Source organism: Ahaetulla prasina, chromosome 12 (genome assembly GCF_028640845.1).
Source record: "Ahaetulla prasina isolate Xishuangbanna chromosome 12, ASM2864084v1, whole genome shotgun sequence".
Classification (NCBI taxonomy): domain Eukaryota; kingdom Metazoa; phylum Chordata; class Lepidosauria; order Squamata; family Colubridae; genus Ahaetulla; species Ahaetulla prasina.
In genome coordinates, this window is record NC_080550.1 from 18809542 (window position 1) to 18953720 (window position 144179).

The window sequence follows — 144179 nt, forward strand, 5'->3', positions numbered from 1 at the left end:
ATTGTGGTAGGTAGTTTTATGTACTGTGCTTAGGTCAGACCGAAGTCAGCGTAGTTCTAAGTTGTCTAAGCCCAAAATTTGGAGTCTGGCGGCATAAGGTATTTTATTGCAGGTAGAGGAGTGGAGGACTCTTCTGGTAAGATATCTCTGGACTCTCTCGATTGTATTTATGTCCAATATGCAGTGCGGGTTCCAGACAGATGAGCTGTATTTAAGAATTGGTCTAGCAAATGTTTTGTATGCTCTAGTTAGTAGTACAATATTACCAGAGAAGAAGCTATGCAAGATTAGGTTAACAACTCTCAGTGCCTTTTGGGCAATGTTGTTACAGTGGGCTCTGGCACGTAGATCTTTAGTAATGAGTACTCCAAGGTCCTTGATAGATTGAGGGTCATCTATGAGGACATGTCCAATTAAATTGGATTTTATTGGTAGAACAGAACAGGAAAGTTCCAGGTTCAGTTTCTGCCTCAGCCTCAACTTGAAAGTTCATAGGTGGGTTTTGACAATCATTCTCTCAGCTCAGTATATCGCTCAGAGTGACTGTTTTAAGGAAAATTAGAGGAAAGAATGATAACTCTGTTCCTCTTCAGGCCATGGAGGAATAAATCTAACAAAAAGAGAAAAATTGGCTTTCACCAATATTGCTGATAGATATCTTGCCAATTTACGATTCCCTTTTTGCAGCAATTTCAGTGATGGGCTGACTTTTTAAGTGGAAGCTAAATTTTCCTTCAGATCCTTAGAATTTGCAGTGAAGACTCGTTTCACTCAGTTTCTCAGACTTTCCCCAAAGGTATTTGTAACTTTGGCCTCCCAGGAATTTCAAGCACAAGCTGTCCAAGATGGTTTGGGTGATGGATCGGAATCCTGTAAGAAGGCAAATCAGAAAATAAAACAACAACAATGTTGTATCCACTGAAATCATCAGGAACTCGGCTCAGTTCAAAGAAAACTATTTTTTTTAATTGACAAATACTTCCTTCTTGGACTCACTTTTCGTTTTGCTAAGGGATGGATGGAAGATGGGTGCAACGCATCTCTTAAACATCATGTGGGAGGCTGTACTGATGAAGATACTATCAAAACACATTCGAAACCATCTTGCAATTACGGGAATCTGTTGTCTGAGCTTTTAAACTTCCCCCTCAACAGTTCTGGCAAAACCCCACAAAAATTAAACTCAGGAATCAAAATCCGGGATCTATTGCACCCTATCCAGACTAGGCACTAAAGCTGAACACAGCTGGGCACAGTTTGTAGACAGAGAAATTATATTATACTGAGGCGAGGAGAGATTCTCCCAGTTTTTCTAAGATAAAACTCTCCCTTAAAGGTAGCAGAAGCACCATTCCTGGGGAAAATTCTCACCTGAAAATGGGAGAGAATGAAGATGTGAGAAGACCAGGAGGTTGCAGGCAGATGGAGAATCATGTACGTTGAAAGACCTGATAACTCACAAAGCATAAGAACGGTATCTATTCTTTTTTCCTCCCTAAGGTAAAGGTTCCCCTTGTACATATGTGCTAGTCATTCCTGACTCTAGGGGGTGGTGCCCATCTCCGTTTCAAAACCGAAGAGCCAGCGCTGTCTGAAGACGTTCTCCGTGGTCATGTGGCCAGCATGACTCAACACCAAAGGTGCCAGGAATGCTGTGACCTCCCCACCAAAGGTAGTCTCTATTTTTCTACTTGCATTTTTTACATGCTTTCGAACTGCTAGGTTGGCAGAAGCTGGGACAAGTCACGGGAGTTTACCCCGTTACATGGCACTAGGGATTCAAACCACTGAATGCCGACCTTTTAATCGACAAGCACAGCGTCTTAGCCACTGAGCCCCCGTATCCCTTCCCCCCCACCCAAACCCTCTTTAAAAGAATTTCTAAAGCAAATTCTCCTTCATCAAATGGAGTCAGAACCAGAGAATGGAAGTGAATGCATTGTATATCTCTTCCACTGAAAGCAGAGCCCGTTTTCACTCCCATGTACATTGTGGTTTTGTGTGTGTGTGTGTGTGTGTGTGTGTGTGTGTGTGTGTGACGGAAAAGAAAATACAGCTTTCTGGTAGAGTCTCTAAACAGCAAATTGCTTTATTACAGCCATGATTCATACTGACTTCTGGAGAGAAGGGGGAAAAGAGCTTTGAGTGAAGTTGGCAGGGATGGAGGAAGGAAAACAATTATCTTCAATTGTGAATAAGCTTTTTGAATGGCAAGATTGCTTGATATAGAAAATGGGCATAGAGAGGTTTTCATGCCTCTTCTCTACTGACTCGCTTTCCGTAATGAAGACAAGCCATTGGGAAGCAGATCTCTTAAATGAACGAAAAAGGGATTTTAATTTCAATAGTAGAAATAAAAAAAATTCTTAAGTATGAGAAATTCAACACTGGGACCAGGGCTGCTACGGTTTGTCCGGGTTCAGGAGAACCCAGAGCTAAGGTTATGGCTGGTTTGGAGAACCTCCAAATCCCCTCCCAGGAGTCTCCTTGCAGCCTGTTTTGGATGCGAGGTAAGTGCAGGGGCCATATGGAGGCTTGGGGAGGGGGAAAAACAGGCCTCCTAGAAGTTCCAGAATGAGCCCATTTATTTTATTTTATTTTATTTTGTCACAACAGTATACACAAGCATCAACATAAATCAGCAAAATATCATATAAGCATATACAAGCATATAAGCCTCTGGTGGCTCAGCAGACTAAGTCTGTCTGTTATTAACACAGCTGCTTGCAATTACTGCAAGTTCAAGTCCCACCAGGCCCAAGGTTGACTCAGCCTTCCATCCTTTATAAGGTAGGTAAAATGAGGACCCAGATTGTTGGGGGCAATAAAAGTTGACCTTGTATATAATATACAAATGGATGAAGACTATTGCTTAACATAATGTAAGCCACCCTGAGTCTTCGGAGAAGGGCGGGATATAAATTCAAATAAAAAAAAAGTTTGTAATAATTGTATTAATTTGATATAATGAAAGAAAACAATAGGACAGGAACAATAGGCACTTTTGTGCACTTATGCACGCCCCTTTTAGTCCTCTTAGGAATGGGGTGAGGTCAATGTTTTTGGTTAAAGCTTTTGGGAGTTTGAGAAGAGACCATAGAGTCAGGCAGTGTGTTCCATGTGTTAACAACTCTGTTACAAAAATCATATTTTCTGCAATCAAGATTGAAGCGGTTAACATTAAGTTTGAATCTGTTGTTTGCTCTTGTATTATTGCGACTGAAGCTGAAGTAGTCTTTAACAGGAAGGACATTGCAATAGATGATTCTGTGTGTTAAACACAGGTCTTGTCGGAGTCGGTGGAGTTCTAAATTTTCTAATCCCAGGATTTCAAGTCTGGAGATATAAGGTATTTTATTGTTTACAAAGGAGCGGAGAACACTTCTTGTAAAACATTTCTGGACACGTTCCAGCCTCCGGAGCCCAGGGGAGGCAGTTTTCACCCTCCCAGAGGCTCGAGGAAAGCCTCCAGAGCCTGGGGAAGACAAAAACACCACCACCCCCTGCCTCCTGCCATGGTGCAGGAGGCCGACTATGCCACACCCACCATGGCCACGCCCACCCAACAACCAGGCAGAGAACCTGCTGCTGAAATTTTTGAAGCCCACCCCTCACTGGGACCACCACTTACCTCAAAAGGTGACAGGTTATCCTTGATTAGATGGGCTTAAGGGGATGCTAGGTCGACATTTTCCCAGGATTCTTTCATTTGGATTCCAGCAGTGACAACAAGAGGATGGCTTAAATAACCCTTTCCAGCAGGACAATTCCGCAATTCTATAAACAGACAAATTCTACAACAGACAAAAATAGTGGTGCCTCACAATCAAGCTTTGAGAGCACCAAGGACTCCACAGACAAAAAATACTTCAGATGTACCCCATTCCACACATTATTAGCTTATTTTGCCTGGTATAATGAATATTTTTATGGTATCAAAAGGAATTGTTGGATCGTGTAATCGACAAAATGTACAGAAAAAAATCCAGGCTCTTGTTTGTTGGGTCCTTGGCAACCTCTGAGCTTGGTTGTTTTCCTGCATACGTTTCATTACCCAACTAGGTAACATCATCAGTGCTGGAAGGCAATAAGGTTTTGCTCTCTGTTTACAAAACAAAGGTTTGTCCTGTCAATGTGGGTAGGAAACTGGTTCCTTGATTCCTTGTCCATGAACAGAGAGCAGATCCCATTCCTTTCTAGCACTGATGATGTTACCTGGTTGAGTAAGGAAGCATCTGCCAGTTCAGATACAACCAAGGAGTCGGTAGAGATTCTCAGTCATCAGAACAAATAAAGGAAACTATGATAGCTTGGGCTATAATTTTGGATATTTAATAGACCTAGACAAATGGCAATGTTATGGGAGAGGAATTATAAATTTACAATGTCCACTGCATATAAAGAAAATCAATATAAAATGTTTTATAGATGGCATATGCCACCTGAGAAACTGGCAAAAATGTTTAAAGATAAATCAGCTAAATGTTGGAAATGTCATCAATTACCAGGATTTTATTATCATATGTGGTGGACATGCCCAGAAGCCAAAAACTATTGGGAGAAAATAAAGGGTTGGTTAGAAGAAAGGACCCAACAACATATTGATTCAAAACCGGAAGTTGTTTTTATTGGGGATCCTACCAGAGAAAATTAGTAAAGAAAATATTTATTTGATTATACATGTAATTACAGCAGCAAGAATTATTTTTGTGCAAAATTGGAAAGCAGAGAAAATACCCCTGGAAGGAGAAATTATTATAAAAATTTTAGATTATGCAGAAATGAACAGATTGATGATTAAAGAAAGAGAGGATTCAGAATACTTTAAGATATGGGCTAAATTTTATCATTGGTTAGAAGAAAGTTATAGATGAGCAATGGACAATTATGTAAGAAAAGGATAATAATGTATGTGTGGAAAACTGGTAATAGTTTAAATTGGAGTGAAGAAAGAAGAAACAACAAAAGATGGAGCCAGGAAGAAAACACCGAGACGTCACACAGAAGGAATTACTGATGTTTTAACAACAAAAATTTTAAAAAAACTTCTTTTAAAAAAAGAGATTCTCAGCCATCCAGGTTCTTGAAACATCTTCAAAGAAAAAAAAAAAACCCAAGAAAGTCCAGTTGCCTCCTGAAAAAGCACCTTTGGGACATACCACCAAGGACTTCACAGTTCAATCCTGAGCTATTAATATTCTCTTCTGTTAGATTCTTGTTTATTTCTACGCTTATTTTATTTAAGCGTATTCAGTTCAAGACTGCATCTGAGCCAAGTGAATTTGTATTGCTGTGTTTTTCCTATTTTTACAAAAATGTTGCATTGTTGATGTGTCCGCCCTTTTCTGCATGTTCAATTTGCCCTTCCTCACCTGCCTTTGTGATGTCACAATGCAGCCGAACTAATTAGCTTCCTAGTGGTGTTGTGTCATCCCATCCACTGTTTGCGATTCAAAATTGGCTGCTATTACCCCTGAGATTAAAGCAAAACCGCCATTGAAGCAACAGTTGGAGAAGAAAACATCAGTAAAATAGCACCATCCCAGGGAACCAATTTTGCCTTTTTTTTAACTTTTATTTTTAAGGTGGATTTCAGAAATTCTGTATAGTCAGATTTTCAGTGCAGTCTTGTCTAAGGCAATTTTCTATAATATAATTTAGATTTAGAAAAACAGATGGGAAATAAGATTTATTATTTAGGTGGGCAATGTTTAGGGAATGTCAGCTCCATTTGGCCCTTTTCTGTACTTACATTGTGAGACTAAATTGTTTATTTTTGTTGTAAAGTAGGGCTGAGCCTACTTTAGGGCTTACTCTGTGGCAATTGTGTCTTCTCTTTTTGAAATAAACAAAGCAGGGGTGGAGGGAAGTAAACTCGACATTTTGGTTGGAGGGACAAAAAAAGAGATGGAAAATCACATTTTATGTTAGAAGCTTTGATTCCTACTACTGGTTTAGACAACAAATAGTTCTAAGCTTTATGTACTGCTTTAAATTCTAAATGTCCATTCAAATGACATGTCTCACTGAAAATCAATTATCTCTGAACTAGCTTGATAGCCACCAACAGAAGTAAATCAGAACTTAGTTCCACACTGGGATTCATGGAAAAAGTGACTTCTTTTTCTTCTTTCATTGTGGACAATACGCTAAAATGTAATGTGCCTTATTGATTGGGATTACTGTATGGTATCAACCTAGAAAGATATCCAGATAAATAGATGCTACGTAGGTAGGTAGGTAGATAGGTAGGTAGGTAGGTAGGCAGGCAGGCAGGCAGGTAGGAAGAGAGAATGGAATGGAATGGAATGGAATGGAATAGAATAGAATAGAATAGAAATCTGGAAGGGATCTTGAAGGTCTTCTAGTCCAGTCCCGTGCTCAAGCAAGAGAACCTATACCATTTCAGACAAGTGACTGTCTAGTCTTTTCTTAAAAACCTCCAGTGATGGAGCGCCCACGATTTCTGAAGGCAAGCTATTCCACTGGTTAATTGTCCTCATTGTTAGGAAGGTTCTCCTTAATTCCAGATTGCTTCTCTCTTTGATTAGACAGACAGACAGACAGACAGACAGACAGATCTGTTGAATCCAACTTGACTCTTGGGTGACTTTGTGAACACGTCCATGTTGTTTCCTTGACTACAAGTAAACAGTTTGTTTAGAATTTCTCAGTGTCTTTCATCTAAGTACCGCAAGGGCCAACCTTGTTTAGTTTTTGGAGATCAAATTAAGTCAAATGCTGCCTTTTTAAAAAAAAAATGGAGGGGATCCATTTTTGGAAGTAGGCATTGGGTTTGTTTGTTCACATGGGTGTTCTCTAGGATTAAGTTTCTCTCTCAGTTGTTTTCAGGTTGTTGTTTTTCCCAGAAATTTGAGAGAGTCTGCTGGCATATGATTTTCCTCTCCAGTACTTCCTATTTTCCACACTAAGTACTGCTTAATTAGGAGACATTGCTTCTGAAAAGATTTGATGGGCTGTTATTCTTTTGTCAGCAACATCATTTCTCTTTGCTAGCAAAGGAACCTATTAGACAGAAGATGGATGAAGGGCTACTGGGGAAGACCTCATCAAATTAGATTCATACCAAAATGCTCAGACATTTCTGATGCAACTGAATTTGTCAACCAGTCGGAAGCAAATTTCCTGAGACGCATGTCAAAAAAAAAGCCACTCCAATGGTGGATTTGAAGCTGTGGGTCACAGCACACACAAAACAGGTAGAGAGCTTTGATTGTACTGTTGTGACACCCATACTGAGTTTTAACCATACAGAAAAGAGCAGGCAGAATAAATGCTATTTTTAGGAGCATTCTTCTCTCAATTCTCCCCCCCCCCCCACACACAATTTATTTCTGAAACATAACCTCTGAAAAGAACCCCAGGTATAGCATTTCTGATTTTTTTTAGCCAGGCAACTAGAGTTGATAAAAAAGACAATCTAATAGTGGTGATGATACCTTTCGGTATCACTTCCTCTAGCAAGCTTAAATGTAGTTCATTTGAGAACCTCTTTTTTTTAAATAAAAAATCACGGCAAAGTAGAACAGGGTGATGAATCATAACTCAGCGCCTCTTCTGAGTCTCCGGCAGATGTTGGGATTGTATCCATGGCTATAGTCATACCTGCATCTGAAAATGTTCATGGGAAGAAAAAGAGAGCATCAATGAGAAAACAACAACAACAACTGCAGGTACATTTCATATGGAACAACGGAATTTAATTGGGGGCAGTGGGTTCAGAGGTCTGAAGATCACAAATCTTCTCCATATTATTAAGGATGATCTCATCTAGGTTTTTTTTTTCTTAGTTCCCTGTTTATGCCGTCGAGGTGGTTGGAAGCACAGCCTACAGCCCGCTGCAATGTCTGAACCTCACCAAATGCTATTTATTCCACAGATTCTGGGGTTAAGCCCACTCATGGCTTCACACAGAGTTCCAAAATTCAGTAATAGGACATTTCCATAGAATTCCATAAATACCTGCATCCTTTGCTCAGCATTCAGAGTTAGAGTCAAACAACCGCAGATAACTTTCTTCCAAAGTGCTTTGGAAGAGGCAGGAGGATTTATTTATTTTTTAATTCTAGTGAAAAGCAGCCTTAGACTGTCATTCAAACCTAACTAAGTGTGGCTTACTCCATAAACCATGATTTGCTCAACAGAATGGATCGACTTTGCATGAATGAGCTCTGGCTCCAGCAAACTGAGGGTTGTAAGCCCTGGTTTATGCTTTGTGCAAACCTAATCATTGTAGCTTGCACAACAAACCATGGCTTCTGGGCGGGTCTGCTAACCTAAGCCAGCTAAAATAATCTCAGGCCACCTGTACATGTGGGAAGCATCAATGAAAGCTCATCTGCCTGGGGAGAGACACAGCATAACCCCCTCCTCCCAGGTATTGGGGAGGTGGGGGTATCTTCCAGCCAAACATCCTTTCTTCTCAAACAGCGGCATCCCTTCCAAACCTGTTTTCTTCTTCTTTTCCTTCCTCCCTTTAAACTGCTCTTTTCAATCCCAAATGAGGATTAAAACAAGAGATTCAAAGGGGCAACAAAACCAAAACAAAACACCGGATAGCATCGGCAGGCCAACTCAATGAAAGCAAATTACTACTACTACTACTACTAGTAGTAGTAGTATTGTTGTTATCTTTATTCATTAAACATGAAACTCAGTCCAGTGAACATTCAAAAAGGCATCACAAATACTATTGACTGGTGCTAATGGTTGCAACGGGTTGCTGCCAGCATCCTAGGTATCAACCAAGTACCTTCTTACTATTATTATTGTTGTTGTTGTTGTTAGTAGTAGTATCTCTTATTCATTAAACATGAAACTCAGTCAACTGAACATTCAAAAAGGCATCACAAATACTATTGACTGGTGCTAATGGTTGATGGGTTGCGGCAAACATCCTAGGTATCAACCGAGTACCTTCTTACTATTATTATTATTACTATTAGTAGTAGTAGTAGTAGTAGTACTAGTAGTATCTCTTATTCATTAAACATGAAACTCAGTCAACTGAACATTTGGAAATACAATTGACTGGTGCTAATGGTTGATAGGGTTGCTGCCAGCATCCTAGGTATCAACCAAGTACCTTCTTAAAATATATTATTATTAAATAAATATTAAAATATTTTAATATTTTTATTATTATTATTATTATTATTATTATTATTATTATTATTATTATTATTATTGTTGTTGTTGTTGTTGTTGTTGTTGTTGTTGTTGTTTTTGTTTTTGTTGTTGTTGTTATTTAAACGACCCTGAAATCTCTTCACTCGGGAACGATCCGCCTTCCAAAAGCCGATGGCTTGACCGAAGCCCTCAAAGAGGCGGCAAGCTGCCGTCCGAAAGGCCGGGGTGTGTGGGGTGGTGGGGAGTCGCCTCCGTCGTCCCCTCAGGCAAAACCTTGCGGCAACAAGGTGCCCCCCTCCCCCACCCCCCACCAAATCCGCTCCCGAGGAGTTTAACAAACCCGAGACGGGGTTTAAATTTTAAAAATAATAAAATAAAAAATAAAATAAAAAATCTCTGCGCGCCTACGCCATGGGATACGGTAACCAGCCTGCGGGCACACGCCCCGAGCCCCCCGGCAGCCCCGCACCTCAGCCGCGCCGCCGCCGTATTGGGTGGGGAGGACGACGGACCGTGTTGGTTTGCGGGCGAAGACGGCCGGGCCGAGAGCCAAGGCGCGCTCCCGCCCTCCGGCTCTCCCCCTCCCCTTCCCTCCCCTCCCCAGCGCGCGCGCCCCCGCCCGCCTCTTAAACGCGGCTCTCCAGCCCCTCCGTCCTTCCTTCTGCCGCCGGAGCAGCAGCAGCACCAGCACCAGCAGCAGCTTCGCCATGGCCAAGGAAGGAGCCGAGAAAGCCGAGGAGACGGAGCAGATGATCGAGAAGGAGGCGGCCGAAGGCGTCGGCGGCGGAGGGGACGGCGGCAACGCCGGCGGCGGCAACAACAGCGGGGTCGGCGGCGTCCAGAAAGCCGGGGATGCCAAAGAGATGCGAGCCGTGGTGCTCTCCGCTTTCGGGGGCCTCAATAAGCTCCGGGTGTCTAAAAAAGTGATGCCGGAGCCTCAGGAAGGAGAGCTGAAGATCCGCGTGAAAGCCTGGTCCAGTATTCTGGGTTTTTGTTTTTTAAAAAAAATATTAATAATAGTTTTTATTAGTAATAATAATATTACTATTTTTTTGGGAAAAAAATTCTTCTGGTTAGCCGGCGGTCCTCTGGAAAACATCCCCTTTCCTTCCTTCCATCCTTCCTTCCTTCCATCCTTTTTTCCTTCCTTCCTTCCATGCTTCTTTCCTTCCTTCCTTCCTTCCATCCATCCATCCTTCTTTCCTTCCTTCCCTCCCTCCCTCCCTCCCTCCCTCCCTCCATCTTTTCCGCCTTTTGGTCTAATGGGCATAACGGGCGTCTTTGTGGTGGGGCGGGTGCGGGTGGGGGGGAAGGAAAGGCTTCTCCCATCCCAGGCAGCGACATTGGAGACTCAATAGAAGTAAACGAGTAAAGAGAAGAAGAGGGTGCCCCCCCCCCCAAAAAAGAACCCTGCTGCTCCCCCCTCTTTCTCCAGCTACTTTTGCAAAGTTCCAGCTGAATCTCCAGGGCGGGGAGGGGTGGGTGTTAAATTAGATAGGGAGCCCACCCTCCCCCCTTTGTCCTTGCAATCGGTGTCTTCCTTAACCATCATGGAGAAAGAGGCTTTTTTTTAAAAAAAAGAAACAACTCTAAACAAATAAACTGGGATTTATTCCCAAGTTGTGGAGCATTTTGGTTGAAGCCTTGTGAGAGCAACAAATGACTTTGACTCAGCAACAAATGCAGCTCTGCCCTTAAATCATCATTCCTTAGGAAAATGTGCACAAGATTGCAAGTGAAAATGACCATCTTTTTTCTTTCTCTCTTTTTCTTTTCATTTCTCTTCCTCTTTTCATCTGTCTCTCTCCCACTCTCTCTCTCTCTCTCTCTCTTTCCCACCCCTTCCCTCCCATCTCCATAGGCGCTCAATAACGGGGTAACTGTGAATAATTTTTGTCATGGTTTTTTTTCCAAAAGACCAGTGTATTAGAAGCCCTTTCCAAGGTTTTTTTAAAAAAAACATTTTTTTAAAAAAAGGGATCTGTGTATCCAAAAGCTTTTCCCAAATCCGAGCAGCATTTTTGGCCTGTTTTGTTTTGTTTTTTTTGGCACTTTCTCATTTCTCTTACATCTGTGTCTGTGTGGATGTTGACACTGCTAGATAAGGGACCGATTGCCTTTCCTTCTGATCGCCTCAGGTTCTTTTCTTCGGTCAAGCTCATGAATAAATCCTATTTGCCCCCTGCTCTATGCTTAATCCCCTTTTTTTCTCCTTCCAGCTAATTTTTTCCTCCCTGGAAATTCTGCGTTAGGAGGATGCTGGTGACAGACAAATAGCTACTACAGGCTGAAATTATTCAAGGCCAAACAAAACTTGTTGAGATATTGAGAGCTTGGACAAACTGAGTAAAAGGTTAGGTTGGGATTTCTAAAAGTGAGCTGTAGAAATCAGAACGAAGGATGAAGCAGCTTATAAAAGCCAATGCTAGTGTGCTCCTTCTTGAGCTTCTTTGCTTACCTGAAGGAAATGCACATATTTAAGCAAATGATAACTTACTCATTGTGAGGCTGAAGGAAAGGTCCTTGAGTTGTGCTTGACTCCTGATGCCTCCCTGCATGCAGGACCATGCAGTTTTTATGATGGCAATATGGGACTGGTTAGTGCCAGTATCTTCTTCCTGATTATTTTAATCTGCTCGGTGGCCCTGAAATTCCTTAGGATATCTAACTAACTAATTCTCCTGTCTAGGTAATAGTTATGCTCAGTGCTGCTTAGCTTCCTAGCCCAAATGAAGTTAAGTTGTTGCCATCTACTGAAAATGCAATATTTTCCATAATTTGTTCATGTCCAACTTGGCTCAACCCAACTCATGGGGATGACCTAGACATGCAGTTTTGGCAGGAGGCAACAGTCATTTGCTACTGCTTTCCTTCTAGGATGTTCTTAACAGTTTTCTGTGAAAGACTCCCATCCAAGGACTAACCAGGCCCAATCCTGCTTAGCTTCTGAGCTGACAGAAAGTAGGTCAAGGGTGGATTGTGTTGCTTAGTTTCTTCTGAAAGTATGTGACTGTATGAACTTAAACGTACTTTAGCCAAAAGTCATGGGACTTACTTACCCTGTTGGAACATTTTTGTTTCTTTTCCAGTTAAAAAAAATTAAAAGAGATTAGAGCGGTACAGTATATGTTTGTGCACACAATCTTTCTCCGGCTTTAAATTGTTGGTCTGGGTTTTAAATTGTTGGTCTTAATTGTTTTAACATCTTGGGGAGGTTTGATGTTGTGTTTGTTGTTAAATAAGCAGGATATACAGTATTTACTGCTGCTCCACAAGCCATTCCAAACAATGAGGATAATTGGAAGGAAAAAGAACTAGGAAGTGGCACATAAAAAGTGGTTTAGAGTAAACCCGCCAACCTATCTCTTCCATCTTCCTGTTCCCTATTAAAACTGCCTTCTAATGATGCCATGGAAGGATGGGAGTTTGTTCTATCAGTGAAATCTTTATTATAGCCCTAGATTAGCATAAGGAAAGTGGAATACAACAATTCTTTACAAAATATTAAAATAAAAAATTACACAGAATTAAAAAAAACATAATATAATTTAAAAAATGTGTGTGTGTATGTGTATACACACATACACAAGTATACACACATACACACAAAAATCTAAAAACTATACGGAGGAGTAAAGCATTAGACAAAAACATAAACAATTAATATGTCACTAAATGTATAACAATTCAAAATACTCTTAAGTAATGATTTAAATACTCATTAAGGCTAGTTTGAAACCCAAGTCACTATTTGAGGGATTTTAAGCGCTGTTGGCAACATTATATTGTAGCAGCTTTAGGGTCTGCAAGCTGCAGAGAAATATAAAATTTTCCTATGCATCCTTGATATTTATGCAACAATGGTGAAATAAGGCTGTATGTGTTCATATAGCATGTGATTAAATGATCAGAACTGCATGTTTCCCAAACGGATGGAAATAGGTGTTGACCATCACAATAAAACGTACTGCAGAGAGTTTCAGTTTGAGAATCCAACTGAGTTTGCCTATTACAGGCATGCTCCGCCTTTTCTTTCAACCTCCAGATTTTGAACAATTAATTAGCATGCTGTGAATGTGGAGTGTATTCCATTTTTATGAGTATTCTTTTGGGGTTTCCGCATTACTTTGGAACCTTAACCAACAATAGAGTTTCACAGTGTCTTTTTGTGTTTCTCTTGGATGTGCACGTTTGCCACCTCCTATATGTTCTTCCCATGACGTATGTGCTACTATCCTATAAATCCAAAACGGAGATGTAGGAATTATTTGGCCAATGAGCTATTAATAGGCCAGGGGTCAGCAACCTACACCTCTGGAGCTGCATGTGGCTCTTTCACCCCTCTCCTGCGGCTCCCTGTCACTCAAAATATGTGTCACAACTGCCAGTGTGTGACACCCGCCGGCACGTGATTTATTGAGCTTTTCAACACCCGGTAAGCCAACTATGGATAAATCCAAGGAAAGAAAAGTTAAACAGAATGATTAATTCAACTACATATGCTACTTTTGTGGGCACTCAAGAAATAGTCAGGCACGGGAAGGGTTTTGTGGCTCCCATTGTTTCCTTTTCTGTGGGAAATGGGTCCAAATGACTCTTCGAGTGTTTAAGATTGCAGACCCCTGTAATAGGCTGTAATACCTCTTTGATCTGTATCAAACATATAATATGTACACTATAGTTACCGTTAGGTGCATGTTTCAAAGGACACTCAAAAAGTTAATTCATTCTACCAAGTTTTGGGGAAATTGCCTCCTGAGGTAAGGCTGAGTCCTAGAAACCCTAACCAATTTTGGGCCCTGGTTAAAAACATTTTGGGAAATCACAGGTTTATGGAGAGGCTATGTTTTAAAGGATATGTTAGTAGAGTGAGCAGGAGTTGGAGAAATTAATTTCAGCTCTTTACGAAGCTACAGATTTTTCAAAACAATAGGCAGGGAATTGATCCAAAATGTCCTCCTCTCAAAGCTGAGCTTCAAAAGCTTTAAAGAACTAGGGAACTAGTTCTTTAAAGGGAATGCACTGGAGTCTTGAACATCTCTGATACTAAGTCCAAATACTCTCTTCAATCCAAGGGTAAGACAGTGGTGGGTATGGCTGAGAAAGACTAATCTATTATTTAAAACACTTCACACATTTGAAAATGGAATTTCCTATGTAGACCATCCATGCAGGAAACGTCCACATGCATCCGATGCCCACAGACAGAATTTGGAGCCGCAGCTCCTGACATCATCAGTGTCTCCAGATAGCAAATATAACTTTGTACTGTCACCTTGCATTGGCATCCATGCTAAAATGAAATTCCAGTCGAGAAGCACTCATGGGTGAGCGAATAGCAATGCTCTGGCAGTATAAAAGTAGGAAATGTTTCAGTGCAGATTGGGCACGAGGAAGGTATCACTTGTGAAGCATTTTTCCAGTGGAGTTCAAGAAATGGAAATATCTCCTGTGTGGCACCAGGTCAGAAAAAAAAAATCACATTTCTGCCATCTCAGTCTGGCTCCTGTTACACAAAGTCCTTGGCATTTTTATCGGAAGACCAAAAAAAAAATCAAAGTGAAATGCTGCAGTGCTTATTTTAAAAAAACCTTAACCTTGAAAGAGGCATTAAAGCATCTGGTTGATGGAATAGAATAGAATAGAATTTTTTATTGGCCAAGTGTGATTGGACACACAAGGATTTTGTCTTGGTGCATATGCTCTCAGTGTACATAAAAGAAAAGATACGTTCATCAAAGTACAACATTTACAACACAATTGATGATCAATATATCAATATAAATCATAAGGATTGCCAGCAACAAGTTATAGTCATACAATCATAAGTGGAAAGAGATTGGTGATGGGAACTATGAGACGATTAATAGTAGTGCAGATTCAGATGCAGATGGGATGCAGATGGGAACAATTAGTTGTACTGGAAAGGACCATGCCATACATTGGAATCTTGTCGCTTATTTGAAACCTGCCTAGTTTTACTGGATCCCTAGAATTCTCACTCAAAGGGTAAATCATCAGCTCAAATCATGTTTTAACGCATTTTGCAAAGAGCCAGCTCTCTTGAGAAGTCTATAATGTTGGGAAAAGTGGAAAGAATAATAGGAAGAGGGCAGCCAAACGGCAAGGTCAATATACTTGATTCTAGTAATTTGGCAATAAGTGTGTCATTGAAAGAGTTGAAGGACCAGGCTGGGGCCAGATCATTTTGGAGAAAGTCAACCAGGGGTGAAATCCAGCAGGTTCTGACAGGTTCTGGAGAACCGGTAGTGGAAATTTTGAGCAGTTCGGAGAGCCGGTAGTGGAAATTTTGAGTAGTTCAGAGAACTGGCAAGTACCACCTCTGGCTGGTCCCACAGTGGGGTGGGAATGGAGATTTTGCAATATCCTTCTCCCAGGAGTGGGGAGGGAATGGGGATTTTGCAGTATCCTTTCCCTGCCATGCCCACCAAGCCACACCCACAGAACTGGTAGTAAAAAAAATGGATTTCACCACTGAAGTCAACCAATGTACAGTTACAAGAACTAGTGTTAACCTGGTGGCATGATCAGGGATTATGGGCATTGTAATCTGAAATACTTGGAATGTATACTTTGCCTACCCTTGGGGCATTGAAGTGAATGCAGTCTGATCTTGGATGATATTAAATTTCATTCTGTATTAGAAATGGTAGCTGTCTGTCTTCGTCTAGCTAGCATCTATATTCTGGCTCCATTCCATTGCTTTGCTACACAGTGGACTTGATTTGCCTTATGCAGTCCTTCATATTCCAATTCTGTTCCTTATAAAATATATTCCACAATACTAAGCATCTTATTAATGTTTATCAGAGGCTTATGTTTGGGGGAAAAAGCAATGAGCATGGGTTAGAGAAGAGTATCATTCTTCTCCTTTTTATTGTAATGCACGTCTGATTCAATAATAGGCCAAGACTTCTCTATTTCACCATTTCAGAGTTTTATATATTGGAGTTAGTTATTAAGAGTTATTTCCTTTCTTTCTGCTAAAAATGTTAACTTAGAAGGAGTAGGAGGCAATAGGAGCATAGAGAGACAGAGAGAAAAGGAGTCTAACTGGACTGTAGGAAATCTTTAAAAAGCACATCAATAAAAAAGAATGAGATCGCCTTCACCGGTTTGAAGCCATTTTCAGCAAATTAGGCTTAAGTATCCAAAGAATAACATTTTTGTTTTTCAATAAAACAAAACATGAGCAGCTTAGCTTCAAAAAAAACAAAACACCTCTGCAGTACTGGAGATAACCATTGTCTTATTTCCACTAATATATTTAGTGGGAATTGAAAACCTCAAGGACAGAACCGGGTTATTCAAATTTTGTTGTTGTTGTTAGTTGCGACCTATCGCCATCCCATGGACAACATTCCTCCAGGCCTTCCTCTCCTCTACCACCCTCTGGAGTCCATTTAAGCTCACGCCGACTGCTTCAGCAACTCCATCCAGCCATCTCGTTCTCTGCCATCCCCTTCTTCTTTTGCCATCAATTGTTCCCAGCATTAAGCTCTTCTCCAGTGAGTCTTTCCTTCTCATTAGGTGGCCAAAGGATTTGAGTTTCATCTTTAGGATCTGGCCTTCTAAAGAGCAGTCAGGATTGATCTCTTCTAGGACTGACTGGTTTGATCGCCTTGCAGTCCAAGGGACTCGCAGGAGTCTTCTCCAGCACCATAGTTCAAAGGCCTCAATTCTTTGGCACTCAGCCTTTCTTATGGTCCAACTTTCACAGCCACACATTGCAACTGGGAAAACCAGAGCCTTGACTATACACACTTTCGTTGGCAGGGTGATGTCTCTGCTTTTTAGTACACTATCTATGTTTGCCATAGCTTTCCTCCCCAGGAGCAAGCGTCTTTTAATTTTTTGGCTTATTCAAAAATAAATGTCCAAAATCCCACACAAGTTTTGAAGGTTGCCATCATTCTTTTAGACTGTATAGGTATACTACAGAAATCCAGGGAAACTGTTGTAACAAGGAAGTTCGGTAGTCCTAGATTTATGACCACAAAACTCAATTGCTAAGAAAGATGGTTCAGTGAGTTGCAGCCCATTTTATCATTTTTGCCAGAGTTGATAAGGCAAATTGTTGCAGTTGTTAAGTGAATCATACAGTCATTAAGTGAATCTGGATTCCCCCGTTGACTTCGCTTGTTGGAAGCCATCTGGAAAGTTGACAAGTAGTGATCATATGATCCCGGAATGCTGAACCTTCATAAGTACATGCCAGTTGCCAAGTGCCTGAAATTTGATCATGTGACTGTAGGGAATGCTGCAATGGTGATTGACAACTTGTCATAAGTCACTTTGTTCAGCATCATTGTTAACTTTGAATGGTCACTAAACGAGCGCTTGTACGTTGAGGACTACCCTTAATAAGCTTAGGATAACCAATTTGATTAATAGTCTGGAGCTCATGGATCACCTGACACCTGAAAGATATTGGAGCATGGGAAACAAATAAAAATTACCAGTATTTGTGGGAAGTGAATGCTAAGTTTCATTTTTTTAAAATTGCGTGCTACATCAATATAGAATAGTATAATAGTTTCTTTAAAAATTAAACCATTTGCAATCTCCTCACCCTATAGCTGTGATGGCGAACCTATGTGTAAAAAGGTGCCTATTTTTAACCAAAAATTATTTTGCGTTACTCAGAAAAGACAAAGAGAAGGAAACAACATAACTTGAGTTTTTCCAAAGAGTATCCCAAAAGAGGAATAGTAAATTCAGTTTCGGGGAGGGCGAAATGAAAAGAAATCTCATATAAAGAACAATTTGGGTTTTTGGTGACTAAAATATGGTTGTGAATGGCATGATAGCTTGTGTTTATCATCCTGGAATGTAGGCCTTCATATCTTCCCTTCTCACTTTTTTCCCCCCTACAGTGGCTTAAATTTTATTGATCTGATGGTTCGCCAGGGGAACATTGATAATCCACCTAAAACACCACTTATACCTGGATTTGAATGCTCTGGAATTGTAGAAGCTCTGGGTGAAAACGTGAAAGGCTACGAGGTAATACGATGGTGCTTGAGAACAAAACAATATACCCATAAACTATGATAAACCAGTGATTCTAAACCTGTGGTCCATGGACCCCTGAGGGGGCCACAATGTCATCAGAAGGGGGGTCCATAAAGGCTTGAAGAAATGTAATGATTTACCATATTTTTCAGAGTGCTCAGGAATATATATCTTTTTTGGGGAGGAAAACAAGAAAAAGAATCTGCCTTTGCCTCCCAGCAATTTGTTTCCTTGCAGCAAACAGCAAACAGCAAACAACCTGTTTCATTTTTATTTTCAGCACAGCCTGATTAGCACAAGAAAAAAAAAATCTGCCTCTCAGCAATTTGCCTCCTTGCAGTTTCATTTTCAGCACAGCCTGATTAGCACAAGAAAAAAAAATCTCCCTCTGCCTCCCAGCAATTTGCCCCCCGGAGGCCGAAAATGGGGCACGTGGACATGTAGGCAATGGCAATCCCTGCAGCCTGAAACAGCTGATGGTCGGGAGGCCGATCCAACCTACAATCAGCTGCTTGTGTTAATCAGGCTGTGCTGAAGCTGAAACTTGAAATGGGCTATTTGCTGCAAGGAGACCAATTGCTAGGAGGCAGAAGCCAAAGGGCATTATACATTTGGTGTATAAGATGCACCCAAATTTTTACCCTCTTTTAGGTGGGGAGGAAGTGTGTCTTATATTCCGAAAAATATGATAAATCTTGAGTTAGATCTTGGGGATCCTTGGCCATGGTTCATGGACATAAAAGGTATTTAAAGGAAAGTTTGTTGTGAAGAAAAGTTTAAGAACCACTGTGATAAATGATAACATGGTCTGTTTTGGTTTTATTATAATGTGATGTGTCATTGGTTTGTGTTATGTGCGGATCAGGTTATTCAACAGACTGTCATTTAAATATCCTGGCATGCTACAGTGTCATTCCCAATGTTGAATTCTAAAGTATTGTGAATCAGTACCTCTTGATAAGGATATAATGGAATCCCCAAAATGGAACAAATCAATTAACCAGTTACTAGTGAATTTCAAATGGTGGTAGAGCCCTTGATGATTAAATGGTCTTGTTCATTGCTCAGGTTGAACCATGAAATGGTTTGTTTGCTTTTGGGATTAGAATTACATATCCCCATTCCAGTTTGTGTTCTATATCTACCAGGAGACTGGTTTTAAGATGGCTGGTTTAGGTCTAAATATAGCAGCTATATAAATATATATAAATACAAATACAGCAAATGCACAGCAGCAGTGATATAAAAGCAGTTTTAAAAGGCTGGCATCATAACATCATTGTTCTGTCCTCCTCCGCCTCCGTCCGAATGATGGCTTAATTAGCCGGCACTATCAGCTCTGGCAGTAAAAGAGCCAGCGTCTGCCAAGAGCCCTCGTTATCTTCCACAATGCTGGTGAATCACAAACTTCAGCTCTAGTCAATCCGTGGATTTGCCTGTTACAACGAGACACACCAGCTCTTGCTGCCTTTTATATTCAGTGGGGTGTGGCTCCATGACTAAGCACTTCCTACACCTGCCCCACCCTTGCTTCTGTTGTTCCCTCCTCTCCTGCCTACGAAACCTAAGATTCAACCAAGCCTGATTGCTGTCAGCTGGATCTGCAGGCATGGCCTGGGTGGGGGGGAAAGAGTCAGGGGATGGAGGCCTTCTACCTGGCCTGCTTCTGGCTCCTGGAGCTGAGCCAGGGGAGCCGGTGCTCCTGAGGTAAGTCCTGACGGCCCTTCCCCCTCACTTTCCAAGTCACTTTCTGACTCAGGGGGCGCAGACACAACAATCATTCTCTCTTGAAAAAACAAAATTCACATTAGGAACGCTACTGGTGATGTAGCCAGAACAACACTATCTACATAGCAGAAGATGTGCAGCACTGCAGAAACAAACATCTCACTATCATCAGCATCATCGTCAGCATCATCCCTTGAAGACAATAGTCATGCTTGGTCCTAATAGAATATAGACTTCTTGAGGGAAAACTGAATAGGATGAAAAGGAGAATCAAATAGGGTGAAGTTTTCAGTATGAAAAATAAAAGGCTAAGATACTAAGGTCTCAAATTTATAACCCACCAAGTCATTTTCTATAAAATGAAATAAAATAAAATAAAATAAAATAAAAGATACTTGAAAGAGTGCAACGTACAGGTCTCAGCTGATAAGGGCTTACCACTCCCATCTTATTTCAGATGTGGGATGGTAACAAGGGAGGCAAGAACCAACTAGACTGACAAAGGTGGGGAGTAAAAAAAAAAATTGTGGGAGTTGGCTTGTCTGTGACCCAGAAGAGTAAAAATCCATCTCCATTTTTGTAAACCCAAAGGAAATCGGCTGTCTTAACCTGGACAGGGTTGCAGCTTACCGGTATTGGCCAGAGCCTCCTTGGGACTGAAGCGAGATGACTGGAAAAGATTCCTAGGACGGTGGCATTCACTGGTTCATCCAAGATATTCTGGCCAAGTTAGCCTTGCTCCCTCTTCTTCCAATAACACCTCAAGCAAGGGTGCTATTCAGCAGGTTCTGACAGGTTCTGGAGAATCGGTAACAGAAATTTTGAATAGTTTGGAAAACAGGCAGATGCTACCTCTGGCTGGTCCCAGAGTGGGGTGGGAATGGAGATTTTGCAGTATCCTTTCCCTACCACGCCCACCAAGCCACGCCCACAGAACCAGTAGTAAAAAAAAATTGAATTCTACCACTGACCTCAAGTAGATTCCTGCTTAGGGAGGTGATGACAGGACCCATGGACCCCATGCAGGCTGATGCCCAACCTCTGGTAGGAATTAGAAGGAAATGCCTCATCTGGAATTTGAGGGATTCACATTAAGCAGGGTTCCTTGCTTGCTTCCACATAGCCATCATCTTCCAATGGTCCCAGCTGGTCTCCACCCACAGAAGAACCAGCCACAGCCATCCCTGCTTCCAAGTGGCTTATATAAAATAACCCAAAATGTAGTTATGTTTCATAGTAAAAGTTCATCTATTTAATATATGTATGCTTCAGTAGCGGGTTTCACTTATCTTCGCTACCAGTTCGGAACTGTGTGTGCACTTGTTTTGCTTGCAAGTGACACTTCTGCCCATGCGCGGAGCATCCATGTTGACATCCGGGTGGGTGGGCGGAGCTTCCCGCTGCCGCTACCGGTTCACCCGAACCAGGGCGAACTGGTAGAAACCCACCACTGGTATGCTTACTGCCCTTATTTCCTTCATTCTTGACTTACCAGAGATTTCATTGTTAAGGCCTTTGGGTTTTTGAACTAGTCTCAAGTAACATTCATGGCAGTTTGAGATTCCAGCTGAAAAGGAAAAGCAATAATTTCTTTTGGGCCCTAAATCTGTTTATTCTTCGAAAACTACAATGAGAAATAACCCAGGGCTATTCAGACAATCAGAAGATAACTGCACGTACCTCTGTGCAGACTGCAGTCAAGACAGTAACTTATGAATTGTTAAACTGTCTACTATATCACCCTTAGTATTTGGCACGAATAAATTTTACTTGTCCTACTGAGCAAGAGACTGCAGATTTCCTCCTGAAAAAATTAAATACAAGCAACCCTTTAAAATATTACCAACTTCTCAGCAATAGCTATGGATTGTAGAATTTGAATGGTGCCCTCTTTTTATGATGTATTGTTTCAAGGTTGGCTTGCCATATATACTCTTGACATTTTACAGTGTATTTATGTTTTATTGGTCTGGGACTATAATCAGTAAACATAACCAGCCAATCTGTGAATGGAATAGCCTTCCACCCCAGCGGTCATTCAATGCCTCCGTCCATCCCATACTCTCAAAATTTCCCATGTGCCCCTAAGCACCAAAGATTGCGGTTCTAGAAAGCATTCAGTGCAATTTGCTTGTTTGTGGCTTAGCTGTTTTGTTCCAAAGGTGCTTTTCCAAGATGTTTTTTCTTGTTGGTTTTTTTCTTTTCTTTAAAAACATTTTGCTTTTCATCCAAGAAGTTTCTTCAGTTTAATCCAGAACTGAAGAAGAGTTCTCCGCTCCTTTGTAAACAACAAAATACCTTATTCCAGCAGACTTGAAATCCTGGGATTAGAAAATTTAGAACTCCGCCGACTCCGACAAGACCTGTGTTTAACACACAGAATCATCTGTTTACAATGTCCTTCCTGTTAAAGACTTCTTCAGCTTCAATAGCAATAATACAAGAGCAAGCAATAGATTCAAACTTAATGTCAACCGCTTCAATCTTGATTGCAGAAAATATGACTTCAGTAACAGAGTTGTTAATGCTTGGAATACACTACCTGACTCTGTGGTCTCCTCTCCAACTCCTAAATGCTTTAACCAAAAACTGTCTACCATTGACCTCACCCCATTCCTAAAAGGACTATAAGGGGCATGCATAAGTGCACAAAAGTGCCTACCATTCCTGTCCTATTGTTTCCTTTCAATATATGTTCCTGTATATAATGTTATGACAAAATAAAAAAAAAGATTCTTGGATGAGAAATGAAACATTTTCAAGGAAGATAAACCAAGAAAGTCCAGTTGCCTTTTGAAAAAAAGCACCTTTGGGACAACCATGACCTGGATCGTTGAGAATCTCCATAGACACTTAGCATGTTTTGTAAACTCAGTCGACTGTAGTTAAACCCAGTCAACTGAAGTTCATTCTTCTCAAGCCAAATAGACTTTAACATATTGGGTAAACAAACTGGTACAGTGTATATCTACTCAGCTGAAGGCACAAATGAATTCCCACCAGTTATGGTTGCAAGAAACTTCACTCCAAATCTGCAATTCATCAACCAGTTGAATGAGTTTGTTTCCACTTCTTTGGAACGGGACTGTAGTTGAGATATTCGACTTAATTCTAAGCTTTCACCCATTGTATGCAAATACTGTTATCATTTTTTATTTGTTAATAATGAAAGAAAGCAGGAAAACCATTTCATTTCACATTAAAAAAAAATTCTACTTTTTGCTGATGGGGAAGAAGAGGTAGAGAAATAGATGTGTCATCCAATTTCAGTAGCATTTTAAAGCTACCAGCAATTTTTACAAGTTTGTAATCTTTTTTGTTTGTTTGTTTACATTTATACCCCTCCCTTCTCCGAAGACTCAGGGCGGCTTACAGTGTATAAGGCAATAGTCTCATTCTATTTGTATATTTTTTTTACAAAGTCAACTTATTGCCCCCCCAACAATCTGGGTCCTCATTTTACCTACCTTATAAAGGATGGAAGGCTGAGTCAACCTTGGGCCGGGCTTGAACCTGCAATAATTGCAGGCTTCTGTGTTCTTAATAACAGGCTATTACCAGCCTGAGCTATCCGGCCCTTGCCTGTATTCTTTTCTGTATCCCAAGGCAGATGAAATGTGGCACCACTCAAGATGCTATAAATGTTTCCGTGCTATATACCTCTCAGTCCAGCCCTTCAGCCTTTGAGTGAAGACGAGTTAGGCTCTAAAAGAGTGCAGTAGAATTTGATCAAATCGAAAAGCATTTATTTCAAAATAAATGAATATGTGGGAGATAAAAGGAGAGGTGCTTGCCGTTTCATTTTCTCATTTTGAAAGGTTGTCACCCAAAAGACATGCAGAGCTAATAGAATTTGAGATGATCTACGATGGAAGATATAATCATTGATTGAGCATTTAGCAACCTTTAACCTTTTACATTTAATAGGTATCTTCGTTAAAAACAGAAGATAGGATTCGCATCTGGTGGGGCCCATTTCAGTTCCCAGGATTGCTAGTTTATGAAAATAATATTGGATATTTTTTAAAAAATGTACAGATAGATTCAGCCTAGCTTGTGGCCTGCCTTTTTTAAAAAAAAATCACATTATGATAGTTTATTTATTTGTTTATATTTCTATATAGTTGGTTGTCTTAATTCGTTCTATAGACTCAGCTATTTTATTTGCCCATTTTAATCATGCCACGATGCTTCATTATTTAGTCAACATTTATAATAGCAGTGAAGATCCCCAGCTTATCCAGATGTTGTTGGATTACAACTCTTTCCCTTTAAATAAAAATAGGGATGAGGGATGCTGGAAGTTAAAGTTGTTCCAGGTCTGAACTTTTATCAAGTCTATTTTTCTTGAACGTGAACAAATTCCTTGAACTTTATCAAGTTCAAGTTAATTGGCAGTGTCAATGGTCACTTGCTGTTTTGTATTTTGTACCTGACCATCTCCAGATAGCTCTCTCCCACCTGGTAGACCCAAGCTTGATTGAGGCCAAGTCTCTCTTCTTCCTAAGCAAATCCCAAATTTATTTATTTATTTATTTTGTCGAATACATATTAAATAATAGATATAGGTATAAACATGAATTGAATACATAAAATGAATACAATCAAAGGGAACATTAGGACAGGGACGGTAGGCATGCTGGTGCTCTTATGCAGCCCGTTACAGATCTCTTAGGAATGGGGCGAGGTCAACAGTAGACTGTCTAAGGTTAAAGTTTTGGGGGTTTGGGGATGAGACCACAGAGTCTGGTAGTGCATTCCAGGCATTGACCACTCTGTTGCTGAAGTCATATTTTCTGCAATCAAGATTGGAGTGGTTCACTTTAAGTTTGAATCTATTGTGTGCTCGTGTATTGTTGTGGTTGAAGCTGAAGTAGTCATTGACAGGTAGGACATTGTAGCAGATGATTTTATGAGCTATGCTCAGGTCATACCGAAGGTGGCGTAGTTCCTAAATTTTCTAAACTCAGAATTTCAAGTCTGGTGGCATAAGGTATTTTGTTGCGCGCAGAGGAGTGGAGGACTCTTCTTGTGAAATATTTCTGGACGCGCTCAATTGTATTAATGTCTGATATGCAGTGTGGGTTCCAGACAGATGAGCTGTATTCGAGAATTGGTCTAGCAAATGTTTTGTATGCTCTGGTTAGTAGTGTAATCTTACCGGAGAAGAAGCTACGCAAGATTACAAAACATTGCAACATGATTCAATAAGACTGAAATCTTGAGTAACCTGTAAAGAAATAAGCTCTCTTAAATATTTGTTTTTATTTATTAAAGTTGTATGCTGCCCATCTTCTCTATCAAGCAATTCTGGGCAGTTTATAAACATCATAAATAACAAAATAAAACAATTTACACATTGCCATGAAAGCAAAAATATTAAAATTAATATTACAATGGATAAAAGAACCAATGCATAGATAGGGTGGAAGTGAGATCTTGTACTGGTCTACTAGCCACCTCCAAAATGGAATGGTCCAAGCCAATTATACATATAACTATTAATATAAATATATATTAATATAAATATGTAAGCTTGCTTCTAAAGCATGGGTAAAACTCTACAGCTAGGCAATCTTTGAAGCATGGAATTGTAACTCACTTTAATGACACCCAACTGTGCCATAACACTGTATTCCTGCTGGCTCACTAGCAATTATTTCATTTGTCATAATAAGATATTTCTCCGAAGGAAAAAGTACAATGGACCAAGCTAATTAAGTAACCAAAATAATTTTATTTCAGATGTGAGCTCATGTGAAGAATCAGATGAGTGTAACAAATGCCTTGAATTGTTATCAATAGGCGAGTCAGCTTTGCAGTTTAATTTCATTTTTTTCCTCTAAAGCTGTAATTCTGTATTGACATCTGAATAAAACTGCACTGAGTACTTGGACATGTAGAGAACGATAACATCCAGTTTTAAAAATTGATTTTTGCTACTTTATATGTGAAAGCAGTCTTCCTTTCCCTTTCCCCGTATTTTATTGTATGAATAATTACTGTAAATATGACCAAGGTAAGGAATGGATTCCTTCTTTAAAAACTGTCAAAAGCAACTGATAAAGTTGAATGTATTGTAGGCAGAAGAATGCAGAGGTACATATGTTGCAGTCTGAATCAAACAGTGTTCTCTGAAACACAATTCAGCATAGTGAAGCAGTTTATGCATGAATTTAAATCCACAGATACTAAAAATTGGGCCTCTAGTGGTTCATCAGACTAAGTCTGTCTGTTATTAACACAGCTGCTTGCAATTACTGCAAGTTCAAGTCCCACCAGGCCCAAGGTTGACTCGGCCTTCCATCCTTTATAAGGTAGGTAAAATGAGGACCCAGATTGTTGGGGGCAATAAGTTGACTTTGTATATAATATACAAATGGATGAAGACTATTGCTTAACAATGTGTAATCTGCCCTGAGTCTTCAAATTAAAAAAAAAAAAATGCCAGGAGGGGGTGGATTTGCAATGACTGTTAAAACACTTTTTAACATATTTAAAATGTGGAGCATATAGCACTGATTTTGTTTGGGTTGGAATAAGCCACCTCTATAAATTGGTTTAGCGATAGCAATAGCATTTAGACTTATATACCGCTTCACAGTGCTTTCCAGCCCTCTCTGAGCGGTTTACAGAGTCCGCCTTTTGCACCCGACAATCTGGGTCCTCATTTTACCCACCTTGGAAGAATGGAAGGCTGAGTCCAACCTTGAGCCTGGTGAGATTCCAACTGCCAAATTGCAGGCAGCCGGCAGTCAGCAGAAGTAGCCTGCAGTACTGTACTCTAACCACTGCGCCACCGTGGTTCTTAAACAATAAGACACTGATTACTTTGAACTTACCTTCCCAAAATATTATGGAAAGCATTGGGTAGGTTTTTTGATATACCAGGAATCTCCAAACTTGGTGACATGGCTGGCTGAGGAATTCTGGGAATTGAAATGCACAAATCTTAAATTGCTGAATTTGGAGACCTTTGTGACAGACTATTTTCTGTATAACTCTTCTAGTTTCAAATGGTCTCAGTCTCATTTGAGAAACTGAGTAGATCTATCACTCTTATTTCAGGGGGAAAAAAATAGTCCTTCCCAGAGGAAAAATGGGGTAGAAATATGGTATAACAATAGCGGACACATTTTGCATCATTCTTATGTCCACAGTGACTCTCACCTGCCATCACCACATGTTGTTGTAGCCCTAATTATTGGCTGTTACAGTCACCAAGGGATAACTGCCAATGGTCCCAAACCAGCTTGTATTTTGAGCGTGCCTCGGTGAGGATTATCCAGAAGGTTGTAAAATCGGACTGTGTTTCTTTCAAATGGTTTCAGATTGGAGACAGAGTCATGGCCTTTACTAACTACAACGCCTGGGCGGAGGTGGTATGCACACCTGTTGAATTTGTGTACCAAATTCCCGATGACATGAGCTTCTCCGAAGCAGCTGCTTTCCCTATGAACTTTGTAACGGCGTATATGATGCTCTTTGAAGTTGCCAACTTGCGGGAAGGCATGTCAGTGCTGGTTCATTCTGCTGGGGGCGGAGTGGTAAGTTGATTCCATTTCACTTCTGTCCTGTAAAGAATTACAATTTTGATCGTCAGTACGGTATTAATAATTGCTATTGTTGTGGATTGTGCAGTTTTGTTTTATAGATTGAGAGGGCTAGACGTCAAAACAAAAACAAAAACAAAAATCAACCACGTAAAAGTCTCTCCTGCCTAAAACAAAGTGTCTTCGAAGGGTTACGTCATATAAATAGAGGAAAAAGATACAAGAATTTAAATTTAAATTTCACTATAAATAGGATTGGATTTAATACAAAGCACTTGCTGGAATTCGGTCTGCTTAGCAGATTTTGTGTACTTCAATGGCATATGTGCTGTTTCAAGCCCAGCTTGTTGAAAGAAAGCTGGCACCTTGACCAATAAAGTCTGTAATGACTTCCTTTCAGAATAAAATACCAGAATAATTATGGGCTGGTGAATTCTGGCTTTGAATCTGTGGCTATTGCTGAAAATGGGATGAACGTTGAGAGCTGGGCAAGTTAAAACTGAGAAAGAACAACAGGAGCCTCCAAAAGTGAACTTATATGGATTTTGCATGTAGAAGTAGAGATACTCAGTTGAGTAGGTTTTTGAATAATCGTAACACAATTTTATGAAAAAATAAATAAATTTTTAAGTGGAGATATTCAAAGATATATCACAAAGTGCTTTGTGCTCCACCACAGGCGCCCCTGACACGAGTGATGCCGAGCTGGCCACACCCACCTTAGCCACACCCACCTTAGCCACACCCACCCCGGCTCCCCAAGGTCAAACATAACCCTGATGCGGCCCTCAATGAAATCGACTTTGACACCCCTGACCTAGGCCAAAATCTTGATCATATAAGTTACAAACTGCCTAACAAAGACAATAAAATAATTGCAACAGCCTCCGTTGCCACTCTACCCTTGTTCATGTTGAATGAGTGCTCCTGAGTCATTGCAATAACGGTCTGGAATTATAATCTCACGACATTGCAATTTAGTGTAAAGAAAGAAAGATCTTTATTTTTCTCGAATATTTTCTTCCTCCTACTAACCCCCCACCTCCCCCCCCAAAAAAAACCCCAACCAAATGCAGACCATTCAAAACATCCGAAGCCAGAGGGGGGGAAAAAAATTGGGTTCAAGAGAACTTTGGAAGGAGTTAGTGAACTCCACAGGAGCATTTATCGAGTTTGCAAATAACACCATACAATCATGTAGTTAATAACAAAACAAAGGACAGTCTGGTGACGCCCACACTAGCTTGTGGTAGGGAAAATATCTATAGCAGTACAATCCAAAACAATTATTGCCTATAAAGCTGGTTTATAAAAAATGCAAGGGAGTAGGCATTGGACATGGCCCCAAGAGAGTGATTTGTTAGGCTTGTGTGGATAACATATTCCAGGCCTTTAATGTCTACCAGGAGGAGGACAGCCAAAGTACCCCATTTATTTCCAAATGTCAGGAGCATTCTTGAGCCATCCAGTAAAACAATGGAGGTCCTGTAGCCCAAGAATCTTGGACTTGGTTTTGCATTCATGAAAAAGTTCCGTCTCATTGTTTCAAGTACTCCAAACATTCCAGGAGCACATGATATCTTGCCGTATCAAAAGTGGGGGAAGTCTTTTATAGTCCTGGATGAATTGATTGATGGAAAGCTCTCCATTGGTTGCCCTTGCAGGAGATGGGTGAATGGTAGGGCCATTCCTTTTGAGAGGAATGCAGCTTTTTTAGCAGGGGTAATTTTTTTTTAATCGTTCACTGGATATGAAAGCATTGGAGGAATAGGCCAGATTTCAAAGAAGCAATTATCAGGGTGTTTTTTTAAAAAAAAAATTAAAGAGAAAAAAGCCTTTAAAAATAATTCTTAGCGTACCTTGCCCATTTCAGCTCATTCCAAGCTTATGCTCATTCTGTACTTTCAAGATCCTTTTGCAACATCTCCTGTGGGTGCGTGTTTGTTCTCGGATCTTCAGGGCAGAAGTATGGTGAGAGTGAATTCTTGTCCCCAAAGGTGCTTTTTTTTTTTCCCCCAAGAGGCAACTGGACTTGTTTTATTTTTCTTTGAAGACGTTTTGCTTCTCATCCAAGAAGCTTCTTCAGCTCTGGACTGGATGGTGGAGAATGGAAGGACTTTATATTCCTTGCAGGCAGCTGGTCATTTGCATTCTTTTAGATCAGTGGTTCTCAACCTGTGGGTCGGGACCCCGTTGGGGGTCGAATGACGATTTGCCAGGGATCACCTAAAACCATCAGAAATTTGGGAAGTATACTTGTGAGTCAAAGAATTGCGCTCCAATGGTTGACTCCACAAGCCAGCTGCAGGCTCTTCAAATCGCTAGCCGAATTCGGCTTCACGCGCAATGAATTAAAAAAGAGAGAAATCTTTGCTCTGATGTCTCCCTCTCAAACCAGCTGCAATCGCTCCCAATCGCTAGCCTAATCTGGCTTCAGGCGCAATAAACTTAATAGAGGAGGAGTCTTCGCTTTAATGCCTCCGTCCTCAAGGCAATCGCGAGCAGTTCAGATCGCTAGCCAATACAGCTTCAGGCGCAATAAATTCAAAACGAAAATAATTTTATGGTTGGGGTCACCACATCGTGGGGAATTGTATTAAAGGGGTCGCAGCACTATAAAGGTTGAGAACCACTGTTTTAGATAGTCCTTGAGATAGGCCACTTGGAGGTTTATCTGTGTCCTCAAGGTCACCTGAGTGGTGCCAATGGATGTGGAGCCTTCTTGGAACTGCTGGTAGGACTGTGTTGTAGTCTAGAGATAGGTGGTGTTGCATTCCCTCTCCCTCCGCTTCCCCCCACCCCCAATGAGAGGGGACTGTTCAAATTTAACACCAGCATTTTCCAACATTGAATAATATCCAATCACCATCCCTACTAATTGCTGTCAATAGTTAGGGGCAGGGGTGAAATGCTCCGGTTCTGACTGGATCGGCCGGTCCAGTAGTGATGGCGGAAGGTGGTTTGGAGAACCAGTAGCAAAAATCACTGCCCCCGCCCCCATGCCCAGCTGAGCCGTGCGATCATCAGAGGTGGTTTTTTTTTTACTTTTAAAAGCCTTTTTTTAACAACCTCTTCCGCCGAAGAGGTTATTTAAAAAATTGCTTTTAGAGGGTTAAAACAAGGCTCTGACGATCCCAGCTGAGGTATCTGATCGTCAGAGGCCTTTTTTTTTTAAATTTTAAAAGCATTTTTTAAAAGGTAAAAAAATTGAAGTCTGTTAGGCAAAAAATGGGGTGGAGTGGGGGTTAATTTGAGAGAGAGAGAGAGAGAGAAAGAGAGAATGAGAGAGAAAGGAAGGAAGGAAGGAAGGAAGGAAGGAGGGAGGAAAAAGGAGAGGAAGGAAGGACTACAAACCTGGCACTAGACGCAGCTTCAGAGGATAATCCAGGGCTGGAAGGGACCTGGAGGTCATCTAGTCCAACCCTGCTCCAGCAGGACATTGTTAGTGAGTTTCTGTCTTTTGATCCCCCGTCACATGGTTACATAGTCACGTCCACCCAGTCACATGACCCCACCTCCACCAAGCCAAGCCCGCAGAACCGGTAGGAAAGAAATTTAGATTGCACCACTGGTTAGGGATCTGATCGCCCTTTCTTCATCCCAGCAAGCCCCTAAATAATCTTAATTTCTGATGAATTGGGGAGCCTCTTAACTAATTCGGGAATAAGTATAGTATAAAGGGGAGAAATCCGTTCACCTGATTTTTATTTATTTTATTTATTTTCTTTCTACCCAGTAACCCTTCTTATCTCCCTTCTTATGAGAAGCCAAACTTTCCTTCTAGGAATGTTATATGGATCTAAGTACTGACTGTGTCTCACCCTGTGAGCAAAACTGGGAAATTCATCAACGGGGAAGGTATTTGAGTGTGTGCTTTATACAGGGATACTGCCTAAACCAGGGGTCTCCAAGCTTGGTCCCTTTAAGACTTGTGGACTCCAACTCCCAGAGTTCCTCAGCCAGCTTTGCTCCCTAAACCAAAGCATGTTCATTTTTCATTACCAAGAAGCCTATTCTGTCAGATCTCCACATCACTCTGCAAATGATGCCTTTAAAATATAGATTAAAATGTAAGAGTTTAATGCAAAACTCTACTTGCCATAAATATTTTAAACATGGAAGCCCTTTGCTCTGTGGGAGATTCTCCTGAATGTTCCTATTTTTATATGTGGTTATTGAGCCAAATGCTGCATTGCCAGATCTCCAGGGAGTTACTCAGGGGAAGGTTAGTAGTTCTGCTTTGTTCTTACGTCTAGGAAATATCTGAATCAGGGCATTTTGCTTTAAAGCTGCAAGCCTGATGAAATTTTCCTACATCGCTCCTTTTTCCCAAAAACAAATCTGACAGTTCACCTTGCAAATGCTCCAATCCACTTCAAGCGTGGTTTGTTTAAATCAAATAATAGACTGTTCACTTAATAACTATCTTATATAATAATTATATGTGGTACCTTGCTCAATAGTAGTAACTGTGAGAGGGATCTTGGAGTCCTAGTGAGCAACATTTAGATTTGAGCCAGCAGTGTGCAGCAGCTGCCAAAAAAGCCAGCACAGTTCTAGGCTGCATCAACAGAGGGACAGAATCAAGATCACGTGAAGTGTTAATACCACTTTATAATACCTTTGTAAGGCCACACTTGGAATCCAGTTTTGGTCGCCACGATGTAAAAAAGATGTTGAGACTCTAGAAAGAGTGCAGAGAAGAGCAGCAAAGATGATTAGGGGACTGGAGGCTAAAACAGGGGTCTCCAACCTTGGTCCCTTTAAGACTTGTGGACTTCAACTCCCAGAATCCCTCAGCCAGCTTCGCTAAAACATATGAAGAACGATTGCAGGAACTGGGTATGTCTAGTTTACTGAAAAGAAAGACCAGGGAGACATGATAGCAATGTTCCAATAGCTGAGGGGCTGCCACAAAGAAGAGGGAATCAAGTATTCTCCAAAGCACCTGAAGGCAGGACAAGAAGCAATGGGTGGAAACTAATCAAGGAGAGAAGCCACTTAGAACTTAAGGAGAAATTTCCTGACAGTTAGAACAATTAATCAGTGGAACAACTTGCTTCCAGAAGTTGTGAATGCTCCAACACTGGAAGTTTTTAAGAAGATGTTGGATAACCATTTGTCTGAAATGATGTAGGGTTTCCTGCCTAAGCAGGGGGTTGGACTAGAAGCCCTCCAAGGTCCCTTCCAACTCTTTTGTTCTATTCTATCTTTCCCAATTTAACGGTTGCCTAAATTCTGAAGGCCCTAAGAGAATAAAACAACCCTCTATTCCAGTTGAAGAGCAATTTCCTGGTACTTTTATACAGGTGAGAAACAATGCAGCAGAACAAGTATCATAAAATAAAACAGTCCATTAATAACAACAACAACAACAACAACAACAACAACAACAACAACAACAACAGAGTTGGAAGGGACCTTGGAGGTCTTCTAGTCCAATCCCCTGCCCAGGCAGGAAACCCTACACCATTTCAGACAAATGGTTATCCAACATTTTCTTAAAAATTTCCAGTTTTTAATTATCAAAAAGACTTCTACAAACCCAAAGTGTGTGAATACAAAGGAAAGTGCGGTAAGTGTTACCTGGGAGGCTTCTCAGCTAAAGTATGGAAACTTAACAAGCATCTGTACACATAAGAAGATAGGCTAGGAGGTGAAGCAAATTCCCTACAAAGGTCCTTATTAAAAAAAATGTTCAAGTATTTCAGATATTCCTGGTCTAGAGGGAGAAACATGTTCATTATATGGTTACATCATTGATTTCCCTGTATCAGAGCAGGCGAGCTTTCAAGAATATTCTCCAATATTTTTGGGGAGAGCAAAGGTCTTAAAAATAATAGGCTGGTTGGATGTACAGAAGGTGTGCTCCATTTTGATTGCTTAAAAATGTTCTCACTATAGTCCTCCCCAGTGGTGAGCTTCAGATCCTTTAGCAACGGGTTCGCTGCCCCATTGCTAGGTGGGTGTGGCCTAGTCGGCTGACTGCACCATGGTCGGTGGGGGCATTTTTTGCCCTCCCCAGGCTCCGGAGGCTTTCCTCAAGCCTCTGGGAGGGTGAAAACAGCTTTCCCCCGGGCTCCGGAGGCTCTCTGGAGGCCGGAAACAGGCCCATTTCCAAACATCCGGATCTTCCGGTAGGCCCGTTTTTTGCCCTCCCAGATCTTTTGCGTGGCCCCTGCACTTACCTGGAATGATGAATGGGCCACGTGGAGACTCCTGGGAGGGGAGGGGCAGGAGAGGCGGGGCTAGGCAGGGGTGGCATTTAGGGGTTTGCCAAACTCCGGCAGTCCTTGGCTAGAGGATCGCCCGAACTCTGGTTCTCCCTCCACGCACTAAAAGCTCTCCATCTCGCAGGGCATAAATGACTACGGCACTTGTGAGAGGCAGCCAACAGTGTTTTTCTATGAACCGTCCTTTTCCTTGTTGATTGGAAACCATCAGCAAACAGAAGGAACTAGACCTGAATGGTTTACATTGTAATTTCAGATCGTAATTGAGTTTGGAAAGACACACTCTTCTCTCAGTCCCCAGGAATCCCATTTGCAGCTGAAATACAGCGTTTGGCACAAAGTTTATGCCTGTAGTGGAGCTTTTTGAAAGTTTGGATTGTTCATGCTTTTACAAATTAAACTGGGCTTGGAATCTCGGTTCAGTTGAGGTCTGTAATCAGAGTCTGAGCCAACATTGTGACCAAAGAAAGCTAAGTGCTTCTTGGCTAAGATTTGAAGGCCTGAAAAATGAGGAAGCCATCCAATTGAGTCTCTTCATTAAAAGATAAATTCCTATCTACAGTGAGTTCACATTATGAGAAACCTTTGGACTCTGGTAAAATACATCTTGATTTGGCCATCACTTGGAATTGAGGTTACACTTTTCTTCTTGAAGGATTTTTATTTCAATTTCCCAGGGTGGATCATAGCCCCTAGAACAGGGGTCACCAACCTTGGTCCCTTTAAGACTTGTCTATCTCCACATCACTCTGCTTTGCTGGCTGAGGGACTCTGGGAGTTGAAGTCCACAAGTCTTAAAGGGACCAAGGCTGGAGACCCCTGCCCTAGAACATCTTGGAAGTTCATTCCCCATGCAGCTCTTAGTAGTCTGATCTGACTGCTTAGCTTTTGTAAGATCATCTAAAGTCAACTAACTGTTTTGGAAAATCATACAACTACAAACACAACATCTTAACCAGTGTCTACATGTGATCGAGTGGCAGTATGAGGTTCTTTGACCCAATCATGTTTTAGAAACAACTGTGTTCTCCTAAACCTGTCCCTAATTTTAATTCTACGCTCAGTGGCTAAAACGCTGCATTTGTTGATCAAAAGGTCGGCAGTTCAACGGTTCAAATCCCTATATATTACAATAATATACTACTTTTCAAAATTTATCTTATTTAAACACAGTTTATAAGTAACTTTGGAGGTGGGCAGTTCAAAAATGGCAAGCGGTCCTAACATAATATTGCCCAAATAAAAGTATTTTCAGGTCACTTGTTGGCAGAAAGTTGATAGAGGATTATTTAATGAATGGTAAATACGTTTGTTATATCCATGCAACTAATTTACAAATGCATTTGTAGGGACAAGCTATTGCTCAACTCTGCTCAACGGTTCCCAATGTTACTGTCTTTGGAACGGCTTCTTCTTTCAAGCATGAGGCCATCAAAGAGTCTGTGACTTACCTGTTTGACCGAAATATGGATTATGTCCAAGAAGTTAAAAAGTAAGTGAGTGAATTTGCCTTTTACTTGATAGGGGAAATTATTAATGAGAACTGTAAGAAGCTAATGGAAGTGACAAGTAAGTTAATTTTGGAAAAATATTTTTATTGTCCTATTGCAGTGATAGGTTAATCTTTTTGGTGCCGAGTGCCCAAAGCGTGCGTGCACAAATGCACATGTGTGCCCGAACCCCCAAAATACAATGCGAGTCCCCCCCATGCATGCACCGTGGCCCTCCCGCGCATGTGCCCTGTGCCAGTGTTCTGTTTCCCCCCCCCAATACTCCCAACAAAGAGTCAGTCAAAGGCCTTTTCCCACTTTATTTACATTTGGCTGAATTCCTTCTGGCACAGAGATGTCTCCCCACACGCCTGCCAAAATCCCTGGAGATAACCAGAAAATTATAGATAAAGCACGATTCACTCACAAACAGATTCTCCTATCCATGATACAGTTTGCCCGCGCAAATTCATTACTTTGTCCAAGACAAAAAGCCAGGAAGTTCCGCCTCTTGCTTTATAGCCCCTTTGGGTGTCACTCTGTGACTCATCATTCTTTGACTTTGTCCCAACGCCTCCTCTGCTGCATGCGCCGGTCACATCTGCGCAGTCTTGCATCAAGCCAAGATTGTTCTTGGGGCATTGCCAATTCAGAAGAAGGCCCGGGGGAATCAGGCCTTGCCAGCCCCTCCTCTTCCTCCTGGGTGGGTGCCAGGGAGGGAGAGGGCCCAGGGGAAGCAGGTCTTGCCAGTTCCTCACTTTCTGAATCATCCTCCAGGAGTCCGAGTCTGGGAACCTGGGTCACAACAGCCAGGGGTGAAATCTACTTACCTTCCTTACCGGTTCAAAAGTGCATGTGCCGCGCGTCACATGCACAAAACCTTTTGTGCATGCCCAGAAGGTTAAAACCAGGAAGTAATGACACCCGGGTGGGTGGGCGGAGCTTCACTTCACCATCGCTACCGGACTGCTGAATTACCGGCCATGATTGCTACTGGATCGCGCGATTTCACCCATTTTGGCTTCCAGGTTGGTGCAGGAGGCTTTCCAGGCCCAAAACGGGGCATGGGAGGGCAGCCCCCCTGGACCCCACTTTGGGCTTGGAAAGCTTCCTGCACCAACCTGCATCCCCCGTGCATGCGCGCCCGTGTCCCCTGCATGCGCCCTGCCCCCTGTGCATGCGTGGCAGAGACCCAAAGAAGAGCTGGCCAGCAGGAGGTGCGCATGCATGCGTGGTGGGGCTGGGACTGGGGTGACAGCTGGCGTGCCCACAGAGGGCTTTGTGTACCACCTGTGGCACACATGCCATTGGTTCGCCATCATGGTCCTATTGTAAATGGTCTCTTAGTGTAAAAATGAAAAAGTTTCACAATGTGTGTGGTTTTGAGGTTTTTGGGGTTTTTTTTTTGGCAACTCCCAGATTGTATTTCTGGATAACAGCGATGTAACCAGTTATCAATGGGAAATAAAATGTTATGAGGTCTCCAGTAGGTTTATCACATTCACAATATATCCTCTTTGCTGAATCTTTCTTTTACCTATATAGAGATAGTAGTCAGGGAATCCAGATGTGGGGAAGGGGAAAAAAAACCCTCTCCCTTAATCTATTTTTATGCTCCCTTAATCTATAATCTTGTCAATTGAAAGGTCGGCAGCTCAGCGGTTCGAATCCCTAGTGCTGCCGTGTAACGGGGTTAGCTCCCGTTACTTGTCCCAGCTGCCAACCTAGCAGTTTCGAAAGCACATAAAAATGCAAGTAGAAAAAATAGGGACCACCTTGTTGGGAAGGTAACAGCGTTCCATGCACCTTTGGCGTTGAGTCATGCCGGCCACATGACCACGGAGACATCTTCGGACAGCGCTGGCTCTTTGGCTTTGAAACGGAGATGAGCACCACCCCCTAGAGTCGACAACAACTAGCACGTATGTGCGAGGGGAACCTTTACCTTTAATCTATAATTTATTTTTATCTGACAAGCAAAGTCAATGGGGAATCTGGAATGCTTCACTTGACGCCTGTGTTAATAATTGAACAAATGCCGTGATTTGCAAGAAAGGTCATAAAATAGGGCAAATTCACTTAACAAATGTTTCACTTAGCTACATAAATTTTTTGGGCTCGATTGTGGTCGTCGCTTGAGGACTACCTATATAAAAAGGCTGTGGTTGCATTGTACTGCTCATTTTGTCATTCATCTCCTCATCCTTTTCCTCAGCCTGCAGAAATTGTGAATGCCCCAACACTGGAAAAATTTAAGAAAATGTTGGATAACCATCTGTCTGAAATGGTGTAGGGTTTCCTGCCTGGGCAGGGGGTTGGACTAGAAGGCCTCCAAGGTCCCTTCCAACTCTGTTGTTGTTGTTGTTGTTGTTGTTGTTGTTGTTGTTGTTGTTGTTGTTGTTATTATCCCCAACATTGTCAGTTATGTCTTAGCCCAGGGGTGTCAAACTCTTATTTCATTGACCATTGGCATCAGGGTTATGTTGGATCTCGGGGGTGGGGTGGGGAATGGAACATGGCCAGCTCAACATTATTTGTGTGAATTAGCCGCCACTCATTTTCAGCTGTGACTGCCTCCTGCACCCCTCTGCCCTTGAAAGCGGAGCTTGGAGGACTGTATGTGGCTTCCCCAGGCTCTGTTTTCAGTCACAATGGCCTCCTTCAGCCTTCTGGCAGTGAAAATGGCAGCCTGGGGGGACCGTGTGCGAGCTCCATTTTTGCTGGCAGAGGCCGTCATGGCTAAAAATGAAGCCTGGGAAGGTCACAAACCAGGGGTGAAATGCCCGATTCGGTAGCGATGGCGGCAGGTGGTTCGGAGAACCGGTAGCAAAAATCCCTGCCCCCACCATGCCCAGCTGAGCCGCGCAATCATCAGAGGTTTTTTTTTTTTACTTTTAAAAGCATTTTTTCTTCACCAAAAAAAAAGGTTTTTTAAAGTAAAAAAAAAAGCCTCTGATGGTCATGTGGCTCAGCTGGGATCGTCAGAGGCTTTTAAAAGGCCAAAGTGGTTGTTAAAAATGCTTTTAAAAGGCTCTGATGATCCCAGCTGAGTTGCCTGATCGTCAAAGGCTTTTTTTTTCTTTTAAAGGCAAAAAAAATGCTTTTAAAAGAAAACAAAAGCCTTTGACGATCAGGCAACTCAGCTGGGATCATCAGAGCCTTTTAAAAGCATTTTTTTACAACCTCTTCAGCTGAAGAGGTTGTAGAAAAATGCTTTTAAAAGTAAAAAAAAAAGTGAGCCACGCCCACCCAGTCACATTACCCACCACCACCAAGCCACGCCCACAGAACTGGTAGTAACAAATTTTACATTTCACCACTGTTGCACGTGGCTCTCCTTTGCTCCCTTTTTGCTGGCAGAGTCACCGTGAGCCGGTCCTTTGCTGTTTCCAGGGCGGTCCCATGGGCCAGATCTAAACACCCCTAAGACACCCCTGTCTTAGCCCCACTGTGTGTACTTAATCAGCGTTACAGCTTGTTCGACAGAAACAGTGGAAAACTCACAAGGCCGTGCAATAGAATCTGCACAACCCAACAATACGGACGTTTTCCTGCCTTTATTCCTCATTATTCTGCCTCGCAGAGTAAGTGGGTAGAAACTGAAATCCGGGAGCGAGGTTATGAGTAGCACTTACTTTCTTATTAGAGCACCATTTGTTCTCTTGAAGAGCAAATACAGCATTATGTACTACGTAAGTTATAGATGCAAAGGAAAAGGTTTTGCCTCTCCCCCCACCCTTCTTCTGCTTTCATCTTTTTTTCTTTCTTTTTTTAAAAGAGAGGTTAGTCAGCAGGCTTTTGTAAAAGAAAAAATGATCAAAAGAAATGCTGTTAGGTAGCACTCCCTCAACAACTGCGCAGGGCAGAGGCAAAAAATAGTAATAATGACGATGAAAGTCTTGGCTCGTAACACACCAGCTATAAGAAGAAGGAATAATTGATGTGGCCACAGCAGGAGATAGTAGAAGATAAAGGCCTGGAGAAGATCACAAAGCATCAAGAATTGAAAACTGAAGTTGAAGAACTATAAACGGAAGATGATAGCAAAAATTGGCTGCGATGGTCGCAGTTATTAGCATACGGAGTGGCATTTACTTACAGAATCTGTGCATTGACATTCTGGTTTTCTTTAACAAACAGACGCTGCTTTGCCAGAAGCTCAGTTTTCAGTGAGCTGTTTTAGGGTTTTCCTGCCTTTAGCAATCTCTCCGCTATCCTTTTGAAAGATGGATTTCCTTTTTCTCCAAGCTTGCTGGTACTTTCTGCTTTTTGTGGCTGCTACCATTTTGGATGTAAGAGCGTGAAATTGGGAAATAGAAGGACTTGTGAGATGTTTGATGCCATAGCAAAGGGATCAGAATAACGTGAGCTAATCTGCAAATTGCTCTCATCAGAGGGGCCCCGCTGTAGAGATCACAGGGTCGCAAAATAATTCCTTCTCTTTAGAAGTATAATGAAGTATAATGTTTAGAATCCCATCTTCCCGTATGAAGAATGGCTGCAGATTTTGGGTCTGGCTAGTCTAAAAGAAAAGAAGAATTAGGGGTGACATGATAGCAGTATTCCAGTATTTGAGGGGCAGCCACAAAGAAGAGCGGGTCAAATTATTCTACAAAGCGCCAGAGGGCAAGACAAGAAATAAGGGTTGGAAACTAATCAAAGAGAGAAGCAACCTGGAATTAAGGAGAAACTTCCTAACAATAAGGATAATTAACCAGTGGAACAGCTTGCCTCCAGAAATCATGGGCGCTCCATCACTGGAAGTTTTTAAAAAGATACTGGACTGTCACTTGTCTGAGATTGTATAGGTTCTCCTGCTAGAGCAGGGGCTGGACTGGAAGACCTCCAAGGTCCCTTCCAGCTCTATTCCATTCTATTTTTACTCAGGATGGAACGTAAGACAAATTGCTTCGGTCTGTTTTGCCTGTATCTTTTGATCCGCAACTTTCTTCCTTGAAGGGTACTTATCAACATTTTGTTTCACTGATGTGGCTGAATCCTGCAATTCCACCATTCTTTTAAAAATACAGATTGTGGTGTAAAACGTATTGACTAGCAGTTGGATTACTTTGTGTGGGGTGGGGAGTGCAGAATTAAAACGAGCTTTATAAACAATTTTTCCATAGCTTAGAATGGCCGGATAACATCCTAATCCTAGCAAACTATTTACATGTCATATAATTCCATCACTTTCTCTTGTCATCAGATGCCCACTGCTTTTCCTGTTTCTAGAAAAGGGAGGGGGGGAAAGACCCATAATCTAGGTCAGTAAGTTTAACCTATATCCTCATAATGGCTATTAACCAATTTCAGACAACAATTGTCATGAGATAAAAGCTGATCTTGGGAGTTAGATGTTATTTGGTGCACCTTATGCCCTTCAGACTCTGCAGAATACAATTATCGGTAATGAGTGCACCAGTGATTTTCATAATTATTTAATTGAAGTGAGCCATTGAAACAATCTTTTAACAACTGCTCTAGAGGCTGATGCATATATTCTGTGTAGAGAATGGTTGAAGCCAGGTTTTCACAGATTTGGTTAATTTAAGGCAGAAACCTAGCAACCTGGTGCCATGCAGATTCTTTGGATTTCATCGTCCATCAAGTGCATCCATTGGGGCTAATTGTAAGACATTTTAGTCCAGAGTTCTGGAAGACTGAAAGATGTAGACTTAAATTTACAACATGGAATTTGCTTTTTGAGAATATACACTTCTTGTTGCACGTTTGCCTTTGATCTTTCTGTACATAAATGACTCTAAGGAAGCTCACAATGAAACTTGAAATAATAATGAGAATTTACTCTCATTCTATCTGGCATTTTCTTCCATGGATCCTCCAAATCATCTGTTGGCTACAACCTGTTTTTATGGGGTCCTTGGCTTAATTTTTAAGAATGTCTACAAAGATGTTCCGACTTCTTATAGAAACTATTCCTTCATTAGCTTAGGGCAGGGAAGAAAAAAAGCTGGGGGGTGGGGGAAAGAAAGTTCAAAATGAGTAAAAGGAGAGTATCAAAAGCAGAGAGTGAGTTTTGTTTCTTCTTCACCTCTACATATAGAGAAATATGTTCTCCATTTTCTAAATGCTGTAGATCGGGGTCTCCAACCTTGGCAACTATAAGACTTGTGGACTGTAACTCCCAGAATTTCTCAGCCAGCTTTGCTGACTAGGAACTCTAGAAGTTGAAGTCCAGAAGCCTTAAGGTTGTTGCCAAGGTTGGAGACCCCTGCTGTAGATGGTCTGTATTTTCATTTTAATTGATTGCAAGATTTAAAAAAATTGAACAGCTCTGACTTGTAGGTTCTTAACTATAGAATGCCTTATAAAAATATAGGAAATAATTCTTGACTGTGAGGGCAAATAAAATATCCCTCTTCACAAGGGGGCAGTATCCACAATAGTAAAGACAACTTCACCTTTGAATTTAAGACAGCTCCTGGTAAAATTCTGGCAGCAAATAAGAAGCTGGTTAGAAGAGATTTTAATGCAGAAGAGATACAAAATAGAGGTCAAACCATAATTTTTCTTATTGGGCATGATGGATGGCAAATACGGAAAAAATGTAACCTACTTAACATTGCATATATTAACCGCGGCAAGATTAGCATTTGCTCAAAAATGGAAGTGTAAAGAAATACCCTCAGAAGAAGAAGTAATAAGCAAAATTTACAACTGTGCAGAGATGGACAGACTTACTTTAGAACTCAAAGACAAAAGCGAATCAAGATACTATGAGGTCTGGAGTAAATTCTACAACTGGCTTGATAGGAGGAAGAATGCCAAAAACAAGAGATAACGAATGCCTGGAAATGTATATATCAACGTATATCGTACTTGTGAGGGTATAATAGGTTTATTAAATATGTATATAGTTGTAGGGGTAGTAGTAACATAGTATATGTAGCATAGATACTGCACGAATCAAGAAGAGGGCCGTGAAAATATTTGCAGATCCCTCGCATCCTGGACATAAACTGTTTCAACTCCTACCCTCAAAACGACGCTATAGAGCACTGCACACCAGAACAACTAGACACAAGAACAGTTTGTTCCCGAAGGCCATCACTCTGCTAAACAAATAATTCCCTCAACACTGTCAGACTATTTACTGAATCTGCACTACTATTAATCGTTTCATAGTTCCCATCACCAATCTCTTTCCACTTATGACTGTATGACTATAACTTGTTGCTGGCAATCCTTATGATTTATATTGATATATTGATCATCAATTGTGTTGTAAATGTTGTACCTTGATGAACGTATCTTTTCTTTTATGTACACTGAGAGCATATGCACCAAGACAAATTCCTTGTGTGTCCAATCACACTTGGCCAATAAAATTCTATTCTATTCTATAAATAAGAAATTAGGAGATATGTAAATTTGTATATAGACTGAGGAATATATGATATAGTAACTTGAACTTGACATAAACCAGAGACGTGGAGCGATGTCCATTGTTTTAGTTTGTTTTTAAAACCAATTTTTTTTTCTATTAAAAAAAGGGGCAGCTCCTGGTGACTTTATAGATACCATAAATAAGCATCTGTAGTTTTCTTGGTAAAGAAGCAGGCTCTCTTTGTTTTTTTCTAACCCCTAAAAAAACATCTCCCAGTCTAGCTTGCAACTCTTCGATTTGAAGATTTCCTATTCAGCACTAAGCAGATTTGACATTGCATTGCCTTTCAATATTAGCAAGCTTGGCCAAATCATTCTACCCGCTGGACTGCTATTCTTATCTCGGCAGAGAGCCATGGGTTACTCCCAACTAAAAATTTCAATAATTGACCTTTCTGCATTACTTTTCTCCTCTGCTACAAAGACTTTGTAGAGGGCATTGGGAATGGCCTTGAAAGGCAGGAGGAAGAGCCACTATCAAGGCAATGGACAGATAAACAGGACTTGACTCCAGGTCAAGAAAGCAATTTGGGTAAATGTCTGGGATAAGCTTTTGGAGGCGAAGGAGTGGCAGAGTTTGGGGGCAGAGTTAAATGAAAGATCAGCCTAGAATTCCTATGTAGCCACAAGTAGATTAAATCCAATTTCCCTTGCATTCCGTGACCATTAGTTGAGAAGATTCCTGTGCATAAGCTGTTTAGCAATACATTACTTTAATTGGAGCTTCATGTATAGATCCGGCCAGTGGTGAAATCCAATTTTTTTTACTACCGGTTCTGTGGGCGTGGCTTTTTTTTATTTATTTACATTTATATCCCGCCCTTCTCCGAAGACTCAGGGCGGCTTACATTGTATAAGGCAATAGTCTCATCCTATTTGTATATTTATTTACAAAGTCAACTTATTGCCCCCCCAACAATCTGGGTCCTCATTTTACCTACCTTATAAAGGATGGAAGGCTGAGTCAACTTTGGGCCTGGTGGGACTCGAGCCTGCAGTAATTGCAAGCAGCTGTGTTTAATAACAGGCTGTCTTACAGCCTGAGCCACCCATGGCTTGGTGGGCATGGTGTTGTGGGCGTGGCAGGGGAAGGATAGTGCAAAATCCCCATCCCCTTCCCATTCCTGGGGAAAGGATATTGCAAAATCTCCATTCCCACCCCACTATGGGGCCAGCCAGAGGTGGTATTTGCTGGTTCTCTGAACTACTCAAAATTTCAGCTACTGGTTCTCCAGAACCTGTCAGAACCTGCCCTGAACTGGTCAGAACTGAACTGGTCAGAACTCACCCCTGGATCTGGCCCTTCCCTAGTTGACATAAAGATGGGAAGGGGCACATTCAGACTCTCAAGATTCTGTTACTATAGCTGTTCCAATGTAAGAAGTTCTTGAGTTCCATGATGATGGATTCTTAGCCTGTTGGGCTGACAGCCTTCCACACATTTAACTGAAGAATGGAGGAGTAGCATAGATCAGTTCTACTCACTTTTTAAAAACAGAATAAATTTGAGTGATGGCTGGACCAATACATGAAGAGAAAGGATCGATTCAAACAGTGGCTAAAGTGGAATGTCTAGGGAGGGAAATGCTCGAATAACATCATGGGAATTCTAAAGAGATCTTGTAGATTCAATATTTGTGGATTTGGGTCTTCACCTCCCCAGGACCAGCCTAGCACCTAATACACAGGTAGTCCACATGTAACAACTGTCCTGTTTACTGATTGTTTGAAGTTATGATGACATTGAGAAGCAAGTATCATCACAGTGTTTCTGTGTTTTGTAGAATCTCTGCAGATGGTGTAGACATTGTCCTGGATTGCCTTTGTGGTGAAAATACTGGTAAAGGCCTCAGTCTACTCAAACCGCTTGGGACTTATATTTTATATGGTGAGTAAAATTCAGAAGCTAAATAAAACCTGAACTTCTCAAGACTCACCATTCCAATTGCAGCTGTTCTAGTTGATTTCTAATGAGTAATTGCATGAAAAATTCAGTTACTGTTTCAGATACCAACCGAGAAGCACCTTAATGGCGGGAGGAGAAATGAAAAGATGGCAGAAATAGAAGAGAAGGGATATGCAAGATAGATAGGACCAAACTAATCTATGTTGGCAATCCAGGCTGGCTGTTTTCATATTTGAAGTCCTTCTTGACCGCTTTGTGCTGAAGTTTTCTGTTCCTCTTGGAGAAGCATATATTATGGTTTAAATTGAAAAAGAAATGTTAAGTATTAAACATGTTGCTTGTTAGCCTAGAACTCATAGAATCTTGGATCAAGGGCATCAAAAGTGGAGGAGATGATAAGGAAGATACTAGTCTGTGCGGAAATGGACAGACTAACGCTAACAACAAAAGATAAAGAAGATACAGAATACTATGCTACATAGAATAAATTTTATCAACAGTTAGAAACACGAGACAGAAATTGGACTGCGAAAGAATCAGGTTAGGTGGACATGGAAAGAGATACTATGTAGGTGTTACAATGTAGGTATTAGAATGATAGATTAGTTGACATTCTAGAATATGATGGTCAAAAATAAGTGTACAACACTAGCACTGTTTAAAATAGTATATATGTTTTTACTTAAGTTTTTACTTTTGTTTCATGGCAAGTGGAATGCCAGGATAATTACATTGTATTCAATATATTTATATGTAAACAATAAAAATATATAAATAAATAAATAAATATGCCATTTTAAACACAATTTTCCCTCTTTCCCCCCCCAAGGATCTCCGCTTACTATCTGATAAGCAATCATATTTGCAGGGATATGATAGGAGGTTTTCCATACAGCAGGGTAATTGTTAGGCCCAGAGGTCAAGATTTCCCACATTTAATGAAGACTATGTCATTGGCACGCGGTGCTCAGGGACGCATTGGCTCAGTGGCTAAAATGCTGAGCTTATCGATTGAAAGGTTGGCAGTTCAGCAGTTCGAATCCCTAGTGCCGCATAACAGGGTGGGCTCCCATTACTTGTCCCAGCTTCTGCCAACCTAGCAGTTCGAAAGCACGTAAAAAATGCAAGTAGAAAAATAAGGGCCACCTTCGGTGGGAAGGTAACAGCGTTCCGTGCGCCTTTGGCATTGAGTCATTTATTTATTTTATTTATTATTTGTTTATTTATTTAATTTCTATACCGCCCTTCTCCCGAAGGACTCAGGGTAGTTTACAGCCAACATAAAACAGATTCATCAATAAATTAAAAATAATTTTAAAAATCTAATTCAATTAGGCCAAATTCCATTAAAACTATTAATAAAACGATAATAAAACCCAAGTTAAAAGCTATATTACAATTAGGCCAGCCCTGCACGGTAAAACAGAAAGGTCTTGAGTCATGCCAGCCACATGACCAGAGAGACGTCTTCGGACAGCGCTGACTCTTCAGCTTTGAAATGGAGGTGAATACCGCTCCCGGGAACGACTAGTACATATGTGTGAGGGTAACCTTTACCTTTACTTGATGTCATTGGCAGCAAAGGAAAATCTCTCATCTCGAACCTTATCATTTAAAAGTCCTTGTGGAAGAAGCTTGACGTGTCAGAGACCCACTCCTATATAATTCTTTCTCTCTTCTGAATAATTTCAGTGCAGAATTATTACTACCATTCATTACTCTGTCATTTCACAGTTCCTGGAGACTGGTAGGCCGAGTGTTGTCGACCTTTAGATGTCAAAAGTGCTCAAAAATATTTTAAATCCCCCTTTTTGCATTAATGAAATTTGGGCTCTTAGACCCATGTTATTTTTATTTTTTTAAGCGCTGAATGCAAATTATGAAAACAACCTTAATAGTGGCATAAGTAAATATGGGATCTTTCAGGGTTCTAGTTTTATTTATTTATTTATTTACATTTATATCCCGCCCTTCTCCCGAAGGACTCAGGATGGTTTACAGCCAACATAAAACTGATTCATCAATAAATTAAAAATAATTTTAAAAATCTAATTCAATTAGGCCAAATTCCGTTAAAACTATTAATAAAACGATAATAAAACCCAAGTTAAAAGCTATATTACAATTAGGCCAGCCCTGCACGGTAAAACAGAAAGGTCTTGAGTCATGCCAGCCACATGACCAGAGAGACGTCTTCGGACAGCGCTGACTCTTCAGCTTTGAAACGGAGGTGAATACCGCTCCCGGGAACGACTAGTACATATGTGTGAGGGTAACCTTTACCTTTACTTGATGTCATTGGCAGCAAAGGAAAATCTCTCATCTCGAATCTTATCATTTAAAAGTCCTTGTGGAAGAAGCTTGACGTGTCAGAGACCCACTCCTATATAATTCTTTCTCTCTTCTGAATAATTTCAGTGCAGAATTATTACTACCATTCATTACTCTGTCATTTCACAGTTCCTGGAGACTGGTAGGCCGAGTGTTGTCGACCTTTAGATGTCAAAAGTGCTCAAAAATATTTTAAATCCCCCTTTTTGCATTAATGAAATTTGGGCTCTTAGACCCATGTTAATTTAAAAAAAAAAAAAAAAAAGCGCTGAATGCAAATTATGAAAACAACCTTAATAGTGGCATAAGTAAATATAGGACCTTTCAGGGTTCTAGTTTTATTTATTTATTTATTTAATTTCTATACCGCCTTCTCTCGAAGGACTCAGGATGGTTTACAGCCAACATAAAACTGATTCATCAATAAATTAAAAATAATTTTAAAATCTAATTCAATTAGGCCAGCCCTGCACGGTAAAACAGAAAGGTCTTGAGTCATGCCAGCCACATGACCAGAGAGACGTCTTCGGACAGCGCTGACTCTTCAGCTTTGAAATGGAGGTGAATACCGCTCCCGGAACGACTAGTACATATGTGTGAGGTAACCTTTACCTTTACTTGATGTCATTGGCAGCAAAGGAAAATCTCTCATCTCGAACCTTATCATTTAAAAGTCCTTGTGGAAGAAATAGAAAAAAAATAATTCTTTAACAGATCAAGCCCCATATAACTGGGAAGAACACGGAAACAAACTGCAAAGATTTCAATTTTTGTTGTCCGACCCATCGCAACTCCATGGACAACGTTCCTCCAGGCCTTCCTGTCCTCTACCATCCTCTGGAGTCCATTTAAGCTCACGCCTACTGCTTCAGTGACTCCATCCAGCCACCTCATTCTCTGCCATCCCGTTCTTTGTTTGCCCTCAATCTTTCCCAGCATTAGGCTTTTCTCCAGTGAATCCTTCCTTCTCATTAGGTGGCCAAAGGATTTGAGTTTCATTTTCAGGATCTGGCCTTCTAAAGAGCAGTCAGGGTTGATCCCCTCTAGGACTGACCGGTTTGATCACCTTGCAGTCCAAGGGACTCGCAGGAGTCTTCTCCAGCACCAGAGTTCAAAGGCCTCAATTCTTTGGCGCTCAGCCTTTCTTATGGTCCAATCTTCACAGCCATACATTGCAACTGGAAGAACCATAGCCTTGACCATACACACTTTTGTTGGCAGGGTGATGTCTCTGCTTTTTAGTATGCTCTCTAGATTTGCCATAGCTTTCAGATTTTAATAAGGCCTCTTTCATTCAAGCCTGGGGTAAATAATCCAAGAATCTTGCAAACCGCAAAATAATTGTTCCACCTTCACTTAAATTAATAAGGGTGGGCTAATTGAAAGGCATCTTCCTAGGTTTCTCCTCACCTGGGCTGAGATGTCATTTATATAATAAGCTACCAATGGATTCACTTTCTATTTCTTGATAGTTAATCTATTTTCCCTTCCATTATTTTCCCAGCCATTCCACAGTCTCTCATATACTGCGTGTCAATGTAATGTATATATAATACAGGTACTGTGTTGACAGTCGAATTGGTGATGTTCACTCATTTTTTAAATGTTTCCTTTTCTCTTGTTTTCTCTTGAATAAATGCAAACTCCTAGACATGTTTTCACAAGCTTGTGTTAACTTTTTATGGCAGTGCATATGTAGATTAAAAATCTTCTACCCCTCCCCCATATATTATCCTCACAAATTAAAATCCCCTATCGAGATAATCTTAAACAAGCAGTCCTGCATAAGATATTTTAAGGCTAGAATTTTGGAATTCAAAACATATGTTCTCCAATATGTTCTACCTTAGAAAAATTCAGTCCAATTCTTATTAAAACCAAAACATTATAAATTTACAACCTCCTCATCACTGTGAAAAGGTCTTCTTTTCTCATCAGATGCTTCTTTCTAAGCGTTCTCCAAAACTTATGAGGGACAGATGAGATATCATAAGGTTCATTAGAGGCGATCATTTTCCTTCATTGTGTTGTACCTAGAATACTGCAGAAGGACACCCCAACAACAGGGAGTCTAGAAAAACAGAATTTTCCAGGGCTCCTATGTCCTTGAGATATCACCTTGCGAATAACATGACTCACCAAAAAAGAGGATGAAAATAATACGCAATGTTTGCCTGAAGACTTGCACAGGGGTGGGCTTCAAAAATTCTAGCAAGGGGTTCTCTGCCTGGTTGCTGGGTGGATGTGGCCATGGTGGGCGTGGCCTAGTCAGCCTCCTGCACCATGTTGGGAGGCGTTTTTGCCCTCCCGGGCTCTGGAGGCTTTCCTTGAGCCTCCGGGAGAGCGAAAATGGCCTCGCCAGGCTCTGGAGGCCCTTTGAAGGCCAGAAACAGGCCCGTTTCCAGCCTTCCTAAACTTCCGGTAGGCCTGTTTTTCACCCTCCCCGACCTTCTCTGCACACCCTGCACTTACCTGCATCCAAAATGGGCTGCATGGGGACTCCTGGGAGGGGAGGGGGAGGATGGGTGGAACGGGGCCAACCAGGAGTGGGCCGCGGTGTGGCTCAGGCTGTAAGAAGCCTGTTATTAAACACAGCTGCTTGCAATTACTGCAGGCTCGAGTCCCACCAGGCCCAAGGTTGACTCAGCCTTCCATCCTTTATAAGGTAGGTAAAATGAGGACCCAGATTGTTGGGGCGTTTTGCCCTCCCGGGCTCTGGAGGCTTTCCTTGAGCCTCCGGGAGAGCGAAAATGGCCTCCCCAGGCTCTGGAGGCCCTTTGGAGTCCAGAAACAGGCCCGTTTCAGCCTTCCTAAACTTCCGGTAGGCCTGTTTTTCACCCTTCTCGACCTTCTCTGCACACCCTGCACTTACCTGCATCCAAAATGGGCTGCATGGGGACTCCTGGGAGGGGAGGGGGAGGATGGGTGGAACGGGGCCAACCAGGAGTGGGCTGTGGTGTGGCTCAGGCTGTAAGAAGCCTGTTATTAAACACAGCTGCTTGCAATTACTGCAGGCTCGAGTCCCACCAGGCCCAAGGTTGACTCAGCCTTCCATCCTTTATAAGGTAGGTAAAATGAGGACCCAGATTGTTGGGGGGGCAATAAGTTGACTTTGTATATAAATATACAAATAGGATGAGACTATTGCCTTACACAATGTAAGCCACCCTGAGTCTTTGGAGAAGGGTGGGATATAAATGTAAATATAAAAAATAAAAAATTTGGGGGTTCTCCGAACTGCACAGAATCTTAGCTAGAGGTTCTCCTGAACCCCTGAGAACCCCCAGCAGCCCATCGCTGGACTTGCACCATTAATGCTGAAAGCTCCAACGTTGCCACTAGGTAAGGGGCGCATGGGTTAGGGGTTCATTCAATGGCAACTGAGAATAGCAGAAGGTTGTTTAGTGAGAGATAGATGGGAGTTGTCTCCTTCTGATGGCATCATTAAGAGCACAACACGAGAGTAGAATTAAACCCCCAACAATAGACAAGATGCCTTTTGTCAAGAAGGCCTTTATGGAGAATGGAGATGTTGTTTTATGATTTTGACACAGGATATCAATACTCTCCCGTTTTATCCTTGTGACATATAAATAATCTACTTCTGTGCTCATGTTTACTTCTGCTGCTTCTCTCCCTCTTGACTGTTTTCTAGGCTCATCGAACATGGTTACTGGGGAAACCAAAAGTTTCTTCAGCTTTGCAAAATCAGTAAGTATAAGGCCCTTCCGGTTTCGTTAGAGCTTATTTGTATGTGCTGTGCTCCGAGTCTCCGAGTCTCTCTTCTTTTCCCCTGCCGTTTTCTCCCCTCTCTCCCTTTAACAGCATGAGTCATCTTTTGCAGATGCAGATCCAAGCTAGGCATTATCCACAGCAGACGTATGAATGTTTCATTAAGTTTATTGGTTTCTTCTTCGGGCCTAGAAAGACATGGCAAGGAGGGGCTGATTTAAATACATTTCCAGCTGGATATGAATCAAAAAAGCCACTGGATGATTGTTGAAATCCTCTGTTACGGAACCTGTGATAAGGTTAGAAACAGGTGGAATTTTGAGACAAGATAATTTAGAACAGACTGAGGCTTGAATCACAAGCTCAACACCACCAATGCACGGAATTGGCTCACAGATCTGAGTAGGTGTCCAGGCAGAAGTGAGCAATCCTTGTATTGTACTGTAACAACCGGTTCGCCCAGCACCAGAAATGTGAGCGCGCATGTGTGAATGCTTGCTTTGCTCATGTGCAGCATCAAAAAACATGGCAAGTCATTTGTGTGTACCTTCTGCACATGTATGCAGCATCAAAAAACACAGCGATATAGGGCAGGGCCCAGGTCCACCCGCAGGTCACAACTACCAGTTTGCTTGAACCGGTCCGAACTGGCAGCAGCCCGCCACTGTGTTCAGGTCCTGGATTCAAATTAATACAGCAAACTCTCACTTGGTTTGTACATCACAACGCACCCTTGTGTATTTTAATGTTGATTTGTTGAAGAACCATATGTGTTTAATTCCACAAAACTCAGTGAGCCACAACCTGTTTTTAGGAGCTGGGCATAATGGCTGAATTCAAATATAGTATTAATGCAGAGTTGCTGCCTCTTTTGCCTTTTGTGGCACAGCAGCCTTTCAAAAGTGGAGGAAATCAAGATAATAATGCCTTAAATCTCTTAGAGTTTGCTTTTAATCTCACAACAATTTTCCAAAAATGTAAAAAAGAAAAACTTGAACCGTTTGACCATCCATTCTGGGAGCTTTGAAAGGGGTTGGTGGGGCTAAAGTGAAACCAAAACTGTTCATCCTACTATGATTTTGATTTCATTGGGTAAAAAAAATCAAAAAGTGAATTAAACTACGTTGTCATTGAATGAATGAATGAATGAATGAATGAATGACCCATGCGCTCTCACAGAGAGGGACTCCTCAGGGTGCCGTCGGCCAGACAGTGCCGGCTGGCGACACCCAGGGGAAGGGCCTTCTCTGTGGGGGCCCCCACCCTCTGGAACGAGCTTCCCCCAGGACTTCGCCAGCTTCCCGACCTTCGAACCTTTCGCCGCGAGCTTAAAACACATTTATTTATTTGCGCAGGACTGGACTAGATTTTAAATTCGAATTGGTTTTAATGGGGATTTTATTATTTTTATTGTCACTTTTAATTATTCGGTCATTTGTAATAAGTTTTTTAATGGATGTTTTATTTGTATTTATATGTATATTTTTATCTGGCTGTGAACTGCCCTGAGTCCCTAGGGAGATAGGGCGGTATAAAAATATGAAAAATAAATAAATAAAATAAATAAGTGAATGATTTATCTCTGTTCAACCTACTATGATTTTGATTTCATTGGGTAAAAAAATTGAAAAGTGAATTAAATTACATTGTCATTGAATTAATTAATGAATTAATGAATTAATGAATTAATGAATTAATGATCTCTGAACATCCTTACTAGGTTCACACTGGCTAATCCATTCCAGTTTTTAGCTCTAGCTTAGTGCGTCATTGCAGACTCAGCCATTATGGTTCATAAACCATTATGTATGGTCTAGGCTAGGGTGATCTATCAACCAAACCATGGTCTCTTGTTTGTTATATTTAAACTCTGGCTTATGGCAATGTGGGAATCCATCCAGTTTTCTCCTAACCAAGATTTGAGAAGGGAGAAGTGCTCTTTTCATGTGAAAATTGGGAGAGTGAGCCAGTACATCTTGAGAGCAAAAGGCTGAGGCCTATATCTTGCCTTTGTTCCATGCCTGTCTGCCTTCCTTCCTTCCTTCCTTCCTTCCTTCCTTCCTTCCTTCCTTCCTTCCTTCCTTCCTTTTTTTTTTTTTTTGAGATCCTCCAGTATGGCTGAAGCATTGAAGTCTATACTCCAGCTCCTCTGGCCTCCTATCTTTTGAGTACATTGAGTGAGTGAGTGAGTGAGTGATTATGAGGTACATCATGCATTTCTAGTGTAATATACACATGGAATACCTTGGTTCTAATCTTGTTGCAATTTGTGTGCCCTTAGTGGTGGCAAGTGGAGAAAGTAAACCCTATCAAACTTTACGAAGAGAACAAAGTCATGGCTGGATTTTCTCTGTTGAACCTGCTTTTCAAACAGGGCCGAAGTAGCCTTGTCACTAAAGTAATGGACAATCTCATAAAACTTTACAACGAGAAGAAGATCAAACCAGTGGTTGATTCACTGTGGGCGCTGGAAGAGGTAAGGACTTTTATCTTTTTTCTTCTCTGATAATGTTTGTTTTGGTTTGCTTTTTTTGAAAACCATGTATTATTAAAATAGGTCACGGGCATTCCATCTGCATACTTCAAATAACACAATGGGAGGAGCATAATGGGGTTTTATAAGTTTGTATTTTTAAAAATGTAACTCTTTGCATAGAGATGAGAAAAGCAAGGATCCCAGTTCCTGGTTTTATGTTCTAGTGTGTTAATTATTAGCATGCTCAGCGTAGCTTATTTAAACATTGGCAGTGTTCCTATTAAAAAAGCCGAACTTGAATGCTTTCCAGTCATGTGTACTTTGCTGTTGGTTGTAAGCTTGTAGGCATGGCAGCCTTCCCACAGAGTGTTGGACAACAAGTGCTAAATGTTTCAGCCAGCCATGCTGGTTAAAGGTGGGATGCTTTGTCTGGCATAGAGTTTTCCCATCTGAACAACTGCCGTATGTATCGACTTCCATTCCCAGAACGCTCAGCAGTGGCCATGATGGTTAGAGAATTCTTGGAGTTAGTTCACACATCTGAATGTCAGGGTTCTGATGGATGCCCTAATTAAATCATGAGCCTCAAGCCAAGCTTCAAAAGAAATCCAGTTATTTAAAATTAGGCTTCATGTCAGCACATTCCCAAGTGAAGCCAGCTCTGACCCTACATAATTTACGCCCCAATCATGACCCTGTTTTCCCCCTCCCCCCAGGGTGTGTCATCAATCACATTCGCGAACAGAGCAATTTTGCCGATTGTAGAGACCACTCCCCTTTGGCTGATGTGGGTAACCCTGGGATACAGCCTTGAGAGAGATACATCTGGAATGTGCATCTGTCTTTTGTCTGCCATGCTATTTCATCAGTTTCCCATCCCGCCCCCTTGCTTATGGCAATTTGAGAGCAGCCCAGGGATTCCGAGTTGACACTGAAATTTGCCCAGGTTAGGAAATGTTGGTCTAGCATACCTGAAGAGCATCAGACAGACATGAGGAAAAACAGGTAGGAAGAAAGCTACAAGGACAATACTTCAGAGAGATAAGGACTCAGGCTGAATATGGGTCAAAAAGGAAAAAAGGAAAAAAGTGGACTGAAGAAAGAACTGAGAACTTAGCTAGAAAAAGATTAGTATCGTGAGGAGAGTTAAAGACTTGAGAAAGGACCTCTACGCATGCCATCTGCTGGCTCGTCATCGACAGTAGCTCGGGAGTTCATGGCCTCCATGACGGCCCTGGCCTGCTGCCCTAATGTGAAAGATCTATTAAACTAGGATTTATTGGAATAAGCCTTCAAGAAAATACGTATGAGTTTTAGTGCAGGTTTTTAAAAAAACATAAGAAAAGTAGGAATGGCACAAAAGAAGGTTGAGAAATGAGAAATGAAATGAAGCCTAAAGAACCATAGATGTTTTTACGCTTATATTTGTAAATGGTGTCATGCTATTTTACAAAATAACGTTCTTCCATTTGTTTGGTAACACTTCATACCATTTGGCAGCTGTCTCTCCTATCACTCTGACATTAGCTTTGAGAAGTACATAAATACAATCTGTTCAAGACTATAGTCTGGCTCATTCATCAAACCTACTCACTGTCATCTGATGGGGAAATTAAAAAAAACACATTAAACCTTATAATTACCCTTGTCCTTCCCTTTCCTCCCTAAGCTACACATTTATTTTTCAATTATCAGTCTGAGTTGTTTTTCCTAAGTTGCCGTATGAAGGGTGCTGTTGTCGTTTCATCATTTGAATCTAAAAGTCTCGGAGGTTACGTAGCAAAATAAAATAAAATAAAATAATAAAGTAAGGTAAAATAAAGCCATCAAGGCACATCAGCTGTATGGATAGGATCTGTCCAACTCCATGTTTGGCAGAAATACAAACAAACTCACACACACAGATGCTCAGGAAGGCAGAAGCTTCCATTTCTTCCCTAATGACTAACATAGAATAATTTTGCCTGCTATTATAAAGACAGAGTTCCTGTTGTATCTGTTCTGTCCCAGGACGACCACACAAATATACAAAGGGGTGGCTTTGTTCTCTTTACTAAATGAGGCTTGCCAAGACATCACTTGCAATATGTTGTGGTCCGCCAGTGGCCTGCGGAGCTGGCAGCAGAGTTCGTACAGTGTGGAGGTTGGGGAGGAACATGGGTCAGTCCTGGAGTCTGGGGAAGGCTCGGATGAGGGCTTTGTGTCGGAGGCAGAGATGGAACCAAGGCCATCTGGGAGTTATGTGCTGACTCCGGAGCCTCCAGAGTCGGACCTCAGTGAGGCAGAGGAACAGGGGGAGCCTGTTCCCAATGTGCGCAGGCGCAGAGCTGCCAGAAAGCAAGAACAGTTAAGAAAAAAGGGGCAACTCGGCAGTAAGGCTTGGAGATGATTGGCCCTTCCCATAAGACATAAAGATGGAGCAAAGGGACATGAGCCTTTGCAATAGCAACTTTGTTTGTTCTGGTCGGTTTAAATTCTGAAGCTCCATTTTGACTCTGTGCTCCGTGTGGCCTTGCAGAGCTAATTGCCAATTAGGTCTTTGGCAGCAGTGTCAAGGGAGCTAAAGGTGGGTGCTTATCAGCCTTATCCCAAAGGACTGTGGCAGACGTCTGTCAAACTCTTCACAAACTATTTGTGACTCATTACAGGTTGCGAATGAACAGAATTCATAGCCATTGAACTAAAAAGAAGGGTTTTCGGACTAAGCTTGTGATTGTTACTGTCTCAGGAAGCCTTGGTCAGAGCACAATATAGAGATAAGTTCCTTCCCAAAGTTCAGCAAGTTTGGCTTAACAAGGGTTCCAAATCACAGAGGCGAGCAGGAGAATAGTCTAGGGCAGTGGTTCCCAACCTTTTCTTGTTTGAGGCACCCTTGGAAAGCCTTTCAAAAGTTCCCGGCACCCTTATAAGGAAATAGAGTCTAAACCAGTGGTTCCCAACCTTTTCTTGTTTGAGGCACCCTTGGAAAGCCTTTCAAAAGTTCCCGGCACCCTTATAAGGAAATAGAGTCTAAACCCTAATAAGAGTTGGAACTTTAACTTAGAAGAAGTCGTGGGCCCAGCAGGGAAAAGGCCGTGTCAACTATGTAGGCACGGCAAAATTCCCTCCTGGTTTCTAGAGTTAGCAGTGGTGCCTTTGTTTCCAAAATGGATTTATGGCACAATTTATGACGAGCACTTAGCTTTTCAAATTTTCTTCCCTCACAGTTGTACCAACAATAGCCGGGGTGGGGGCAGAGAACTTTTGGGCCACAAGTGACTTAGTATTTGTGTGAATTAAGCTACTTGTGACTTATTTAGAAAATATGTTTAAAACAGATCTAACTTAACATACCATGTAATTGATACTCAACAACCCTCTGAGATTTCAGAGAGTAGCTTCTTTTGGCCCTACAGGATCTAGGGATGCCAAAGATTAAACCTAAAATAGGTAAACATCTAAACCACAATCCTTTGGTTACAGTTAGGATCATAGCTTGGCTGTTGAATCCTGTTAGATACCAGGCTGGAAATCAGGAGACTGCGAGTTCTAGTCTCAGTTTAGGCATGAAAGCAGATTGGGTGACTTTGGGTCAGTCATTCTCTCTCAGTCCAACCCACCTCACAGGGTTATGTTTTGGGGGGAAATAGGAGGAGGAAGGAATATTAGGTATGTTTGTTGCCTTGAGTTATTTATAAAAATAATAAAGGTGGGGTAAAATAAACAAATAACATCTGCTTAGAATAGCTGTAAGAAGTTGGTTTTTAGAATTGACCTGAAAAAACCAGGATGACATCAGATGGCAGCAAGGAGATTTTTTAAAAAATATTTATTTTTGCTCCTATTAGTGATTGCGTGATTACTGAAAATCAGCTACTACATTAGTATGTATGGACCAATCATTGGTATTTCACATTAAAAGAGAACAAGGCATGCTGCAGACTTAAAGATCAAGATGACCTTTTAAAAGCAGCAACAGATCCCAGATACTTCCAAATGACTAGAAGATGTAAGCCATCTTCAGATAAACCAAACCTCAGGAAACTCACAAATAGTGCAGGACAACTTGATCCTTTGGCAACCTTGCAGAATTCTGCCTTTCATTTCAAGGCATTTCCTGTGCTGCATTTGAGGTTTGTGCTGTTAAAAGTTGCAATGGCGTGCATAAGCGCACCAGCCTGCCTACAGTCCCTGTCCTAATGTTTTCTTTTATTTGTATCCTTTACCCGTATTTATAATTATGTTTGCACTTGTATCTGTCATAAAATACATGCTTGACGAAATAAACACAATAAAAATAATATAAATAAATTCACATGAGCTCCCACAAAAATAGATTTAGGAAACAAAAGGTCCAGCAGAAATCAACTAAAAGTGGTATCCAAGGTGCATTATGAGCTGTACGCCTATGGGCTATATGCCCTTTGGCATTTCCCATCTAGCACTCCTTTACTACCCCTTTCCTTTTTAGTCAACCTAACAAATTTCCCGCTTTAAGAGTGGAAAGAAAATCTGACAAACCGACTGCAACGACCATGACTTGGGATCGAACTTGACCACCTACCATTTTAGACAGTAACCGGGAAAAGGTTCTAAAATAATGAAACTAGCAAAATGAAGATGTCAACCTGGGTGTACGTCTCCCATCCTCCAATGCTTTGCTAGTTCATTCCTCCCACCCCACCCACCCCAAACTGTGGATTAAGAGCAGCAACAAAATCCGCCCCAACCCCATAACTTAAAGCCAAGCAATGAACTTCAGAGCGAAAGCACGGTGGCACCTCTGACAAATACCGAAGAGCGAGACTCGCTTTGCAAAAATAAACGAGCCGCATACATTATATATCCATACTTTCTCCACCAGCAGCGGCTGCTTACAAGCGCTTCGGAAGGACGCCAGAGAAAATCGAGGCTGGCTGGGAGTCCAAGGGAGCGTAAGGGAGGAGATCGGCAAGAGGCTGAAACTGGGGAGGGAGAGGAGAGGGGAGAGAGAAAATCGACAGGCGCACAAGACTTTGGGTTGCTCTCCTCCTCGTGAAAGATTTCTCTACAAGCGAGAAGGGGAGAGAGAGAGAGAAGCAAGAGAGCCAGCAGTCCAGATACAACAGCTCGCTAAGTTTTGAGAAGTGCTTATTTGCTGCCGGAGGCAGCTCAAAAGACCGGTAGGAGTCGCCGCGCTCAACGGACTGTCCATGCTGCGAGGAGGCAGCCACAGCCTCGTCCTGGTGGAAGCCAGACAGCCGCCTCCACAAGTCGGACCAACAGCGGCGGCTTCCACGAAAGAAAGAGAGGGGGGAAAAAAAGAAGAAGAAGGACGGACGGGCGGGCGGGCGGGAATGAGGCACGCCGCCAGGGAGAGAGCCAGGGGCTCATCACATGATGCGCCGGAGCGCCCGCCTCTGCCCGCGCGTCAATCCACAACCCTCACTGAAATTTTGGCGGCACCCTCAAAAGATCTCACGGCACCCCTTAGTGCCGCGGCACACCGGTTGGGAACCACTGGTCTAGGGGGTCAAATCTTGTACCAAATTTGTCAGCCAATTCAGGTTCAACGTCAGGGTGTATTTGTGTGATCACCAGTCAAGGCAGACAGAGTGGGAGTTAATGGGGGGTTGTTGCCAGTCAAAAACTTGTACTTGCTATTCCATTTTAATAGAGGTAGATATTTAGTGAGGTGATTCCTGCATGAGTGATCTTAGCTCCACTCTCTTCACAACCCACCAAACTCTTGCATTGGATGGGGGGGCAGTAATTCCATGCCCTCCCCTTCAGATGGCAGCTGTGTCTGCTGTTTTGCCCTGCCTCCCTTGCTGGCTCACAGATTGATCCAAATGGTGGCACTGGAGCTGTCTGCTTTACTGGCATTTCTGAAGCTAGCCCCATATTGTCAGCCCCCATCTCGGACTTTGAATCTGAACCCACTACGATACTACCTCAGAAAAGCCAAACCAGAATCAAACCATTGTTGTTTAATATGTAATTTTTAAAAAAATCAACAAACAAAGAAAGGTTATAATCTGCAATGCAAGATGGACAGCCTCCAGTTTTCAATCCCAATCCCCAAATGCCAATGCTTCCGGCCTAAAATATGGCTTCCAAAGCTGACATCAGAAAATAGTCCCTGTGAAGATTTCAAGTAGTTAAGAAAAAGCACTGAGAGAGAATGAGCTTTCAGTACCCTGGACAGATCATTAGTAGCTGAACACTAGGGCCCAGCAAATTGTTGTTCCAAGTGAGGCCGTAGGGGTGTTTGAAATCTTCTGCTGTCTACTTCTTCAATGTTCAAACCACCATCTCCAATTGAAGATACTTTCAAGTGTTTTGTCTTAGATTCCCAGATGCTACTGCTAAGCATGAAACTTTCTGACAAGAGAGATTCTAGTTTATCTCAAAGCCAGTCTTGTAAGCGAGGGGTCTGCAGACTTCACTTGGGGAATTTGAGTCCATTACTTTCATTATTGATTATTCTCTCTGCCTTGTGTGTTTCTTAGTTCTGGCCTAATACAAAATATCATGACTGTTCTGCTATGAGGTGTTTTTACTGATGATTGACTGTGTGAACAAATATCACAGGTATCCACGGGAAATAAAACCTAATAACTATATCCATGTATATCAGTTATGTATGGGTGGATATTAAATCGATATGTTGGTTCCTTTGTTATGGTAAAGTTCACATTGTCAAACTAAATATTAGAAATAGAACACTGATTTTGTTAATTGAGACTTGTCCTCCCCAAGCTAAACAAATGAAATGAACTGTTCATACTTGATATTTCCATGACAACATTTCTTTTGTCATGCAGATCAATCTTTCAGTGGGAAAAAGACCAAGGAGAGTGATGTGCTGGCATTGAGGAAAAACAATGTCTTTGCAATGTCTTTCTCTTCTGGTTTCGCTAATAAATAAACATTGGAGGTTCAAAATCTAGTAATAAAGTTAGATGGTGGATCAGTGCTACCTTTCTTATTTTCTTCCAACACACCAGTAGTTCCTGTAATCAAGTGAACTGGATTTAGAATGAATCAATGTTAATAGTAAACTGAGATTTGAATAGGCCTATCAATTTGCCGAAGGGATGCAAATTGCGGTGGCTTAGTGGCTAAGATGCTGAGCTTGTCGATCGAAAGGTCAGCAGTTCAGCGGTTCGAATCCCTAGCGCTGCGTAACAGGGTGAGCTCCCGTTACTTGTCCCAGCTTCTGCCAACCTAGCAGTTCGAAAGAACATAAAAAATGCAAATAGAAAAATAGGGATCACTTTGGTGGGAAGGTAACAACGTTCCGTGCGCCTTTGGCATTGAGTCATGCCAGCCACATGACTACGGAGACGTTGTCAGACAGCACTGGCTCTTTGGATTTGAAACGGAGATTAGCACCATCCCCTAGAACAGTGGTTCTCAACCTTTGTAGTGCTGTGACCCCTTTAATACAATTCTCCATTATGTGGCGACCCCTTTAATACAATTCCGCATGATGTGGCGACCCCAACCGTAAAATTATTTTTGTTTTGAATTTATCGCATCTGAAGCTGTATTGGCTAGTGATCTGAACTGCTTGTGATTGCCTTGAGGACGGAGGCATTAAAGCGGAGACTCCTCCCCTATTAAGTTTATCGCGCCTGGAGCCAGATTAGGCTAGTGATATGGAGTGATTGCAGCTGGCTTGAGAGGGAGACATCAGAGCAAAGATTTCTCTCTTTTTAAATTGATCACGCCTCAAGCCGAATTCGGCTAGTGATTTGAAGAGCCTGCAGCTGGCTTGTGGAGTCAACCATTGGAGCGCGATTCTTCAACTTGCAAGTATACTTCCCATATTTCCGATGGTCTTAGGCGATCCCTGGCAAATCGTCATTCGACCCCCAATGGGGTCCCGACCCACAGGTTGAGAACCGCTGCCCTAGAATCAGGAACGACTAGCACATATGTGCGAGGGGAACCTTTACCTTTACCTTATCAATTTGCCATTATTATCGTTGGCAAATTCTGGCAAGGTAGCAGAACTAGGAAAAGATTTATAAGCCTAGAACCAACCAATAAGAACTCACATTTGAAGGTGAATGCAAGGAACAACCTGTCAATTAAATGCTAAACATGACAGAGGTTACCTCAATTTACTCTGCTTGAAATTAACTAGAATGGGCTTTGGTCCTAAACAAATGAAAATAGAGAGAGATGGGATCATCTACACCCATGATGGCGAACCTATGGCACGCATGCCAGAAGTGGTACACAGAGTCCTCTCTGTGGGCATGCATGCCATCACCAGCTGCTCTTCTGGTTTCAGTTCAGTTCTTCTGTGTCTGCTGGTCTTTGGGATTTCCGGTGTTTCGGCGCCTGCACATGCCTGCGTGCACATGCACAATGCATTCCAGTTTGGGCACTAGGTGCTGAAAAGGTTCGCCATCATTGATCTACACCATCTGGCCGAAACGATATTTCTAAATATTCACAGCTGAAGACAAATTCTAAACGATTTCTAATTAAATTTAAGAACAAAACACTTTGAGGAGAGACAGATTTAAGCCAGGATCCCAGTTCTCCATGCTCCAAAATAAAAAAATTGGGAAGAATAAATGGATTCTTCAAATAGTTGCTTTTATGACAGTGAGTTTGTATCTATAGCTCAGGATCATCGAAGCAAATCACGTGGGCAGGAAAAATTGTAGTATACATTGAAAGACTGTGACTGTAGTGAATTTCTCTCCTCACAGAGACAATTCTAGTTTTAAACTATGAAGGATTTACAGTCTGTCCTTGTCTTGGCATTGTTACTGCTTACTGTTGTGACCCAGGCCCAAGTAGGTAGTAGTAAACACAATCAATTCAAAAACAAACAGACTTTATTAGAACAGCTGAGAATTAACTCATTCTCAGCATAGTCCAAACTAAATCAAAGCAAATTTTTCATAACACAATTCTTCAGTCTTATCACCAACCTTGGTCTAATGAGGCAAACTGCCAAAGGCTTTTCTTGGCAAAAGTTCAAAAGCAGAAGACGCCAACAAGAAATAAATGCAGCAAGACAAGGAGCAATACTATCAATGTTGTTTTCTGGCAAAGAGCCCAAATGCCGTTGCTGGTCTTTTAAGCCTTATGGGAGGGGCCAAGAGATGATTCTACTCCCGAGTCATCCTCTTTGCTTTAGCTGCTCTTGCCTTCTGGCAGCTCTTCTCATGCGTGCATTAGGAGCAGGCTCCCCCTGTTCCTCTGCCTCACTACTGTCAGCCTCTGGAGGCTTTGGAGTCTGCACATCACTCCCCGATGGCCCTGGCCCCACGTCTGCCTCTGACACAGAGCCCTCATCCGGGTCTTCCTCAGCCTCATCGCTGTCCGACTCCATTGCCAGCTCCACAGGCTGCTAGCACACCAAAACACTTTCATATATATATGAAAGTGTTGTGGTCTTTATAAAATATATAATATATATATATATTATCCCAATCCTGTATTAGACAGGAAAAGCAACTTCACCCGGAGTCCTGATTTCAGTGAGAATTAAATTAGTAAAAATGGTTTCCCTTTGCCGCCAGAAGCGTCAGATAAAATGATACCACCTTGTTGTTTTGCTAGCTGATCCATGATCCTTTGGTGTGCTTTTTTCTGATCTTGATTTAGAAGTGGCTTCTTGTGTGTGATATATGCACTAAGCTGTTCAACATTGTAGTTCTTTTCACGTATATAATCTGTGTGAAGTAGATCATGTCAGTCTCGTAGTGATGCTGGCAGGCCGAATTGTAGTAATATTTTATTGATCATGGCCATACATTTGTCCTCAAGAATAATCAAAGCCTTGTTAAAAATGTCCAGACCAAATGTAATTTCTAATCTTGGATTTTCCCACTTATCAGAGGGAGCCCCCTTGTGGAGTACTGTGAAGCCGTTACCATGGCAACTCCACTGTGCTGTACAGTAGAAGCATTTTAAGGCAGTCCAGTAGAAGCCATTTTAAGGCACAACAGGCTGTATCTTAACAGAACACACACACCCCGAAGGGTGTTAGGGGTGTCTTACCCCCCACAGTATTTTTTTCCAGAGCGTAAGTCATCTGTATACCAAGTTTTGTTGAAATAGCTTGAGGCGTTCCAGAGTTATGCTGGACCATACACACATACACAGCCATTTTTATATATATAGAATTTAATTCCATTGCTTGTATTAGCACAGAAAATAGCATTCCATATTTGAATGCTAAATTGAATCCCTGGTGATTTTCATCTATCAGCAAGGGTATTTTAAATTGGGGCTCCAATTTAAAACGTTACTGCTTCTTTTTGAATATTAGGGAAGCTGATATCCTCCTACCTGCTGGCCTATTAAAACAAGAGAGCTTCTTGGACAAGCCTCCAAACCATCTTTTGCAGTTATATAAATTTGCCAATCAGTTTGATAATAATTATGCCCCAGGTAATAATTATGTTCCCTTTCAACTAGTTAAAGCTGAATTTCGGAGTTCGATATTCTGTGATGCTCAGTTGTGTGTTATGAGGAATCTCCAAGTTTAGAAATAATCTAATCACAATTCTGGAAAATCTTACTAGGAGTTCCTTAATCAACTTCCGATGTCCTAACATGTTTAGCTTTAGCCTGCATTTCCCTTAGGCACCAATTAAGCCTCTGAGATCTTAGATTCTGGCTGAAAGCAGGTCTGCTAGGAAGCTTCCTTAGTTTATCTCATCTTGCTAGTTAGATTCTTTTCTGCCTTAAAGCAAAAGTGATGATGATTTGGCATACGGCTGTCCTACTTTGTCTGTACTTTGCAGTGCTTTGCAATTTGATAAAATCCTGACTTAACCAAAGCAGAGGATTTGGCATCTAGATATCCGAAATGACAGAACCAAAGTTTCCCATCCCTTTTATAATACAATCATGACCCCTTCCTAGATATTTCTATAATGTCTTTTAAGCTCCACATGAGAAACTTGATTAGAATTAGGGCGCTTCCTATCCAGGGGACATCTAAGATTGTAATATAGAAGCCAAAGTTATTTCTGTTCAGACTTGGACAAAATATGTCCCATATTGTACGATTAAAATGTCCATTGTGCATCCAATGATGATTACTTGCCCATATGAGAGAGAGAGACTTGGCCAGCCAGAAACACAGGAAGCTTAAAACAAATCATAGTTTGTTGTTTCTTGTCTATACTACCTAGAGGGAAGTACCAGCACCTAGATTTGCCAGCCTGCTATCCCAGTAGTGTACCAGTACTGATGATGTTACCTTGTTTGGTAATGAAATGTCTGCAAGAAAATATTTTTTTACAGTTGGACCGTGTGTTTGATTATCTGGATTCCAAAATTTATCTCATCAATGAATCTGTCAAACCACTAAAAACATGTTCCTATTTCATGGTTCCTACCAAACATTTTGCTCTGTGCTGGCTTTTAAATGGCTATTATCACTGAGTTTTGTGCCAGGCAGCTGGTACTGCAGACTGGCTTGTTTTGTTAATTTGTCATTTCAAAAAATTTATCAGAATAAACTCCAGCAGTTCTCTGCCAAAAGCCTAACTCTGCACGAAAAAACAAGAGTGTTAATATTTTAGAAGGATGAGCTAAACATTTTGGAATTCAAATATTTACTGGCTACATTATTGAATTCGACACACAATTTCCCATAAACCCCCTCTGTCAGCCACTCTAAATGTAATATATTATATTCCCCCTGAGCGTTGTGATATGGAAGATCAAATATAAACCTTTATGGATATTTGAGATATTACCCCTGGGGTAAAATGTCATTGCCAAGATATTAATAGTGACAGTTATAAAGGAACATGCAACCCTGGTCATTGAAAGATCAACTGTGGTTTTTAAATTCACAGTACTGTTGTTGACCTAGAAGCTTCATTTGCAGATATATGGGGAATTGTCTCATTGTGTTCCAGCTTTCCCATGTTCTTACCATGTTTCTCCCAAAATAAGATCGGATCTTATATTAATTTTTGCTCCAAAAGACACATTATGGCTTATTTTCCAGTTAGGTCTTTTTTTTTTTTTTATTGAAAGAGTTTTAAAAAACAAAAACATTTTTCCCCCTTTTTCCCCCCTCCCTCCCAAAAAACCCCCTTCTCCCCTCCCTCCTCCCCCCCCCCCCGGCTTCCCGGGTCAATCACAAGGTATTGTTATACATAAACCAAACATAGAATAAAATTTTCCTTCCAATCCAAATAACCACATCCAAAGCTTTTCATCTCCCAACCCCTCCCATTACATAAAATAACTTTCTAATTATTCAAAGGCAATCTGATATTTCTTAATCTGATATCTGTTTTGTAGATAATCAATCCATTTTTTCCATTCAATTAAATATCTTTCCTGCGTATTGTCTTTTAAAAACGCTGAGATTTTAGCCATCTCAGCCAAATTAATAACTTTCAATATACATTCTTCTATTGTAGGTATCTCTTCTTTCTTCCAGTATTGTCCAATCAACAGTCTTGCTGCTGTTATTAAATTCAGAATCAATTTAGTCTCAATCCCTGTACAATCCGTTATAATTCCCAAAAGGAAAAATTGTGGCAGGAACTTTATCTTCTTCTTCAGTACATTTTGAATAATCCACCAAATTCTTATCCAAAAGACCTTAATTTTCTTGCAAGTCCACCAAATATGAAAATATGTAGCATCATCACAATCACACCTCCAACATTTCGCTTGGATATTAGGATACATACATGATAATTTTTTGGGATCTAAATGCCATCTATAAAACATCTTATAAAAATTTTTCCTTAAATTCTGTGCTTGTGTAAACTTAACATTTCTAACCCAAATTTTCTCCCATGTTTCCAACATTATTGGTTCCTGAATATTCTGTGCCCATTTTATCATACAATCCTTTACCAAATCCTTTTCCGAATCTATTTCAAGCAACACATTATACAATCTCTTTATATGCTCCTGGGTCTGATTTCTAATTTGCTTTATTAAATTTTCCTCCCTTTGCATTATACCAATTTTTTGATCTTCTTTCCATCTAGCACTTATTTGCCCATATTATTTTCCAGTTAGGTCTTATTTGGGGGGATATACAGTACTAAACACCTCCATCTGGTTGACAATCTTAACTGGGGCTTATTTTTTGGGTAGGACTTATATTACAAGCATCCTGAAAAATCATGCTAGGATTATTTTCCAGTTGGGTCTTATTTTTGGGAAAACAGAGTAGATACAAGAGGAAAGTGGAAGGCCAATCTGATATTCCCACTATTCAGTGATGGAATCTTCGTTGTAGTACTGTAGTAGTGATTGAATAGGGAGGGGAGAAAATAGGAAAGCTATCTGAGAAATACCGTTTTATTGAACAATATTTGTTGCCTTCCTCTTGTAGGCAAAATTTCACTATATTATGGCTGATACTGATTTTACAGGTCTTTGAAAGATGGGAGATTTATCATTTATTGTCTCTCTCTGGGAATTCCTTTATGAGTGGCTGGATTTATTTGACCTCATGCTGACCCAAATAAAAATTACAATACAACTTCCCCTATGGGAGTCACTGGAGCAAGGTCATTTGTGGGAGGGATTTTTTTTCTTTATTGGTATTTATTGTTGATAACTGCTGAAGGGAGTGTGTTGAATCTCATCAGAGCAAATGTGTTTAAGGAGTTTAAGGAAGAGGAACAGCACAATCCAACTTGCAAAGTTCTCTTAATATAGGCAATCTTGATCAAAGTAATAGAAAAGAAGGGCTTGGGGAGACATGATAGCAGTGTTCCAATATTTCAGGGGTTGCCACAAAGAAGAGGGAGTCAAACTATTCTCCAAAGCACCTGAGGGCAGGACAAGAAGCAATTGGTGGAAACTAATCAAGGAGAGAAGCAATTTAGAACTAAGGAGAAATTTCCTGACAGTTAGAACAATTAATCAGTGGAACAACTTGCCTCCAGAAGTTGTACATACTCCAACACTGGAAGTTTTTAAGAAGAGATCGGATAACCATTTGTCTGAAATGGTATAGGGTTTCCTGCCTGATCAGGCGGTTGGACTAGAAGACTTCCCTTTCAAGTCTTCTGTTCTATTCTATTCTGTTCTGTTCTGTTCTGTTCTGTTCTGTTCTATCCCTATCCCTATCCCTATCCCTATCCCTATCCCTATCCCTATCCCTATTCTATTCTATTCTATTCTATTCTATTCTATTCTATTCTATTCTATTCTATTCTACTCTACTCTACTCTACTCTACTCTACTCTACTCTACTCTACTCTAGTTTTAGCCTTCCGGTGGAGTTGATTTCCTGCTATAGTCTGCCTGATAGCCTTGAGAACATCCTTTCTACAACCTTGATTATATAAATTAACATGAGTTCAGTTCACAGCACAAAAATTGATATGAGGATTGCCTAGGAATGTTATGGAATACTTTCATCAGCTAAAATGATTTATGGCCAGGAAGGAACAGAGAAGTTCAAAACTTTGGTTGACTGGGCCACTGAAACTTTCGGGCTGTTTTTCAATGTTTTGCCTTGTTCTTCATTTCCCTTCCGCCCGGTGTGCTGAATTGGTTTGGGTAACTTCAAAGTTTCCAAACACTTCCTCCCCACATTCGTGTTGACTGTAATGATGATAAGAACTGGAATTATTGGTTGTTGCTTTATTTACAGTTCTTTATATCCTGCCATTCAGAATAATAATCTCACCAAACCATTTAGAAATAAAACAAGCTGTTATGTAGGCATACATGCCTGCATGTAAACAAATGGTAGGTGGTCATTTGGGATCATGGGAAGAGAAGCAATGCTGTTGAACAGCCTTCATCCACCCTTCCTTCCTCCCTTTTCAAGAACCTTACTGTTTTTGGTTGTTTGTATAAAAGGATTGTGGAATTATGTATACACACAGGAAATTTGTGTTTCCATTAATATCACATACATTGGAATGAGACTAATCAGTTCTTAGGACCTGTGTTCACATAACCCATTTACTGATTTTATTAACTGATTGTAATCCACTCCAGTGGGTTTCAGATTGTACAATCAAAAAAGGTTGGCTTGCATAATCTACAAAGCCACAATGAACTAAGATTAAAACTAGCCAATCTAATTTTTTTGAGTGCATGCAGCTCCTAAATCTTTCATTAGCCTACCCAAGTATGTTGTGCGAACATAGTCAGTGGTTGGGATTCTACTCTTCTTCACATATCCAGGGAACAGTTGTGGCTTTTAGGAGTGCTTGTGACAGCATAAATGCTTGCTGTCAGCGGGTTAATGCCAGCAGCTGGATGAGCATCAAGAGAGAAAACCAGACAGATGCTTTTATCAATTTGGCCAAGATCTGGATGAGCTACGTGCGCAATTGGCGTTACCAAAGTAACTCTGACGCTAAAAGCTTGTAATTTTAGGCCACATGACCTGTAACCATGGAGACCTGATCCTCATAATTTGCAGTGGCATGTTTTAGTAGCTTGTTCCTTAGCACCACTGGGGTAAAACAGACAGGGAGAAGAGTGATAGACCAAAAGTGTCTCCTTTAACTCTTCTGTCACTGGTGTGGACTAGAAAGCTTTAAATATTTTTTACAATGTAAAACAGATGTTGAGACTCTAGAAAGAGTGCAGAGAAGAGCAACGAAGATGATTAGGGGACTGGAGGCTAAAACATATGAAGAACGGTTGCAGGAACTGAGTATGTCTAGTTTAATGAAAAGAAGGACTAGGGGAGACTTGATAGCAGTGTTCCAATATTTCAGGGGCTGCCACAAAGAAGAGGGAGTCAAGCTATTCTCCAAAGCACCTGAGGGGAGGACAAGAAGCAATGGGTGGAAACTAATCAAGGAGAGAAGCAACTTAGAACTAAGGAGAAATTTCCTGACAGTTAGCATAATTAATCAGTGGAACAACTTGCCTCCAGAAGTTGTGAATGCTCCAGCACTGGAAGTTTTTAGGAAGATGTTGGATACCAATTTGTCTGAAGCGGTGTAGGGTTTCCCGCCTAAGCAGGGGGTTGGACTAGAACAGGGGTCTCCAACCTTGGCAACTTTAAGACGTGTGGACTTGACTCTCTTAAGGTAGCCAAATGCATGAATGGATGAAAGAGGATAGTACTTCTCTGTGTTGATTGGCTAAGCCAGTTGACAGCCGGTATAAAAAGGCTGTCAACAGAGAGGGAGAGAGTTTTTTGTTCGTTGGTATTTGTCACTGCTGTTAGCTATGTTAAGGTTAATAAAGTAAATTACCTGCTATCCAGAGTCCTGCCTACAACTTGCTGGCACCTGAACCTACAATATAACACTATCCTATCCTATCCTATCCTATCCTATCCTATCCTATCCTATCCTATCCTATCCTATCCTATCCTATTCCCTTCAGAAAAGTCCCATGTTGTATTAAAGGCTACCTGTAGCACATCCAAATCAGTATGATATTTTCCATATCGACAAAATCAACATTTGAGATTAAGGAGCATTGTCTATTAATATCTGACTACTGTCTCTATAATAAACTCAGACGTACAAGCATTTCACTGTGGCATGTGTAAAATTCTTTTAATCTTATATCAACTTCCCAATTCCAAGCATTCACATATCATTTTTAATTAAGAATTTTTCAATTACAGTAAAATATAGTAAATAAACTAAATTTAAAGAAAGAAAAATAAAATAGTTGTAAAATGTAAAAGGAAGAAAAAGATAAAAATATATTACAGAAAGAGAAAAAAAATACACAAAGAAGTGACTTCCAAATGTTATTCCAATAAGCATAAACAAATTTAGTAGCTCTTTGCCTGCTCGAAAATTACAGAGAAGTAAATTCTCCTTTTCTGCTTTAGAGAATAATAAAAACATGCTTTATTCTGCCAGGTGTTAAGAGGTTGGCATTATTTGTGTTTAGTTTGGCATGTAATAAGAACTGTAATCCTTAGATCGCGGATTATGTCCAACTGTGCTGAAGGAACCCAACTATTGTCTTTCAGTTTTATCTAGTGATGGTTTTGTTCTGTTTATTTTACCCATTGAATACTTTTCAAAAGAATTATAGAAATAAAGTCAGGCTCCACTCCCGGTAACCACTTGGCTGGTGCTATTTTTGGAAACTGTCTAAATCGTTGTTTACTTAACCCAGGTTAATGTTTTGCCTTTCGAATCTAGCATTCACTCCTGAGAGTTCCAGCTCCTTAGCTTTTTGAGAATTCATAAAAGTGACCAAGTGCTGCTATCTAGCTTGTCAGATAGACTAGACTAGACTAGACTAGACTAGACTAGAATTGAATTCTTTATTGGCCAAGTGTGATTGGACACACAAGGAATTTGTCTTGGTGCATATGCTCTCAGTGTACATAAAAGAAAAGATACATTCATCAAGAATTCTAAGGTAGAATACTTAATGATAGTCATAGAGTACAAATAAGCAATCAGGAAACAATCAATATCAATGTAAATCATAAGGATACGAACAACAAAGTTACAGTCATACAGTCATAAGTGGAAGGAGATGGGTGATGGGAACGATGAGAAGATTAATAGTAGTGCAGATTTAGTTAATAGTTAACAGTGTTGAAGGAATTATTTCTTTAGCAGAGTGATGGCCTTCGGGAAAAAACTGTTCTTGTGTCTAGTTGTTCTGGTGTGCAGTGCTGTATAGCATCGTTTTGAGGGTAGGAATTGAAACAGTTTATGTCCAGGATGTGAGGGGTCTGTAAATATTTTCACAGCCCTCTTTTTGACTCATGCAGTATACAGGTCCTCCATGGAAGGCAGGTTGGTAGCCAGTGTTTTTTCTGCAGTTCTAATTATCCTCTGAAGTCTGTGTCTGTCTTGTTGGGTTGCAGAACCAAACCAGACAGTTATAGAGGTGCAGATGACAGACTCAATAATTCCTCTGTGTTATGGTCCGCCAACAGCCTGCAGAGCTGGCAACGGAGTCGGACAGCGATGAGGCTGAGATGGGGCCAGGGCATTCGGGGAGTGAGGTGCGGACTCCAGAGCCTCCAGAGACTGATAGTAGTGAGACAGAGGAACAGGAGGAGCCTGTTCCTAATGCACACATGAGAAGAGCTGCCAGAAGGCAAGAGCAGCTCAAGCAAAGAGGACAACTCAGGAGTAGGGCCAAGGGATGATTGGGCCCTCCCATAAGGCTTAAAATAGATCGGCAACAGCATTTGGGCTTTGCTGGAAAATAATGTTGGTAGCTTCGTCGTCTTCTTTGTCTACTTCTTGCATTTATTTTTTGTATCTGTGACTTCTGAACGTTTGTCAAGAAAGGCCTTCGGCAGTTTGCATAATTGGACCAAGGTTTGCCATACGACTGAGGAATTTGTGTTGGGAGGAATTTTCTTTAATTTAATTTAGTTGAACTACGCTGGGAATGAAGTAATTCTCAGCTGTTATAATAAAGTTTGTTTTTTTCACTGACTGAGTTTCCTACTACCTATTTAGGCCTGGGTCACAACACTCTGTAGAACTGGATCAGCAGCTCCTTGGGCAGTTTGAGCTTTCTGAGTTGGCGCAGATAGAACATTCTTTGTTGTGCTTTTTTGATGACGTTTTTGATGCTAGCTGTCCATTTTAGATCTTATGATATGAAATTTAAAGGTCTCTACTGTTGATACTGTGTTAAAATGTTGATACTGTTGATAAAATGTTACATTTTATTGCCGTTCGTTAGTATTATTAGTAATGCAGATTATGCGAATGTTCTAATCTCCTGTGAGAAGTGGGGCAGTTTGCAGCCAAAGGTCAGCATTGTACAAAATGAGTTAATAGTCTTTTAAGCACTCCTCCTGAGGCAAAATAAGGAGTAAAGAAAACATTTTTTTTCTGAGATAAAGATACCACACACAAATATTACCCATTCTTATATTAAGCTCTGATCATCCAAGTAGAAAGATTATTCTGCCCATTCAAATAATTGGCTATCAGGAATGATGGAATATTATGTGCAATGGAAGGTTCTGGAATTTGGCAGAGAAAAATGGTTGCCTCCTTATCTCCATCAAAGCAAAATATAATAGTATTCATACGGTTGCCTTTCCATGGATGGTTAGATGCCTATAATGTATGGAAAGTACTAACATAGGAAAAGCTCATTTAAATTTTTACAGAAGTGTAGAACTTTATCACTGGAATGAATGTCAAGTCTACTTTAGTTACAGAAATACAAGCACACCCAATATTGAATTGGGAACAGATCCTAATGATCAGATGCTACATTTTGTGAGTTATCTAGAGCATGAACACAATGGAGACCTGTTTTCTTTCCCTCTTCGTACTACAGTTGTAGCAACAATTCATTTTTGCTATTGGCTTGTGTGTCCCACTAGATTTGGCTGCAGCTCTTATGAACAGATTTCTCTAGAGGCAGGAAGTGGGCATGAATTTGGAGATGTACAAATGGGTTTGTTTTGCTTACATTTTGGCAAAAGTGGCCGGAAGTAGAAGGAGAAGGAGAAAAAATACTCTCCCATAGCTTTTTTCCCCCTTTCCCATTCTTTTTTTCTATTAAAAAAAATTGAGTGGCAGGCATCGGTATATTTTCCCCTTTCCATCAAATGAGAGGAATTTGAATAGAATGCTTCGGAGAAGAGTAACTTTCTTGCAATGGTAAAAGGTAAAGGTTCTCCTCGCACATATGTGCTAGTCGTTGCCGACTCTAGGGGGCGGTGATCATCTCCGTTTCAAAGCCGAAGAGCCAGCGCTGTCCGAAGACGTCTCCATGGTCATGTGGCCGGCATGACTCAACGCCAAAGGCGCACAGAATGCTGTTACCTTCCCACCAAAGGTGGTCCCTATTTTTTCTACTTGCATTTTTATATGCTTTCGAAACTGCTAGGTTGGCAGAAGCTGGGACAAGTAACGGGAGCTCACCCCGTTACATGGCAGCATTAGGGATTTGAACCGCTGAGCTGCCGACCTTTCGATTGACAAGCTCAACATCCTAGCCCCTGAGCCACCGCGTCCCTTCTCTTGCAATGGAGGTAAGATTAAATTAAATGCTTTTAGTGGAAGAGAGAAGCTGTCTTCACATGTTGATTAAGCCATGATGTGGTTTGATTTCAGCTTGTTGTATAAGCCAATAAATTGTGCTTTTAAAACCACGTTTCGGGCAACTGTGAACTAACAACAAACTACGGTTAAACAAGCTTTGCATGATATGTGAACAAATATCATAAGAATGGGAATCTTCATATACTGTAGCAGATCCCCCATATCTAGCTTAGGTGTCTGGTACCATTTGTCATGGTTGTGAGTGGCTTAGAGTTACTTTGGGTAGCTAGCTGGAGATGTCACTGGAATCTCAGCTGAACAAAGTAGAAGGCTAATTCAGTTGATCACAGCTAAAGAAAGGGTTTGCATCTGATGTTCTGTGAAGGTTGAAAGGAAAGGTACCTCCTTCCTTGGAGAATTGTTTGGGATTTCTTTCAGGCTACTTTCCCCTTCGTCCTTAGCTATTGCTTCCATGACAGCTTATTTTCCCTGGATTTTGTTTTTCAAACCCAAACAAACTACAGACAAAGACTCAGTCAGAATGGTTTCAAAAGCCATCATATTGGTATAGGCAATGTTGTGTCATCCAATGAACTGTGTTTATTCAATAACTCTTGATTAATCACTTCATTGTAGTGTGAAAACATCTATAAAGTGTACAGAAGCCTTAATAACCTCTTTCCTCTTTTTCCTCCTCCATATTAAGTGCATATATTGTCACAGAAAGCACAAGTAATTTTTTTTTTGTCTATAATGTGGCATTTGAGTAGCTCCTGAGGCACAGCTATATTTTCAAAGAACAAATGATACATAGACAGCATGATTATTTTTTCCCTTGATAGCGTAGAAGCAATTGAAACATTTGTTCTCTGTAGACTTAAGGGCTTGTAAAATTGCAGTTAGCTGCTAATCATTCTATACCGTTAGCGAAATTTCAAATTAAAGCAAGGATTGGAAACCATTGAAAGTCAAAAGGTTCTTTAATTCAGCTGAACAATAAAGTGTCTGCGTTCTTTAGAGGAGAAAATTGTTTGGATGCTATTGATCAGAGCTGGCTAGCATATGAATGGTGCTGAGAACCATTCAACAACATCTGGAGCCCATATGTTAAATAGATGACTGAAATAATGATGACTTGCATGAAGTAAGTTAGTCCCTAATTGTTATTGAACAAACCATATTCAGAACTGATAAACTAGATGGTTTGGAGACCACTTGTTAACATTGGGCTTGTATAAAGCAGATGCAGGTTGAAATCCCCACTTGCTCTCAAGTTGAGTGATGTACCCTCAGCCGAACACCCTTCCTTGGGAGTTGTGGGAATGCAATGAGAGAAACCTTCCCTTTCTCTGAGCTACCAGGAGAAAAGAAGATAGAAAGATAATGATAGATCCGTGGATAGTTACTAAACATGCAATATAACGTGTGTGTGTGTGTGTGTGTTTGTGTGAACCCATCCCTACTAAGATGGAGAGTTGAAAGCTAAGCTTTTCCAGCTGTAGCCCACCTACAGTCTGGAAATTGCTAATGGTGACAAAATAATCAATCATTCCATCTTGCCTCTTTACAATCTGGTAACTTCAGGATGTGCTCATGTAGTTTTCTTAACCATAACAACTTCACAATTGCTGCTTTATGGGGTATTTTGGAGAGATTTCAGCTCAGGTACTTCAGGTAGATGTCTTAAAAGGAACCTCAGAGCTCAAAGACTGGATGAAAGTCGCCCATAGCAACTGCCACATGCGTAAGGTTATGCAGCAATTGGAATAATGTAGATGACGTTCTCCACCAAAATTTCTATATTTTTATAACCATATCATGTGTTATAATCTGGTTTTATTACATCAATGTAATGCTTTCTGGTTTTGCCATTGTATTGTTTACTGCATTTTATTATATGCACTGTATACTACAGCCTAAACTCTCTTTGAATTGAGCTAAGGTATAAATGTATTATTTAACTCCATGATTATAGGAATTTGTCCATGTATCATATCATGCTGTCCATGTAACAGCAAAGGAGCCCCAGCAATCATTAAAAAACAAAAACAAATCATAGCATGGAATGTAAATCCAGAGTTCTTATCTTCCAAAGTGATAATCAGTGCGATATCTGTCATAGTTTGTTGCAGAAATCACATCCAGAAAGCACACACAGATAACTGATTCAGCAGGATTCATTAACTTATCTTTATATAAATAATAACACATACAATACCAACAGCAGATTCTTCCAACGTGGTAGAGAGTTACAGGCACACACAGGCAGGGGAGAGAATAGCAGAGATGAGTTTCAGTTTCAATTCAGTAGACAGACAAGACCAGACTTGTTTGCTAAGGCTCCCTGCTGCCTCCAGCAAATACAGTTTCAGTTTCCAAACAGTCCCCATTGGCTGACCCAGTTGCTATGACTGTTCAATGACTGACCTTGTTCCCATGTCTCCATTCCAGTTCATGAATATTCTGGCAATATCCTCCCAGGAAGATAGAAATGGGATTGCACATGGCCCTTCCATTGTATCCATCAGGGGTGTTCTCCAGATGCTTTTATTACATTACTATTCTCTAAAGTCACATAGTGTGAGAGAGATAACCTTGGAAAAAGCATCATTAGAAGAACAGAGAGAGAAGAAGCATGTGCTAAGCCCAGGGGGGTAGGACAGTATTAGAAGAAAACGTGTAAAAGACAGAAGTGAAAACACAAGCAGACCTGCAATTGTTATTGTAGCTTATCACTAAAAAGTTTCAGTCTAATTTTCCTGTAGAGTGAATTTCCTGATCTGATGCAACCTTGTAGGGCTGACACACATGGACAATACTGAAGAATTCTAAGAGCTTTAGTCTAAGTCTTCTGGAGGCATTGTGTTCCTACTTCTGCCAGACACATTTGCACAAGAGAAATCTCCAAACATGTACTCCTAGGGAACAGATTGACAGAGTTGGAAGGGACCCTGTAGGCAGGGGTGAAATCCAGCAGGTTCTTAAAGGTTCTGGAGAACCAGTAGCAGAAATTGCAATGTGCTTCTATCGCATTGTCATCTATTGCAATGTCCTTCCTGCTAAAGACTACTTCAGCTTCAATCGCAATAATACAAGAGCAAACGACAGATTTAAACTTAATGTTAACCACTTCAATCTTGATTGCAGGAAATATGACTTTTGTAACAGAGTTGTTAACGCTTGGAACACACTACCTGACTCTGTGGTCTCTTCTCGAAATCCCAAAAGCTTTAACCAAAAACTGTCTACTATTGACCTCATTCCTAACAGGACTATAAGGGGCGTGCATAAGAGCACAAAAGTTCCTACCGTTCCTGTCCTATTGTTTCCTTTCAATATATCAAATTAATATGTACACTGAGAGCGTATGCACCAAGACAAATTCTTTGTGTGTCCAATCACATTTGGCCAATAAAAATTCTATTCTATTCTATTCTATTCTATTCTATTCTATATAATTATTGCTTATTTTTGCTCATATATATGCTTATATGATGTGTTATTGTTTTATGTTGATGCTTGTGTATACTGTTGTGACAAAATAAAATTAAAATAAAATTTTTTGAGCAGTTCTGAGAACAAATAGTGGAAATTTTGAGTAGTTCAGAGAACCAGTAAATACCACCTCTGGCTGGCCCCAGAGTGCGGTGGGAATGGAGATTTTGCAATATCCTTCCCCCTGAAATGGGGAGGGAATGGGGATTTTGCAGTGTCCTTCTCCTGCCACGTCCACCAAGCCACGCCCACAGAACCGGTAGTAAAAAAAATTGGATTTCACCACTGCTTGTAGATCATCTAATCCAACCCCCTGCCCAAGCAGACCCTACATCATTTCTAACAGATGGCAGTCCAGTCTCTTCTTGAAATGATGAAGCTCCCAAAACGCTCGAAGGCAAGGTGTTCCATTGGTTGGTTGCTCTCACTGTCAGAAAATTTCTCCTTATTTCCAGTTTGAATGACTCCTTGTTCAGTTTCCATCCATTATTCCTTCTCTGGCCCTCAGGTGCTTTGGAAAATAGTTTTACCCCCTCCTCCTAGAAACTGCTAAAACAGGTTTTAGACAGCAGCCTTCCTAGTGCTGTGATATTCTGGTGATACAATATTTTCTTTTCTTGTGATGTGTAATTAATTCCATGTCTTTCTTGAGCTTATACTAAAAGTCAACATGGGCATATATTTTTTTACATATCCTAGGAAACATACTTGTGCTCAAATACAGTTGTAGGGGGATATTTTGGCTTTGATTTGATTTGCTTTTGTATCACAAAAGAGGATTAATATTTAAGATCTATTGATTATAGGTGAAGGAAGCAATGCAAAGAATCCACGACAGAGGTAATATAGGAAAATTAATTCTGGATGTGGAGAAGACACCTACTCCTTTGGTAAGTTACAAGAAGTAGAAGATTTCAAATCCAACATTGATCAATATGTGAATATTGAGGAAACCTTCGCACCCTTTATTAGTCCCCTAGGTGACCTGGTGGGTTATTGTTTCAGAAGCATTTTTATTACCAGATTCCTTTATGCCTTCAAACAATGGCAGAACTTCTAATGTTCTATCTTCACTGGAAATTTTTAAATTTAAATTATATTAAATTAAATTAAATTTAACTTAAATTTAAATTTAAGTTCTTAAATTTCAGGGAGATATTCAGAGATGTGACTATTTGAAAATAGCCTGTGTTCAGGGGTGAAATGCTAGCGATCGCGGCCAGTAGTTCGGCGATCTGGTAGCAATGGCGGAGCAAAGCTCCGCCTACCTGCTCGAGTGTCATTACTTCCTGGTTTTTTACATTCTGCACATGTGCAGAAGGTCTGCACACGCATGTGATGCGTGCAGCACGTGCACTCCTGAGCCGGTAAGGAAAGTAAGTAGATTTCACCCCTGCCCATGTTGAATTGTCAAACATCAGGAGTTTGACCATAGAAGAGATTTTATGCCATTTGGGTTATATCATAAAGTTTGATGATAATGTTTATGTGATGAAAAGTTTTATAAGTTTTGCAAAATTTCAATTCCATAAGAGTCATCCGTTTGGAATGCATTTGGAGATCTGCCAATTGGTGATCGTGCCTTTTCAAATCATTGCTTGGATCCATCATTTCTCCTTTTACTCAAAACACCTTGAAAATGGCACTGTGTATGCAAACCTGGATGGGTTGGGCATCTATGCATGCATAGGGGCCTCTGGTGGCTCAACAGACTAATGCAGTCTGTTATTAACAGCAGCTGCTTGCAATTACTGCAGGTTCTAGTCCCACCAGGCCCAAGGTTGACTCAGCCTTCCATCCTTTATAAGGTAGGTAAAATGAGGACCCAGATTGTTGGGGGCAATAAGTTGACTTTGTATATAATATACAAATGGATGAAGACTATTGCTTGACATAGTGTAAGCCGCCCTGAGTCTTCGGAGAAGGGCGGGATATAAATGCAAATAAAAATAAAAATAAAAAAAATAAAAATAAGAGATGATGGTGATGAACTAAAAGGTCACTCCTCAAAATTATGGCGTTCCTCCCCTTTCATCTTGTTCTTGCAATTCTTGACAAAGTTTTGGTATGGTGATACCTCTGCTTTTAGGACAGTGGTGGGATTCAGCCGGTTCTGTTCTGAACCGGTAGTGGTGACTGCGGGAGGCTCCGCCCACCCGCCTGGACATAATGCACAACTACTGCGCATGCGTAGAAGGCTCACATTTGTGAACTGGTAGGAAAGGTAATCAGCACAATGGAGACCCTTTTATTTAAGGTCTTCTCCATTATGCTGACTGCTTTGCACATTAGCCAGAGAATTATATTGACTGACGTGCATCCTCTTGGTTCTGTCTCACCCACAGATGGCCAACGACAGCACAGAGACCAGTGAAGCTGCTGAAGAGGAAGAAGACCACGAGGGGGACAATGAGAACAAAGAGTGTATACCATTCATTCAACAGTAGTTGGAAAAGGTGGGAATGAGAGCTGGAAGAGTTGATGAAGCAGAAGAAGGGAAGACAACTGGGGAAACCCATTTTGTGCACCAGTGAACAAATGCTCTAGTACAGTGTGTGCTGTTTTGTTTTTCCTTTTGTCTGCAGTCAGCTGAGCTATCAGGTGTTGGTCCTTGATGTTTTGAACTGAAGTGCCATTCTGACTTTCCCGGTATTATGACATTCCATCCTGTGGTCTCCAGTTTGCCTGTAAGAGTCTTGTTGAATACCTATCAAAAGCCTTATTGTCATCTACAGCGATAGGAGACACAAACATCTTTCCATGTTGGTTCCAGAAACAAATTTTCGATCCACTTTGATAGGGTTGACATGGGTTAGTTTTGGAGAGTGGGGGGATGTTAGGTTCTGCGGACAGGGTAATCCATATGTACAGTAATTGCAGACGTGCATAGCCTGGATTCTTCTTGGCATTTTCTTCACTTAAAACATAAGTATGCCCAGACCAACCCCTACCTATTACCAACTTTATTTAGGTAATTTTAAATTAAAATTGAGAGCCAGTTTAACGTGATAGTTAACGCATCAGGCTAGAAACCAGGGAACTGTAAATTGTAATTCCGCTTTGGGAACCGAGCCATCTGAGTAGCCTTGGGCCAGTCATTTTTCTCTCAGCTCTAAGAACCAGGCAATGGCAAACCACTTTTGAAAAACCTTGCCCCTCCCCCCCAAAAAAAACCCTTCAAGGACTTGTTCAGGCAGTCTCTGAGAATTGGACACAATTGAACAGAAGAGAAACAAGTTAAAATTAGTGATTTGATAATATGGGGGGATATGGATGAACAAAAATCAAGCTATTAAAATGTATTTACAGTCAAGGAAACAAGAAAAATCTTTAAGGCTTGCTTTCTCTTGGGTGACACTTACCGTATATACTCGAGTATAAGCCGAGTTTTTCAGCACGTTTTTTGTGCTGAAAAACGTCCCCTCGGCTTATACTCGGGTCTATACGGCTTATACTCGAGTTTTTTTTTTTTTAAGCCCCTCGGCTTATACTCGAGTATATACGGCTTATACTCGAGTTTTTTTTTTTTCTTTTTTTCACATTTTACCGGACGGCGCGGGGAAGCCCTGCCGGTGCAGTGAGAGGGCGGGGCGGGGGAGCCGCCAGCCTTCTCAGCTGAGGGAGGGAGGGTTTCCCCAACCGGTAGGTGCCTCATTTCCCACCCTCGGCTTATACTCGAGTCCCCAGTTTACCCCAGTTTTTGGGGTAAAATTGGGGACCTCGGCTTATACTCGGATCGGCTTATATTCGAGTATATACGGTAACTTATCTCTTTCCCCAGCCCTGTTCAGACTGATCCACAGGCAAACTGTGTAGTCATGTTTTGTAATAAGTGGGAAAGTTGGTACAAATAGACCCTCTCTGTTGATAAACTGATACAAAGCCTTAAACTATCACCTAGGCCAATATTACAAAATTATAATCAATAACTGGGCAATGATATGAATGAACCCTGATAAATCCATGTGCACATGAAGCCCTGTCCTACTATAAATTTGGAGAACTGCCCATGATGTATCCATAAACATGCATCTTCTCCTTTATGGGCATAAAGAAAGAAAATCCTCTTTTGAATCACAAACTAAGGCTACCATGGTAGGCAATTAGCAATTTTTTTTGCTCTGTAAAATCACACCATCTTTATTAAACAATCATCTCTTTCTCATTTCTCAAGAAAATACCTCATGTGTACAATATTGTATGGTATACAAAAAACCCCGATCATCAAGAGATGCTAAGATGCACTGATTTGTGTAACTCTCAGTGTATAATAGTTGTTACGTTAGTAGTGGCTCAGACTCCACCAATTAATTAAAATGGGTTCATTGAAAATATTGCCAACAAATTGTTGATAGTTGGTTTGCCTAAATTATATTATTGTACAAAGAAAATTCTTCAGAATGACTTTATACTTTCATATCCTAAACGTTTGTTTAGCATCTTTTTTTTTTAGCATTGTTACGCAAAACAGCACTCTTAATAATACTTAAAGGTAGCTCAAGAGTAAATATCTCCACTCAACACATTTAAAGAAATATTAGTCTCTTAATGCTTTATCCAAATGCTGACACTTTGTGTAAACCTCACGTTATTCTTGTCTCAATATCATTTTTCTTATAGGAAAAAAAAGTACTGTGATTCCATATCTTGTACTCACCGAGAACGTAGATTTCCTATGCAGTTTTAGTGTTTTCCGCTTTATTAATCAAAGAAAATATTTGTCCAAATGTCTTGGAGAACCACTAAACTATTACATCTTTCCTCAGAAGAAAGATGCATTTGGATTGACATATTATTTTAAACATTCCAATTTTATTTTTCTAATTTTCTGATACGTGCTTTCTGTCTGTTGAACAATTGGGTTCTGTTATGACCCTAAAAGATGGATTTTGACAATAAGCCATTTTACAAAGGTAATCTTGTTGTTCCTTGAAGCTGTCGATTAACCAAACCACAGATGAAAACAAATCAAATTAAGGATGATTAAAAACCCAAAGAAAGAGAAGGAGTTGAGATATCAAGATGTTAGAATAATTGATCATTATTTATACACATCATTTGGTCTAAGTATATCACTTTTCAGAGTGATAGTAAATAAAACAGCCACTTTAGGTGTGGTATGCAGTCCAATCAGACTTAATAGGAATTTTATAGCCATTGGTTTTTAGAGGGGGGACAGGCAATTTGCCATTCCTGCATTATTATTTCCTCCCCCCCTCAAATCTCCAGTTGTGTATTTTTCCCAAGGTGGGGAAAACGGCTTTAATGGTAGGAGAACATCTATACTAGTTTGGAATTGCAACAGGTCTGAGCTAGATTGGGGAACAGATCCATTCAAATGATTTGATTTTAAAAATCGATCGGACTCAATGGTTTGCATTGACTCATAAAACTGACCGGAGTCCATTCGAAAGTTTGGATCAAACAAGCGAATTGATTCAATTATCTTTTTTAAAGCCATTTTTTGCATCTCTACCCAAAAAAAATAAAAATAAATCCAGATCACTTCAAAAGGATCCAATAAGATTAAAGCTCCTGTCCAATGGTATTTTTTTAAAAGTCAGTTTGTTTTCGATACTTGATCGAATCTCTTTCAGGTATAATCTTCTTCAATCCGAACGTCCGCACTTTAGTAAAAATGAACAGCTTTGATTCAAGCCCTCCTTTTGGAATTTCACTGGCAGCATCATTATAACCCCACTGTTGTTTATACGAGCCTGCTCTAGTTATTCACTGCCCTGCCAATCGATTTTATATCCATCATTAAAATAATATTCGTGGTGCGTTCTAATTCTACCACCATCAGCCTTCTCTTATTACCCAGGTATCTCTAGCAGTGCAACGATGATTAATAGCCACTTTCTTCATGGATTGGATTCAACTCTGTTTTGAAAGACATTTAAATTGTAGCTGTTACCATTCCATTTTTGTGACTCATACGGAAGCTTTTTTTGCGGTAAATCGATGTATCTCCGCAGAATGCCATCTCTTCAAGAATATAGAACAGTGATGACTAACCTTTTTGCCATCGCGTGCCGGGGTGGGGGGTGTTGCACGTCTGTGTGCCCACACCCATAATTCTATGCGCCCCACCCCTATGTGACCCCCCCGCTCCCCCCGCTTCTGGCATGTGATGGCCTGGTAGGCCCATTTTCTCTCTCACCTGGCTCCAGAGCCTTTCTAGGAGTCTGGGGAGGGCAAAAATGGCCTTCCCTCACCGGAGGCTCTCTGGAGACCGAAAACAGTCTGAAAACGGACTTACAGTCCCACTGGAAGTTGGCAAACAGGCTGTTTCTGGACCCCAGAGGGCCTCCGGGGGGATGGAGAAGGTCGTTTTCACCCTCCCCAAACTCCTAGAAAGGCTCTGGAGGCTGATGAGAGAGAAAAACGGGCCTTCCTCACCACCACCCTGAGGCCCTCCGGAGGCAGGAAACAGCCTATTTCCCTACTTCTGGTGGGCCCAGAAGGCCCAAAAATCACACGCTGGAGCTGAGCTTGCATGCCCACTGATATGGCTACCAGTGCTACCTGTGGCATGCATGCCATAGGTTCGCCATCATGAAGAAATGCAACCAGGGATGGAATGAAGGGACCATGTCAAAAAAATTGCAAAATAATGCCATCTTTTAGGTGTGTTTTAAGGGCAGGAGCCATTGCAAGCTTACCACTATAATCAAATCAAACTTTATTTTGGTCACTAACCAACATATATACCAGTATCAAAAGTTGCCTCTTCCAAGAAGATCAGCTGAGCCTTCACTTGAGTCCTTCTTTTAGACTTTGGAGAACACAGGTGACTTTGGTAAACACCCTCTGAGTGGGCCAACCTTTTCACATCATTGCGGCTATCCGCCTATTTATCATCATCTTTTAAATTCAATCCCCAGAGATGCCGAGAAATTAGAAAGTAGACCAATGAAAACCAAGAATTTATCATAAGCTCCTAACTTAAGCAGGGGCAGATGCCTTAAAACTCCCCATCTTTTGACATTTTTACGAGTAAGCATTTTGAAAGGAAACTCTTAGAAATAAGGCAAAGCTGCAGGGTTTGTTTTTGATGGAAGAGATTCCTCTCCATGCCTAAATAACAGAATAACAAGAGTTGGAAGGGACCTTGGAGGTCTTCCAGTCCACCCCGTCCACCCCACGCTCGTTCTGGAGCACAGGAGGGGAAACATTACAATGTTTTCTGCAACATGCACGTGATAGAAAAAAATGCACAAAATCCCTACATCTCTGTGTTGTCCTCCTGGATACATTCTTCCTCACTAATTTCAAACGTTTTGTAATCTCTTAGGCCTGCCTTTTAATCCATTGTCCATCAGTCTTATATTGCAGAAAGAAAAAGACATTCCTATTTTCCCTTGTGCAGGTTTGTTCTTCTTGGTCAGAAATCTTCAAACTTGGCAGCTTTAAGACTTGTGGACTTCAACTCCCAGAATTCTGGGCGTTGGAAGTATGTATTTATTTCACCCGATTTTCATCTTGAGTATTCCCATTAGCAAAAAGGTAGAATCAACACTGAGTGCGTAAGTAGAGAGAAAGGAAGCCAGAAAATTAATTGGTGTGAGATTAGCCTTGGTTCCCCCCTCTTTGTTTTAGAGATGTCCGTGATGATAGTATTAGGAGTTCTGTGATTCAGCTCCCATTGTGCTTAAAAGCACAAAATGAAGCAACGCTTTGTGAACGTATGAAGCAAGGCTCAGTTTGCTCCTCTTCAGGTTTGATGTTGCCTTTGGGTTGCAGACCTTTGATAACTCGGACAAATTGATCTCGCGCTTCATCCTGCAGCATTGCAAATATTGAAACAAAGGGGTGAGCATTTGTGGATCATTTATTTGCTTTGTTGTGGTTAGTTGTGAAGTCATGTCTGACCCATCGCGACCCCATAGACAAGGTTCCTCTAGGCCCTCCTGTCCTCTACCATCCTCTGGAGTCCATTTAAGCTCATGTGGACAGCTTCAGTGTCTCCATCCAGCCACCTCATTCTCTGTTGTCCACTTCTTCTTTTGCCCTCAATCTTTGCCAGCATTAGGCTCTTCTCCAGTGAGTCCTTCCTTCTCATTAGGTGGCCAAAGGATTTGAGTTTCCTCTTCAGTATCTGGCCTTCTAAAGAACAGTCAGGGTTGAACTCCTCTAGGACTGACCGGTTTGATCGCCTTAAAGTCCAAGGGACTCGCAGGAGTCTTCTCCAGCATCAGAGTTGAAAGGCCTCAATTCTTTGGCGTTCAGCCTTCCTTATGGTCCAACTTTCTTTATTTGCTTAGAACTCTTAATTGTGGAAATAACTTCAGAAACACAACTGTCCTTGGATGCATTCTTTTGAAACGGGCCAGTGCTTATATTTTGTAAGCTAGAGAGAGGCTTTCACATCAAGTGGAATAAAAATAGCCTAACATTCATGCAAACTATCAGTGCCTGTGATCCATTGGAGTCAACCTTATGTGCCAGAACTTCACTGGACCTTGGATTTTCTTCTGGGATTAGGTGAAAGAGTGCAAACACTTGGCTTACCTCCTCCCCATCTGTCCACAAAGCAACTTTATTTCCCTAAAATTGCAGCCTGGCTCTTCAGGGAAATTTAGAAAAGGATCTCATCATTTGAATTTCGAAAGAGATAACTGCCCACGCCAGAATACATTGGGGGTACAGCAGGTTATAATGCCCCATATAGGTGAAGAAATGTCTCTGTAGGGAGAAAGCAATGGCAAGTAAAAGTCTCAAAATCCATCATTAACAGGTCTTGCTTTCAATGTGCAGGGAAAACTGGATGGAGGTGGAGAACTTAGTTTTCAATTGTGCCAACTTTGGGGTTGGGTAGACTCCTGTCTCTTAAGGCAGCAGGAGACACTGTAGAAAAGGAATTTTATTTAATCAGTATTATTACTGGGGAACAGAGTTTGGAATCTTGGAGCCCCAAACCTCTTGTTATTAATCTACTTTCAAATTTTACTCTAATGAATTGATTGCTGTCATCAAGTAAAAGGAAATGAGTTCCCAGTTTGGATTATGGAACTATGACAGCCTCTCTTCATCATCCACCTGAACTAAGTAAACTGAAATGTTTGTTTTAATTGTTCTCTGTTGCTTTAAAGCTTTTGTTATATTGTGCCTACCAAGCAGATGATGTTTACATAAAAATATAAATAAACTATGAAGCATAGCATTAACTTTGCCTCATGGCATTTAATCCAGCACATCTAAGGCAGGGGCGGATTCCAATTGTGGTCGCTACTGGTTTGCTTGTGCACGCACTCGCGCATGGCACTTCTGCGCATGTGCAGGAGCATCCGGGCAGGTGGGCGGAGCCTCTCACCACCGCCGCTACTGGTTCACCCGATTCGGTGTGAACTAGTAGCAACCCACCAGTGATCTAAGGGTTGACAAGGGAGGTGGGCTCGAGAAGAGCAGGGGTGGGTGGGTGCCAAACTTTGCTTACAGAAGCAAAAAGGTAAAGGTTCCCCTCGCACATATGTGCTAGTAGTTCCCAACTCTAGGGGGCAGTGCTAATCTCCGTTTTAAAGCCGAAGAACCAGCGCTGTCCGAAGACGTCTCCGTGGTCATGTGGCCGGCATGACTAAATGCCAAAGGTTTACGGAACGCTGTTACCTTCCCACCAAAGGTGGTCCCTATTTTTCTACTTGCATTTTTTTTACGTGCTTTTGAACTGCTAGGTTGGCAGAAGCTGGGACAAGTAATGTGAGCACACCCCGTTACGCGGCACTAGGGTCTTGAACTGCTGAATTGCCGACCTTTCGATCGACAAGCTCAGCATCTTAGCCACTGAGCCACCATGTCCCACTGAAGTACAGCGGGACGTGGTGAAGTACCTTACAGAAGTAGCCTTATGGAATTTCTAGACTCTTCAGCTAAAGGCTGTGCGTTAAACCAGATGTACCTGAAAGCACGAGCTGCTTTCTGATGCAACCCAATACCTTGAAAACATGAAGTCATAGTGTCAGAATTGTTAAATATTGGTGGCATGGTTTCCTGGTATTTGAGAGGTTAAGGAGACAGTTTATAGTTTAATTCAATGGGTGAAACTCTAGACTTGGACTCTTGGTTGACCCAGCCTAACACTGTCAAGTTTGGCAGTGGTGAAATCCAAATTTTTTTACTACCGGTTCTGTGGGCATGGCTTGATTGGTGTGGCAGGAGAAGGATACTGCAAAATCCCCATTCCCATCCCACTCCTGGGGGAAGGATATTCCAAAATCTCCATTCCCTCCCCACTCCTGGGGGAAGGATATTGCAAAATCCCCATTCCCACCCCACTCTGGGGCCAGCCAGAGGTGGTATTTGCCGGTTCTCCAAACTACTCAAAATTTCTGCTACTGGTTCTCCAGAACCTGTCAGAACCTGCTGAATTTCACTCCTGAACCTTGGGCTACCAACTCTAAGCCAGGGGGTCTCCAACTTTATCAACTTTAAGCCTGGCGGATTTCAACTCTGAGAATTCCCCAGCCAGCAAAGCTGACTAGGTTTAAAGGATTAAAGTTGACAAGGTTGGAGACCCCTGCTCCAGGCTACAAAAATCATGTCAGCCAATAAACAGGAGAGCTGCAAAAGAGCTGGAGGTCAATGGGATTTTTTCAATGCAAATCTGGTAGCTTTACCTAATGCTGCCTAGCAGTATCTCATTAGGCAGGAACGTTTTCTACCCCTCCTGAATTTAAGGCATCTTTCCTAAGAAACAGCCTTTCAGGAAGGGGTGTTTTTCTCTTCAACTTCCCAGTCCGCCCTGCAGCAGCTCTGCTAATTTTTCGAAATCTGTTAAAATTGGCTGTATCCCACTACCTAACTAGGCCATTTTACTGAAGGAGCCAAGGTTGCTCTTAATGTGTTTCTGCCACAGAGACATTGAGATTGCTCCCAGCAGGATTGCCTTGGAGGACTCATTCAACAGTCTAGTGTCAGTTCTGGAAGTAAAAACCAAAAAAACCAACAACCCATCAGGACATTTGCCAAGAAGCAAACACACTGATCCAAGGGTCTCCAACCTTGGCAACTTTAAGACTTGTGGATTTCAATTCCCAGCTTTGCTGGCTGAGGAACTCTGGGAGTTGAAGTCTTAAAGTTGCCAAGGTTGGAGACCCCTGCACTGATCAATGGAACAAAACAGGCACGTCTTTGGGCCTCCCATCCAAGAAGACACTAAGCAATTCCAAAAGAGCTGTAAGATCGAGATGGTCTTTTCACCTTTTTTCCATGCACATCTTGATGCAAAGTTTTGTTTCTTTGTAGGGTTCCAGAAAGACGTTTATTGCATTCAGAAGCAGAATGACAGGACCTCTTGTGTCCCTTGCTGAGAATAGAATTAGAATAGCATAGCATAGCATAGCATAGCATAGAATTAGAATAGCATAGCATAGCATAGCATAGCATAGCATAGCATAGAAGTAGAATAGCATAGAATTAGCATAGCATAGCATAGCATAGAAGTAGAATAGCATAGAAGTAGAATAGCATAGCATAGCATAGCATAGAAGTAGAATAGCATAGAATTAGCATAGCATAGCATAGCATAGAATTAGAATAGCATAGAATTAGCATAGCATAGCATAGCATAGAAGTAGAATAGCATAGAATTAGCATAGCATAGCACAGCATAGAATAGAATAGAATAGAATTTTATTGGCCAAGTGTGATTGGACACACAAGGAATTTGTCTTGGTGCATATGCTCTCAGTGTACATAAAAGAAAAGATACGTTCATCAAGGTACAACATTTACAACACAATTGATGGTCAACATAGCATAGCATAGCATAGCATAGCATAGCATAGCATAGCATAGCATAGCATAGCATAGCATAGCATAGCATAGAATAGAATAGAATAGAAGTTGGAAGAGACCTTGGAGGTCTGCTAGTCCAACCCCCTGCTTAGGACAACTGGTTCTCCAATCTCTTCTTAAAAACTCGGATAACCATTTGCCTTCCATTTGGTATGGGAGAATGTAGGACTGGTGTGGCTGTCCATTTTTGTTAATTCCATTTTTTTAAAATATCTGTTTTCCTTTTGGCGAGGCGCGCTCGTTCTGCTTGTACATTCCTAAGAAGGATCATGTGATTGTCATTATAAAGCAACTCGGTACCAGGCGAGGAGCTGGTTTGGGATTAACTCCCTTTTCGTATTGTGGCTAGATGATTAAATTAGCTTACAGGTTTTGCTTAATTACCAGTCTTATTAGTTAGAGACAGAAGGGCCAGAGGACTGTAATATTTTAGTAATGAATCCACCTTCAGGAAGACCATCTTCTACCAGAGCTGTGAATATTTCATTTGCTTGTTGCTTGCTAACGAGCATGTCTCTTTGTTGTTTTTCCAAACGTGCATAAAAGCTATGCTCATTTGTACATGAGGGGCTCTCAATTTGCAATTTAGTCCCAAAGCCACACCTCTTTGTTGCTGTACAGAATAAACAACAAATCATTTAATGATAGCAGTGGGGACTTCAGGGATCGACATCACTAAGTGATGTGGTGGTTGTGCTTTGACTGCATCGCTTAGTGATAGAAATTTCAGTCCGGATGGCTGTTGTAAGTCAAGGATTTCCTGTACAGAAACATTTCAGGACAAAAATGAGCAATAGCAAACCGCTAAGAAGCTTGACTCAATAAACTTTTTTTATTTTAAGATGCAAGGTGTTTGTGTGTGCATGGTGTCACTTTATGGACTAAAATGCATACAATTTAAAATATGAGGATGTATCTTGTTTCCTGCGTTGATTACATCCCAACACAGTACTCGAGATTCTTACATAATTCCTCACACAAAATATTGCAGAGACCTGTCGGGTTCAAAACCAATGACACATTTGTCTAAGGTGAGTTTTTTAATTGTTTTAGAATTGAACCGGTAGTTCCGGCAATCAGCTGGGAGCGAACCGGTTTGCCTCGACATTCAGATGGGCCCATCTGCCTGCCTGCGCTATTTTCCAACCTTTATCTCTCAGCTGATTTGCATGGTAGAGCAGATTGCCGCACGAATCAGCTGTGTTACTCTTCGGAAGAAACCAGGGAGTGAAGATTCCTTGAAACTGTGCATGTGTGAACAAATTGAGCAATCAGCAAACTGGTTATTTAACCGGGAGGATCCCACCACTGATCTTCAGGCCTGCCACATTTACTACTGTGGGAAACAGGGAGGGGGAATTGTGTGGAGCATGGGTGATATATAGTCATAATAACATTCCTTTCTCAGAGAGTCAAAGACATCTTGCCCTGCACTTGGACGGCTGGAACTGGGAGGCATCTCCAGTTGGGATGGTGCTTTGATTGGACCATGTGATGGACATGTGGGTGTAGGGCAGGGACTTGGATTTTCCTTTGGGTGGGGAAAACCTGGAAGCTTTCAGATTCGGGTTTTCCCAAATATGCCAATGTGACATCTCTAATAAAATGGAACTTTGAGGAAACGCAAGCCTCGGAGTCTTCTTTCGTTGGGGTTGTTGCTTGGAACCCTGACACAGAGTGTGCTGTAAAGGACTGTGGGGAGGTATATAAAGGGTGGGATTCAAGTACTTTAACAACCGGTTCTCTGCCCTAATGATTTATTCCAACAACCAGTTTGCCAAACTGCTGAGAAAGTTAACAACCGGTTCTCCCAAAGTGGTGCGAACTGGCTGAATCCCACCACTGTATATAAGCCTACTGCTTTCTGACTCCACTCCTTAGAGTCCTCTGGGCTAGGACTATAGGGAGAACTTTGAATGCAAGACGTTTTCATGAGCAACAATGTCTTTCTGAACCTTCTAAATGGTACGGTTGCACAAGCTCAATTAGGCTTCTGATAAACTGGAGTAACAAAATGTTATCTAGAAAGGAGCTAAAAACAACTTCCACTTGTTCAGGTTTTGAAAACTTTCAGTGTTGGATAGGTTTGTAGTATTTTATATATGCTACTGTAATTACAATGCTTATCATTGATGGTTATTAGTGGAACAACTTGCCTCCAGAAATTGTAAATGCTTCAACACTGGAAGTTTTTAAGAAGAGATTGGACAACAATTTGTCTGAAATGGTATAGGGCAGTGATGGCTAACCTTTTTGCTATCATGTGCCAGGAGGTGGTGGGGACGGGTGGTCATGCACGTGTGTGCCCACACCCATAATTCTATGCACCCCACCCCCATGCATGTGTGTGTGTCCACCTGCTGCCCCCCTGGCATGCAATGGTCTGGTAGGTCCATTTTTCTCTCTCACCTGGTTCCAGAGCCTAGAGAGGCTCTGGAGGCTGGGGACACCAAAAAAATCACTTCCTGCCCAACTGGAAGTTGGCAAATGGGCAGTTTCTGGCCTCCGAAAGGCCTAGGGGGGTGGGAAAGGCCGCTTTCGCCCTCCCCAGACTCATAGAGAGGCTCTGGAGCCAGGTGTGAGAAAAAAAACGGGACTTCCTCACCCCCACAGGCCCTCCTGAGGCAGGAAACAGCCGGTTTCCCTACTTCTGGTAGGCTCAGAGGGCCCGACAATCAGCTGGCGCCGGAGCTGAGCTCGCATGCCCACTGATATGGCTACGCGTGCCACTTATGGCACACGTGACATAGGTTCACCATCACGGGTCTAGGGTTTCCTGCCTGAGCAGGGGGTTGGATTAGAAGATCTCCAAGGCCTCTTCCAACTGTGTTATTCTATTCTATTATCATAATTTTATAGGCCACCCACAAAAATGGGACAGCGTATACATTTTGCAAACATATTCAAGAAAAGGACATATATCTTTTCCAAAAGACAGCAAGGGAGATTAAATTTGGCATAGGTGCAATTTTTAAAACAGTCACCTTGTCATGGCCTGGGGAAATTGCAACCAGGGGGGGCCTATGAATCTCTTTGTTTTGCTATTTGAATGGGTCACATGAAATTCCCCCTTCTCTTTCTTTAGGAAGATTACCTTAATAGCTTTGGCCAAGCATAATAGCCAGCAATACATTACCATGGAAACAAAATAGTTGGCTGATTGCTTAAAATGGGCAGGAAGGATCTGAAAGGGCAAGGTTTCTTCATCCCCTCTGAGCCACCAAATGTGATAATCCAATTGCTTAGCATGAATACTGAGTTAGCCCATTATACAGGGTCACAGAATATATCCCACTGTAAATGAACCACAATGGCCAAGTTTAACTGTGCACACAACTGCCAAGGGGAAACTAATTGTTGGAAGAAATATCCATCGGGCTCCGTTCCGAGCTGGGAGAAGGACTCTGGAAACATGGAGGCTGGTTGGTTTAATCGATGAAGCAGAACCTCGTGTTTGTGGTTCTGGGCAGCTGACAAAATGGAGTTGAGAGTGGGTGGGTTTTTATACCTTCTTTGGGCTTTGTATTTGAACTCTGTTATTGTGCAAGAACATGTACTTTAATAATCTATTGGCTGTTGTCAGATTCATGTAGAGATCAGAGCTGCCTCTATAGGCAAAATCAGCTGTGGAGCGTGTTCTCTTTTTTTCTACTTTTAAAAGCATTTTTTACAACCTATTTGGCTGAATATGTTGTAAAAAAATGCTTTTAAAAGTAAAAAAAAGGCTCTGACGATCACGCAGCTCAGCTGTGATCGTCAGAGCCTCTTTTTTTACCTTTTAAAAGCACTTTTTTAAAAGAAGTGGCAAGCGGGTGATAGGGCGATTTGGTGGGCATGGGTGGGGGGGCCAGGGATTTTTGCTACTGATTCTCTACTGCCGCCATCACTACCGAATCGGCCGATCCAGTCCGAACCGGGAACATTTCACCCCTGGCTTTTTTTTTTTTTTTACCTTTTTTCACTACTGATTCGCCCAAACTGATAGTTTTTATCACAAACCGGCACGAACTGGTAGCATTTCACCCCTGGTGCAAATATCATGGCATCCACCCAGTCGTGCCATAGCAATAACAATAACAACAACAGAGTTGGAAGGGACCTTGGAGGCCTTCTAGTCCAACCCCCTGCCCAGGCAGGAAACCCTACACCATTTCAGTCAGATTGGTTATCCAACATTTTCTTAAAAATTTCCAGTGTTGGAGCATTCACAAGTTCTGCAGGCAAGTCGTTCCACTTATTAATTGTTCTAACTGTCAGGAAATTTCTCCTTAGTTCTAAGTTGCTTCTTTCCTTGATCAGTTTCCACCCATTGCTTCTTGTTCTACCCTCAGGTGCTTTGGAGAACAGCCCGACTCCCTCTTCTTTGTGGCAGCCCCTGAGATATTGGAACACTGCTATCATGTCTCCCCTAGACCTTCTTTTCATTAAACTAGACATACCCAGTTTAGTTTAATAAAAAGAAGGACTAGGGGAGACATGATAGCATTTAAGACATTGCTCTATTTACAAATCAAGGCAGTGTCTTGAACTGAAAGTGGAACTTTTTCCATGTTTCAGAACAGAAGAAAAGAAGAAAAGTTTGGGATTCCCCTTTGAAATGCAACTAAGTCCTTAACAGATGTTGATTAAAAAACATAACCCATTTGCCTTCTTTTTAAAGAAGCATTTTCAAATGCTGCCATCTTGAGGATAAACTGCACAATGGCTGTTGAATGAGGATCAGCACAATGTCAATAGAATAGCTGTAGAGAGCACGTAGGGCTAGTGATCCTTCTATCTCACTATTCAATGCTATACAAGGTACCATATGTGGGCAAAAGAGATGGATCTGGCTAATGGGGTGTAGGAAGTTAGCACCTACCATCTCTTAGGAAAATGAAATATTCTAGGAAATATTAAAAAGGCAGAATATTATATTTCCCTGGATGAGAAATGGAGAAATGTGTTTTTAAAGCAGGAAACAGACTCACTCTGAATAGCTCCCACCCTCCTCAATAGCCCCCGCCAGATGTCAGCACTTTAGAGATAAAGAGATAGCTAGATCTATTCATAAGCAAATGCCCTCACCCAAGAGCCAACAAAGGTAGGATTAGCCCTTTACCCATCTAGCAACAGAACTCACAACATGCCACCTGAGAGATTGCATCACCCAGCAAGGCTCAACCAAGCTTGGGACTCAGGACAGCCTACAGATTTGCCCCTGCATAGCCCCATGGGAGTCTGACAACCAATCAGAATATAAATTCAAATTCAAAAGCCCAGAGAGGGCATAAAACCCAGGCTATTCTCAGCATCTCTACCCTTTTTTCTCCTTCACCCAACATCATCAAGGCATGTGATCCTATCCACCATTAAACCATCTTTCCAAACAGCCACCATGAACCCAATGTCTTTTTCTCCACTTGGAACGGAACCCAGATGGACATTTCTTCCAACGGGGGCAAGACAAGAGAGCTATGCTAGCCTATAAGAGCCAATCGTGACAAAAAAGAGTTTGGTAGTAGCATCTTTTCAGGCTAACAAAAGCTCACGAAAGTTTATGCTGTTTAGTACCGTTTGTTAACCCAATTATTTATTTATTTAATTTATTTATTTAATTTTGTCATAACAATATACACAAGCATCACACCAAAAGATTATATAATATATAAACATATATATGAGGAGAAACAAGGAAGCATAAGCATATATATATATATAGGGAAAGAAACAATAGGACAGGAATGGTAGGCACGTTTGTGCTCTTATGCACGTCCCTAAGTTAGATCCTACCAAGCTTTTTATGAACCTTGGAATTGGGTAAGTCAATGCAAGGAAGTTCAGGTCTGAAGAAAGATTTGAAAATGGGCTACTCGTACCCAAATAAATCATTTTCACCTCTGTATCAGGGTTGAAATGCTACCGGATCAGTCCGGATCGCGCAATCCGGTAGCAATTGTGGCCGGTAATTCAGCGATCCAGTAGTGATGGCCAAGCGAAGCTCCGCCCACCCACCCAGGTGTCATTACTTCCTGGTTTTAACCAGGAAATAAAGTGTTTTTTAGACACGTGTTTTTAGATACAGGTGACACACGCGCGCACGAAGCTTGCACTTCTGAGCCGGTAAGGAAGGTAAGTAGATTTCACCCCTCCTCTGTATTATTTGAAAAGGCAATTTTTGTTGTTGTTGTTGGTAGTTGCGAAGTCGTGTCCGACCCATTGCGACCCCATGGACAACGTTCCTCCAGGCCTTCCTGTCCTTCTATCATCCTCTGGAGTCCATTTAAGCTCACACCGACTGCTTCAGTGACTCCATCCAGCCACCTCGTTCTCTGTCGTCCCCTTCTTCTTTTGTCCTCAATCTTTCCCAGCATTAGGCTCTTCTCCAGGGAGTCATTAAAGGCAATTTACAGGGCCTCTGATGGCTCAGACTGCTAAGACAGTCTTATTAACACAGCTGCCTGCAATTAATGCAGGTTCTAGTCCCACCAGGCCCAAGGTTGACTCAGCCTTCCATCCTTTATAAGGTAGGTAAAATGAGGACCCAGATTGTTGGGGGCAATAAAAGTTGACTTTGTATATAATATACAAATGGATGAAGACTATTGCTTAACATAGTGTAAGCCGCCCTGAGTCTTCGGAGAAGGGCAGGATATAAATGTAAATAAATAAATAATAAATAAAATAAAAATAAATATAGAGAAAAGTTACTGGCTTTTAAGGGAAGCAGAATTTTTATTTTATTTATTAATTAAATTTATATACTTACCAATATTGCAAGATGGGAAATGTACAAAAGAGGAGGATTTTTAATTACCGTATATACTCGAGTATAAGCCGAGTTTTTCAGCACGTTTTTTGTGCTGAAAAACGTCCCCTCGGCTTATACTCGAGTTCACGCCTCGGGAACCCCGCACAGGAGGGGGTACCGAACGGACTCCCATGGGAGGGACGGGGAGCGGGCCCGCCGAGGTCTCGCGGGATTTGTCGCCCCCAGGCCGGCCCCCATTCCCGTGTCTGGTGGGCGGACGGCGCAAACTTGGCGGGCTGTGCATTGGCGCGGGGAAGCACTGGTGGTGCAGTGAGAGGGCTGGGCAGGGGAGCCGCCAGCCTTCTCGGCTGAGGAGGAGGTTTCCCGACGCGAGCTTCGCCGCGAGCCACCCAAAGGCCAGAAGAAAGGTCATTCCATCGGAGTAATGGAGCGAAGGCTCCTTCCTCTCCCGCCTTACCCATGCTGTGCGAGCCCGGCTGGGCTGCAACCCCGCCGCCGCCGCTCCTTCCTCAGCCTCCCGGGCCTCGCGCTCTAGCAGCCGCCAAGCTCAGGCCGGACTCGGCAGCTCCCCATCAGCACTCGCACGGCGCGATTCGGGCAGGAGGAGTCGGGCTCGCTCTGTGGCCCTCGCTCCATTACTCCGATGGAATGACCTTTTCTTCTGGCCTTTGGGGTGGCTCTCGCGGCGGCGAGCTCTCGCGGTCGGGGAAACCCTCCCTCCCTCAGCCGAGAAGGACTGCACCGCCAGGGCTTCCCCGCGCCAATGCATAGCCTGGCGGGAGTTACTGCGGCTCACCCGGCTCCCGCCCCAACTGGTGGTGTCGGGGCAGCCGCTGCCGCTTTCTAGCAAAAAGGTCGCTCGCCCAAAACTCCTCGCCTTCTCCTGGGAAGGGCTGGATGGCTAGCCGGGAAGGGTTGAATAAGCCAACCTCCCTCCCTCCCTCCCTCCTCTCCCCCGCAAGCGAAAGAGCGTTTTCCCGTTGGAAGAGAGAGAGAGAGAAAGGAGGGGCCGTTCCTCCCCTTCTTTCATTCTTTCTTCTCCCTCCGTGCTTCAGAAGCTGGGCGTGTGTGTGCGCGCCTGTGTGCTCTAGTCCCCTTCTCTTCCGTGGCGCTGGAAGAGAGAGAGAGAGAGAAAGGAGGGGCCGTTCCTCCCCTTCTTTCATTCTTTCTTCTCCCTCCGTGCTTCAGAAGCTGGGCGTGTGTGTGCGCGCCTGTGTGCTCTAGTCCCCTTCTCTTCCGTGGCGCTGGAAGAGAGAGAGAGAGAGAAAGGAGGGGCCGTTCCTCCCCTTCTTTCATTCTTTCTTCTCCCTCCGTGCTTCAGAAGCTGGGCGTGTGTGTGCGCGCCTGTGTGCTCTAGTCCCCTTCTCTTCCGTGGCGCTGGAAGAGAGAGAGAGAGAAAGGAGGGGCCGTTCCTCCCCTTCTTTCATTCTTTCTTCTCCCTCCGTGCTTCACCGTGCTGGGCGACCTGGAGCAGCTGCTCTTCAGCCAGATGCTCGTGAGTCAGCCTGCCCCTTCCTTCCCGTGGGGTCTGCCTTGCTGGTGAAGGTTATTGGGGCTTTTGAGCAAGGGAGGAGGAACGCGAGCACCGCCTTCGCTGGCATTCCGGGATTTCCTTTGTTTAGAGCTGGGAATCCTCCTTCCCCTTTGCACTCCCTCCTCCCTCCTCTCTCTCTCTCTCTCTCACACACACACACACACACAGACTTCTAAAGTCGATTGGCACAATGCTAAGCAAACACAGCAGTGGGTCAAGGGTGAAGGGCTAGGAACCTGGCAGGTGAAAGGTTGAGCGACATGAAAGGCAAAGACCACAATTGTTTTAAGAAAGAAGCTTTAGCAGGAGGGGGATGGAGGGTGTTTTAAGTTTTGGCAAACAGCCAGGCCAACTGTATTGGAGAAGGTCACACAACTGGCCTTAACATTTTAGCTGCTGTCTTTTCCTCACACTTGGGTTTAATGATATTAGAGACCCTTATTGCCCTGCCAAAAAAAAAAAAAGAGCCACCCCAACGCCTATGAAAATTAACCTTCTCTGCCAAGAGACACTGTGCAGGGTATTTTCACTATTGGTGTGCATACAGGCTTAGATTTGTGCTGGGTTCTTAGTGCTTAGAGCACTGACCTTCAGAGGCACCCTGGTCCCTTGGAAGCTAAAGGAGGACTCATTTTCATGCTTGCAGTTGTATTGTCAATTTCTGTGAGACAATGTTGTTGAAGTAACTCACTCACTCATTCATTCATTCATTCATTCCTTGTGTGTCCAATCACACTTAGCCAATAAAAATTCTATTCTATTCTATTCTATTCATTCATTCATTCATTTTATTTTGTCAAATACATATTAAATAATTATATAAATATAAGCATGAATTGAATACATAAAAGGAATACAACTAAAGGGAACATTAGGACAGGGACGGTAGGCACGCTGGTGCTCTTATGCATGCCCCTTACAGACCTCTTAGGAATGGGGTGAGGTCAATACTAGATAGTCTTTGGTTAAGGCTTTGGGGATTTTGGGAAGAGACCAGAGTCAGGTAGCACATTCCAGGCATTAACAACTCTGTTACTGAAGTCACATTTTCTGCAATCTAGATTGGAGAGGTTCACTTTAAGTTTGAATCTATTGTGTTCTCGTGTATTGTTGTGGTTGAAGCTGAAGTAGTCATTGATAGGAAGTACATTGTAGCAGATAATTTTATGAGCTATGCTCAGGTCATACCAAAGGCGGCGTAGTTCTAAATTTTCTAAAGCTGGGAATCCTCCTTCCCCCTTTTGCACTTTTATTGTTTTTCGTTCAAATAAATATTCATGTTATTTTACTTGGCTCTATCTTTATTTTTTACATTGACCAGTAGCTGCCTCATTTCCCACCCTCGGCTTATACTCGAGTCAATAGTTTTTCCCAGTTTTTGTGGTAAAATTAGGTGCCTCGGCTTATATTCGGATCGGCTTATACTCGAGTATATACGGTATGCCCTTTCCCCGCCTTTTTTCTACTTTTTACTTAATTTTTGTTACGGTTGCCTTATCTGTCTTATTTCCTTATATCAACACACACACACACACACACACACACACACACACACACACACACACACAGAGTAGTAGTAAATGGAGATCTTTAATATTAAATACTTAGGTGAAGACTGAAACTATTATTACATTACTATTTTGTGAAATGGAGGGGCCTATAAATATGATGAATGAATAGATATAATTAATGCTTCAGTCTGCTTCGTTTCGGTATTCCTCTATTATTTACATTTTTTTCCCTTCTCGTTTCCTTTAATTATCTTTTTTGTCCCATTATCCCTTATTTCTGTATATATTCCATCATACCTGTCATTATAACAATTTATTTTCTTTCATGCACTCCCCTTTTTTGGTATGTGTATATATGACCCTTTCCCCTTTTTCCTCATTTACCATTTCTAATTTCTATCCAATTATACAATTTATTCCATACTATATAATATTCCGTATCTTCCTTTTAATAAGAATAATAATAATAACAGAGTTGGAAGGGACCTTGGAGGTCTTCTAGTCCAACCCCCTGCCCAGGCAGGAAACCCTACACCATCTCAAACAGATGGTTATCCAACATTTTCTTAAAAATTTCCAGTGTTGGACCATTTACAACTTCTGCAGGCAAGTTGTTCAACTGATTAATTGTTCTAACTGTCAGGAAATTTCTTTTTTTTAATCTTTTCTTTTATCTCCTTTTTTATCCTAATTTATCCATCTCAGGACAGTCCAAGATTTTTCTAATCACTTCCTCAAAACGAAGCTGAAGTAAAGAAGGAGTATATGTTTTATGTTAGTGTTTGTTATGTTTTGTTGATTTTTTGTTAAAAAATAAAAAATATTATTTTTAAAAAATTAATACTTCAGTGTGAATTGCAGCAGTTCTCTTCTGCTATCCTTAACTTAAATAGCCAAATAATTTTATGCTTGTAACATTGAAATCCTAAGTTGCAGTCAGTAATGATGGAATTCTTATTTTCCCTTTTTTATTTTCAATACTTTTTAAGTTTTCTAAATAGCATTAAAACTTTTTAAGTTTTCTAAATAGAATGTGTAATATTTTTAAGTCACATTGCAAAAGATGACTGCATTAAAATCTGCCTTGAAATAATACTTTGTATTAAGATTTATAGCATTGTAACAAAGTGGTGGAAAGAAAAAAGTTCTTTTAAAAAAAAGAACTTACTTTCAAACAGAGCTGAATTGTAGCTATTTATATCCTATAGAAATCAAAGCTGGATTGGAGCTATTTACACATTTTATAAGTGTTTGTCACTGTTGAAATATGTTTTATAATAGAGGACTTTCGTTGGCATCATCTGTTGTTTCTTGAGTTCAAAATTTGGCAGCTGGTTTTTAATGCTCAGAATATCTTTCTACCTTTTGAGCGTGTTGCAAATGTGGTGTTGGTGATTTCTTACTACCACCCAAGGAACACTTTGCACCAAAATCTTCAGGATCCAGACTTGTTTATTTGCTTCTCAAATCGTTATTTGTGCACTGAAGATTTGGCCAAGCTCTTCACCCCATTTCTGTTTGGACTGTCACTTCAGTTGGCAGCCATCCTGTTCATATTCTGACACCAAACCTATTTTCGTTCTAACCCTTTTTCCAATTTTTTTTTGTCCAAAAAGGCAGTGACTGGACTTTAAATGGTATTCTGAAGTTTCCACCCTACATGAGTACATGAGCCTGGGGACAATGCAGAAAGCTTAATATTAATTTAATTTAATTTAATTTAATTTAATTTAAATCAATAAATATGGCTTACAACTCTCTCTTTCTCTCTCTCCCTCCCTCCCTCCCTCTTTCTCCCTCCCTCCCTCTCTCCCTCCCTCCCTCTCTCCCTCTCTCTCCCTCCTTCCCTCTCTCCCTCTCTCCCTCCCTTTCCCTCTCTCCCTCTCCCTTTCCCTCTCTCCCTCTTTCCCTCCCTCTTTCCCTCCCTCTCTCCCTCCCTCTGCCTCCTCTCTCTCTCCTCCTCCTCTCTCCCTTTCTCTCTCCTTCCTCCTCTCTCCTCCCTCTTTCTCTCCCTCGCCTCTCCTCCTCCCTCTCTCCTCTCTCTCTCCTCCCTCCTCCCTCTTTCCCTCCCTCTCCTCCTCCTCCTCTCCTCCTCTCTCCCTTTCTCTCTCTCCCTTCCTCCCTCTCTCTCCCTCCCTCCCTCCCTCTCTCCCTCTCTCTCCCTCCCACCCTCCCTCCCTCTCTCTCCAGGAGCTTCAGGAAGAAACTTAGGCAGCTTCAAACAGGGTTTTAAATTCCTATTTTACAGTAAGCAAGGATTAAACTTGGCTAATTGGTGGATATGAGACCACTAGGAAATTCCAAGGTTACGTCGAACCCCCTTCCATATTTTTTTTGCCAAGAAAATGACACAAATGAAATTGCTAGGAGCCAGATTTACTGGGCAGTTTTTATGCAACAACAGTATTTTCGGTTCTAAATCAATATTGGAATCTGCAGGACACATTTCTATAGATGGAGGCATATTTCGATAAATGTTTATGTCTTCATATGCATTTATATATAGAATGTTCATCTCTCTTTTGGGCACATGCATTTTACTTCCCACTTCTACTCTCTTCAAGATCCCTGGTTTTGTTTTTGTTTTTTTAAAATTCATTCATGAAACAAAAATGACAAATCTGAACAAACAAAAAAATCAAAATGTGACAGGGACGATAGGCACACCAGTGCTCGGTTAGGAACCTCTTAAATATGAAGTGAGGTCCTCTGAAGTCAAGTTAGAATTAAAGCTGTGAAAGTTGATGGCTGACACGACTGAATCAAGTAAGATATTCCAGACATCAACAATTACGTTACAAAAACCAAATTGCCTCTTTCTTCCTTGTATGTAGTAGCTGCTGAGAATAGAGATGATTATGCATTGACAGCATAGGTGGAATTCACTTCCCTTCCCTATGGGTTTGCAAATTCGCTCGCATGCCCCACCTCAAACACATTGTCTGTCCCACTCCTCCTCTGACGGCCGGGTCTGGGAAGTCTGTATCAAGCATGGCCACGAAGCTTCTGCAGCTTTGCCAAATTCCTGTTAGAATTCTCAGGGCAGGCAGGAATCCAAGGTGTGACTTTAGCAACCAGATGAAACTGCCTGACTCAAGGAATGCCAAAAAGCAGATCCTTTATATAGGCCATGGGGCGTGGCTCCATGACTCAGCACTTATCCAGGCCTGCCCCTCCCTTCCTTTTGCTGATGTCACCTCTCCATTCTCCGGAAGCGGGGATCCGTCCACTGTATCTTTTCATCCTCCTGCTCTGCTGCCGGCAATTCTAGCACGTGGCTGGATTCGTGCTCACACGCTGTAGGAGGGAGGTTTGTTTGCTCATTCTGTCTGGGCATGGTGCCAGGGCTGGGGGCTGGAGGCTGAAGGCATGCCAGGCCATTCTTCTTCACTATCAGTCTCTGGCTCAGATAGCAGGAGATGGGAGGGGCCCGGCTGAGGAGAGGAGGACGGGCGAGGCACAGCACACATGCTCGGGCATCTTTGCATGCTCTTTGCTCATGTGTGCACGTCCCACCTCCAAAATGTGGCTAAATAGGATGACATTATGTTTGGGTGGGTGGGCGAGGCCTACTGCAGTTGGCGCTACCAGTTCGCTTGAACCGGCTGAATCCCACCACTGATTGACAGCTTGGTAAGCCTTTTGAACTCAAGATGAGGTTCCTATGAAATTTAGCCAATGGCTGCATTTGGCCCAAGGACTCCAATTGCCAGCCTCCTGTTATAAAGGCAGCTGGGCCCAAGGGCCTATTTACCAATACTCATTTCTTCCAAGGGCTGCAAGTTAATCTTGGGTTAACAACCCTGATGCAATGAATGTCCAGACCTGACAGGAAATGGGAGTCAGAAGGGAGGCATCCGTTATTCTAAGAACAACAAGGCACTTCATGATGAAGCCCGATGAGACATTTCATTCATTTCGTAAACAAGAAGCAGAGCCAATTCCTCACTGCACCTTTTATAAAGGTAGCCACGGGCAGTTCTACTGGGATGTGAACTCTCCGAATTGCTAACTGGGTGTTCTTGCTCACCGTCTGAAGAGACATGAAGCCTGGAGGGTGTCTGATTTTCCTTTTCATGGGCATAGTTTTGCTGGATCTAGTGACTGGCCAAGCTTCCCCCTCCAAGACAAATAAGCACACCAAGCGGAGAGTCAAAGGTAAGTGATGGAGCCACAGAAAGGTGAAAATGTCAGAGGATAATATTGTTTTGAAATACACACCTGGGACAGGAAGTTGGAGAACCGGACCAATGTTAATGGATTTTCTGGGTCCCTATTATAGCTAAAAGACTGATATTACATCTCTGGAAAGAGAGAGGTACATGGCGCATTTATTCAATGAGTACAGGTTATGCTTTCTTCCTATGAGTGGATGGCCTATAGATGTAGATATTGTATGAATAAATAGAAGGAACCATGGGACTCATTTTGTACAAAGTGCAGTAGGTTTTTAAAAGTATAATAGTCATATAAATGTTTATCTCTCTCTATCTCTCTCTCTCAATCTATCTGTCTGTCTGTCTGTCTGTCTATCTACCTACCTACCTACCTATCTATCTATCTATCTATCTATCTATCTATCTATCTATCTATCTATCCATCTTTACTTTCTATATCTATCTATCTATCTATCTATCTATCTATCTATCTATCTATCTATCTATCGATCGATCTATCTATCTATCTATCTATCTATCTATCATCTATCTATCTATCTATCTATCTCTTACTGTCTATATCTATCTATCGTCTAGCTATCTATCTATCTATCTATCTATCTATCTATCTATCTATCTATCTATCTATCTATCTCTTACTGTCTCTATCTATCTATCTATCTATCTCTTACTGTCTCTATCTCTCTATCTCTCTATCTCTCTATCTATCTATTATCTATCGATCTATCGATCTCTTACTGTCTATATCTATCTATCTATCATCTAGCTAGCTAGCTAGCTAGCTAGCTAGCTAGCTAGCTAGCTAGCTATCTCTTACTGTCTCTATCTATCTATCTATCTATCTATCTATCTATCTATCTATCTATCTATCTATCTATCTTGTATACACATACAAACACACACATATTCCATACACTTATACAAAACCACATTTGAATAATGTTTCTGTTAGATAATTATCTATAGAATTGTAACTCACTATTATTGTACAATGGTCTGATTCCAAAAAGCTATATAAGAGTATGCAGGCATCATGCTGTATCAGTCTGCAACTATATATATATACACACACACACACACGGATTCAAACAATATTAATATTTCAGTGTTAATAAATGTACTAATCTGTATATTTCTACCTATTTAAGAGAAAAATGGCGACCTTAAGAGTCAAATTGACAAGCTTTGGAAAGAGGTAAATGCGCTGAAAGAAATGCAAGCCTTGCAAACTGGTAAGTTCTGGTGTGGTTTTCTTTTACCTCCCGAAAAGGCTGCGAGAAGCATCTTTCTCCATGATCTATTTTTCAGTTGCTATCTGAGCTTAACTACTGGTAGAGTTTTAATGTGGGGAAGGGGAGGAGACTATGGCAAATATGATTTCATTTCCTGTTGCACTAAAAGCTATTCATAGTGTAGGTTGCTGAAAGGTTATTTAAAATACTCTTGAAGAATCCCTGGTCCGGGGGTTGTTTGCTGACTTTGCTTTGGCAGATTGCAAGACTAAATCAATGGAGGCTACAGACCTTGCCTTTCATGCGCAGCCAGGAGACTCCAATTTCCTGCTTGTTCTTCCCTCTCTGATGTCAATATAGACGCTTCCTTTCTTTTGTGGTATACTGTGAAGCCAGTGATGTGTACCAGAAGGGGCTGTTTGTTTGTTTTTTCAAGCTGAAATAGTACAAATAACACTCCAAAGTTACTTTCATCTCCTCCACCCCCATCTGTACTGCCTTCAAGACCAAATCTTCTACTCAGGGGTGGGCTTCAAAAATTTTAGCAAGGGGTTCTCTGCTCGGGTGCTGGGTGGGCATGGCCATGGTGGGTGTGGCCTAGTTGGCCTCCTGCACCACCGTGGGAGGCAGGCGGCATTTTTTTCTTCCCTGGGCTCCTCTGGCTTCACCAGAGGGTGAAAATAGCCTCCCCAGGCTCTGGAGGCCCTGTGGAGTTTTTCCCAAGCTTCTGGTAGGCCCGTTTTTTTGCCCTCCACAAGCCTCCATGCATTCCCTGCACTTACCTGCATCCAAAATGGGCCGTGTAGGGACTCCTGGGAGGGGCGGGGTGGGGTGATGGGGCCAGGCTGGAGTGGGATTTGGGGGGTTCTCCAAACTGCACAGAATCTTAGCTAGAGAGGTTCTCCCGAACACCTGTAAACCCCCAGTGGCCCACCCCCGCTTCTAATAGAGGAATAACATGGCTCTGTAGATTTACAGAATTTTTTTTAAAAAAAGATTTACAGAAGGCCTCTGGTGGCTCAGCAGACTAAGTCTGCCTGTTATTTTTTTTTTATTTGAATTTATATCCCGCCCTTCTCCGAAGACTCAGGGCAGCTTACACTGTGTTAAGCAATAGTCTTCATCCATTTGTATATTATATACAAAGTCAACTTAATTGCCCCCAACAATCTGGGCCCTCATTTTACCTACCTTATAAAGGATGGAAGGCTGAGTCAACCTTGGGCCTGGTGGGACTTGAACTTGCAGTAATTGCAAGCAGCTGTGTTAATAACAGACAGACTTTGTCCGTTGAGCCACCAGAGGCCCTATTAACACAGCTGCTTGCAACTACTGCAAGTTCAAGTCCCACCAGGCCCAAGGTTGACTCAGCCTTCCATCCTTTATAAGATAGGTAAAATGAGGACCCAGATTGTTGGGGGCAATAAAAGTTGACTTTGTCCATAATATACAGAATGGATGAAGACTATTGCTTAACACAGTGTAAGCCGCCCTCAGTCTTTGGAGAAGGGCGGGATATAAATTCAAATAATAAAAAAAAAAGCTGGAAGGATTGGGATTCAATGTATGTTTTGCAGGCAAAGCAGGCTTGATGTCGATGCTCATCTGCTCCAAAACATCCCTCTTTGGTGGTCAAAAGGACCTCTGATCTCTCCAGTATCATATTTAACTTCTTAAGAATATCTCCGAGTCCATAATGTCTATCTGCACTCTTTTTAAAAAGCAAGAGAGAGCCTGGACTGTCTTTGGAAATATGCTCACTTGCTTGGGGGAAAAAGGGGAGATAAACTGGGGAAATATATAGCGTCCGAATGTGGTCACTAATTATGCCTTCATGCATTTTCCTTCCTTCCTCACCCTTCCTCAATCCTGGCAAACAGAGGATAAGTATCAGTCTGTTCACATAATACACTTAAAGTGAATATTGAACTAGTTTATTTTCTAGGTTCATACTGTCCATTGAAGCATAAAGTAACCCAACAGTTTGGGTTTACCTAGTACACTAAGCCAAAAACATCCTAATTGAAATTGACATTCCAAAGTAAATATATTGTGAATGAAGCTATTAAGTCTTTTAACTGTGCTTAAATTCCATTTGTGAATGGAGCCAGTTAACTAGTGAAATAATCAGGAAAAAAAATTCCTGAAAATAATGGAGCATTTTATCTGTAGAGTTATGGGTTCTGCAATCACTGATTTTTTTTTTTTAAAAAAGAGAGACTAGACAGTATTTTTCCATGAATGCTTTAATTGATTTTTCTGAATGGTTTGATTGGTTCCTACAATGGTTTAATTGGTTTTTCTCTTTTTGCTGTGATGATTCTGAGATAACCACCTTTTATCATGGTGATGAAAGCGTAATTAAAAGGTTCAAGGGATTAGAGATCAGATTGGAATGAGTGAGTGTTTTTAACTTGGGGGAGGGAAATGACTTCAAAAAAACCTGTATAAAAAGTATAGTTAGGATAGTGGAAAATATTTTTTTATTGTACAATTTTAACACCAGACGTCTGATGAAGCAAAAAGAAAGGAGATTTAGAAGGAAACACTTTTGGATGACAGTGATGTTACTATCCCAGGCAGCTTTAAAATGGGCAAAAATATGCTTTCTATTAAGTCTGAAATGCTACTGGTTCGGGGGAACCGGTAGTGATAAAAACTACCGGTTTGGGCAAACTGGTAGTAAAAAAAAAGCTACGGGTTCCATCAAACCAGTAGTTAAAAAAAGCTACAGGTTCAGGCAAACCAATAGTTAATTACCGGTTCAGTTGAACCGGCAGTTTAAAAAGCTACCAGTTTGAGCGAACCAGTAATTAGCTCCGAACCGGTATTTCCTCCGAACCAGTATTTCCAATGATCAGCTGTGGTGTGGAATTTAGCTTTGCTAGAAATCAGGAAATCCTGCTTTCTAGTGAAGCTAAATTGTGTGGCACAGCTGATCCTCCCCTTGCTGTTCTACTTACCTTCCCAAGCCTCCTTCTAGCATGTTTCATGCACACTGCTCATGTGCACACAGAACGTGTTTGGCGTGCAGCACGCCTGCGCGGCCAATGAACCGGTAGCAAATCAGTTCAGATTTCACCACTGCCTTCTATCCAGAAAAGGCCACAGATCTGTAAAATTGAACATGACTCACTTAATAGCCGCTTTGCTTAGCAATGGGAAATTTTGGTACCGATCTTGGTTGTAAGTTGAGGACTCCCGCTATTCCCTGTGTGCTTTCCATTCCATTCACAGTCTGCCTCCGTGGAACAAAGATCCACAAGAAATGCTACCTGGTCTCTGAAGGTGCAAAACGTTTCCATGAAGCCAACGAAGACTGCATCGCCAAAGGTGGGACCCTAGCTATTCCTAGAGATGGAGATGAAACTGCAGCCCTGAGAGAGTACAGCAAGAAGAGCTTGCCAGGGGTGGCAGACTTTTGGCTTGGTGTCACTGACATGGTCAACGAAGGCAAATTTGTGGACGTCAACGGAATGGTCCTAAATTATTTCAACTGGGATCGTTCACAACCCAACGGGGGGAAGAGAGAGAATTGTGTCTTGTTTTCTCAGCCAGGTCAAGGAAAATGGGCGGATGAGGTCTGCCGTACCCTTAAACGTTACATTTGCGAATTCCTGATCCCTTAGATCCTCTTTCCAACCACAGCTGTTGGAAGGTGTGCTGAAATGACAGCTTGCGAGACTTGAGGAAAATATCTATTGCAAAATTCTAGGAGTGAAGTTCTTAGCCGCTCATGGTTGGAGGGGGGAAATAATGGAATGATCACAGATAGGCAGTTGAGTTGCAGTTTCTGGGGTTTTCCCTGACATTAGCTTGCTGTTTGAATGTGGATTTGATGGGCCTTGAATTGCAGGAGACATGTTCCTAAGATCCCTTGTCTAGTTAGCGTGAGATACGTTCAGCTTTGTCTAGTTAAACCAATGAGAAACATTTTGCTTCCAGATACTAGTCTTCTCATTACATTATTTTGCTTCTGAATCATTCTAATTTTCTTTAGTTACTTGATCTCTCTTGTCCACCTCACCTCAAATTTTACAATCTGGTTCTTGGACTGAATCTTGACTGACCATCCTATGTCTTGGGAAATGAATTCATATCTTGGTTAAACACTTTGGCTTGATCCAGTCACCATCCCATCGATCTAATGAAGATTGAAATCCTTCATTGTTCTTTAGGGAACAATATAACTTTTGTAGAATATTTTACTTTTAAAGTCCATGTTCAAGGTCTTTATCTTCTTGTTATAGTTGAACCAGGGAAATATTTCTAATGTTTGAGATTTCTGAGATGAAGATTTCTATCTTCCTCTACAGAAATGAATATTTAAAATTATTGTAGGAGAAGGACCAAAAACAAATCTTGTAATACTGAATCGCATCTTAAGTTGTCAATCAATAGATAATAGTAGATTATCTAGTAGTATTTAGTAGTGGACAACTCTCGCCTCTGAAATGTAATCTTTCAACATGCTTTACTGCTAGCGCAGATAAATCTTTTTCTATAAATTCCATAAAATTTAATAAAGTTATCTTTATCAGCACTAAATATTGGTTGTAAGTTTATTTGTTTGTTTGTTTGTTTAAGAAATTTATATGGTTGTCCATCTTAAATATTAAGAAGAGTTCTCCACTCCTCTGAATACAACAAAATACCTTATGCCACCAGACTTGAAATCCTGGGTTTAGAAAATTTAGAACTATGCCGCTTTCGACATGACCTGAGTTTAACTCATAGAATCATCTATTACAATGTCCTTCCTGTTGAAGACTACTTCAGCTTCCATTGCAACAATACACGAGCACACAATAGATTTAAGCTTAATGTTAACCGCTCCACTCTTGACTGCAGAAAATATGACTTCAGTAACAGAGTTGTTAATGCTTGGAATACACTACCAGACTCTGTGGTCTCTTCCCAAAATCCCCAAAGGTTTAACCAAAAACTATCTACTATTGACCTCATCCCATTCCTAAGATGTCTGTAAGGGGTATGCATAAGAGCACAAGCGTGCCTACCGTTCCTGTCCTATTGTTTCCTTTCGTTATATCTAATTAATATAGTTATTACATACTCATTCTTATATATATATATGCTTATATATTGTATAGTTATCTCATGCTTATGCTTATATACTGTGTGACAAAATAAATAAATAAATAAATAAATAAATAAATAAATAAATAAATAAATAAATAAATAAATAAATCACATTAAAACCAGTAGCCATAAAACAGGAAAATGATCAAACAAAAACCCAAAACCCTTTGAATTCTCTCTCTCTACACACACACACACAAAATCAATTGAAATTATATAATAGCAATTTCAATCTTGCTTTATTCCCTAAAGTCCCTTCACCTTAACCATATCCTTAGGATATCTTGCAGCAAGCTCCGATTACTTTCATTCTATTTTATTCCATTCTATTTTATTCTGCCCTAGCATCTTGGTAAAAAAACCAGGCTGCAGCTATGAGTTGGTGTGGCGTGGCATTAAATTGCACCCAGAACATTCATAAGTAGTCTTAATGGTGATGGCTGGGCTTAATCAAGTGCAAAGATAAGGCTGTACCACAATATGCTGTACCGTGAACTTCAAATCTCATTTTAATCTAATCTAGAAAGTTGTGTGAAACCAACTGGAATCATTATACTTGATGAGTTAATCCAGACTTATTACCTCTATAGGTCTGTGTTTGCACACTACCCTTAAATGAATTAGTTAAAGATCTGAAGGCTGCTTTGGCACAGTTTGGCTCAGCTGGGTTGATTTTAAGCTTGTTTAGTTAGTTAGTTGCTCACTTACTGTGTGGTGTGAACTCAACTGATAGGGTTAATTTACAACTTGTTGCATGGTGTGTGAGCCCAGAACGTTAGTCAGTTCAGTAGCCAGGTCAGGAATAGTTTGGGTCTCCCTACCTATTTTCCTTTTCCAGAAGATCTAACTGGTTGGTGGCTCCTTAAAAAGCTACAACCTCGGGTTTTGCCTTACCAGTTGAGAAGGTAAGTTCGACAGGCGCTCCCGGGAGTTAAAACTTGGTCGGTTGAAGTAGTCCATAGCTCAGCTGGAAATGGAGGGCGACAGCTTGGAGACTTCAGAGTTTGAGCACCTGCCCGCGGAGGTCGGGCTGAGTACGCTGCTGGCTCTGGCGCTCTTCGTGGCGGTGAAGCTAAGCGTGGACGCCGTGCGCCGGAGGAGAGCGAAAGTCTCGCTGCTGGTGGTGGGCGCCGGCCCGGTGGGACTGACGGCCGCCCTGGTCGCTGTCCGCTCGGGCAAGGTGCTGAAGCTGACGCTGATGGACGCGCGCCCCCGCGCCGCCCTCCTCTGCCGGCCCCAGCAGATCGCCCTCGACCCCCGCAGCGTCCGATTCCTGTTGGGGCTGGGAGTGGACTTCGGCAACCTGGAAGGCTGCTGGGACAAGGGGCATTTCTTCACCAAGGTGGGCATCTTCCAGGAGCACCTGCTCAGCATCCTGGAGCAGCGCACGAGGCAGCTGGCTCTCCGGATCTTGCTGGGCACCAAGGTGAGTGAGGGAGAGGAGGCCATCCAGGCAAAAAAAAGAACAAACGTCTCTGTGTATTTGGGCATGTCTCTCTCCACCCCATTTGTAAAAGTTAGATCAATTTAAATGGCCAATCAACAACAGTTCCTGCTGTTAGAAGATAATTTTCACAGTTTTAGTCACAAATCGACTTCCGTGGACCTCACTTCATACTTAAGAGGTCCGTAGAGTGGGGGGTGCATAAGTGCACTAACATGCCTATTGTCCCTGTCGTCGTATTTTTATATTATTCCTGTTTTTTGTTTATGTCTGACAAATTATAATAAATATAAATAAATAAATAAATAAAATACTGCAGGAGGACAACCTCTCAGTGGCTGAGGGTTGCACATAGGGGGTTGATGAGGCTGGAGGGTTGCACATAATAATAATAATAATAATAATAATAATAATAATAATAATAATAATAATAATAATAATAATAATAATAATAATAATAATAATAATAATAATAATATTTTTATTTGTATGCTGCCCTTCTCCTGAAGGACTCAGGGTGGTTAACAGCCAAATAAAAACAACAATCAAATACAGATAATATAGATAAAAACAATAGCTAAAAATTTGGCCCAAATTTTAAAATACATTTAAAATCCTAAAAACTAATTAAAAATTAAAACCCATAAAACATCTAAAAATTCTATGCCAGTCCTGCGCGGAAGAATAGGTGTGTCTTAAGTTCGCGGCGAAAGGTCCGAAGATCAGGGAGCTGTCGAAGTCCAGGGGGAAGTTCGTTCCATAGGGTGGGAGCCCCCACAGAGAAGGCCCTTCCCCTGGGGGCCGCCAGCCGACATTGTTTGGCTGACGGCACCCTAAGGAGTCCCTCTCTGTGAGAGCGCACGGGTCGGTGGGAAGCAAATGGTGGCAGTAGGCGGTCCCGTAAGTAGCCCGGTCCTAAGCCATGGAGCACTTTAAAGGTGGTAGCCAACACCTTGAAATGCACCCGGAAGACCACAGGCAGCCAGTGCAGCTTGCGCAGGATTGGTGTTATATGGGAGCTCCGAGCGGCTCCCTCTATCACCCGCGCAGCTGCATTCTGAACTAACTGGCGTCTCCGGGTGCTCTTCAGGGGGATGATGAGGCTGGAGGTGAACATGTATCATATGCAGTTGGTTGAGGAGCCTGAAAACAAGAACTCTGGGACCACAGTTGTCCATACTTATTTTGGGGGGTGGGCGGGGAGAGAGAACATTGTATTGTACTGCGTAGCTTGTGACTAACTTTCTTCAATTTGATGGCCTCATCCCAGCAAATCAGTCAACCTTCCTGGTTTAGAAGTTCTTTAAAACAGTGGTCACCAACCAATGGTCCATGGACCAAGGACCATGGACCACCATGGTCCATGGACCACTGGTGGTCCGTGAGAAAATGTTGGTGGTCCGCAGAAAAATTATTTGCATTTTTATATTGCCCTAAATACTATTTATCTTTTTAAAAATTCGTATTAGTGGTCCGTGGGATTTAAAATTATGAATTTAGCGGTCCCTGAGGTCCAAAAGGTTGGTGATCCCTTGCTTTAAGAAGTTGCACAGTATTTACTGGGATCTGCTCTCCCAGTTTCACTGTTATTCCCTCTCATTGTAAATCATCTTTTGGAGGAAGGGAGAAATGCTTGTTCATTTGTCTTTCTTTTTTTTTTTGGAAGAAGAGTTTGGGATGTTCTGATTGAAAAGTATAAAAAGTCTACAGTATATCTTAGAATGTTTACATTCCACCTTAAGCCAAGTCCTGTTTAAAGTACAGAAATAAACATGTATGCTTAATTTAATTATGTATTATGTTTATTCTTCCCAAACCTAAACAAATTCCATGCAGTTTTTTAAAAAAATCAAAATAAGCATAATATTCACAATTCCCATTTCAGCCATTAAATTAGATTCATTCAAAAGTACATCCAGGATATGACAACTTGCTTTCTTTATCATGCATAAAATTGACAGGTCCTGGGAGACTTTTATGATTAAGTAATAATAACCTGGTATTGAGACAATCTATAAACTGGAACAGTTAATTATTATTGTACATATTTAGACAGATAAATGGCTCCATAAATGAAACCAAACAAAGGGCATTTGGCTAAGATTAAAACACACAGAGATACTCTAAGGAAAGCTTTGTTGGCTTATAATTAAAGTACTGAGAACCAGTATAATGAAAAGATTTCCCTGTAATTGTTGTATAGAAAACTGTGTGAGAGAAAAATAACTTTTTTTTCCCTATACTATGTTGGGAAAATCTGATTTTTCCACTTCTGGTGGAGGCGATTTGAAAAGATAGATCCCTCCCTCAATTGGGTTGATTTATTGCTTGTGTTCACACTTTGCAAAGACAGAACCATTTTCCCAAACTATATTCTCGGGGATTATAGAATAGAATATAGAATAGAATTCTTTATTGGCCAAGTGTGATTGGACACACAAGGAATTTGTCTTTGGTGCATAGGCTCTCAGCGTACATAAAAAGACAAGATACATTCGTCAAGAATCATAAGGCACAACACTTAATGATAATCATAGGGTACAAATAAGCAATCGAGTCATACTAGGCAACAACCAATATCAATATAAATCGTAAAATGTGAAATGTGGGTCAAGCTTTGTCTTTTCGTCTCTTCTTTAGTTCTCAGTTGAATTTTTAAAAAAGAATTTAGTGTCTGATTGGCCAAAGATCATTGTCTTAGCCAATGGAACCTGTGGGGAATCGAGTGCAATCCTTGGAATCAACCCAGAATACACTGTGGAATCTTGCAATGCCTATGGAGCTAATGCAGTCATTGAGAGACCTGACCAACGACAGGTAATCATAAACAAGGAATGGTCTTTGAATTCAATTCAAATCTTAATTGTCAGTGCACAACATATGTACAATGAGATTGGTTGAGCTCTTTCAGTGCATCCTCTCCCCAACACTATACAACTCACATTGAAGACAAAAAATCCCTAACCCAATAGATAATTTGGTCCCTAATAGAGTCTGTAGCAGTGGTGAAAAGCTATTGGTTCGCTCTGGCTCATGAGAACCGGTAGTGATAAAAAGCTACTAGTTCCTCTGAACCGGTATTTCCAATGATCAGCTGTTGCGCGGGGTTTAGTTTTGCTAGGAAGCAGGAAATCCTGCTGTTGTGTCTTGTTCGCTTTCCCCGCAGCCGGGCCCGTCTTATCTCCTTCCGAACGCTGAGGAATGTCCTGGCATGCCTCCAGGCCCCAGCCCTGGCACCATGCCCAGACAGGCCGAGGAAGAAGTGCTTCCAGCCCCCAGCCCTGGCTCCATGCCCAGGCAAACGGAGCAACTAGACCCCTCCCCCTCCCTCACAGCATGTGAGCCTGAGGAAGGTCAATTACCAACAGCTGGAGCCTGGAGCGACCCTCGCTTCAGGAGAATTGATAGGCGGCGTCAACAGAAGGAAGGGAGGGGCAGGCCTGGATAAGTGCTGAGTCATGGAGCCACACCCCATGGCCTATATAAAGGATCTGCTTTCTGGCATTCTCTGAGTCAGGCAAAGTCTATCTTATATTGCTGAAGTCACTTCCTGGTCTCCTGCCTGCCTTGAGAACTTTGCTAGGACTTTGGCAGAGTGCAGAGGCACACCTAATTCAGATTTCCCTGACCCGGCCATCAGCGGAGGAGTGGGACACGACACCTGCTTTCTAACAAAGCTAAACAATGCTGAACAGCTGATCCCCCCCCCACTGTTCTACTTATCTTCCCAAGCCTCCTTTTGGCATGTATTACATATGTGCTTGGCAAGGGAGGCTTGGAAGGTAATGTTGTAGATCAGAAATGGGATCAGCTGTCTTGGCGCTGGTTGCTAGAAAGCAGGAAATCCTGCTTTCTAGCGAAACTAAATCGCGCACGACAGCTGATCCCTCCCTTGCTTCTACTTACCTTCCTAAGCCTCCATTTGGCATGTACTGTGCCTGTGTTTGGTGCGCAGCACATGTTTGGCACGCAGTACACATTGCGGCCAGCAAACCAGTAGCAAACTGTTTTGGATTTCATCACTGGCTGTAGGGTTGATAAATATTGATTCAAACTAGAAGTAGAATGAGAATTATAGACTTGGATAGTACCTTATAGATAATCAACAGTGCTTTTCAATGCAGTGAAGTATTCATTGAATCATTTCTCACCACATCAGTGGCAGTTTGTGGCAATGGTTGATAGCTGGTACAGTTATGAATTTCTTAATGTTTAGTCTGGACCTTCTTCCTTATTGTTGCAACCTAATAATTCTGCTCCTGCTCTCTTGGAAATAGCAAATTGTGATTTGTGGGGTTATTCTGAACCATATTTCAGAAAAATTATAACTGAACCCACATAGCTCCATCAGAATGGAGCTGATTTGAATAGATTCAGAGTCTAAAACTATGTTCATATACAAAAGGTGGACAAATCAGTCTCCATGGAAAAAAAACCCCAAAACCTTTGTACGCAGAAGCTTCCAAACTCCAATATAAATATCAATCAATATCTTGAAAAGTTTAACAGATTAACAGAGTTGGAAGCAGGGGTGAAATGCTCCCGGTTTGGGCCAGATCGCCCAATCCGGTAGCAATGGCTGCAGGTGGTTCAGAGAACCAGTAGCAAAAGTCCCTGTTCCCCCCCCCCCCCATGCCCAGCTGAGCCACACAATCATCAGAGGGTTTTTTTAAAAAAAAACTTTTAAAAGCAATTTTCTTTGGCCAAAAAAAATGCTTTTAAAAGTAAAAAAAAAAGGCCTCTGATGATCGTGCGGCTCAGCTGGGATCGTCAGAGGCTTTTAAAAGATTTTTTCTACAACCTCTTTGGCCGAAGAGGTTGTAAAAAAATACTTTTAAAAGGTTCCTCTGACGATCCCAGTTTAGTTGCCTAATTGTCAGTGGCTTTTTTTTTCTTTTAAAGGCAAAAAAATATGCTTTTAAAAGAAAAGAAAAGCCTCTGATGATCAGGCCACTCAGCTGAGATCGTCATAGGAGCATTTTAAAAGCATTTTTTTTACAACTTCTTCCGCCGTAGAGGTTGTTGAAAAAATGCTTTTAAAAGTAAAAAAATTCACCGCTGGTTGGAAGGGACCTTGTAGGTCATCTAGTCCAACCCCCTGCCCAATCAGGAGACTTGACACAATTTCTGATAGATGGCAGTCCAGTCTCTTCTTGAAAAAAAATTCAGCCAGCAGGACAGACCCCACCTAGTGAGACGCTGTTAGCTAGAGTGTGGTCTTTCATTTATTTAATAAACTTCACACTTCTGAAATTGGAAAAAAAAATAGTGCCTTCTTGCTTTGAGAGTTATCGATTAGATATTGGATTGCGGGGTTAGTATTAAGCCTGAAATTTCCACTCGCTCCTGAAGCTTCTTGGAGAAATTGTTGAGCTAAATTATTCTGTTCTTTTTCAAACTATCCCGCTTGATAGGATTGTTAGGAGAATATTTTTATTTATTTATTTATTTTATTTGTCACAACATTATATATAAGCATAAGCATGAAATAACTATACGATATATAAGCATATATTTCTACTATTTCTTTCTACTATTGACCTCACCCCATTCCTAAGAGGACCATAAGGGGCGTGCATAAGTGCACAAACGTGCCTACCGTTCCTGTCCTATTGTTTTTCTTTTCTTCTTTCTATATATATGCTTATACCTCCTTATATTTACTCATATATGTTTATATACAATATAATCTTTTGTATGATTCCTACATATATTGTTGTGACAAAATAAAATAAATAAAAATAAAAATAAATAAAATATATAATCATAAGTATGTAATAACTATATGAAATTGGATACAATCAAGGGGAACATTAGGACAGGAACGGTAGGCACATTGGTGCTCTTATGCACACCCCTTACAGACCTCTTAGGAATGGGATGAGGTCAATAGTAGACAGTTTTTGGTTAAAGCTTTGGGGATTTTGGGAAGAGATCACAGAGTCTGGTATAATGGGGTTTATATATAATATAAATATAATGGGGTTATATAATCAAATATAATGGGGTTTGGAGAGACAGTCCTAAACTCAAAAAGGAAGGAAGGAAGGCTATGACCGTATACAAACGTGCAATTGATGTCTGTTTCTCCTCCCTCTTTGAAACCACAGGTGCCAACTCCAGAGATCCGGGCTCATAATTTGTACTTCGATCTCTCTGCGTATGGCATGGATCAATTAGCCACCGGAACGAAAATTCCAAAAACTGCATTCCATCTCAAAATCTTTGGCACATTCCGCCATCGTTCTTTGGCTTTGGCTTGTCCCGCTTCTGACTCCAAAATTATAAAGTTCCTGCACCATACCCTCAATGCCACGGTGAGTATCTAGCGCAACTCTTTTGCTCTCAGCACCAAAGAGATTAAAAAAAAGAAAAGAGAGTTGTTTTTTTTTTTTACTTCATCCGGTCAGGGGTGAAACGTAAAATTTGTTACTACCGGTTCTGTGAGCGTGGCTTGGTGGTGGTGGTGTGATTGGGTGGGCGTGGCCAACTTGTTTTTTTTTTTACTTTTAAAAACATTTTTTCTACCGAGGTTGTAGAAAAAATGCTTTTAAAAGGCTCTGGCAATCAGGCAATTCAGCTGGGATCGCCAGAGCCTTTTAAAAGCATTTTTTACAACCTCTTCGGCCAAAGAGGTTGTAGAAAAAATGCTTCTAAAAGGCTCTGATGATCCCAGCTGAGCCACGTGATCATCAGAGGCTTTTTTTTTAACTTTTAAAAGCATTTTTTCAGCCGAAGATTATTAATGCCTGGAATGCACTACCTGTCGTGTCCCACTCCTCCGCTGACGGCCGGGTCGGGGAAGTCCGTATCAGGCGTGCCTCTGCAGCTCTGCCAAAGTCCTAGCAAAGTTCTCAAGGCAGGCAGGAGACCAGGAAGTGACTTCAGCAATCCAAGGTAGACTTTGCCTGACTCAGAGAATGCCAGAAAGCAGATCCTTTATATAGGCCATGGGGTGTGGCTCCATGACTCAGCACTTATCCAGGCCTTCCCCTCCCTTCCTTTTGCTGACGCCGCCTATCAATTCTCCTGAAGCGAGGATCTCTCCAGGCTCCAGCTGTTGGTAATTGACCTTCCTCAGGCTCACATGCTGTGGGGGAGGGGGAGAGGTCTAGTTGCTCCGTTTGCCTGGGCATGGAGCCAGGGCTGGGGGCTGGAGGCACGTCAGGCCCTTCTTCTTGCTCGGCCTGTCTGGGCATGGTGCCAGGGCTGGGGCCTGGAGGCATACCAGGACATTCCTCAGCGTTCGGAAGGAGATAAGAGGGGCCCGGCTGCGGGGAAAGCGAGCGAGACACAACACTACCAGACTCTGTGATCTCATCCCAAAATCCCCAAAACTTTAACCTAAGACTGTCTACTGTTGACCTCACTCCATTCCTAAGAGGTCTATAAGGGGCGTGCATAAGAGCACCAGTGTGCCTACCGTCCCTGTCCTAATGTTCCCTTTAATTGCATTCACTTTATGTATTCAATTCATGCTTATACTTATATATATTATTTAATATATACTCGACAAAATAAATAAATAAAATAAAATTTGAATCTGTAGGTAGTCCTGGATTTAGCAATGGTCTGTAGTTGCAATGACTCTGAAAACATTAACTGATGACTATTTTCTACACTCATGACCATTGCAGCATCCACATGCTTAGATGTTTGGCAACTGACTCATATTTATGATGGTTGCAGCGTCCTGGAGTCATCTGACCAATTTTTGTGACCTCTGACAAACAAAGTCACATTAATGTTGTGACTCCATGTTACAACTAACACAATAACTGCAGTGATTCACTTAACAACGGTGGCAGGGGTGCTATTCACTTACCTTCGTTACTGGTTTGCAAATGTGAGCACGCGCTTTAATGCAGGGCCTTCCGCACATGCACAGAGCATCAAAACATGGATAAATGGGATGTGATTACATCCGGGCAGTCGTCCGAACCGGATATAACCGTCTGCATACCACCACTGAACTGTGGCAAGAAAGGTCGTAAAATTCAGCAAAGCTCACTTAACAAATGTCTCGCTTAGTAACATAAATTCTGGGCTCTATTGTGGCCATAAGTTGAAGACCATCTGTATATGAAACATCTCCATTGTTAAGTAGGTACAGGGTCCCCCTGCTTGCACGTCAGAAAACTTGTATTTTTAGGACTCAGGATCCTGTCCTCCAAGATAAGTATCTATATTCTCAGCAGTTGGGAATACAGTCTATTACTTTATCCTAGAATGTGGTGGCACAGTGGTTAGAATGCAGTACTGCAGCACTGGCTCATTGCTCACTCCAGCAGTTCGATTCTCACTGGTTCAGGATTGACTCAGCCTTCCATCCTTCTGAGGTTTAGTAAAATGAGGACCCAGATTGTTGGTGGCAATATGCTGACTCTGTTAATTGCTTAGAGAGGGTTGTAAAGCACAATGGAATGATATATAAGCCTAAGTGCTATTGTTATTGCTATCCAAAGATGCCTCCAAGACCTAACCCAAGGGAGAGAAGTCTAACTTCCCTCGGCTAGAAGTTTTAACTTTATCTTATCAAGAAAACTTCAGTAAACTATCCAGGAAGTTAAGGTATAGATTTGAAGGCATACACAACACAACACAACACACACATAAAATAGGTTATAGATTGCATCAATCCATTTTGATTTATTCAATAAACCATGGTTGGGCATGCTTGCTGCATTTGTATTTTGACAACTGTCAAATCCTGATGTCTTTAACGTGTCTTGTGATGGTGAGCAAAACACTGTCTTCTGTGAAGAATTCAACCTCAGTTAATGATCAACCCTTTGGGCACGCCCAATGTAAATGCGTTGTTTTCTGCACCTAGGGCAGAGGTGGTATTCAGCAGGTTCTGACCAGTTCTGGAGAACCAATAGCGGAAATTTTCAGTAGAGAACCGATAAATACCACCTCTAACTGGCCCCACCCCCACCTATTCTCTGCCTCCCAAGTCCCAGCTGATCGCGAGCAAATGGGGATCTTGCAGTAATCTTTCCCTTAAGTGGGGAGGGAATGGAGATTTTACAGTATCCTTTCCCTGCCATGCCCACCAAGCCACACCCACCAAGCCTTGCCACACCCACCAAGCCACGCCCACAGAACTGGACCAGAGGTGTTTTTCAGCAGGTTCTGACCAGTTCTGGAGAACCGGTAGCAGAAATTTTGAGTAGTTTGGGAAACCGGTAAATACCACCTCTGACTGGCCCTGCCCCCAGATATTCTCTGCCTCCCGAGTCCCAGCTGATCAGGAGGAAATGGGGATTTTGCAGTAACTTTCCCCTGGAGTGGGGAGGGAATGGAGATTTTACAGTATCCTTCCCCTGCCATGCCCACCTAGCCACGTCCACCAAGCCCTGATATGCTGACCAAGCCACACCCACAGAACTGGACCAGAGGTGCTATTCAGCAGGTTCTGACCACTTCTGGAGAACCGGTAGTGGAAATTTTGAGTAGTTCAGAGAACCGGTAAATACCACCTCTGACTGGCCCCCACCTATTCTCCGCTCCCGAATCCCTGTTGATTGGGAGGGAATGGAGATTTTACAGCATCCTTCCCATGCCATGCCTACCAAGCCACGCCCACAAGCCATGCCACACCCACCAAGCCACGCCCACAGAACTGGTAGCAAAAAATCCCACCACTGATCTAGGAGAAATAATTTCAGAAAATTTGGTTGCCATCAGGGCATTTATGCTTCGGGGCCTGGTTTTCTCTTGCTAACAGATAATGAGAAGTATCTTCCAGCAGTCTTTCAATGCTTATAAGATGGACATTGAACCACGAATTGGGGAACCGATGCTCCGTTGTATCCGATGCAGTCACCGACTCTTTGAAATTATGCTGTCCCATCGACGGGTGACAACCGCTTTCCTTGCGGAGGACAATATCGTGGTCACTGTTGAAGGTGAAGCAGCCAGAATGCTGAATTTTGACACAGGTCAGATTTTCTGTCTAACAACCAAAGGATTATATATGTATTTTATATATCAAATTTAAAAACCACCTCTCTTCCTTACAGAGCAACTCTAGGTAGTGTACAAGTAAAACGTTAAAGCTGTATATATTAGGTACAAAAGATCAGGTCCATGCATAAATGTACAATTAAACTGATTTATTGCTAAAAAAAATTGCCAACCTAGCAGTTCAAAAGCACATAGAAAATGCAAGTAGAAGAAAATAGGGACCACCTTTGGTGGGAAGCAATAGTGGGTTTCAATTTTGTTTGCTACCTGTTCGCTTGTGGGTGCACACGTGTGTGCGCGAGACCCTTCTGCGCATGCTCAGAGGTGTCCAGGGCAGATGCGCGGAGCCTCCTGCTGCTACCGGTAGGCGAACCGGTAGCAACCCACCACTGGTGGGAAGGTAACAGCGTTCCGTGCACCTTTGGCATTTAGTCATGCCAACCACATGGTGCATCCCTCAGGTGTTTTGGAAACTAAGTTGGCCCCCTCTTCTTTGTAGCAGACCCTTAAATACTGCTGTCATGTCATGTCACTTCTCTTCTCTTCTATTCCATTCCATTCCATTCCATTTTCTTTTGTGACTAATCACTACAGTTATAATTACACAGAAGTGGGTTTTTTTCTCTTTTGCTTTCTTTAATATATTGTTGTGTAATATTTTCCTTTCCTTGAGTTTTTGTGTTTCCTGGTCTCATTTGCAGTCAGCAAATGAGGACTACCCATACTTCCAAAAAACCTCTTTTGAGTGGGGGTTTGAGACCCCCCCATTATTTTTTACACAGCCTTGCCCCTACCAGTCTCTGTAAATACAGCTCATATTGATCACAGCATTAATTCCAATCTTTGGTTGTCTATACCCAAAATAATGCTTGCCAGCTAAAGAAAATAATTATTGACTTATCCTGGAACATGAAAGAAGCATTGGTCCATTCTGAAAATAACAAAAATAAAATCTCTCTTTTTACTTTCTTTTTTCCCCAAACTCACTCTTTGGCAGGCTGTGGAGTTAATCTTGGTCTGAAAGGTTTGGAGTCCATGGAAGAATTGATTTATAAGGTGGCCACTGCTGTGGATCAGCAGGATATCTTTCAGGCCCTGGCAGCTAAAATCCAGCATTCCAAACAAGTGGTTGAAGATTTTAAGCAGAATGGATTATCTGCTACCATGTTTGAATGATCAAGATAAGAGGACAGCCGCTGTAGAGATGGATGGCCATTCCTGCCTTTTTCTGCACGATCAAGAAAGAGGAGAGTCTTTTCTTCGGATTTTAGGAACAAGAAGAAGAAGAAGGAAAAAAAAATACAAGCAGAATCAACAAGCTTAATTATGATTAAGATTTTAGCCAGATCAGACTCAGACACATACATTCAAATCCATTTTAGAAAAATTACAGGGGTTTGGATGTGAGCGCCTTCCTGGATTTTATTCCCCAAGCCACAGCTCTGGATTATGTTTTGGATAAGTAATTCCAACACTCTTTTTATCAAGGGTGAATTTAAACCCAAGTTTCTTGTTACTTAATATTTCAAACTTCTGATCTGGGGGAAGAACTTCTCTCGTTTTACTCTAATAACATCTATCGTTACAAAATTGGATGTCCCAAGTAAATAATTCCATTCCAGTTTTAGGTGCTGCTTTGATGCCAATGTGTAGGAGTAAGTCACTTTGATGCAAACGTTTGCATTTCTGGATGCTTCCCTAAGTGCCTGCCCACCTCCTAGTTTCCTCTGATTTTGATTTTTAAAATCCTTTTGATTAAATGGGGGAAAAAAATGAGGAAGTTGCTGTTTTCTTATCTTTATCTTCAGAAATGTCTTAGAAAATGAAAAACTATGAAAACATGTTGGTAAAAAAAAAAAGTTTGTAAAATTGAGCACAACTCACTTAAATGTCCGCACTGCTTAGCAACAGAAGTTCATGTCCCAATTGTGCTTGTAAAAGTCAAAAACAGCCTGTAGCCACTTTGAATACACTTTGAATACACAAAAACAGAATGGTTTTACATCTGTGCTTTTATCGAACCATTCTACTTCAAATAAATATATAACCTTGAGAATCTAGGGCTATTCCATTACATTTCTTTGTATGCCGCCCCATCTGGTGGCATCTTCTGTTATTACATATCTTCTGCTGTATTTTCATCCCTGCTGCCATGTCAGTGTAAAACAAAATGTTAGCAGTAAATAGAATAGAATAGAATTTTTTATTGGCCAAGTGTGATTGGACACACAAGGAATTTGTCTTGGAGCATATGCTCTCGGTGTACATAAAAGAAAAGATACATTCATCAAGAATTCTAAGGTACAACACAATGATAGTCACAGGGTACAAATAAGCAATCAGGAAACAATCAATATCAATATAAATAGAATAGAATAGAATAGAATTTTATTGGCCAAGTGTGATTGGACACACAAGGAATTTGTCTTGGTGCATATGCTCTCAGTGTACATAAAAGAAAAGATACGTTCATCAAGGTACAACATTTACAACACAATTGATGATCAATATATCAATATAAATCATAAGGATTGCCAGCAACAAGTTATAGTCATACAGTCATAAGTGGAAAGAGATTGGTGATGGGAACTATGAAACGATTAATAGTAGTGCAGATTCAGTAAATAGTCTGACAGTGTTGAGGGAATTATTTGTTTAGCAGAGTGATGGCCTTCGGGAAAAAACTGTTCTTGTGTCTAGTTGTTCTGGTGTGCAGTGCTCTATAGCGTCGTTTTGAGGGTAGGAGTTGAAACAGTTTATGTCCAGGATGCGAGGGATCTGCAAATATTTTCACGGCCCTCTTCTTGATTCGTGCAGTATACAGGTCCTCAATGGAAGGCAGGTTGGTAGCAATTATTTTTCTGCAGTTCTAATTATCCTCTGAAGTCTGTGTTTTCTTGTTGGGTTGCAGAACCGAACCAGACAGTTATAGAGGTGCAAATGACAGACTCAATAATTCCTCTGTAGAATTGGATCAGCAGCTCCTTGGGCAGTTTGAGCTTACTGAGTTGGCGCAGAAAGAACATTCTTTGTTGTCCTTTTAATGATGTTTTGATGTTAGCTGTCCATTTGAGATCTTGCGATATGATAGAACCCAGAAATTTGAAGGTTTCTACTGTTGATACTGTGTTGTCAAGTATTGTGAGAGGTGGAAGTATGGAAGGGTTTTTCCTAAAGTCTACCACCATTTCTACGGTTTTGAGTGTGTTCAGTTCCAGATTGTTTTGGTTGCACCACAAGGCTAGTCGTTCGACCTCTCGTCTATATGCGGATTCGTCATTGTCTCGAATGAGACCAATCACTGTTGTGTCATCTGCGAACTTCAGTAGCTTAACAAATGGATCATTGGAGATGCAGTCATTGGTATACAGAGAGAAGAGAAGTGGGGAGAGCACACAGCCTTGGGGGGCCCCTGTGCTAATTGTACAGGTATTTGATGTGATCTTGCTTAGCTTCACCTGCTGCTTCCTGTTTGTTAGGAAGCTTGTGATCCACTTACAAGTCTGTTCCGGTACCTGTAGCTGGTTTAGCTTAGTTAGAAGAATGTCTGGAATGATGGTATTGAATGCTGAACTAAAGTCTACAAAAAGGATCCTTGCATAGGTCTTTGGAGACTCAAGATGTTGTAGGATGTAGTGCAGAGCCATATTAACAGCATCATCTGTTGATCTATTTGCTCGGTATGCAAATTGCAAGGGGTCTAAGAGCGGATTCGTGATGGTTTTCAGGATCGTAATCGTAAATCGTAAGGATACAAGCAACAAAGTTACAGACATGCAGTCATAAGTGGAAAGAGATTGGTGATGGGAACGATGAGAAGATTAATAGTAGTGCAGATTTAGTAAATAGTGTTATGTATCTTTAAATGTTTTGGCGGGAAACAAGCACGTTGCTGATTGGTTGAAGCCGCCGGTTAAACAGTATAAAAGGAGAGGTTTTTCCCCAGCCAGCTTGCTGGGTTCACCCTATATTAAAGAGCTGTTGTCACTACCCTGGTCTCCAGCCTCGTTACTTCCCGAACATAACACTGGCGACAAAGGTGGGATTTCGAGCTAAGAGCACCAGAACCGAGCTGAAGCACGGAAGAACCCAGACAGCAAACCAGGGCAGAAAGCGGAGATGGCCAGTTACACTCCGCCGCGCGTTTGACCCAGCCAGAGAGAAATGGGAGCGTACATGACCCGTTTGAGCTTCTAAACAAGCGAACTGCAAGGAGTTCAGACAACAAAGGGCATACTTCTTGAGCCACTGCGGTCCGAGGTCATCGACATCGGAAGCCCTGGCAGAATAGCGCCGGTACAATCGGTATCGTGGCAAACTCTGCAAACCCTGCTAAAAACCATTTTCGCAGCCGTCCAAATCGTCGGCGTTTTGAATTTGGAGGCGCCGACAGCTGAAGGCGAATCCATCGGCGACTACATGGCGCCCTGGAAAGCCTCCAAGACTGTGGTGCGAGACCTGGGCGCGCTGCTGGAGCAACTCATCCGTGGGGTCAGAGACATGCGTTTGCGGGCGGCTGCTATCAAAAGCAATCTAACTGGCAAAGCGCCCTGGGCGAAGCCAGGCGCATGAAATGTCCACCCAAGCGGCGGAGACCCTGCAAAAGCCACTCACACCAAGGCGAGCACAAAATCAACCCCGTGCACCAAGAAGAGATCCAGACCGAATCCGACGGTGAGGATGAGGAAGGGTTTGTCGAACCGAGAAACGGGCAAAGAAGACCGGACGAATGCGGAAGTTGCGGAGGTCAACACCAGCGCCAACACTGCAAGTTCAAGGACGCTACATGTCGGCGGTGCGAGAAGAAGGCACCTAGCTCAAGTCTGTCGAGCTCCCCAACCTTCCCGCCGAAAATTCAAATCGCCAATCAGAGCGCTGGATCGGCAAGGCGACCCGTGATTGGCTCAAACAAAAAGGCGCGAACTCAATCAAACGACGTGATCATAGGTCACGACAACCCGGTGGAGAAGAAAATCTTCACCAAGCCCAAAATAGAAGGAGTGCCGTGCCGACTAGAAGTGGACACCGGGTCAGCGATCACCATCATGTCCTGGGACACTTTGAAAGCGCTGCCATCAGTCGCAAGCGCCACCTGCAAACACAACGGCTACGAGTCCACGATCACCAAGGGAATCGCATCCCTGTTCGAGGGACCACCTCTGTCCGAGTCGAGTACGGACCACACAAGAAGACCCTGCCCATCACGATCGTCAAGGGACCCTGCCTAGTTTGTTGGGACTAGACTGGTTCCGTGCATTGGGCATGGGAGTGACTGGCATCTACAGAAGTGACTGTAACCTAAAAGACATACTCATGAACGAGTTCAAGATGTCTTCAAGGACTGCCTGGGCAAGTACAAGGGGACCCCTATTTCCTTCAACTTAGACCCCAGGTAGCCCCATTAGGTTAAAGGCAAGGAGAGTCCTTTGCCCTTAAACCTAAGATTGACAAGGAGCTAGATAAGCTCATAAATCAGGGGATTCTGGTGCCAGTCGATCACGCAAAGTGGGAGACGCCAATCGTCACCCCAGTAAAACCAGATGGGTCAATTAGAATCTGCGCTGACTACAAGGCGACGTTAAACAAAGCCTTACAGAAAAGCGCTTACCCGGTTCCCGTGGTGCAACATTTGCTGCACTGTTTAGGGCAAGGGCAAGTCTTTGCAAAGTTAGACTTGGCTCAAGCCTACCAACAACTGCCCGTGAGACGCCAACACAGCCAAGCCCAAACGATTGTAACTCACAGGGGTGCTTTCAAGTGTACCCGATTACAATTTGGGGTGAGTGTGGCACCGGGCTGTTCCAAAATTTAATGGAACGACTTCTGCAAGGGCTCCCAGGGTAGTCCCTACTGATGATGTATTGATATCAGCGAAAATTTAGAGGAATTGGGGAGCGCTTGAGAAAAGTTCTGGGCATTTTCCGTCAGCCGGACTAAAGGTTAAAGTGAACAAATGCCAGATAGGGGTAGAATCCGTCGAGTTCTTGGGCCACCGAATAGACAAGAAAGGAATTCACCCCACTGAGAGCAAGGTCAAGGCAATCAGAAAGGCTCCAGCGCCCAAAACAAAACAGAGCTACAGGCATTCCTGGGCTAGTGAATTTTTACGGGTTTTTTAAAAACAAAGCACTGCTGTTGAACCGCTGCATAAGCTTCTGGGAAAGAATACTGTTTGGTCTTGGGGAAAGTCGGAAGCTAGGGCTTTCAAGCAGTAAAAACCTACTCGAGCGATAGCCTGCTGATCCAGTATCATAGCTCATTGCCATTATTACTGGTTTGATGCCTCCCTTACGGGTGGGGGCTGTGCTCAGCCACAGACTTCAAACGGCACAGAAGCCCCTATAGCCTTCTACTCCAGAACGATGTCCTCCACAGAGAGGAACTATAGCCAGTTAGATAAGGAAGCGCTAGCAATTGTGTCAGGGTAAAAAGTTTCACTAATATGTTTTGGTAGAGACTTTGAAATTGTTACTGACCACAGACCGCTGTTAGGATACTGGCTGGCGATCACCAACGCCTGTGGCACTTTCGCCACGATTGACCCGATGGACTATCTTCTTAGCCGCTTATTCTACAAGCTGCAGCATCGACCGGAAAAGAAGTGGGGCATGCGGACGCTGCAAGCAGATGCCCACTACCAGGGCGATCAAGACCCCACCCGGGACGCCCATCCTGCTAATTGACTCTTTGGACTCTGGCCCAGTCACATCTAAGGAGGTGGCTCGGCATCATACCGGGACATTACTTTGAGGACTGTACTCGGTTGGGTACAAGAGGGTGTCAGCGCCGGGCGAACGCTTTAAGGAATTTGTCTTGGAGCATATGCTCTCGGTGTACATAAAAGAAAAGATACATTCATCAAGAATTCTAAGGTACAACACAATGATAGTCACAGGGTACAAATAAGCAATCAGGAAACAATATCAATATAAATCGTAAGGATACAAGCAACAAAGTTACAGACATGCAGTCATAAGTGGAAAGAGATTGGTGATGGGAACGATGAGAAGATTAATAGTAGTGCAGATTTAGTAAATAGCTTGACAGTGTTGAGGGAATTGTTTGTTTAGCAGAGTGATGGCGTTCGGGAAGAAACTCTCCTTGTGTCTAGTTGTTCTGGTGTGCAGTGCTCTATAGCGTCGTTTTGAGGGTAGGAGTTGAAACAATTTATGTCCAGGATGTGAGGGGTCTGTAAATATTTTCACAGCCCTCTTTTTGACTCGTGCAAAATCAGAGGAACTTCAGGCGAAGGAAATAAATAAATTATTTATTGTTTACAGCTTGTCTGTCTTTCCTCTTGTTGCTCAAACCTACTTCATGCATGTGTTTCTCCCCATCTTAAACCCTTAACAGATGGATTGGGACTAGAGTAGACTAGACTTCATGAGTTGGAAGGGACCTTGGAGGTCTTCTAGTCCAGCCCCCTGCTCAGGCAGAAAAACCTGTACCATTTCAGACACATTTCAGATAAATAAAGAGAGTGACACCTCTCTCTTCCAAAGAATTAACCATTACACTATATTTAGAATATTAATAGCTTTTTGAGTAAACCATGCCTCAGAAGTTAATCTCTAGATTTGGGGACGATAACATTAAGGGATGAAGAAAAAGCTCTCAGACTTGCAAAAACTCTTATCACTGTCACCTTATAATAAAAGTAAATGGCGGTGGGGGGTGCTTCTTGGCTGGACTGTCTCTCACCCCACTCACTCCGATTGTTGACAGCCTATTGTAAGAAATCTGACACCCCACTGTAAGAACTCAGGCAACAGCAGCCTGTCCATCTCAGTTATGCCTGAATGCCTTGTGCAAACTCTACCAACTAGGGTTTGTTTGTTTGTTTATTTATTTATTTATTTATTTCACCAACCACAACTCCGTAGACCCTCCTGTCCATTCTCCATCCATCCATCCATCCATCCATCCATCCATCCATCCATCCATCCATCTATCTATCTATCTATTTATCTATCATCTCTCTCTCTCTCTCCCTACACCAACCACAACTCTGTAGGCCCTCTTATCCTTTCTACCTTTATTTATTTATTTATTTAATTTATTTATTTATTTATCTATTTATATCACTAACCACAACTCCGTAGCGCCTCCCATCCTTTCTACCTGTATCTATCATCTCTCTATCCTCTCTCTATCATTTATCTATCAATCTCTCTATCTCTCTATCATTTCTCTCTCTCTCTTTTTCTCTCCACCAACCACAACTCTGTAGACCCTCTTATCCTTTCTACCTTTGTTTGTTTGTTTGTTTATATCACCAACCACAACTCCATAGACCCTCCTTTCTACCTGTATCTATCATCTCTCTCTCTCTCCACTCTCTCTCTCTTTATCATTTATCTACCAATCTCTCTATCATTTCTCTTTCTCTCTCTCTCCACCAACCACAACTCTGTAGACCTTCTTATCCTTTCTACCTTCCTTCCTTCCTTCCTTCCTTCCTTCCTTCCTTCCTTCCTTCCTTCCTTTCTTTTCTTTTCTTCTTTCTTTTCTTTTCTTTTCTTTTCTTTTCTTTTCTTTTCTTTTCTTTTCTTTTCTTTTCTTTCATTCTATCACCAACCATAAGGGGCGTGCATAAGCGCACAAACGTGCCTACCGTTCCTGTCCTATTGTTTTTCTTTTCTTCTTTCTATATATATGCTTATACCTCCTTATATTTACTCATATATGTTTATATACTATATAATCTTTTGTATGATTCCTACATATATTGCTGTGACAAAATAAAACAAATAAATAAAATAAATAAATAAAACCACAACTCCGTAGACCCTCCCGTCCTTTCTACCTGCCCTGCCTCCCCCGCTTCCCCCGCGGACGGGAGCCGCGCGCCGCAGCCGCCGCAGCTGTTTTTCCCCCGAAATCAGCTGGCTGGCTCCCACGTGCGTTTGTCAAGCCGGAGACTCCATTTCCCAGCGAGCCTCGCGGCCGGCCGGCCCTGGGATTGGCTGGGGTTGGGCGGAAAGGGGCGTCCCTTCCGGGCGGTGGGAAGGGGCTGCGCCTGTCCGGTGAGCGAGGCGGGAGCGCAGGTGGCTTTTCAAGGAGCGCGGGGCATGGCGGCGCTGAAGTTTGCCGGGCTGGACGACACGGACAGCGAGGAGGAGCTGCCGCCCGGCTGGGAGGAGCGCACCACCAAGGACGGCTGGGTCTATTACGCCAAGTGAGCCCCGCAGCATCCTTTTTTTTGGGGGGGGCAGGGGTGGGGAGGGCTCAGAGGGGCTCCCAATGGGGGAGGAGGATGAGGGAGGAAGAGCTGGGGAAAAGGGGCTGTTGCATGGCTCTAGGGGTGCAGGAAGCCAAAGGTGGAGGGGCAGGAGGAGGAGGATGAGGGAGGAAGAGCTGGGGAAAAGGGCTGTTGCATGGCTCTAGGGGTGCAGGAAGCCAAGGTGGAGGGGCAGGTGGAGGAGGAGGATGGGGAGGAAGAGCTGGGGAAAAGGGGCTGTTGCATGGCTCTAGGGATGCAGGAAGCCAAAGGCAGGGGGCAGGAGGAGGAGGAGGATGGGGAGGAGGAAGAGCTGGGGAAAAGGGTTGTTGCATGGCTCTAGGGATGCAGGAAGCCAAAGGTGGAGGGGCAGGAGGAGGAGGAGGATGGGGAGGAAGAGCTGGGGAAAAGGGGCTGTTGGATGGCTCTGGGGTGCAGGAAGCCAAAGGCAGGGGGCAGGGGCTCAGAGGGGCTCCTAATTGGGGAGGAGGAGGAGGACGGGGAGGAAGAGCTGGGGAAAAGGGGCTGTTGCATGGCTCTAGGGGTGCAGGAAGCCAAAGGTGGAGGGGCAGGAGGAGGAGGAGGATGGGGGGAGGAAGAGCTGGGGGGAAAAGGGGCTGTTGCATGGTTCTAAGACGGGGCAGCATCTTCTGCACACCTCCCTTAGCCCACCTTTTTTGGGGGGGGGTCTTGCAGGTGGGCTAAGGGAGGGTGTGCAGAAGATGCTGCAGAGTTTGCAGGTTGACAAGCCCACGTGCCAGGTGTTTGCTGTGGGTGGAGTCTGCGGGAGGCTGGGCGGTGTACATTATTTTTATCCTGACTCTGTTATTGGTTGTATTTATTTATTTATTAATTAGATTTCTAGACCGCCCTTCTCCCGAAGGACTCAGGGCGGTGTACAGCCTTATTAGAACACATAGGTACACAATAAAATTAAAATACATTTAAAATGAAATATTTAACCGGCCAATTTAAAACTAAAACGGTCAAAAGACCGATATAAAACCCTAAAATATAAAATTATAAATAGATTAATACAATTTAAAATTCAATTAAAATTAAGTTAAACTAAAATATTAAATTAAAATAATATTTAGGCTAGTCCCGCCCGATTGAATAGCAGAGTCTTCAGTTCCCGCTTGAAGGTTCAGAGGTCGGGGAGTTGGCGTAACCCTGGAGGTAACTCATTCCATAGGGTCGGTGCTGCCACAGAGAAGGCTCTACCTCTGGCCTGCTCCGGGTGCCATCAGCCAAACCAGCCGGCACTGTTTGGCTGATGGCACCCGGAGCAGGCCCGCTCTGTGGGAGTGCACAGGTCGTTGGGAGGCTATCGGTGGCAGAAGGCGGTCTCGTAAATAGCCCGGTCCTAAGCCATGGAGTGCTTTAAAGGTGAGCACTAACACCTTGAATTGCACCCGGAAGGCTACCGGCAGCCAGTGCAGGCTGCGCAGGATACTTAAGAGTCTTCCTTTCCTTCCTCCTATTTCCCCCCCCCCCCCGCCAATAAACAGCCCTGGGAGGTGGGTTGTTACTGGGGGAAAAACAGGAGGAAGGAAAGGAAGACTCTTTAAGTACGCTTGCCCCTTAAAAAGAAAACAAACAAAACTAATAACAAAGTCAGGATGAAAATAATGTACACCTCCCAATAATAATTTATACAGCTCGCAGCCTGAGACAGAGGGATGGCCCAATGTCACCTAGTTGGCTTTCATGCCTGAGGTGGGGCTAGAACTCACAATCTCCTCGTGATTGGCTCGAAGTCACCAAGCTGGGTTTTTTTGGCCTAAAATGGGACTAGAACTGATGATCTCCTGGTGTTTGACCTAAAATCACCCAGCTAGCTTTGGTGCCTGAAGTGGGACTAGAATTCAGTCTCTCGCTGATTGGGTCAAAATGAAAATGATTGGGTCAAAATGAAAGCTTACTTTCATGCCTAAGGCAGGACTAGAAATCACTGCCTCCTGGTTTTTAGCCTGGTGCCTTGATCTCTAGACCCAACTGGTTCTCTATGCCCCCCCCAAAAAAGAAAGGGCCATGTGTCAATGCGCTTTGGGTTTAGGTTCCTAAAAATTTGACCATCACACCTCTGTGTAAACATAACTTACATCCTTGCTCTAAAAATCCAAACACCACAGTTTTTATTGATTACCAGACTTTATTATTGTTTTTTTTAAGGTGGCAAGTGTACTTAAGAGTCTTCCCCTTATTTTTCTCCTAGTAACAACCCCCTGTAAGGTTGGGCTGAGACAGAGGGATGGCCCAATGTCACCTAGTCACCTTTCATGGTGGGAATAGAACTCACGATCTCCTGGTGATTGGCTCAAAGTCACCAAGCTGGGTTTTTTTGGCCTAAAATGGGACTAGAACTGATGATCTCCTGGTGTTTGACCTAAAATCACCCAGCTAGCTTTGGTGCCTGAAGTGGGACTAGAATTCAGTCTCTCGCTGATTGGGTCAAAATGAAAATGATTGGGTCAAAATGAAAGCTTACTTTCATGCCTAAGGCAGGACTAGAAATCACTGCCTCCTGGTTTTTAGCCTGGTGCCTTGATCTCTAGACCCAACTGGTTCTCTATGCCCCCCCCAAAAAAGAAAGGGCCATGTGTCAATGCGCTTTGGGTTTAGGTTCCTAAAAATTTGACCATCACACCTCTGTGTAAACATAACTTACATCCTTGCTCTAAAAATCCAAACACCACAGTTTTTATTGATTACCAGACTTTATTATTGTTTTTTTTAAGGTGGCAAGTGTACTTAAGAGTCTTCCCCTTATTTTTCTCCTAGTAACAACCCCCTGTAAGGTTGGGCTGAGACAGAGGGATGGCCCAATGTCACCTAGTCACCTTTCATGGTGGGAATAGAACTCACGATCTCCTGGTGATTGGCTCAAAGTCACCAAGCTGGGTTTTTTTGGCCTAAAATGGGACTAGAACTATTCTCGGCTAATGCTGATTGATTGCCCTTGTAGGGCAATATAAAGGAAGTGTGTAAAATGATAGGCTTTGTTTTAGGGTTGCGTGATAAACTTTCTAAATTATATCCTTGAGTATGTGGGTTGACATGTTTGTAGTTATCCTGCCATCACCCAAACTTTGGAGTGAGATGCGAAAGCACAGATAAAAGATGCTAGTACACTGCCAATCTAGCAGTTCGAAAGCACCTAAAAAATGCAAGTAGAAAAAATAGGGACCACCTTTGGAGGGAAGGTAACAGTGTTCCGTGCGCCTTTGGTGTTGAGTCATGCTGGCCACATGACCATGGAGACGTCTTCGGACAGCGCTGGCTCTTCGGCTTTGAAACGGAGATGAGCATCGCCCCCTAGAGTCGGCAACGACTAGCACATATGTGCGAGGGAAACCTTTACCTTTACCTTTTAAGGGATAATGATTAAGGCATCAGGCTGGAAAAATACAGTGAATTTCCAGACCTGCCTTAGCCACAAAGCCAGCTGAGTGACCTTGGGCTACTTTCTATCTCAGCCCTAAACCACTTGCAAAAAAACTTTGCCAAGAATCTTACAGGGATTTGTCCAGATGCTGCTATTACTATACTATTGCTATACTATGTAAAACTGACTTGAAGGTACACATAATACCTTGATAAGGCCACACTTGGAATACTGCATTCAGTTTTGGGCTCACCACGATGTAAAAAAAGATGTTGAGTCTCTAGGTAGAATGCAGAGAAGAGCAACAAAGATGATTAAGGGACTGGAGACTAAAACATATGAAGAATGGTTGCAGGAACTGGGTGTGTCTAGTTTAATGAAAAGAAGTATTGAGGAGACATGATAGCAGTGTTCCAATATCTCAGGGGCTGCCACAAAGAAGAGGGTGTCAAACTATTCTCCAAAGCACCTGAGGGTAGAACAAGAAGCAATGGGAGGAAACTAATCAAGGAGAGAAGCAACTTAGAACTAAGGAGAAATTTCCTGACAGTTAGAACAATTAATAAGTGGAACGACTTGCCTGCAGAAGTTGTGAAAGCTCCAACACTGGAAATTTTTAAGAAAATGTTGGATAACCATCTGTTTGAGATGGTGTAGGGTTTCCTGCCTGGGCAGGGGGTTGGACTAGAAGGCCTCCAAAGTCCCTTCCAACTCTGTTATTCTATTCTATACACACAGAGACAAATCCTTCATTGTGAAAAAGCTTTTTTAAAAAAATAAAAATGTTTTCCAATTCTTTTAGTCATCTGGAGGAGAGAACTCAATGGGATCATCCAAAATCTGGGAAACGGAAAAGAGTTGCTGGAGGTTTGTATTCAGACTTTGCTTGTTAAATTGATTTTATTTTTAATCTTTCTGAACCACCCATCTCCCTTGGAAAGGGATTACACAAAGGGGAAAAAAAATCTTCATGCAAAAGTTGCTAGTAATCCTTGTATGACCAAGAACAAGTTGTTTGATTTATTTTAAAAGTTGTGTTGCTGCATAAGAGTTGCTCTTTATGCATTTTAGCTTTAAAATATCTACAATCCCAGAATGAGAGAGGACTAAAATTAGTATTGATTTTGGATCTTCCAGTGTTGTTGCCTTTAAAAGAACTGAGTCTTGAGATACAGACATGCAGAAGACTAGCATGATTTTAGAATTTGGGGCTGGCATCTGACATGTTAGCATTAGTGGTACTTTTCTCCCCAGGATCTTTAAAAAAATAACTAAAAAGTAATCATCACTAAAAAAAAAAAAAACACTGCCAGAATAAATACAGATATTTTTTTTTAATCTAGAAAATTTATATAGCTACCTACTCGCTCACGGTTATTCTAATCCAATAAAACACAATATTATGCTTGCCTGCATCACTTGATCTGGAATGAGTCCCATAGTATAGAACAGGGGTAGTCAAGCTTTTTATACCTACTGCCCACTTTTGTATCTCTGTTATTAGTAAAATTTTATAACCGCCCACCAGTTCCACGGTAATGCACTGTGTATCGTCGTCTGCACATGCCTCTCGCGCATCGTGGATTGGGTTTGGGGTGGGCGCCAGCTACCAGCTGTGCTTGTCTGTTGCTGGGTGGTGTGGGGGGAGATGCGCGAGCTATTCTAGGACGAGGCTCTTTTGTTTGCGGTCGCACTATAGCGCCATTTAGTTTCACTTACGTAACGTGAACTAAACTTATGCGCGGGCGATACAAATAGTATATTTTCAGAAATTTAAATTGTCACGGGGAATTTTATGAAAACATAATGAAAATGTTTTTAAAAAGATTATGAAAATATATGAATGATATGAAAATTTTTTAAAAAGTCAATTAAATTTAAAAAAAGGAAAGTGCTTCAGTATCGGACAGAATCCCTACCGCCCACCATGAAAGCTGGAACGCCCACTAGTGGGCGGTAGGGACCAGGTTGACTACCACTGGTATAGAATGTGAATTTATTTTTGAACGGAGTGAGGATAAATGGGGCTTTCAGAAATCCTCTAAAAAATCCACCAGCAATATTTCCATATTTTACATTCAAATATCCCTCCTTGCGTTTTTGCTCAGAATAATCATTTCTGAGACCCCATGGAAATAAGACAGTCCTGGGATGGAAGGTGCTGGCTGAAGGAAGAGACCTCCAACCAGCATTGGCCTGATCCAGTAGAGCACAGGTCGGCAACTTTAAGCACTCCAAGAGCCACAAAGGTCCTAACTGGAAGCCCCACCCACATTCAATTCTGGAGCCAACCAGAAGTCCAGTTCCCCCACCATAGAGTTTCCTCCTAGCACTGCGTCCTTTTTCCTCTACCTGTCCTAACCGAAAGCCCTATCAATTGTGGAGCCGACTGGCAACAAGGAGCCGCAGCAGAGGGATGGGAGAGCCACATGCGGCTCCAGAGCCGCAGGTTGCTGACTCCTGCGGTAGAGCATCCAAATAGAAGCTACTTAGAACCCAGCATTTTCTTTTCTTTTCTTTTTTTTTTGCATACTTTTTTGTTTATTTTATAACATATAAAAGTTCCCTTTTTAGTTAAACAGTGTGTTGTCTGAGTACAAATAGTTTTAGGAAACAATCGTCAACAATGTTCATTACATTGATAGTGATTGATATCACCATGATCATACAGTAGAATCCAGCATTTTCCAGAGGTTGGAAAACCTGAAGCTAAAAGATGTTGTTTTTCTATGGCATCCACCTCTCCTCCTATAGCGACCATAGAAACATAGGCCCTGTTGCGTGGTTTGATATATGCAGGCATTGCAGATTACTCACTTTAACTTAGAAAGTTAAAGTGGCTTGTTTTTGTGTGTACCCAGAACAAAATATCAGTTACATGATTACATGAACCCTTCAAAGTAACAGTTTACTTTCTTTACTTCCCCACAAAGTATCAAAATAAGGACAAGGACTGCACTTATTTCATAATCTTACGGAGTGTCTGAGAAATATTTGTTTTTTAAAAAATGCTTTGTCTATTGCCCAACATTTGGGGGTTTTTTTTCTCCCTATATCTCATCCTAATGGTCACCCGTCCTACTCTATATGTACTAAAATAGTAGAATTTGTTATCCTGGTATAGAATTACTTTTGTTCTCTATTCCTTAAAATTGACAGCATCTTTTTCTGATTGCAAAAACAGTATTCCCATTTCAGGGAAAGGGTTTTCAGCAGCTCGATAGATGTCATTTGTTGAATTCCATTTTTTTTTGAATACTTATCCATGTAAAGGGTGCTAATTGGCCAGTTTTCTAGCCAAAATTCTCTCAGCATGGCTTATGAAGTACAGTGTTCTATCATCAAATCAGCAAACTGTATATTGCTAGTAGTGTAAATATGTATAATTTGTTTGGGGACTTATTTGCGGCTTTTCTTCTACACAATTTCTGGGGTTACAAGATGAGCGTTTTATACATCTGTCCCAGAGGTGGGTTTCAGCAGGTTCTGACCAGTTCTGGAGAACTGGTAGCGGAAATTATGAGTGGTTCGGAGAACCGGTAGTAAAAATTCTGACTGGCCCCACCCCCATCTATTCTCTGCCTCCCGAGTCCCAGCTGATGGGGAGGAAATGGGGATTTTGCAGTATCCTTCCCCTGGAGTGGGGTGGGAATGGTGATTTTACAGTATCCTTCCCCTGCCACGCCCACCAAGCCATGCCATGCCCACCAAGCCATACCCACAGAACCAGTAGTAAAAAAATTTGAAACCCACCACTGGAACAGTTATATTGTTAGCCAGTGGAAACATTTCTTGTTTTTGTTGGTTCTCCAGTTCCCTGTGTGTTTTTGGTTTTTTTAACCCTACTCTATTCCAAACAACAAAGAAATTTAGGTCTACTCCTCGAACTGATGAAAGATTTAAACTGCAGCACTGAATCCATCCTCTGTTTCTCCTTCTAGACTTACCGTATGGATGGGAACAGGAGACAGATGAAAATGGACAAGTCTATTTTGTGGAGTAAGTTAGATTTCTTTTCTTTCTTTTTTTTTTTGGACATGCTTTTGAGGGATTGAGAGGCAGCAGGTTAAGGGCCTTAGCCCAGGACAGGGGCCTCCAAACTTGGCAACTTTAAGACTTATGGACTTCAACTCCCAGAATTCCTCAGCCAGCCAAGTCTTAAAGTTGGCAAATTTGGAGACCCCTGAACTAAGATGAGAGAGAGCTAAATTATCTTGTTACGGAATGTTCTGGAGAGAATTGGGCCTGTGCTTCTCTCTCTCAATCCTATCTTGTTCATTGGATGGTTGGGATAACAGAACATTCTCTCAGGCAGGATATACGTAAAGTTCATTAATTCATGTGTTGACTGTGGTCACGTTTTGTGTTTAATTGAGTTTTTAGTAGTGGTTTTAGTGGGGTTGGATCTTTGCTCCTTTTCTTTCTTTTTGTTTTTCATTGTTGTGAGCTGCCAGAATCTCTCTCTCTCTCTCTCTCTCTCTCTTTCTCTGTCTCTCTCTCTCTCTCTCTCACACACACACACAGCTTGCTGAAGTCAAAGGAAGTGAAAGTGCAAGGGTCTGCATAAAAATAAGAGTGTTTTAGAAAATGACAGTCTTGGATTTAAGTAGGTTTCCCTGCATATAGAAAAAGCAGGATGAAAGAGTGTGTTTGTGTGTGTTTTCTGCTATGCACTTGGAGGTATGACAGTTATCAGAGACTGTAGCCTAGGGAGCTTGTATGGTTGCCTGTTACGTTGTGTTTTTATTTCTTTTTCAAATAGATAGAAATAAAATAACTGAGTTGGAAAGGACCTTGGAGGTCTTCTAATCCGACCCCCTGCTTAGGCAGGAAACCCTACACCAGTTCAGACAAATGGCTATCCAACGTCTTCTTAAAAACTTCCAATGTTGAGCATTCACAACTTCTGGAGGAAAGTTGTTCCACGGATGAATTGTTCTGACTGTCAAGAAATTTCTCCTTAGTTCTAAGTTGCTTCTCTCCTTGATTAGTTTCCACCCATTGCTTCTTGTTCTACCATCAGGTGCTTTGGAGAATAGCTTGACTCCCTCTTCTTTGTGGCAGCCCCTGAGATAGTGGAAGACTGCTATCATGTCTCCCCTAGTCCTTCTTTTCATTAAACTAGAAATACCCAGTTCCTGCAACCATTCTTCATATGCTTTAGCCTCCAGTCCCCTAAGTCCCCTTTTTCTGTAAATGAACTTTGATTTAACTTTTGTATGTATTTCTTTTGGCATTGTTTGGTTATATTGTAACGCAATGGTTTTATTCAAAACTAAAAAAGTGCTACAGGCTCCTTGGAGAAAGAGCAATGTAGCAATAAACACATTTTTTTTTTTTGAAACATAACTTTCAGTTCAAGTCAGACATTTAGAGAGTTCAGGGCTAAGTTACAGAGCAGATACTTTTGCAGAAAATTTATGCCTGTTCTTTTCATTCGGGGAGCCACAACAAAGGCCTTGGACCAGTTACCATGACAGCTGTTGCCAGAGTAGACTTTGATAATTTGATAGTCTAACTTAGTGTAAAGTGATTTCATATATTTCTATGCCATTAAATCCTTCTTGCTTTGCAAAGCTCGGAGGTTGCATGGAAGCTTACTTTCAGTCGATTAGGAGTTACTTATCCTTTACCTTTATCGTAGATTTAAGAACTAGATAGATTTAAGAATTCACTTGGGGTGAATTAATCAGTAGGAAAATATAAGTTTTTAGGTTTTCTCCGCATCTGCTTGGAGCAATGAAGGAAACCCTCAAGAGAAATCATCATTTCTTTATATATTTTAAATTGTCCCAAATTATATACTGCCTTTTAAAATTCATACTTCATGTTTTCAGAAGTTACTTTTAAAATCTATTATTGCCTCAAAGTGTTTTTTAACAGCAAATAACTGTTCCAATCCCCCAGTTAAAAAAAACACCCTTCCAAATAAGTTTGTATTGCGATAGTGTAGAGAATGATATAACCATAATGAAGGAAAAGGTTCCCCTCGCACATGCATGCTAGTCGTTCCTGACTCTATGCGGCAGTGCTCATCTCCGTTTCAAAGCCGAAGAGCCAGCGCTGTCCGAAGACGTCTCCGTGGTCATGTGGCCGGCATGATTAAACGCCAAAGGGGCACAGAACGCTGTTACCTTCCCACCAAAAGTGGTCCCTATTTTTCTGCTTGCATTTTTTACGTGCTTTCAGACTGCTAGGTTGGCAGAAGCTGGGACAAGTCATGGGAGCTCCCTCCGTTACGCGGCACTAGGGATTCAAACAGCCGAACTGCCGACCTTTCTGATCGACAAGCTCAGCGTCTTATCCACTGAGCCACCGCGTCCCCTTTTAATGGGCTGTCAAAGGAGAAGAAATAATTTATCTTGAGAAAGAAAGTCTGGGGGAACCCCCCCCCCTCAAAATAGTGCATTGATTCTTTCTTTGGCGTAAGGAAGAATAAAGAAAAATTAGCACGCTTTCAAAGGTATGTTATTCTACCCTACGACAATCAAATAGCATTCCTATAATTATTGTGTTCCCGGTTTTGTGACGGGGCCTCCCTTGAAAACTGACAGCTCAGCAATCTTTTAAGATTAGAGTAGCGTTTTCAATGTAAATCCTACGATTGCCTGAGCTTTAACAAGCTGCTTTCATTTATTAGAGTTTCTTCAGGCGCTCAGCGTAGTCCTTGCAGTTCCAAAGGTGCTTTGTTTCAAGAGGCAAGTGGACTTTCTGGTTTTTCTTTGAAGATGCGTTGCTTCTCATCCAAGAAGCTTCCTTTGGTTCAATTCGCATTTGTTAAAGTGAATCGCTGCCGTTGCTAAATTAGCAACATGGTTGTTAAGTGAACCTGGTTTCCCCGTTGACTTTGCTCATCCAAAGATTGCAGAAGGTGATCACGTGATCCCAGGACACAGCAACTGTCATACATGTGAGTCAGTTGTCAAGCACCAGGACCTCTGGTGGCTCAGACTGGTAAGACAGTCTGTTATTAACAGCAGCTGCTTGCAATTACTGCAGGTTCAAGTCCTACGAGGCTCAAGGTTGACTCAGCCTTCCATCCTTTATAAGGTAGGTAAAATGAGGACCCAGATTGTTGGGGGCAATTAAGTTGACTTTGTATATAATATACAAATGGATGAAGACTATTGCTTGACATAGTGTAAGCCGCCCTGAGTCTTCGGAGAAGGGCGGCATATAAATGCAAATAAAAAAAAAAGCATTTGAATGTGAATCACGTAACTATGGGGATGCTGCAATGGTCATAAGGGTGAAAAACCCTTCCTACGTCACTTTTTTGAGGGCCGTTGTAACTTTGAACGGTCACTAAGTGAACTGTTGCAAGCCGAGGACTTCTTGTAATCTCACACTACGCCCTAAACCCGTGATGGCAAACCTATGATGTGACTGCGTGCTGGAAGTGGCACGTGAAACCATCCCGCAAGATATACGTGGCCCTGCTGGCCTTCGCACGTGCGGGAGTGCCGATACCCGGAAGAACGGTGGTCCATTGTGCATGCGTGAGCCGGCACCCAAACACCTGGATACTGGCATGGAAGCGTTCCTGATGAACAGCTGGCCATCGTGCATGGGCGCAACTTCAACCTGGAAGGTCGGATGCCAGCCTGTGCATGTGTGCTGGAACACCGCTCTTCCAGGTTTCGCTGCTCCGTCGCGCGTGACGGCCAGCTGACCAGTGCACCTGTGATCACAGGAATGCGGAATAGGAGGCAGCGAGGCCGTGCATTCTTTTCGGGATGGTTTTGTGTGCCATAGGTTTGCCAACACTACCCTAAACCATGGAGAACTGAGCTAATACATTATACTGAGCCAAAATTATGCTATGGGTTTAGTGCAATCATGAGATGACCCACAGTTGACCAAAGCAAGCTTCAGAAATGAATGGGGATTTTTAGATGTAGGTTTTTATTTTATTTTTTATTTATTTTTTTATTTTATTTACATTTATATCCTGCCCTTCTCTGAAGACTCAGGGCGGCTTACAGTGTATAAGGCAATAGTCTCATTCTATTTGTATATTTACAAAGTCAACTTATTGCCCCCCCAACAATCTGGGTCCTCATTTTACCTACCTTATAAAGGATGGAAGGCTGAGTCAACCTCGGGCCGGGCTTGAACCTGCAGTAATTGCAGGCTGCTGTGTTCTAATAACAGGCTTCTAACAGCCTGAGCTATTACAGCCCCAGTACTTTTACAGTACTAGTCCAGTGCTTTTTAACATAGTTTATTTCTTTGACCAGGTTTGCTCTGATTTTGAGATATCAGTATGCTTTCTTGTTGCTGTAGTTTATCTTCATAGCAAAGAGGGAGGTAAGAGGAACTAAAAAAACAGATTGTTGGAGTGAGACTTAAGGCCCATATTGTTGATTTAGAATGAAAATAAGTCAGCAGAGAGAGAGGAAAAATGGCTTAGAATAAGTTATAATAGTAGGTATTAAATATTAGGAAGACATTCTGCTTACCACGTTTGTTAATAGAACAGATCATGTTTACCAGTGGTGAAATCCTACATGGATTGCCACCGGTTCATTTCCCACATATGTGTGGTGTGCGCCAAAAGCACACCGCATACACAGTGTGTACCAAATGCGCACTTTGTGCGGAAAAAGGAGGCTTGGGAAGGTAAGTAGAACAGCAGGGTGGGGACAGTTGTCCCGCGTGATTTAACTTCACTAGAAAGCAGTATTTTGGCATCCACCTCTCCTCCTATAGCGACCATAGAAACATAGGCCCTGTTGCGTGGTTTGATATATGCAGGCATTGCAGATTACTCACTTTAACTTAGAAAGTTAAAGTGGCTTGTTTTTGTGTGTACCCAGAACAAAATATCAGTTACATGATTACATGAACTGTTCAAAGTAACAGTTTACTTTCTTTACTTCCCCACAAACTATCAAAATAGGGACAAGGACTGCACTTATTTCATAATCTTATGGAGTGTCTGATAATTTTTTTTTTTTAATTGCTTTGTCTATTGTCCAACATTTGGGGTTTTTTTTTTTCTCCCTATATCTCATCCTAATGATCACTCGTCCTACTCTATATGTACTAAAACAATGGAATTTGTTATCCTGGTATAGAATTAATTTTTTTCTCTATTCCTTAAAATCGACAGCATCTTTTTCTGATTGCAAAAACAGTATTCCCATTTCAGGGAAAGGGTTTTCAGCATTTCATTCATTTGTTGAATTCATTTGTTGAATTCATTCATTTGTTGAATTCCATTCAAAATTCCATTTTTTGAATACTTACGCATGTAAAGGGTGCTAACTGGCCACTTTTCTAGCCAAAATTCTCTCAGCATGGCTTATGAAGTACAGTGTTCTATCATCAAATCAGCAAACTGTATATTGCTAGTAGTGTAAGTATGTATAATTTGTTTGGGGACTTATTTGCGGCTTTTCTTCTACACAATTTCTGGGGTTACAAGATGAGCGTTTTATACATTTCCTGCTTTCTAGCTAATATAAACCGTGTGGCACAACTGATCATCCGAAATACCAGTTTGGATGAACTGGTAGCTTTTTTTTACTACCGGTTTGCCTGAACTGGTAGTTTTTCACTACCGGTTCGCTTGAATCGGTGTGAACCAGTAGCATTTCACCCCTGATGTTTATCATGTCTGTTAATACAACAGGTCGTGTTGTTTTTTTTTAAGCTATATAATAGTAACAGCGTATGTATATAATTTAAATAGCAACCTAAGAATGTAAACTACCTTTCCCCCCCCCCCCAAAGAAATGTTAGCTGTGATCTTTTTGAAGTGTAACAGAACGACAAGCAGCAAATCCTCTTAAAGGTATCTGCGTTTACTTGCTATTAAAAGCAACGACAAGGAAAAGATATGTAACACTATTAGGTTGTGGTCTGTTGTTGATTAAATCCGGTGCTGATACATTCTGTTAAGATGAAGTAAGTGTGCAGTCTTTTTTTTTTTTTTTTTGCATATTTCTGTGTGCCTTTATAACAGACATTGGGTTTGCCAGTGTATGCTGAAATTATTAATTACTTTCTTCTGCCTTGCTGTGAAGAAGGATTAAGAAGTTGCATTGCAAGGCAAAACAATAAAACTCACAAAATCCAGGACAAGTCTTTAAAAAAAAAAGTGATGAAGCACCGGTTTCAAAGACGAAGCAAAAAATAAACGTCTCTTGGTGCTTTTTTTAGAAAGAGAACCTGGAAGGTTGAATGTGAACTGTTCTTTTAAAGGAGGTCATTCTACAGCTTAGAAGTGACACAAAAGAAGTCCTTTTTCCTTAGGATTATGGGAATGGGCCTTTGAAAGGGGAGAGATTCTAAAACGGACAGCCAGATTTTTCCCATTGGACAAAAGCAGGGCGAAAACTTAAAATAATCTATATTATAGCAATATAGGCTTTTTTTCTTGCAAATGTTTCATTACTCAATTAGGTAACATCAGTGCACTGATGCTGTTACTTAGTTGGGCAATGAAATATCTGTGAGAAAACATCCAGGCTCAGAGAGCACCAAGGACCCCTGATTTCAACCCTGAGCATCAAACATTCTCCTTTATTGGTTTAGACTATCCTTTTAATTAACTAATTCCCACAACACTGTCAAATAATTTACTAAGACTGTATTACTATTAGTCTTCTCTTCCTTGCTAGTATCTATCTCTTCCCACTTATTACTATAACCATGTTGCTTGTATCTTTCAATTTATGTTGATTTTATTTGTTTCCTAGTACGATTTGTATTAGGAAACAATTAGTAACCTTGACTATCACTAAGTGTTGTATCTTTTTATTCTTGATAAATGTATTTTATTCTCCTTATGTACACTGAGAACTTATGAACCAAAGACAAATTCCTTGTGTGTCCAGTCACACTTGGCCAATAATCTATTCTATTCTATTCTATTCTATTCTATTCTATTCTATTCTATTCTATTCTATTCTATTCTATTCTATTCTATTCTATTCTATTCTTTTTTATTTGAATTTATATCCCGCCCTTCTCCGAAGACTCAGGGCGGCTTACATTGTGTTAAGCAATAGTCTCATCCATTTGTATATTATTGTTCTGTTTCCCTTCCCCCAATACTCCCAGCAAAGAGTCAGTCAGAGGCCTCCTTTTCTGATTTATTTACATATATATAAATGTCCTGGCTACGTCTACCCACGGGCCTGCCAAGTTTCTGGAGATAACAAGGAAATTACAGATAAGGCCAGAATTACTCACGAATATATTCTTCCCTCCGTTGATACAGATTGCCCGCCCAAATTCATTACTTTGTCCAAGACAAAAAACCAGGAAGTCCCGCCTCCTATTTATAGTCTCTGCAGATGTCACTGCATGACAATTATGACTTGGCTTTGTCCCAACCCTTCCGCTGCTGCGCACGTCGATCACGTCTTCGTAATCTTGCATCACTCCAAAACTGTTCTTGGGGCGTTGCCAAATCAGAAGAAGGCTTGGGAGAATCAGGCCTTGCCGGCCCCTCCTCCTCCCTTTGAGTGGGTGCCAGGGAGGGAGAGGGCTCAAGAGAAGCAGGGCTTGCCAGGTCTTCTCCCTCACTTTCTGAATCATCCGAGTCCAGGAGTCTGGGTCCAGGAACCTGGGTCACAACAATTATATACAAAGTCAACTTTTATTGC

General features: G+C 41.8%; 3 protein-coding genes across 4 annotated transcripts in view; all 3 read left to right on the forward strand.

The window, feature by feature from the left end:
* The first annotated feature begins 9838 nt into the window (after positions 1-9838).
* VAT1L (vesicle amine transport 1 like) lies at positions 9839-85602 on the forward strand. The gene is made up of 9 exons (XM_058155163.1): positions 9839-10123; positions 18048-18177; positions 27246-27461; positions 35050-35192; positions 44382-44485; positions 50490-50545; positions 52848-53042; positions 77245-77328; positions 78784-85602. Exons 1-9 carry the CDS (start codon positions 9858-9860, stop codon positions 78883-78885), a joined length of 1296 nt encoding a protein of 431 aa, XP_058011146.1. The 5' UTR covers positions 9839-9857; the 3' UTR covers positions 78886-85602.
* A 16471-nt stretch (positions 85603-102073) lies between these two features.
* Positions 102074-107559, forward strand: CLEC3A (C-type lectin domain family 3 member A). Its single transcript, XM_058155174.1, has 3 exons — positions 102074-102188; positions 103357-103440; positions 106678-107559. The coding sequence occupies exons 1-3, from the start codon at positions 102074-102076 to the stop codon at positions 107067-107069; spliced, it is 591 nt and encodes a 196-aa protein (XP_058011157.1). The 3' UTR covers positions 107070-107559.
* Positions 107560-128947: 21388 nt separating this feature from the next.
* WWOX (WW domain containing oxidoreductase) overlaps positions 128948-144179 on the forward strand; it is a 736218-nt gene continuing 720986 nt past the window's right edge. For both annotated transcript variants that reach the window (XM_058155164.1, XM_058155166.1), the window contains exons 1-3: positions 128948-129131; positions 133364-133428; positions 136503-136560. In XM_058155164.1, the coding sequence (XP_058011147.1) occupies positions 129025-129131; positions 133364-133428; positions 136503-136560 (230 nt within the window). In that variant the 5' untranslated portion in view covers positions 128948-129024. The remainder of the gene's footprint in view (positions 129132-133363; positions 133429-136502; positions 136561-144179) is intronic.

Excerpts from the sequence above, each read along its gene's own strand:
- VAT1L (XM_058155163.1), top strand. The coding sequence starts at position 9,858 with ATGGCCAAGGAAGGAGCCGAGAAAGCCGAGGAGACGGAGCAGATGATC. Across the intron at positions 44,486-50,489 it reads TGGGACTTATATTTTATATG|GCTCATCGAACATGGTTACT; the intron begins GTGAGTAAAATT and ends ACTGTTTTCTAG. Across the intron at positions 53,043-77,244 it reads CACTGTGGGCGCTGGAAGAG|GTGAAGGAAGCAATGCAAAG; the intron begins GTAAGGACTTTT and ends TATTGATTATAG.
- CLEC3A (XM_058155174.1), top strand. The coding sequence starts at position 102,074 with ATGAAGCCTGGAGGGTGTCTGATTTTCCTTTTCATGGGCATAGTTTTG. Across the intron at positions 102,189-103,356 it reads CACCAAGCGGAGAGTCAAAG|AGAAAAATGGCGACCTTAAG; the intron begins GTAAGTGATGGA and ends TACCTATTTAAG. Across the intron at positions 103,441-106,677 it reads AATGCAAGCCTTGCAAACTG|TCTGCCTCCGTGGAACAAAG; the intron begins GTAAGTTCTGGT and ends TTCCATTCACAG.